General features: G+C 40.3%; 1 protein-coding gene across 3 annotated transcripts; it reads left to right on the top strand.

The window, feature by feature from the left end:
* The first annotated feature begins 36,086 nt into the window (after positions 1–36,086).
* Positions 36,087–109,471, top strand: LOC124544703 (arginine/serine-rich coiled-coil protein 2-like). Of its 3 annotated transcripts, none has more exons than XM_047123341.1 (9): positions 36,087–36,102; positions 36,340–36,520; positions 36,683–36,766; positions 57,187–57,419; positions 67,167–67,217; positions 70,085–70,548; positions 88,237–88,454; positions 106,631–106,775; positions 108,485–109,471. In XM_047123341.1, exons 2-9 carry the CDS (start codon positions 36,458–36,460, stop codon positions 108,640–108,642), a joined length of 1,416 nt encoding a protein of 471 aa, XP_046979297.1. In that variant the 5' UTR covers positions 36,087–36,102; positions 36,340–36,457; the 3' UTR covers positions 108,643–109,471. The 3 variants fall into 3 exon arrangements, with proteins under 3 accessions (XP_046979297.1, XP_046979298.1, XP_046979299.1); XM_047123342.1 differs by lacking the exon at positions 36,087–36,102 and adding an exon at positions 37,315–37,406 and having other exon boundaries at positions 36,463–36,520; XM_047123343.1 differs by lacking the exons at positions 36,087–36,102; positions 36,340–36,520 and adding exons at positions 37,315–37,406; positions 42,586–42,631 and having other exon boundaries at positions 36,696–36,766.
* The last annotated feature ends 34,708 nt before the right edge of the window (positions 109,472–144,179 follow it).

Below are 144,179 nucleotides of genomic sequence, written 5' to 3'. Positions count from 1 at the left end.
CGCTAATAGTAAATGGTTGTGAAAACACACTTGACCTGTTAACAACAAATAATCCTGAGCTAATAATGAGCATCAATAGGGACACAGGGATTATTCGTAGCGAGATTGAATATTGTAACCCCAAACCCTGCAAAAATAAACGAAATATATACCTACTCAAAACAGCAAATAAAAATTCACTAGACGCCTTCCTGAGAGATAATATCCACTCCTTCCAAATTAACAATGTAAGTGTAGACCAGATGTGGCTTTAATTCAAAGTAATAGTATCGACAGCAATTGAGACATTTATACCAAATAAATTAACAAACGGCGGAGCTGATCCCCCTTGATACACAAAACGGTTCGGAACACTCTTGCAGAAATAACGAAAACAGCATGCCAAATTTAAACGAACGTAGAATTTGTAAGATCCGCGATCTTTTACAGAAGCTCGAAATGTAGCGCGGACCATCATTGCGAGATGCTTATACTTGTTTTCACAAGGAAACTTTATCTCGAAACCTGACAGAAAACCCAAAGTGTTTCTGGTCATACTTAAAGTATGCTATTGGCAAGACACAGTCAGCCTTCTCTGCGCGATAACAATGGAGATACTATTGACGACTGTGCTGCGAAAGCAGAATTACTAAATATAACCTTTCGAAATTCCTTCACAAAAGAAGACGAAGTAAATATTCCAGAATTCGAATCAAGAATAGCTGCCAGCATGAGTAACTTAGAAGTTAGTATCCTTGGAGCACTGAAGCAACTTAATAAGAGCAAGTCTTCAGGTCCAAACTCTATACCAATTAGGTTCCTTTAAGAGTATGCTGATGCAATAGTTCCATACTTAACAATCATATACAACCGTTTGCTCGACGAAAGATCCGTATTCTAAGACTGGAAATTTGCACAGGTCACACCAACATTCAAGAAAGATAGTAGGAGTAATCCACTAAATTGCAGGCCCTTATCATTAACGTCAATACACAGCATGACTTTGGAGCGTATTTTATGTTCGACCATTATGAATCATTTCGAAGAGAACGGTCTATTGACACACAGTCAACACGAAATTAGAAAATTGTTCTTGCCAAACACAACTAGCTCTTTACACACACGAAGTGTTGAGTGTTATTGACAAGGGATTTGAAATTGATCCTGTATTTCTAATTTTCCAAAAGGCTTTTGACACTACAAGCGCCTTGTAGTGAAATTGTATGCGTATGGAATATCGTCTCAGTTATGTGACTGGACTCATGGTTTCCTGTCAGAGAGGTCACAATTTGTAGTAATTGGTGGAAAGTTATCGAATAAAACAGAAGTGACTTCTGCCTTTCCCAAAGGTAGTGTTATAGGCCTTCTGCTGTTCCTTATCTATGTAAGAGATTTAGGGGGGAACTGAGCAGCCTTCTTAGGTTTTTTGCAGATGATGCTGTCGTTTATTGTCTACTAAATTCATCAGAAGAGCAAAACAAATTGCAAAACGATTTAGAAAAGATAACTGAATGGTGCGAAAATTGGCAATTGACGCTAAATAATGAAAAATGTGACATCATCCATGTGAGTGCTAAAAGGTTACACGATAATGTGAAGGCTGTAAATTCAACTAAATACCTAGGAATTACAATTACGAACAACTTAAATTGGAAGGAACACATAGAAAATGTTGTGAGGAAGGCAAACCAAAGACTGTGTTTTATTGGCAGAACACTTAGAAAATGTAACAGACCTGCTAAAGAGACTGCCTACACTATTCTTGTCCATCCTCTTTTGGAGTACTGCTACCTGGTCTGAGATCCTTACCGGATAGGATTAATTGAGTACATCGAGAAAGTTGAACGAAGAGCAGCACGTTTTCTATTATCGCGAAGTAGGGGAGAGAGTCTCACAGACATGATTCAGGATATGGGATGGTCATCATGAAAACAAAGGCATTTTTCGCTGGAGCGGAATATTCTCACGAGATTTTAATCATCAGCTTTCTCCTCCAAATACAAATATATTTTGTTGACACCAACCTATATAGGGAGAAAAAAAATGGTTCCAATGGCTCTGAGCACTATGGGACTTAAATTCTGAGGACATCAGTCCCCTAGAACTTAAGAACTACTTAAACCTAACTAACCTAAGGACATCACAAACATCCATGTCCCAGGCAGGATTCTAACCTGCGCCCGTAGCGGTCGCGCGGTTCCAGACTGTAGAGCCTAGAACCGCTCGGCCACCCCGGCGGGATAGGGAGAAAAGATCATCACAAAAAAATAAGAGAAATCAGAGCTCGCGCGGAGAGATACAGATGTTCATTTTTCCCCGCGCTGTTCGAGAGTGGAATAATAGAGAATTATTGTGACGGTGACTCGATGATCAGTCTGCCAGGCACTCAAGTGTGATTTGTAGAGTATCCGTGCAGATGTAGACGTAGGTGTACAAGCAGGAGGGTACTATATCCGCTGCATTCGATGTCTCGTGGAGGAACAGTGTGAGCCGAGTTCCAGATAACCAATACATTTCGATATTTTGCTTTTGCAAAGAGTATAACACATGTTCCAGACTTGTACTGACCGATGCTGGTAATACAGACTGATATTCTCATTCCAATACTGTAGCTGCCGTTCTGCAAAGACTGTTCTGTACCAGTCTTACTTACGTTACGTATCTTTTTTTTTTTTTTTTTACTTTATTGTTATTTTGACACCGGAACAATCAGGTAGGCTGGCAGCAGCACAATACGCCGCTCTTCAGCCGAAGAGAGTACAATGAGATAAACAGAGAAGAGACATCACGTAAAAAATCGGCGGGAAAAAACAGTAGACACATGAACATAAAAACACAAGAAGCCGTTCACACTCGATGACAATCCACACGACGAACGGTTGACACGATGCACAAACACTGAAGAAGACGACGGCACTGGTGAACGATGGAGTGTGACGGTGAAACACTGAACACTAAACATGACAGCACACACGATATACTGACGGCGGTGATCTCCGGCGCGCGAATGTCCACTGAGCGTGTGCGAGTCCGGGGACCTGCCAATAGAGGAGGAGGAGGAGGAAGGGGAGTGGGAGAGCGAGATGGGAGAGCAGAGATGCCACGGGCAGGGGAGAAAGGGGGGGAGGGAGGAAGGGGGAAAGGAAGCCCGGGGGAAGAGGGGTGGAGGGAGGGGACAGGGGAAAAGGGAAAAGAAGGGAAGGGAAGAGAAGGGAGGGAGGGCGCCGAAAGGAAAGGACACCGGGAGAGGGGGGCGGGGCAGGGTCAAAGTTGATAGGAGGGGTAGATGGAGGGGACGAGGACATCATCAGGGAGAGGGAGCTGGCGGAAGCCACCTTGGGAGAGGGTAAGGAGGGTGGAGAGATGGAGACCGGGTGGGACATGGGAATACAGGCGCGGCAGCGGGCGGGGGTGGGAGAGGAGCGGGGAGACGAGCGGGTGAGGAGGGTCGAGTTTACGGGAGGTGTACAGGATCCGTATCCTTTCAAGGAAAAGGAGGAGGTGGGGGAAGGGGACGAGATCATACAGGATCCGCGTGGGGGAGGGGAGACGGATGCGATAGGCGAGGCGGAGAGCATGGCGTTCAAGGATTTGGAGGGATTTATAAAAGGTAGGGGGAGCGGAGATCCATGCTGGATGGGCATAACAAAGGATAGGGCGGATGAGGGATTTATAGGTGTGGAGGATGGTGGAGGGGTCCAGACCCCACGTACGGCCGGAAAGGAGCTTGAGGAGACGGAGGCGGGAACGTGCCTTGGCTTGGATTGTCTGGAGATGGGGAGTCCAGGAGAGGCGACGGTCGAGGGTGACGCCAAGGTACTTAAGGGTGGGAGTGAGGGCGATGGGACGGCCATAGACGGTGAGATAGAAATCAAGGAGACGGAAGGAAGGGGTGTTACGTATCCAGTTACACTCAATTTGTTTGTATGCTTGTATGCAGAAGAGTTTAGAACTCTTTACTGGTGTATAGCAGAAACGGGCCTAATACATTTCAGAGTGTTGTGGTGATATAACAGACGAATAATAATAAGAAGACATGTATGATTTATGCATAACGTAGCTCCAGAGTGACGGAGTTTGAAACATTTTACGCAAATCTCTTGTGCTATCAATTGTGTGTAATCGTTGAGTGTTTGGATTCCATAACAAAAAGCTACTGGGAGGAGAGAAATGATGGTAGAACATAAACACACACTCCTAAGGCTACACAGTTCTACACTTAAACATGCTGTAATTTTTAAAGCATTGTGGTTTCTGATGTATTACTCGTTTAGAATGAAATGCTGTTAATCCTCCAATGCAGAAAATATATTTGCAACACATGACGCACGTTCACCCTGCAAGTGTTCTATCTCGCTCACTAAGGTGAAACTTTAAGATGATAAAATTGCTACCTTGTACATCAAAGAAAAAGAAGCATAGATTCTTTGTGGCTCATGCACTATATAGTTTTCCAGAAGTGTCCAATTATGGTTCCGAAATTATGCTAACCTCGCATCAGTACTATAAAATTATCGTCAGCAACGGAAAATGCACGAAACAACGACATGTCATGAGTAAATAGGCAAACGCCTAGCAGCGGTGTTTGACGCGTGAGATTATACGCCGTGTGCTCCAACTCAGTAAACAGAACACAGTCTCTTCCACACACGACATCTATCAAGCAAATTGCAGTATCTCACAAACCCCAGTCACAAAATTAGAATCATTACAGCTATGAAACTGAAGACTCGATTTATGTCCGGTAAGTGGCAGTGGAATGGAGTACTTCGCATACACCATCGTTCGTCTGCAGGACGGTGTCAAAATAGGTTTTCCACCGGTTCGACAGACATGATTCTTCACTCTTGCGTTGGAAGTCCTGTGCTGACTGCGGTGTGGAGAGGTTTGCTATTACCGACTGCAGGTAGATAGCGCTCTAAGTCACACACAGAACACGCAATTATATATGAGTCAAGCTCACGTTATACCACACAACTGATAAATCCCGAGAGAACAACGGGAAAAATGGTTAAATGTGAGATATACGACCTGCTGCAACATCTCCCTCTCCCTAAAATGCATCATCAGTTTACCATTAAATCATACCTCGTTACAATACCTCTCAAGCGATTACTCCATCCACTTTCTATCGTCCTTTAATGCAGATCGATGTTAGTTTAAAGCCAAATGGTTCTCGTTTCCAGGAAAGCATGAAAGACAGCAGTCAGCTTGCATGTATCCCTATTACCTCAATAGACATAAAGCAGAATGTTGTGAAAACCTTGCAACAATTGTTCTGTATAAACACCTTACAGCTGACACTGCATGGTTGTGATTGGTAAAGAGTTCAGAGAAGCACATTGTAGATACTGTTTGGGTTAAAAACATGTAAAGAGTCTTGCGCAGGGTCAAACTGCGATCTGTTCTGTACTTGTATATTGCAGCCCCTCCCTCCCCCCACAAGCTGATAATGCAATGCTCTTTATGTAAGGAAACTTTATAAAAACCCATAATGTGGTCGCCGATAAGTTTCGGGTCACACCTGGGCTTGTGATCTGACGGATGTAAATACATTACTCTGCATTTGGTGGTCATTCAGGTTGAACATTCTATTCCGGCCGTCCATAAAAAATGACTGTTTACTTGGTTCCTGGTACTTCCATTTCCATTTTTTTTCCTATTTCTCTTGTTGTCACATACTAGTTCCTATGTACAAGAATTTCCCTCCACCAAGCAGACATATAAGTACTCTCTCATTCTCCCTCAACTTCCCTGTATTTTGGCTTATTTTTCCGCAATTTATAGATATTTTCTGTCAATTTTTGAAGTTTTACCAATTATTTCTCGCTTTTGCACATGTAATCATGACATCACTTCTGACCACATATTCTAAAATTGCTTGTAAATATAGAACATCTGCCAACACCTAGCACAACTGCTCTATTTTTCTGTGTGTTTGTGTGTGCCTGTATCAGTTTCACTCGGAAACTACCACCATTGAATCCACCTTGAGACACCCCCCCCAGACATATAGAGATTGGATTCACCTTCAAACCGTATCCCAGCCATGATATGTGGTGGATCCACCTCTTAACCATGTGTCGTCCATAACACATGTTGTATCCACATTCGAACACCATTCCAGCTGTAACACGTGGTGGATCCATCCCTGACTGCTATCCTTGACGTAACGAGTGATGGATTCACCTAAGAGCTCTGTCCTGAACCTATCCTTTGCCATGGTGGCCCCCACATGAAACCAATACAGGCACATACTGACATACAGAAAAATGGTGCAGTTGCGCTAGATGTTGACAGCTGTACTACATTTACAAGCAATTTTAGAATACGTGGCGAGAAGAGATGCCATGATCACATGAGTAGAAGTGAGATAAAACAGGTAAAATTACAAAAATTGTAGGAAAATACATATAAATTGAGGGAAAGCGCGTCAAAATCTGGAGAAATTGAGGGAGAATGAGGAAGTACTTACATGACTGATTAGTACTGGAAAATTCTTGTACGTGGAAACTAGTATGTGACAGCAAGAGGATTACGAGAACAAGTCGTCATGAAAGCACTGGGAGCCAGGGAAACTGTCATTTTTTATGGACGGTGATAAGACGGCCAGAATAGAGTGTTCAACGTGGATGTAGAGTAAAGAATTTTCGTATGTCAGGTTACAAGTCCAGGTGTAACCCCAAACTTATCGGCGGCCACCTTGTAGATTTTTATGAAGTATCCTTAGATATAGAACATTGTATCACGAGTTTGGGAGGCTGCAATATATAAGTACAGAACAGATCGCAGTTTGAACCTATGCAAGACTCTTTACATGTTTTTAACCCAAACAAACTGTATCTACAGTGTGCTTCTCTATACTCTATACCAATCATAACCATGCAGTGTCAGCTAACAAATACCTCACAAAACAATTGCCGCAAGGTGTTTCATAACATTCTGCTTTATGTCTATTGAGGTAATGGGGATACATGCAAGTTGACTGTTGTCTTTCACGCTTTTCTGGAAAAGAGAACCATCTGCCTTTAAATTGGCATGGATCTGCGTTAAAGGATAACAGAAAGTGGATAGAGTAACCGGTTGAGAGCGGTTGTACCGAGGTACGATTTAATTGTAGACTGATGTTGCATTTTAGGGAGTGGGAGTTGTGGCAGGTTATATATCTCACATTTAACCATTTTTGCCGTGATGTATCAGTTGTGTGGTATAACTTGTGTTTGACTGGTATAGAATTGCGTGTTCTGTGTGTAACTTAGAGCGCTATCTACCTGCAGTCGGTAATAGCAAACCTCTCCACACCGCAGTCAGCACAGGACTTCCAACGCAAGAGTGAAGAATCATGTCTGTCGAACCGGTGGAAAACCTATTTTGACACCGTCCTCTAGACGTTCTATGGTGTATGCGAAGTAATACATTCCCCTGCCACATTCTGGACATAAATCGAGTCTTCAGTTTCATAACTGTAGTGATTCTAAGTTAGTGACAAGGGTTTGTGATGTACTGCAAAGTCTGTGTACACATTTACTTTACAGATGCCGTGTGTGGAAGAGACTGTGTTCTGTACACAGAGTTAGAGCACACCGCGAGCTTTGGATGTCCAAATGTATCCCACGAATGTCAGAATACTTCCCGGCTCCATCCACAAAGCGGGAAACGGCAAATCGTAATGAAATCTTACCGATTTTACAAAGTGTTTGGGCTAAGGAAAACGTAGTTTTTGCACCTCCTCTCTGCTAATTGCTATTTCCTACACTAAGAAACACTATTTGTGTCATGTGATGTAGGCTGTGTAACACTGTTCGCAAAATATCCACGTGTATATGACTCTGGCAAAGTGGTTTAGCAATGACACAGAAATTGAGAACCATGCTGCAATGTCATTGGTCGATAGCATCACATGGTCGATGCGATGAGCCGTTTTGTTGAACTTGTTAAGATTGGTGGTTTGGACTTTCTGTACTGGAATAAAATGCTTTGAAATTACGGAAGTACGTAAAACTGATGAAAATAAGAGAAAAATGTGGATCGATGTGGGTAGTTACATGTTCGCTTGGGTATACGAAAATCATTCCATTCACTCAACAGTGGGATTGACAACTGCTCATGCACACTATCTGTACTCTATGGGCTTATGTCCTGTAGAATACCCCCTTCTTCCCCATTGGTTATGAACTGTAAGTCATAAAAATGAAAGACGCAGTGTCCACAGATTTGAAGGTCAAGATGACTACCACCTAGTACACCGAAATAGCGATCATATACCTGGATGAAATATGCACTACCAATATGAGGAATCAGTGCTCAGAGTCTCTTCGAAAAACGGAACAGAGAGACACCTGCTACTCCGTCACTGTGGAGAATGAGATTAAATGTAGATATCATCACCTTTGGACAGCTATTCTGAAACGCTCCAAAATACTGTAAACTCTTCCAGTTTCCATATGTTGCGATGTCCTCCACATTTTTGCCAATACGAAACACCGCCTCTGTCTTTTATTCAAAACATCCTGTCTGTTGTGGGAGCAGCATACTTTACACCATGTGCTGTCGAGTTTCCTCGGAGAGCCAATGGACTGAAAGGTGTTAATGCCAGTTTAGCACTTGACACAGGTCTCAAAGTCGCAAAGTCATGGGAGAAAAAAAATGTGTGGCGGTGCACAAAGATGTAGTCGTACACTGCATGAATTTATTAAAGCAGAAAAACAATGTATCAAACTGCTTATGAAAGAATAACACACGAACCTTCTCTTGTGACTGATTGTCCTTGGGGCATGGTCCTTCTATAGTAGAGGTGACAAAACTCTACACTGGTCTGCACAAGCGACTCCGATCACTAGCCTCCCGCTTCAATGGACCAATACGTGTATATTTCATAGGATCATCACATACGCTCGATGTCAACAGGCAGATGGTACTTTTTTCGATAAATCGGAAGAGAGAGACACAGTAATATCTGATCGACTTTTTTACCAGGTGATGTTAGCAAAGTTTGTATAGTTAATTGGTTTACTCCAATGGATGTTATAAAAAAAGCGAGGAGGGGTAGAAAAAGAGAGAAAGAGACTGTGATGTCAGAAGAGTCTCTGAGAATATTACGCTATCAACACAGTAGTCACAGGAATACGCTGAAGAAGATCAGGATATGCAGAACATGATAATTGCAGACTGTCATCCGATATCAATGAATTACAGGCGTTATGCTTCTGAATTTCGTGTGACACTCTGCGTGTACTCTCCATGAATGTGAATTTCAACCTGTACGTTAGCATGCTATTTTTCTCGCTGTGTTCCCTCTACCTAGTCAGTGAAAAGTGCAGCAATAGATAGCTTTCTAACTAAGGGGACAGTTTGTTTAAACGCGATGGGATTTCGAGAGAATTAGCAAGAGTCTGTGACTTGCTAGGGAACGTCTCTTAATCGTGGAAATCATGTGGATTCAAATGCTATGTATCGAAGACTGGAATATTCGTGAGAACATGGCAGGTAAGCAATATTCTGACGAAAGGGAAATTGAGATGTGACCTCTACAACTCTTTTAAGTGTTGTGGGCAAATATGTTACAACCTCTCACACCCGTCTCGCGAAGTGACTGTAATGAGAAAATTAGGAGCTAATATGAAGATTTTCACTGGAGAAAATCGGTAGCATGAACTATGTCTTTTGTGTACTCAATAAATAAGAAACAGCTTTCTTCTGTGAGTTTTGTGTGCCTGTAAATGGATGGAGTGACATCTTAATAGGTAGAATAAATTTACATTTACATCTCTATGTTTACTGCTCAAGCCATTGTATGATGTGAGGCAGAGGATACCCTGTTCCACTACTGTTCATTCCCTTTCCTGTTCCAGAAGCAAACAGAGCGAGGGAAAAAGAATATCTGTATGCCTCTGTATGAGCGCTAATTTCTTGTATCTTATCTCCGTGGCCCTTATGCGAAATGTTCAATTCTGCCGCGGTCAGTTTCAAATGTCGGTTCTCAATATTGGTCCTCGAAAAGAACATCATCTTCGCTCCAAGGATTCCAATTTGATCTACCTGGCGAGTATAATCCGACTGCTGGATAATAATTACTCGCCATGCATAGTGACTCTTATGATCAATTACATTAATTGCCTGATCAATTTGGCGTTAATGACATGCCATGAGTCGAGGGAGAGAGAGGGCTAGAGTGCCACTGATATGATTTGGGAGCTGGATTGGTTATTAAGTTTTTTCATTGCGGTGATACCTTTTAACGAAATTTCGATCTCCCACCTACACAGGGAGAGATGAGCTTTGTAATGAAATCAGCTATGTTAGCGAATTTAACAAGTGATACATAGCATAAACCTAATAATCACAACTTCTCTATGCTGTTGCTTTAAGACATTTTATGTATGACGAAGCAGTTGGGTACTTTAAAGGTGTTCGAAAGTGAGGAAGCATTCTGTGACTGAGGCAGTTCTTAGCACTCTGTCATGAACCAAAGATAGTTTAATATTCTAATCCTTTAATGCAGGATGTAACAGACTCTAAACTGATTAGAACAGTTTTTTTTACCTGATGAGGGAATACTTAGAGGAAATGTAGCCTATGCCCTACTGTTACAGGATTTTCACATGTAATGATACTTTAGCGATGTGAAAACGTGTATATGCACTAATTTCTTCTGTCTTCGAAAATAACTCGCATAAAAGGGAGAAATCTACATTTCGCTTGAGCATTTCGAGGTGTAAGGTCAACAACATCCCTGTCTCGGATTGCTAGAGTGGATTTTTTAAACTGGTGAGAATCTATGTTGGGATGGAATTTCAATTAGAACTATATGACCAAGCCATGCCTGCTTGTCTCGCAGAGCACTGCAGCTGGCGGCGTTAGTGACATGACGCTTCGATCGATCAGAAGTCGTGGGTTAGGTTGGCCTGTGATGGGTGGTTAGTTACAAATCATGCTCCTACCTGTTGGCTCTTTCCCATGGCCGTCCCTGCCGTGGATGACTGACTACTGAAGTGACCAGTATGTTGGGTGCGAGGCAACAGATGCGAACGTGAGTGTTGCATGGGAAGGTTCAATATGACGTGTGTGCGTACTGGGTATTGTTCTTCCCATGTAAACTGACCGGCTGACTGCCTGGTGCCAGCTCTCTGACCCAGAGCGTGAGCGTGTCCACAGCTCCCAACAGTCAGCAGATGGTGAGCTCTTCACGATTGCAAGTCTATGTGATCCCGCAGGATTTTTTCGCCAGCCATGTGTAGTGGAAACATTATGGGTACCTGTATTGTCAAACAGATATATTTAGTGCTATGATATATTTATTATTTGATTTTCAAAATGTTTGTGTGTGATTCTCAAACATTAAAAACACGTTTTTATTATGAATAAGTATCACCCATACTAAAAAACAGCAAATAAATAGTTCAGCAGGCAGTATCTCCAAATCTAATAACATTATACCTAACTATACTGCTAGGATTATGTTTCTTAACATACAGGGCTTATTAGATAAAACGGATGCATTGCATGTTCTGATCGAGGAAAAGCACTAGAAGCCCTTGGCTTAGCTGAACATTGGATGAACCCTCATGGCATCAACTTGACAGGCATTCCAGATTTTAAAGTAGCCTCTTACTTTTGCCGTAAAGATAAGAAACGAGGTGGCTCTGTCATTTTAATTAATAACCATCTTTTTTTGAGCCACTACCTAGTGTAACAAATTTATCTGTGGAGGAAACTTTTGGAATATCTGCCTGTTACATTGTGACTTATGGAACAGCCTTTATATGTATTTACAGGAACCTAGTATTGGAAAATAAGAGAGAATTTTTGAAAGGTTGGACATCTTATGAAACACATTGTTTTTAATGAAAGTTAATGTAATTCTAATGGCTGATTTTAATATTAATTTCAACTCCAGTACTTCTGCCAACTTGGAAATAAATAGCTTAGTTAGAAGCTATGGGATGAATATCATGCTGAAGAATGTAATCACCAGACCTGGTAGTGTAAACATGGGTACTTGTATAGACAATATTGTTACAACTTTTCATTCTTCAAAATACGATACAAATGTGATTGACACTCTTCTTTCTGATCATCATGGAATTATTATTCATGTAAACATAGATGCAATGATTTTTAATGTCATCAAGCCTTCTGTGATTTGTAAGACACAATGCACAATTACTGACTGTAATATATCTGTTTTTCTAAAATGTCTCAGAGAAATTAATTGGTTGTATGTGTATGGTAACACTGGAGCAGAAAACCAGTTCAACAACTTTCTTGAATTATTCATGTGGGCAGTTAACATTGGCATACCACTAAAGAACAAATGCGTTAAAATGAGGAGGGTATCGACTATCAATAAAAATAAGTGGTACACACAGGAACTATGAAAACTTAATGATCAATGCAGCAATTTCTACTAGCTAGCAAAGAATTCATCTTGTCTGCATGCCAAGATAAGATATAAAGAATGCAAATATCAGTACAGAATGGGTATTAAGAAAGCTAAATTAGAATATAATTGCAAACTGGTTGCACAAGCTATTAATAAACCAAAAGAAATGTGGAAAATCATTAATGATAATCTAGCATCGGGTAGCAAAGAATTTGTATCTATATCCAAAATTAGTGCTGATAGTTTTAATAATTATTTTGTAAACAGTGTAGATAGTGTAGTTACTAAGATACCTGATAGTAAACACGAACCTAGCTACTATTTGGATGTTGCCTACAAAAACCAAAATGCTATGGAAAATGTGTTTTATTTTGAACACATTTGTGTAGAAGATGTACACTCTGTCATTCTTTCTCTTAGCAAAAGTGATTCACTGGATATTTACAATATCAGCTCTAAAATACTGAAACTTAGTAGTCATAATATAACAGAGGTTCTCTGTCACATCATAAATTACTGCTTTGATGAAAGTTGTTTGCCTGAAAAATTAAAAGTAGCTAAAGTAATCCCAGTCCACAAAAAAGGTGACAATAATTTGCCTAGCAATTATAGGCCAGTTTCTCTTGTACCACTTTTATCCAAGGTCATTGAGAAACTAGTGAGTATTCAAATAATCAATTTTCTATATTCTCATCAATTACTTTCAAATAGCCAGTTTGGGTTTAGGAAAAATCTATCAACATGTGATGGTGTTATGAGCTACTTATGGACCTGTCTTGAAGCAAAAGAAGAAAAATTTATTGTAAGTACAAAGTTTTTTGATTTATCAAAAGCATTTGACACTGTGTGCCACAACACTCTGCTGATGAAATTAAAAACTGTAGGTTTCTCAGTCTCTGCTGTTAACATTATTTGGTCATACTTATCTAATAGATGTCAAACTGTTTACTTCAATAACCAATATTCTAGTTTCTTACCCGTTAACTATGGTGTTCCTGAAGGGTCAATCTTGGGCCCTCTCTTGTTCATAATATATATGAATGACCTACCTAGCAATGTAACAGATGATACTAAAAACTTGTATGCAGATGATATCAATTTAAGTGTTACAGTGCCTACGAACAATAACATAAGTAACTCTACCTCACTCAAGGTAGATATAATTTCTGACTGGTGCAATGCCAATAGGCTGTCTATGAACATAAATAAAACACAGGAATATATTATAACAATATATTATAACAATAGAATCACCTTAGAGACAGTTCCTGTAAAGTTTCTTGGCATTGTTTTGCAAAATAATTTAGGCTGGCAGGCACATGTGAATTACTTAACACCAAAAGTTTCTAAAGGAATATTTATGCTCAGAAAATTACAAGCAACAGTAGATGAGAAAATTTTGCTTTCTTTCTATTATTATAGATGTATTCACTCTCATTTGACATAAGGGACAACCTTGTGGGGAAATAATTGCTACTCAAAATGCTTATTTACAGCCCAGAAAAAAGCTGTCAGACAGATATGTAAAGTACCACCTAGAACTCACTGTAGAGAATTATTTATTACACTTAGTATGATGACCTTGCCATGTATATACATATTTCAATGTCGCTTCTACATTAAAAAGAACTTGTCTAGTTTTGATCTGAATTCTAATGTACATAGTTATAACACACAACACTGTAATGATGTAAGAAAAGACTACTGCTCATATACCAAAACTCTAAACAGCTTCAAACACACATCTGTAAAGCTATTTAATAAACTACCAGAGTCAGTTAAGAGTCTGGAGCTGAAAAAATTTAAGATAGTTGTAAGAACTTTATTAATTCAAAATTGTTTTTATACAATGGAAGGTTTCTGTGAGCATAATTTCTAACATCGATTAATTGTTTGTGTATTTATTGTCATTGTTGTTTGTACATTTATTGATGTTGCTTATGCAAGCTTTACATCCCTGTAAATGTTTTGTTTTTGGGAAATAAAAATCAATCAATCAATCAATCAATCAATCAATCAACTGTAAGGTGGTGATGAATGTTTTAAGTGACCAGTTTGACTCCTATATATTTTTTAAACAATTGGTTTTGTAGGGTAGTGCAAATTAACTATTTCACATATTTTTGATATCGAAACTGCATCAGCTCTCCCATTGTCCCCAGTATTAGGCTGTAGGAACACAGTATTCTGAGGAGAATTAGAAACCTCCTTTTGTGTGTTTGGCCACAGTAGTTCTTTCACAGACAGGAAGTGGCTACTTGAGAGAGAGTGGAGGTTAACTTCTGCTCAGCAGTCGCTTGCAACTTGAGGTAGCGACTTGAGGCATGCTAATACCGCAAGATGGCTGCCAGTCCTTCACAGGGTGGTGCAGGAACTGACAACAGACACGTGCCACTCCATCCACCAGTGCAAGATGCCCAACGGTCGGCAGATATACAGGGTATTTCAAAAAGAATATACGTATTACAAAGTATTATTTTGTCCAAATTATCGATCGTTGCGCCTCGGCTCAGCTATTGGAGAAACGAATACATAGTATAGATTATATTAATAGCCGCTAGATGTCAGTTGTCTTCTGTTTTGCTTGGTACCCACCATATGTTTAATATTGCTACTTCACAGCAGAAATAATTTTGAGTTCTCGAGTGCAATTCCGTGATTACAGTGCAAAGACGTTACAGGTTGAGGTACCAAATTGATCCTCCAAATTGGTGGACCATTCACAGATGATATCGACAGTTTCTTGATACAGAATGTGTTTGTAAAGGAAAGAGCCCTGGCCGCCCTCGTGTTCCTGAAGAAAATATTACATGAATTCAAACTGCTTTCCAACTTAGTCCTTCAAAATCAACTCGTCATTCCCGTCGGGAGTTACAACTTACAACAACAATTTGTGTGTTTTGAGACGTTGGTTGATTATGAAGCCGTAAGTGTTACAGCTATTAAAAGCTCTGCGTCCTGATGACAAACGCAAACGTGAGGCATTTTGTACCGAGATTCTTTATGCTATTGACAATGATAACACATTTGCACAACGCATCGTGGTCAGTGATGAAGCGACTTTTCATCTCAGTGGTCAGGTAAACAAACACAATGTTCGAATTTGGAGCCTACAGAATGCACATGCAGCCATTGAACATGTACGAGATTCGCCCAAAGTCAATGTGTTTTATGCGATATCCCAGCCCATTCTTCTTTGATGGAAACATGGTTAACAGTCGGCAGTATCTATCTATGTTACAAAACTGGTTATTTCCGAGGCTGCGCGAAGACAACTTCATTTTTCAACAGGATGAGGCACCCTCTCACTGGAGTCGCCAAGTGCATGATAATCTGAATGAATGTTTATGTACCACCACTCCCACAGAACCTGGAAGAGTTGAAGAACCGGATCTGTACTGCCATAATATCAGTGACAAAGGACATGCTTGGCCGAGTATGGGAGGAATTTGAGTATCGACGTGATATTGTTTGTGTCGATGATGGAGAACATATTGAACATTTGTAATCTGAACTTGAGAGGTTTGTAAATATGTGTGCAAAGTTTCATATTCGCAATTCTTAAAGTTTAATAAATATATGCATTCGAGAAACGTATATTCTTTCTGAAACACCTTGTATTTAGCGCGATCTGTGACAGTGTAATTACGCTTGATGAGGTATGATTGATGACTTTGTATGATCGGAAAAACAACAATCTGTTTACATATTTAGTTACTTCTTTTTGATGTATTTTATAAGTCCTGAATCTTTCAAAACAGCAGAGAATGATGAGCTTTTCCTGCCAAATAAAAGAGATCCAACACTGTTGTAATTGTCAGGTGATTGGTCATAAGGCACAATCATGTAGGTCAAAGAAATAGGGTAACTATAATGGGAAAAAGAAATCGTTAAACGATAATGGGAAACTTACTTCCATCGAGAAGTTCCCAATAAATAGAAGTACATTCAACGTGCACACAGAGACGGATTCTTCGTTCATGGCTTGTTTGAAAGGGAAACAATATGAATTTTTGGTAGTTACATGGGCACCCCTATCGGTTGTTAGTCTGGACCTTGTGGATAAAAGCAGACCACAAGAGCCAAAGTACAGGTTGCGCATAGTTGGCGACAATGCAGTTGATTCAATTGTGACAACACGACTCGGGTTTAAAATAGGAAACACAAAGTTTCACAAGCAAGTGGAAGTGTTGGGGCAAATTGTTGCTGCGATATTTTGGTTAGATTTTTTGGTTAGGCATTGTGTTAGATTCAACCTTTGGCAATGGACAATTGAGCTCGATGGTGAGTTATTTACGTTGGGTACAATAGTTGCAAATGTTTCTATATCACAAGATGCACCCATTCCAAAGGTGGCATCGAATAAACTGTGTATAAGAGCATTAAATAAACTGTGCATAAGTGCATCTTTTACATGAAAAAGTACCAGCAGGTACAGGAAAAATAATCTGGCTACCTGGAGATAGTAACATTCCATAGGGTGTAGTGTGTTTGGTAGAACTACTAACAAGTAATGACCTGTTGGATAAGCTACTTTTTTTTGCACGTAGGTGTATAACGCCTACAATGTATATTAATGATCATGATATGGTGCCAATAAGCCAGGAACATTTGAAGGAGTTGAAGTGAGTCTTTCGAAGGGGTTACTGACAATCACGTTAGAGGTTCTTGAAGAGGAAGATATTGAAGATTCTAGTGTACATGGTATGACAGAGCGAACCGTCGAAATACCTGCGTTGCTAGAAAAATTTAAACACCTTCAGGGTGAAGATAGGACATTAAGGGAATCAGTGTTAACATGGTATAAGCATTTGTTCAGTCCACAAGGAGTAACACCTGCTACACCAATCACACAACACAGAATACCAACAGGCAATCATCTGCCAGTACTTAGGAAACAGTATCGACTACCTAAGCATTTACAGTCTATAGCAGAGAAAATGGTGAATCAACAGTTATCAAATGGGATTATAGAACATATTGATTGTTGAGTCCTTGTAGCCAAATGTGGGGTCTTGCCCACTTGTCTCGTGTAGGGTGCCTAAGGGATGCTGCATTCTCGGAATACTATACAACAATTCAAGCAAATCAAATTAGTAGTTCCATTTCAATAAAACATATTGACAATACTTAACTTTGGATTTAGAACGAGTGTCGCAAGCGATGGGCGACATGCGATATTAATCAGAGTCCTGTGCTATATGCAGTGTTCAGGCAAGTCTGTCACACAGTTTGTGAATCACTACTAACTGTTCTCTTAGCACTCTCCTGCTAGGCCACGCTAATACTCCGCTAATACTGTCCACTAATGTCTGGCCAAGGCTGGCAGAAGCGGCGCTTATAGTCAGTTCTTGGAGAGGTCGCTCCTGTCGTGGCGCAGTCCTTGACAGTGGGCTACTGGCTGACATCGCCTCACCGCCTTCTCTGGCCTTGCATTCTTCCTCTTCGTTCTGGCGCTTCTGGTTGCGCCAGAACATTCCTCCCCCCCCCCCCCCCCCCAAAGCATCGGACCGTCGTCGTGTAGGAAGTGCGACCACAGCGGGAGATGCAGGAGTGTGAGCGCAACATCGGGCCGGATACTGTGGCTGCAGGGGACGTGAAGCTTCCGGCCGTACCCCGCCATCCAGCCTACGCTCCGGCGGAAACGTCGTCCGGAAAACGACCAGACGGGTACACGTTCACCTCCTGCTGCCATGACGCAGATGAAGAAGGCGGCGACTGCTGCGGTGTGGGCGGATCCAGCTCCATAGGTAGGACGAGAGGAAGTGGAGGAGATGAGGGCTCCATCTCCAGGGCGTCGTCCCGCGGTCTTATGAGGGCACCCCCTGGCAGCGGCTGTGGCCGCACTGTCCTCTGGATCCGCGAATCTGGGGGAAGAGAGACTGAAAGATCACCGTGTACATGACAGAGGTGAAGTTGATTTTGATGGCGGCAATGCAAGCCATTTGGACCTGAAATAAAATACATGCAAGTGTCAAGTCGATGTATTATTTCGCCTCGCGCCCACCGTCTGCTGCCACTAAAAACCCTTTAAAAGTCAATATCATGTGGCATGAAGCGATACTTGCGCCCTTCCTTCGGCTCCAGCTGCCGAGGAGGGTGGAGCAGGTGGAGCAGTGTGCGATGCCGGCGGCCGTGAAACAATTCCGTCGGCGATGGTCCATCTCGTGGGTGCGAACGATATGAGGCGAGAAACAGTGGCAGTGCCTGATCCCTGGTGTGTGCAGAGCGAAGTTTGGCCATCTGCTGCTTGAAGGTATTGACAAAACGTTCCGCTTCGCCGTTTGACTGTGGATGGAACGGTGCACTAGTTAGATGCTGTATGCCATTGTGTTCACAGAATGTTTCAAATTCATTTGACATGAACTGAGGTCCGTTGTCTGACACTATTAATTCAGGTAAACCTTCGAGGCAAAAAATCGATCACATCGGAATTGTGCTACGTGACGTTGTCGAGTTCATTGGCACAGCAGAAGGAAACTTCCTATACGAGTCAACCACAATAGACCACCGAGTGTTCCAAAAAGGTCCCACGAAGTCCATGTGCACACGTTGCCATGGTAATTGCGACTTAGGACAATCAGAGAATTTTTGTGGCGGAGCAGACTGATTTTCCGCACACGCGTGACACTGCGACATCAACTGTTCTATTTGGGCGTCCATACCCTGCCAAGTACAGTGTCGACGCGCTAACTGTTTCGTATGAACAATCCTCCAGTGCCGAGGTCGGCAACCTGCGGCTCGCGAGCCACATGCGGCTCTTTGGATGTGAAACTGCGGCTCTTTAGTTCCATACGCAGATATCATTTATTTTATAAGAAAAAAGTTTTTTAGTCGTTCTGAATCGATTAGCGAGGATTAGGCACCATTTCTATCCCTCACAATCAGCCCATTGTTCTCGCTTTTCACCGTACCCCTCCCCCGTGACACTCGTCACTGTCTCACCGCGATAAGCACATTCTGAGTTCTGACAAGTCCGTTCATGGCAGTCGGCGATCACCGCACACGGGAGGCGACCATAGGGTGAGACAAACAGTGTTTCGTGTCTGAATTATTCATTTTAATAATTCAATTATTGGAGAATTATTCTCACCTGTCAAGGTGAGTATTTTTAATTGCGAAACGTCGATGCAAAATGTTTTTTGATAGATTATATTTTAAAGCCCAGTTTTTCGTATCCATTTACATAGGTATTCGTTGACATGGCAAATAATTGCAAAACTTGTCATCTGCTGTTTTGGATACCTGAATAATGATTTTAAAAATTCTTTTCACAGCTTCACCGTAAGCATGGCACCTGAAAAAAAAAGAAAAGAAAAGGGGAGAGAGAAACTGAAGAAGAGCATCGAGAATTCAATCGGGATTAGAAGGAGTCGTTCGCTTTCATATGCAACTCAGATAGCCTTCCGACTTGTCTCACTTGCCACGAAAAACTCGCACACAATAAGAAATCAAATTTAGAGAGATACTTCACTACAAAACATACACAATTTGCTAGTAAATATCCAGCCGGCGAAGAACGAAAAAAAGGCCGTCGACGAGCTCCAGAAACAGGTACAGCACTCAAGTTCATGTTAAGTAAGTGGACGCAATCTACAAGTAATATTAATCTGGCAAGCTTCGTGGTATCACTAGAAACTGTAAAAAGGCAAATCATTCACAGATGGTAAGTATGTCAAAGACTGCTTCATATGTGCATCTGAAGAACTATTTTGTGATTTCAAAAACAAACCAGAAATCTTGAAAAAAATCAACGATCTGCCACTATCTGCTAAAACAGTTTATTTATTTATTTATTGTTCCATGGGACCAAATTAAGGAGAAGTCTCCATGGTTGTGGAATGAGTCAATACATGAAATTATAACACGATAGTAGAAACAGATAAAATGAATATAGGTAACATACTCAGGCAGCAATTTGTGAGTTTAAATAAAGAAAATCAACAATGTAACACTGAAATTTGCTTAATTTTTCAGGTCTTCCAGGAGCTCCTCGACAGAATAGAAGGAGTGAGCCATGAGGAAACTCTTCAGTTTAGACTTAAAAGTGTTTGGGCTACTGCTAAGATTTTTGAGTTCTTGTGGTAGCTTATTGAAAATGGATGCAGCAGAATACTGCACTCCTTTCTGCACAAGAGTCAAGGAAGTGCATTCCACATGCAGATTTGATTTCTGCCTAGTATTAACTGAGTGAAAGCTGCTAACTCTTGGGAATAAGCTAATATTGCTAACAACAAACGACATTAAAGAAAATATATACTGTGAGGGCAATGTCAGAATTCCCAGACTATTGAATATATGAAATAAGGGTATGAAAATATGCGAAGTAGACTACTTTTCGTATTGAACTGTCACTTATTTGACATACTGTTCTAATGGTAAATAAAGCAGCATTTAGTTTCTGAACAAGATCCTGAACATGGGCTTTCCACAACAGCTTACTACCTATCCGAACGCCTAGGAACTTGAACTGTTCCGTCTCGCTTATAATATGCCCATTCTGTCTGATCAAAATATCGGTTCTTGTTGAATAGTGAGTTAGAAACTGTAAAAACTGAGTCTTACTGTGATTTAGCATCTAATTATTTTCCACAAGCCACAAACTTATTTCATGAACTACATTATTTGATACTGTTTCAATATTACACACAAGATCCTTCACTACCAAGCTGGTGTCATCGGCAAACAGAAATATTTTTGAATCACCTGTAATACTAGAAGGCATATCATTTATATAAATAAGAAACAGCAGTGGCCCCAGTACCGACCCTTGGGGAATGCCCCACTTAACAGTGCCCTATTGGGACTGAACATCACTACCACTCTCAATATTGCGGAGAATTACCTTCTGATTTCTGTTCTTAAAGTAAGAGATGAACCAATTGTAAGCTACTCTCCTTACTCCATAATGGTCCAACTTCTGCAGTAATATTTTGTGGTCAACACAGTCAAAAGCCTTCGTTAAATCAAAGAAAACACCTAGCGTTTGCAACCTTTTATTTAATCCGTCCAAAACCTCACAGAGAAAAGAGAATATAGCATTTTCAGTTGTTAAACCATTTCTAAAACCAAACTGTACATTTGACAGCAAATTATGTGAATTTAAATGCTCCAGTAACCTTGTATATAAAACCCTCTCGATAACTTTAGCAAACACAGAGGGCATAGAAATACGTCTATAATTGTCAACATTATTCCTGTCTCCCTTTTTATAAAGCGGGTTCACTAATGAGTACTTTAATCGGTCAGGAAACCGACCACTCCTAAAGGAAAAGTTACAGATATGGCTAAGTACTGGGCTAACATACATAGAACAATACTTCAGTATTCTGCTAGATACCCCGTCATATACATGAGAGTTCTTGGTCTTTAGTGATTTAATTATTAACTCAATCTCCCCCTTGTCAGTATCGTGGAGGAACATTTCAGGTAACAGTATTGAAACACTTTTTTCTACAAGCGCTATATGATTCCCTGTTGGGACTAGGTTTCTATTTAGTTCACCTGCTATATTCAGAAAGTGATTATTAAATACTGTACATATATGCGACTTGTCAGTAACACAGACATTCCCACTACACACTGATTCCATATCCTCATCCTGTCTCTGCAGACCAGCCACTTCCTTTACGACTGACCATATGGTTTTAATTTTATCCTGAGACTTAGCTATTCTATCTGCATACCACATACTTTTTGCCTTCCTAATAACTTTTTTAAGCACCTTGCAATACTGTTTGTAATGGGCTGCTGCATTTAGATTTTGACTATTTCTAACGTTTTGATATAACTGCCACTTTGTTCTACAGGATATTCTTATCCCTCTAGTCAGCCACCCAGTCTGCCTGTTTGCGCTAGTACCCTGTTTTGAACGTTCTAACGGAAAGCAACTTTCAAAGAGCGTGAGAAAAGTCTTGAGGAAAGCATTACATTTATCGTCTACTGTATCAGCACTATAAACATCTTGCCACTCTTGTTCCTTGATAAGGTTTACAAAGGTCTCTACAGCAACTGGATGAGCTTTCCTAAAAAGTTGATAACTATATTCAACATGTGTTGCAGCACAAAAATCATTTAGAGTTAAAATTTGTGCATGATTTGAAAGGACATTCACCTTTTTGCTAACAGAATGCCCTTCTAGTAATGAGGAATGAACAAAAATGTTGTCTATGGTTGTTCTACTGTTACCTTGCACTCTCGTTGGAAAGAATACGGTTTGCATAAGATTATATGAATTAAGGAAGTCTACCAGCATCCTTTTCCTTGGTTTAGCTCCACTAAATTTAACCACACCTGCACAACATTCAAACTCCTTTTCAGTGCAGTACTTTGAAACATCAATTGACTCAAATGGGATACCGTTCTTCACATACATGGCTACTCCCCCACACCGCAAAGAGCTCCTAGAAAAGCTGCCAGCCAACCTGTATCCTGGTAAAGGAAGCCTCTGAATTATCTCCTTATTTAAGAAGTGTTCAGATATACCAATAATTTCAGAGTCAACATCTATAAGCAGTTCACTAACTTTATCTCTAATACCTTGTATATTTTGATGAAATATACTAATTCCTTCATTAATCAGATACCTAAGCTTTGTCGAAAGTGGTTTCTTTGTTCGAGAGACTTCCCTTAAGCAGGAATACCTATCAGCTGACTTCAATCTAAAAAAGGTACAGCTCTAACACCCACTACTACGGGAATTTTCCCATGAGTGATCTCACCACAAGATAGAATAAGTAAAATGTCTTCAAATTTAACACATTTGCAGGTGGAAGACATTCAACTGGTTTCTGCCTTATCGTTTGCTATCGATGAGTCTTGCGACATAAAAGACACGCCACAAGTTGCCCTTTTTGTGAGGTATATGTCTTCCCAAGGTCCGAAAGAACCACTTCTAGGACTGCTACCGCTCTTGGGACAAACTAGAGGGGAAGACATAGCGAGTGCAGTGCAGAAATACCTCGACGATAATAAGATCGCTGGCCGGAGTGGCCATGCGGTTCTAGGCGCTACAGTCTGGAGCCGAGCGACCGCTACGGTCGCCGGTTCGAATCCTGCCTCGGGCATGGGTGTGTGTGATGTCCTTAGGTTAGTTAGGTTTAATTAGTTCTAAGTTCTAGGCGACTGATGACTTCAGAAGTTAAGTCGCACAGTGCTCAGAGCCATTTTTTTCATAATAAGATCGATTCAAATAAAATTGTTTCAATCGCAACTGATGCAGCCAGAAGTATGACAAGAAAAAATAAGGGGGCAACAACGATTCTTCAGAGCAAAATAAACCACGAAATTCTTACGTTTCACTGCATAATACATCAAGAAGCGCTTTGAGCGCAAGCATTTCCGGCCGAAATAGTTGAGGTCATGAATTTGAAATCAGGAATGTTAACAGCATCTTGTCAAAAGCACTCTACCATCGTCAGTTTAAAGAATTCTTAAACGAAATGGAGACTCAGTATTCTGACCTCCTCCTTCATAATAAAGTTCGATGGCTTTCCAATGGTAAGGTGTTGAAACATTTTGCTTTATGCTTGAAGTAAATACATTCCTCAATGAAAAGGGCATTAATCACCCTGAATTAGAGAACAGCGAATGGCTGAAAACTTTTTTCCTTATGATGGATATGATGGCGACATTAAAAGAGTTGAATCTAAAATTGCAAGGAAAGGGAAACCCAGCCTATGTGTTGGTAGAAGAATTGGTTTGTTTCGAAGAAATATTAATTACTTTTCCAGAAGATATTCAGAGCAGCAAATTACTTCATTTTCAGTTTCTAAAGCAATATCGCGATAAAACCAGTGCAACTGCTGACTAGAGCTACTTCAGGACTCTAGCATTCATAGTAAAACCTCTCAACACAAATAGTAAAGGAATCCACATTAAGCCACTTGGAGTTGATAGTGGATCTCTAGAAATGCAATTGATCGATTTAAAAAGTAAAGTTTTGTGGAGTGGAAAATTCACAGAGTTGGAAAGCAAATTAGAAGAGTTGGAAGTCCAGAAATGTATGTACGTAACGCAACAAAAGTGGACAGCTTTATAAGAAATGCCGCTAGTTGAGGCACTTATATTCTTCCAGATTGCTAAAGTGAGGTGAAGAAGTTGGCATTTGGAGTGCTGACTATCTTTGGATCGACATATTCGTGCGAGCAAGCATTCTATTACATGAATATAATTAAACGTCAAGTAAAGAACCAATAGAATTTTTTCGCTCGAATGTATGTTATCTTTTTTTCATTTTTAAGCACATGTTACATTGTTTAGTAAAGTTCAAATTTTCTACTTGAATAACCATGCAAAGCCATCACTCCCATTGAATTTGTTTACTGAATTGTTTGTTATTGAAGTACAAGTTAGTGTTGTAAGTGAATGTTTAATTGTTTTAATATTTTACTTTAATAATAAGTGATCATGTAATAATACCATATATATATTATCTAATTTGTTGTGAAAAACACTACTTATAGTATATGAATAAATATATCTTTTCCTTATGAATGAATAGATTAGTTTTTTTCGTCAAACAACTTTATTTGTGCAAGTACTATTTATTGTTGACAAGAAAAATTTTTGTTGGTCTTTAAAAACTTTAAAATTTTATAAACTGTAATTTCTGATTCTTCCGACTCAAAAGGTTACCGACCCCTGCCCCAGTGTCCTTGGTGAAGTAACTGCAACACTTCTTTTTGCAAAGCTTTAGGGATCAACACTTGTGACTATCCACTGTCATTTTGAACGAGAATCGCACCTTTCTGTACAACGAGGCTATGTCAATGTGCAAAGTATTGGCGCACTACAGAGTTCTATATGCTATTCAAGGAACGAAGCCAACATGTGCGAATGTATTTTAGCAAAATGTTCAAATCTGAATCAGCTTCCGTGGCCTGTGCAATTTTCTTATAGTTCAACGGAAAAGACTGAAGCAATTCGAAATCCTGAGCATCAATGTGACAACAAGATGCAACAGATGCGTCAAAGTCTGTATCAGGGCCAATCGGAAGACGCGAAAGTGCGTTCACATTACCATGTTCAGCTGATGGATGATACACAATCTTGTACTGGTATTGACACAACAACAAAGCTCATCTTTGCAACTTTTGGGCAGTTCGTACAGGAAGCGGTTACATCGGATGAAACAAGGATTGCAAAGGCTTGTGATCCGTTACTAAGTAGAATTTTCTGCCTTACAAATAGTGGTGAAATTTGGGGACACAATACGTAATAACCAAAGCCTCCTTTTCAATTTGTGAATACACTGAGCTTTGGACAACACTTTTGATGCGAAAGCGATAGGCCTGTCTTTATCACCAATTCTGTGCGAAAGCACTGTACCGATTTCATGAGAGTAAGCATCAACTTGCAATACAACTGGCTTGTCCAGATCAAAGTGAACTAAGCATCGATCACTGACCAACGCATCTTTAAGTTTTTGAAAAGCTACTTGGCACTCATCTGTCCAAACAAAAGGGACATTCTTGCGACGCAAGAAATGCAATGGAGCTGCGGTTTGTGCATCATTCGGTATGAACCGAATATAATACTTCATTTTCCCTAAAACTGACTGCAATTCTGTGACGTTGCGAGGGACTGGCAAATCTCTTATGGCTAACAAATGCGACTGAAGAAGATGTACACCTTGAATGTTTATGACATGACCAAGATATTGCCACTCAGATTTTAAAAAATCACACTTGTCTAGTCTACACTTTAGTCCTGCATCAGATAAAACACGAAACAATGCATGTAAATTTGCAATATGTTCTTCGGGTGTATGACCTACTACTACAATGTCGTCCAAATAGTTCGAACAGTTTAGTACTTGTGCAGTCAGCTGTTCCAAATATCGTGTAGCAGCACTGCCAAAAGGCAAACGCAAATATTTAAACAAGCCCAAATGAGCGTTTACTACACACACTTTATTCTTCATTGAGCGATATTTGAAGATATGCTTCGAGCAAATCAGTTTTTGAAAAGTAGCGTCCACCGCCTAATTTCTACACGAGATCCTCTGTGTGTGACAATGGATAAGTGGCAATGACGGTTTGTGGGTTGACTGTAGACTAAAAGGCAACACAGAGGCGAATGCGACCTGAAGGTTTGGCGAGCAAAACCAGTGGACTTGGCCATTGACTAGCTGATGTTGGGTCAGTAACTCCGCTATCTTGCAATTCTTTAAGTTCAGCGGTAACTTACTTTGTCCTGTAATGCAATGGGAATAGTACTGGCCCGGCAAAATTTTGGCTGAGCATTGTCTTTCAGTGTAATATGTGCAACAAAATTGTTAGCCTTGCGTAAACATTCAGAAAAGAGTTCCGGGACGTCTTGGAGCAAACTAGCTATATTGCCTATTGCACTGAATGCAGAAACAGACAATACATTGTCCTGAATGTCAAAGCCAAACAAATCAAAAGAATCAAGACCAAATATGTTCTCACAATCGCCTGATTGTAACACTGTAAAAGTCACTGTTCGCATGTGTGGCGATACATGGCAGCCAAAGTACATGTTCTGAGAATGGGAATGTCTTGTTCATTATGAGTCGTCAGGTCCGTGATAGTTTTAGACAGGCATGGGGAGCCTAACAATTCACATGTGTGACGATTTAGCAATGTGACAGAGGCACCCGTGTCCTACTGAAATTTCACATTGAACAAAAAGTTTGTTTCACTGGCGGATCACTGTAGAAACTGCACGCTTGCCTGTTGCAGACTTTGAGTATATGGTATTAATGACATGGGCCTTGCCACCAGAGTTGTGTGAGTGAGCCGAATTCTTATGTTTGTTCCTTTGCAAACATACAGGTTGCACATGTCCTGTCCTACCACAAGTGTAACACTGAGCTTGTCAGGAGGGCCAGCCTTGGCGTTAGTGCCGCGAATAACACCAAGAGCAAGACTAAATACTGTTCGCCTGTGTAGCCGCCTGTTTAGTGAACTGCTTATGCAGCGAGGAACGTTCTTTACTCAGTGTGGCTAGCGCAAGCCGCCGGTACAGAATGGGGCGATTGCAAGCAAGCTGGCTACTCAAATGTCTGACCCGACAAGACACTGGAATCGTACTGATCTAGTATTTGCACTACCTGTTGAAAGGATGGCTCAGGCTGTTTCAAAATCTGTTCTCTGAGTTTGACATCAGTACCTGATCGCATAACGCAACATAACATCTGAATGTAAAGCATCGCAAGCACATTTGAATTTGCATTTCCTTTCATTCCCTGCAAATCTGTTACCCACTCGCGAAAAGTATGTTCTGACAATTTTTTGCAATTAAAGAATTAATACCTAGTTGCTACACACTCACTTGTTAGTCATAGTACTTAGTTAGCGAAGCAATAATCTGGTGATAACTAAGTTCACTCAGAGTGGATTAAGAAAGGGTTTTTGAATTCATCTGAACTCCGCACTTTGAAACACTTCTAGCTAGTAGTTATAAATAATTTTGTTTTTTTTTTACCCATCATAATCTGTCGCAGACATGGTCCTGGATTCTTAGACAATGACTGTAAAATAAACTGAAAAGTCCAGTGAATATTTAATCAAGTATTTTGTTTATTGCAATTTCGAAAAATCCAACCTTCCCTTACAAAAATTCAAATAATTTTGTAACATACTTACAATAATGAAATGAATCTTGCTAAACAAGCTGCCTGCTTTCTGTACAACGTCGCACAAAGTACTGCCTCCCCATGCCAACATGGCTCCCACTATTTATATAGTCGTTAACAATCTACTGTATTGTTGTACATGCTTTTTAAAATAAATATCAAACAAAATTAGTTTATCCAAATTAGTACAATTATTCATAAATTACATTGACTCTTATATATTAAACACATGAGTGAGTCTTAGCACGTTTATTAATTTAAAAGTGTACAAACGCTAAAGTATCGTTTGTTAACAATACATAGGTAGCTTTTACTAATTACAGAAGATTCACGCTTAGGGCAATATTCCTACCAATTACAGGACCTATGCCCTTCAATGCAATTACAATGCAGTAACTGCCCTAGTTTTATCTGTTCCACAAGTGCATGTTTACCTAAACCCCTTTAGTATTTACGTCAGAAATTGTCTATTCATAGTCGAAAAATATTTTTTAAATCGGTTTTAATGGACTGTTACCTCTCAACTTCCTATTGTGGATAATAGATAGGGAAGTTTCACAGTACCTGTAACATTGTGGGCTAGTGGGTGTGCCTCAGGTTGGTGTAACCAGTCGATCCACTCTTTTTCTTGTTCACAAAACTGTCGAAAAAGTGGTATAGCAGCTGTAGTGGGTGGTGCTTGTTCTGTCCGGCACGCAGTGTTGGCGAGTAGCTGCTGCACCTTGTTGAGTAGTGCTGAGATCTGCTGAGTCTGAAAGTGAAACATCTGCATTAGCTGTGTGGCATCTAACGCTTGCAGCTGCAGCGTCTGAGCAGGGGGTGGGTCAGGTGAGGTGCACATGTTGGAATACACAAATGCAACAAATAGAAAAAAAAGCAAAGAAAATTTCTGCAATGCTCACCTGAAAACATTTATTAGCAATAACGGCAAGAAATTGTAAAAGCAGTCAGCGCCCCTGCAAAGGAAAGACAAGAGAGAATCAAGGCGCCAGCACAATATAAACGGAAAGTTCGTGGCTGTTGGGCACTGGGTTTGGAGGAGACTTGTCTCCTTAATGTTCAGTCCTCGTTGCCAAGTGTGGGGTCTTGCCCACTCGTCTTGTATAGGGTGCCTAAAGGACGCTGCATTCTCAGAATGCTATACAACAATTCAAGAAAATAACATTAGCAGTTTTATTTCAATAAAGCAGATTGACAATACTTAACTTTGGATTTAGACCAAGTGTCGCAAGTGATGGGCGACATGCAATATAAATCAGAGTCCTGTGCTATTTGCAGTGTTCAACAAGCCTGTCACACAGTTTGTGGATCACAAACTGTTGTCGTAGTACTCTCTGCTAGGCTGTGCTAATACTACGTGAATACTGTCCACTAATGTCTGGCCGAGGCTGGCAGGAGTGGAGCTTATATTCAGTTCTTGCGAGGTTGCTCCTATCGTGGCATGGTCCTTGTCAGCGGGCAATTGACTGACGTCGCCTTACTGCATTCTCTGGTCTTGCATTCTTCCTCTTCATCGAGCGCTTGTGGCTACGCCAGAACAGTGATAGTCCCTGGTCAGCGAGTATCATGATTGTGGGTAAGAAGTCACCAGATGGAACAAAAAATATCGGCTTTCTTGCAACTACAGCTTCTCAAATGAAAAACAGTAACAGATGCATAAATGATCCCTAATGTTAGTGACACATTAGATAATTTGGGTCACTGCAAGTTCTTTCAACATGATATTTGAGAAGTGGATATCATCAAATTGAGGTACACCCTGAGAATAAACCTGAAACAGCATTTACCACGATTCCTGGTCACTACCAATATTATAGGATCCCTTTTGGACTGAACCTTCCTGTGAGCTTCACGTGTTAGAAGGAACATTTCTTCTGGTCCATGAACTTTTAGAACGCCAACAACAACGTTTTCAACATAATGCGCACCCACATTGGTGGTTTCATCTATGGACACCCAAAACTTTAGGTCAAGAGCACTAATTAACATTTTGTTGGGCGCCTCCTTGTAGCAAATGAGTAAATAGTTCTTTCTCAGTGTATATTCATCTGGAACTGGATATGTTGTGAACTTCTTCAAGAACTGTCTGAAGCATGGATTCTTCAGATTCTCCTCTGGGATGTTGCAGGACAACATCATCTCACACAAGTCCTTGAAGAACGAAAGCACAGTTGAAGACAAACCTGAGACTTCTTACAAATCAATCATGTGACCCATTCTAGAATATTGGTCAAGTGTGTGGGACCCATACATACACAGAGAGATTCGTCACAGATTTGTTTGATCTATGAGAGAGTGCCACTGAGATGTTAAAAGATCTGAACTAGTGGACTCTTGAAGATAGATATAAACCACCCCACAAAATTATAGTAATAAAGTTTCATTAACCAGCCTTAAATGATGGCTCTTGGAATATTCCAAGATCCCCTACATGTTGCACCCATGGGAATCGTGAGGATACGATTAGATTAATTATAGCACACACAGAGGCATTTAAACAATCATTTTTCCTGAACTCCTTACATGAATGGAGTGGGGAAAATCCCTAGGTGGTACAGTGGGATGTACGATCTGCCATGAACTTCACAGCAGTTCACAGAGTATAAATTTAGATATAGATTCAGACCTCTCTGCTCAAATAACACCGTTTGCCTGCTATCATTTTCAGCACTGATCTTCACACAGATGCTATATTTGGTGGTATTACTCTGTTGTTGCACATTAAAGCACCTTTATACACTAAGTTTATCTGCAAAAGTTTGGAAACTAATATTTCCTTGTCAGTGCTCAGTGCTCAAATCACAAACAAATCTAGCAACTTCATGCTGTTGCAGCACTTCATTCCTGGCATGTTGAATCATCCTTTGTATTCAGACTGAACTGTGTGACCACATGGGCGATGTTTATTACGTCGGAAGCTGCCTTTGTTGGCTCTGAAAGTGTTTTGTCAACCCTGTGCGGCAATTTCTTACATGAGAAAATCGATACTCGTTGTCTGCTATAGTCGTGATAAATAAACTTTCCTAGCAATTGTCAGATTTATTTGTGACAACAACAATGGAAACATGTTCATGTTTATATTCTTACATCCTTAAAGAGACGAGAAATATATGTATTTTTGGCAAAAGTTGTCCAAAGTATGACATGTTATGACAAAAGCTGGCTGCAGTACGACCTATTATATAAAAAAAGCTGTAAATATGGCTTTATATGCACAATTAAGATACATTTTCATACACCAGCACCCGGATGTGTGTATAAATTGTTGAAAAATTCACTCTGAACTTCAGGTAAAAATTATGAATTTCATTAAAATCAGTGCCCTAATGATAATAAACAAGCTGATAGCATGGCCAGGGGCAATAACTCCATTTATTGGACAAGAACCTGTTTTAATTATCACTAAGCTGATAGTAAAAGTTAAGCTACTGTACATAGCTGGATCAGGAGGCAATATGTAGAACATTGGACTAAGACCCAAAACCAAAAATATGGTAAGTTATGATGTCAAAAGCATGTTTTAAGAGAAGTTCTGCAATTCTGGGCTTGAACAGGATGCAGATCAAATTCATAGTAGGTCTAACGACTTTCCATGTTAACTTCAAGAAACGCCTGCTCACAATGTGTATAGAGAAAGAAATTCCTAAGTACAGTCTTCCATTGTGAAGCACTGGAGGCCAAAACTTCAAAATATTTGGATAATTAATTCCTAAGCACATTGTGTCTAAGAAATACCAAGTAAATGGTCTCCTACTACAGTTCAAGGGTACTGGCTGGCTGTACTAGAATGGCAGGCAGAGATACAACACAATAAATTTCACTAGTTTCTGTACAAATTGTAAATAGCATTTCACTCCCTGTATTTTACCCCTGCCACCTTCAGAATTTGAAAGAGAGTATTCCAATCAACATTGTCAAAAGCTTTCTCTAAGTCTACAAATGCTAGAAACGTAGGTTTGCCTTTCCTTAATCTAGCTTCTAAGATAAGTCATAGGGTCAGTATTGCCTCACGTGTTCCAATATTTCTATGGAATCCAAACTGATCTTCCCTGAGGTCGGCTTCTACCAGTTTTTCCATTCGTCTGTGAAGAATTCCCGTTAGTGTTTTCCATCCGTGACTTATTAAAGTGATTGTTTGGTAATTTTCACATCTGTCAACACTTGCTTTCTTTGGGATTGGAATTATTATATTCTTCTTGAAGTCTGAGGGTATTTCGCCTGTCTCATACATCTTTCTCACCAGATGGTGGAGAGTTGTCAGGACTGGCTCTCCCAAGGCTGTCAGTAGTTCTAATAGAATGTTGTCTACTCCCAGGGCCTTGTTTCGACTCATGTCTTTCAGTGCTCTGTCAAACTCTTCACGCAGTATCGTATCTCCCATTTCATCTTTATCTACATCCTCTTCCATTTCCATAATATTGTCCTCAAGTACATCACCCTTGTATAGACTCTCTATATACTCCTTCCACCTTTCTGGTTTCCCTTCTTTGCTTAGAACTGGGTTCCCATCTGAACTCTTGATATTCATACAAGTGGTTTTCTTTTCTCCAAAGGTCTCTTTAATTTTCCTGTAGGCAGTACCTATCTTACCCCTAGTGAGATAAGCCTCTACATCCTTACATTTGTCCTCTAGCCATCCCTGCTTAGCCATTTTCCAATTCCTATCGATCTCATTTTTGAGACGTTTGTATTCCTTTTTGCCTGCTTCATTTACTGCATTTTTATATTTTCTCCTTTTATCAATTAAATTCAATTATTCTTCTGTTACCCAAGGATTTCTATTAGCCTTCGCCGTTTTATCTACTTGATCCTCTGCTGCCTTCACTACTGCATCTCTCAAAGCCACCCATTCTTCTTCTACTGTATTTCTTTCCCCCATTCCTGTCAATTGTTCCTTTTATGCTCTCCCTGAAACTCTGTACAACCTCTGTTTTTTTTCAGTTTATCCAGATCCCATCTCCTTAAATTCCCACCTTTTTGCAGTTTCTTCAGTTTTAATCTACAGTTCATAACTAATAGATTGTGGCCAGAGTCCACATCTGCCCTGGAAATGTCTTACAATTTAAAACCCGGTTCCTAAATCTCTGTCTTACCATTATATAATCTATCTGAAACCTGTCAGTATCTCCAGGGTTCTTCTATGTATACAACCTTCTTTTATGATTCTTGAACCAAGTGTTAGCTATGATTAAGTTCTGCTCTGTGGAAAATTCTACTAGTCAGCTTCCTTTTTCATTTCTTAGCCCCAATCCATATTCACCTACTACGTTTCCTTTTCCTCCTTTTCCTACTACTGAATTCCAGTCACCCATGACTATTAAATTTTCGTCTCCCTTCACTATCTGAGTAATTTCTTTTATTTCATCATACATTTCTTCAATTTCTTCGTCATCTGCAGAGCTAGTTGGCATATAAACTTGTACTACTGTAGTAGGCGTGGGCTTCGTATCTAGAAAAGAGTTAAGGAGAAGTAATAGATGAAAATCTAAATGGGACTGAATACATAACTGCAATATGCAAGAAGATATCAGTATATCTCCATGCCCTGCAAAAATCTGAAGAACTCTTCCCTCTTGACCTGAAAAAGAAACTTGTACAGACACTTACACTTCCAAGTGCTGCTTACAGTGATGTTATCCTGCAAAGCTTTCCTCAGGAAAGCTCACAGCCCCTGGAATTGGTTATGAATGCCTGTGCGCATTATATCTGTGATATTCGACTTTTTTTTATTGTAGTTCTCCATCATATGCACAACTATTAAGGTTGTGTGCAGACAAGCACAGACATTTCTATACCATCTGTCTTCTCTACTGTCTTATCAACTGTCCCTCAATATATCCCCCCAATCTTACCACTCTTATCAGAAAAACATGTTAGAAACCCCTGTTCCCATCAACATAAAATTTTTTCTGTCCCAGCCTATCTTCCAGCCACTTTCTCAAAGTTCTTCTCAGTAGCAGAAATCCAACTTTGGAATAACCCTTCACATTACATCAGAGGACTGAATAAAATCTCCATCTTCAGGAGGCAGTTAATGCCATTGCTACTAATGCTACAACAAGGATTATCATTATCCCTTTACGCACTTGTTACCCTTGAATAACCTTCTTTCCAACCAGATCTTCCTCTTTTCCCATTATTCCTAGTTGGTGCAGTCTCCTTAAATTTCCTTTTCTCTGAACTCGCTGTATCTGAAAACATCTACCTTGTACACTTACAAATTCCTTTTAGATCTGCCACTATCATTATTTTTATTATTGTCATTATTAAAATTATCATCACTATTAGTGGCAGCAGCTGCAGTAATAACTTTATTGGTTCATAGTCAGTATTATTTACTCACATTGCCACTTCAGACAACTAAATTATTTTAATACTATTTCTCATATTAAAATTGATATTTCTCAGGAAACTACGATGCAAAAAAAGATACTTAAAGCATGAAATCATGGTCTGATGAAAGAGGTCCAGTTAAACAAATAAATATTAATATATAATTCATTTATTACGCGAATATTTTCACGAAATATTGCCTTTTCTTATTAATTAATGATCAAATGTGTGAAGAAGTACTGTTTTGCATTTGTATATGTTACATACTAGCAGAAAAAGCCCTTTTCAGCTTTGCCGTTATTTTCATTTGTTTTCTGAGAACACTCAATAATATTATACTAACGAAAGTTCAAAAAAACTTAAAAATGTCGGAACTGTACGCTCAAAAATACTCTTGAATGTTCAAGCATCCTCTTAAGTACTATTAAATCCACTTAAGTATTCAACAGGGTCCTAATTTTATATTAACTACTCTGAGACTCAGTTTTTCGTTTCTTTGCAGAACACTGAGAACATTTCAAAACATTCTAATGGGAACGTTAAAGGAAACTCTGCAACTTCCTTGAGCGTTCTAAAACATTCAGGAACTATCAAAAATGTTAAAGAACACTCTGTGATGTTCTAGGAGATCCTAGAGCGTTCTAAAACTTTCGATAATATTTTAGAATATTCAGAAACAATCAAGAATTAAAGCTCGATGAGCCTCTTATTTTTTTCCTTCGAAATATACATTAATGCAAAACAGAGGGAAGATGTCTGGTGACCAGCACAATGTGACAGCAACAACTTCAAACACTCATATTTGCACAACAATAACAGCTACCAACGCAAGTACAGTTGTGCGCAACACTCATCTGACACAAAAACCAGTGATTGGTGGTAGACGGGCTCCCACCTCCAACAAAGCCAGCCATCTCGTATCCAATGCGGATTTTGAAAAATGAACCTTTAAATACCGAAATAATAAAACTAAAGTAAATCATTATGTTCTCCTTACTGTGTAATTTAGTGACAGAAAACTTTGCTTTGTTTTCACTTTATTTCATTCGCAAGTAACATATGCGATAACAATACAAATTAACTACATTTGTCATTTCATTATTTGGTGAGAAAAAAATGTAAATTCCTTGGGTTTTCCGCTCCAGAGCTAGCTATGTATAACTGACTGTGAGAAAAACATTATTCTCTTAAATTAATTCCACTATACCTTAACTTCTGCCCTTGTGCCTTATTTATGGTGATACCCTTCTAGGAGATTCTGTAACATTCTGCAACATTTTACAACATCCTCACTCATTCTAGAACGTACTTTCTAAAGAGCCTCGGTCACCTCGGCAGTCGTTTCCTAGCTGAATCAGCGATTTCCTATTAGAAGCCCACTAGTGCGATGGCCTCTTTTGCTTTCTAACCCAACACGCGGTTCCAAACAGAAACCTTCTTCTCGGACATTCTTTCCGAGTAACTGTTGCCGTCATTTGCCGTTGCGTAGTCAATGCAGTAAGAAAATTTACACAGATCTGATCTACTTTATATTGGCAGTATAACTTAAACCCAGCCAAGGTATATTACCAAAAATAGTGAACTTAACTATTTGCGATAATTGTGTTTCATGGATTGAAAAGTAACTTCAGTCGGAGGTCAGATACAGTTTTGAGTACTTAAATTCACAATAGATATTTAGCTATGAAGATCTCACATATTCTTCGGAAACGACATTTTTATCTCTACGCAAAACGAAAGGACTCAATCTAGGAAATCAAGAAAAAGATTTCAAAGTATCGAAGATACAGATTGTTATCGACTTCACGTAAGTGAATGTGTGATGAAAACGCAAATGATAGTAGCCTCGTGAAATTAAGTATCATTAAGTTCTGTGTTTATTTTCGCACGTTCTAAAATTCAAAAAGTTGACAGAAATAGACATGTCACACTATCGATCAAGCACTTTTGCAAACTTTCAAGGCTCAAAGTAGTCGTTTACATACGATAGAAGGGCCTTGTTTTTCTGCCTTTATACATTTAAAATATTAATATCTCGTTTCAGCAAAGGTGCTGTTATGTGATTGAGTGAAATTAGCAATTTTTTACGAAACTAAAGAAAAAAGACGAGGATCAAAGGTTGAGGTATTGTAAAACCTGGACAGAAAGCTAAAGACGCCATAATGGAATCGTTAGCTGGTTACGGTAGCGATGATGAAAGCAACGAAATGTTGCAAGATAACAAGGTAAATTTTAATTAAACTTTGTTGAATGTGATGATAGTTTCTATAGTGTCTCATGACATATTTGTAGTCTTTTATTTTGATGTGTCTCTCTCTCAAAGTTCTACACAATAGGGTGTCTCAATTTGTCTTTACTTTTCTGAAGCATTGTTTATTATTTTAAAGGAACCTATTGGAGGAGGCTCCGACAGAGAAAACAAGCAAGAAGACGACGTCAATTACGATAACGTACAAATGGATATGAGTGAGGTAGGAATGTTTTACATTTGTTAAGTTTAGGCTTATCAAGTCTTTATTGTGCTTTATATGATGTAAGCCTAGATAAATATTTAGGGTACCACAGATTGCGCCAGTAATTAGAATGCCATCCTTTCTTCTATGGCCACTGTTTTTTTGTGCCTCCATTATAGTAAGAAAGGAAGAGCCAAAAATGTCAAAGTTGTGTCAACAAGTGGTGGTTTTCCTGGTGCCCTAAATTTATGTTGTCATAACTTTTTTTTCATGTTGCAATACCTGTAGGCCTGTGCATTTTAGTTCTGAACTTATCCTTTTAAATGCTGTGAAAAGCCTTGGTGTTTCTTGCATCTGGCTTAGTTTAATGTTTATTTATTCATTTAACAAGGGAATGCATAACATATTTGTCTTTTTTCAAAATGTGCGAGCGTTTGACATGCTATTTGGAAATCACTTAATTTTTCAACTCATGTGCCGAAAATGCGGCAATTTCTTCGGAAATGTTTGTAAAAGATCAAAAAATATTAACACATTCTTAAATATACTACCATGTGCATGGACAGTGGCGCCAAAGCCATCGCAAGGCGAGATGTGTAAAGTTCCCAACGGTCTGATCTTCAAAGCAACCATCAACAATGTCACAAGATCATTTTGGGTGAGTACTGTCAGGACAGGTAACGAATATTTACAAAGAGTAAACAGAGAAACTGAATTCAAGTAAGGTCTTTCTTAATTTGTGTAGGTATAATTTTGTCTGTAAGAGTTTAGGCTTATTTCACCATCTGATGCTATGTCAGGTGTGAATTTACCCACTTACTGATTTGTGAAACATTTTGGGCATTACAATTCGTATGTATTCCCAAAAGGTTTTCCCAAATCAAATGTGCAGAATTACCAAACACATTTTCAAATTGATTTATGGCTCATTAATGCTCACCTAATCAATTTGGAGATGAAGGTATATTGGTGCAGGTCATCCTACTATCTGTGAAAAAAGACTAACCCTGCTGATTACTTTCTCTGTCTTACATTATTATTGAATATATTATTGTAACCATAGACTGTGAGCAAAGGCATAATGTTTATTTTTCAGCATAATGGCTCAGTAACAACCAGTAAGGTTTTAACACATTTTTGTCTCCCAGGAAACTTTTGCTCCTTTAATAGCCCTTGATTTTTCTGCTCTAACCTTTTCTTATCTAGTGTCAGTAAGGTATGTTTGATTTGTTTACTCAAAAATGTGTTACTGGGGAACTATAATTTGGCGTCTGCTGAGTAGGGGTTGCAGGTAGAGCCTATAGGGTATGGTGCGGTTGGGATGTGGGGGAGGAGGGGGGCAGCAAGCTCTGCATCAGTGTACTGTAAGTATGCTGTGCAGACAACAGTAACCTGTGTTGTGAGCTCCCACAAACTCTTGCTATCTGACTTCTTTTTCTGAACTGGAGTAGAAGGTAATCCCATGATGGGCCAGCAACCACGACATCACCCATTTTCGAAACAATCACAATGAAAATAGCACATCAAAACAGTGACCACACAGCTCAGCTGCGAAGCAGGCAACATTGCAGTCAACATTGACTAGTGGTATGGTGCACAGTTTGCAATGACCATTCGCAAATCACTAAGACATTGATCGGAAACAGGGAGCGCTTGAGACAAATTACAGTTCCCACACAGTAATTTGAAAGACACTGTCACTTAACATGTCTTCTGAGCAGCAACAATAAGATATCTACATTGACAGTAGTGAGTGAGGGGTTCAGTTACATTCTCAGATATAAAATTAGAGATGAGAAAAGCCTGGGTATGTTTCCATGTCCCAAAAAATAAGTTCGGAGTTATCATAGTGAGGAGTAACAACCAATAGTTTACTGTCTTTTGTAAATTGACAATGTGGTGTACTGTCAACAATATTCTGCTTAATGTTCTGTGAATTTTGGATAGGGGGGAGTGGATGTGCATATTTGGTGTGGTAAGATGTAGAATTACTTTGAATTGTGTGACAGCTTGACATTTGACCACCTAGTATAGGTGAAGTGAACTTTTTTTTTGTTGTATTTTTTGTTTTTTCTGTGTATCTTATTGTTTTGATTTCATGATGGTGTCCCCCATTGACTGACGTGTTCCAGCACTACAATCTTCCCTTTTTGTCCATGCTCTTTCAGTGTGTAGTTATTTTCATAATGTGTTTCCTTGAAGTTAAGTTCTGTAGATTTTATTGTAAAATTTCAAAACAAGCTTTTGGACAATTGCATTTTTTATTTATTTTTAAAGTCTGTTGAGCTGATATTTTCTTAATTTTGTTACATTAGGATACTGTGTGGTTATGCTTCCATTGTAGAATATGTAGTACATACCAAATATTGTGATGCATACTAGTTAGAATTAACTTAGAATGGGGTTTCATACTTTGATGTAATTACGTGTGCTAGAATATTTGAGTAAGTTTATGTGAATCTGTTAATTTGCTTGCTTTCTAGTTTATCTGTACCAAGGATGTCCTGCCGAGATTCAGTCTGCACCCATTCCCTTTTACGTCAAGTACAGAATTCATTAGTAACTTTGAAGTAGGGTTGATGTGGCATCAGTCTGTGGATTTACCTTGAATAATGTTCTGTGCTTGTGGGTAGACTGTGAGTAAAGATACATACAAAGCTTCCATCAAATGCTAGTATTTGTAAAAGTCCTGCAGACAAATGTAAGGAGGTTGCTAGGAGAGTTGTGAAGACTTTTGGCTATGCTGGTAGCCTCTATGATTGGTTTGTATTAAATTTGGTAACGGAGATATCTAACCTATAGACAGTAGTTTTTTTTTTTTTAAAAAGTGCTAGTGAAAAATTTGTATTCATTTCAGAAAGGATTCTTGTAAACAGCATGAGTGCAGTTTCAGACGTTGAGAATTTCTGTTGCTGTGAAATAATTGGATCGAAGTTTATGATTAGCAGTGACACACTCAAATTATTGAATCACAATCCAAGCAGTATAGTTGTATTATAATGCATCCTTGTTTTGTGTCCTTCTGTAAGACATGTTAGACTTCTCTGAAACTTAATTTAGTAGACTTTAGAGACTGTGTGAAGACTGAAGGCATGCTTGATATCAGTCTTAAAAATGATCTCTTTTATGGATGATACCATGTTGTTTGCGTTCATGTATCACTGTTGTTACGCTATGGTCTGTGCAAATTACTTTTACTTTTCGTGGTATTTGGTATCTTTAATAATTTAACATGATTTTTATTTACCATTCATTTGGCTGGCTGGTTCATGTGGTTGGATGCATTTAACAAATGGATAAATAAAGCTGCAATCACCCAAGAGGTTGATTATGAACAACAGAGTGCTTCACTGTGTGTTGTCATATAGCATTTTGTTTGCCCATACTTTGCTGAATGACATGAAGCAGATAACCTGTCGCCAGACGAATTGTAACACTAAACATGATGTAAAGTTTTCAGAAATTTGAAGCATGCAGATTGTAAGTCACATAAAGTTCTGCAGAGCAGGCGACTATAGGGCAGATTATAAATCTTTGAATATGATTTGTAACACAACAATGAGCCCTAAGTCAATCTTAGGTGTCACAAACAACCAAAGGATGTGGGGAAATAACACTCAGTTTCTGTTCCAGTTAGTAATAGACTTAATACACGGTAGTTTAACCCAGTCAACTAAGACCAAAACAGTTCAAATAAGGAAAAAATTGTTTAGTCATAAATTTTTGTACTGTGATAGAAGCAAGTTTCTTGAGCAACACACTGCAAAACCTGACTGGTGGAGTATGACTGCAGGTGTGAGGGTGTTGAATAACTCAAAAATCTCTGGGCCTAGGACTAATAGTTTCCATTTTGTAGGGGTGGGTAAAACTCTTTGTTAAATTGAGTAAGTTTGGAACAAACGTTAAACGTGTGTACCACATCTAAGGGGGAGAAAATGTGGGAAGGAAGGTAGGTTTGCGTATTGTGGTCATGTATTTTCCGTTCTTCGCAGGTCTGCAAACTACAGTTTGCCCAATGACTCACTGCTGCTGGTTATGGCATTGCATGCACACACCCGGGGGGGGGGGGGGGGTGTTTATTTTCCACAAAGTGCATTAACACTGCATTGAATACATGAGTTAGTGACAATCTTCATTCAGGAAATACATGTTGACAGATTCTATGTAAATCTGTACATTGTTTTACATTCATACAGGGAAAATTGATTCATCATCTTCCTGTATAGCAGTTGTAGTGTTCTTCCAGGAAAGCAAACTTCCCTGCGCTGTAAACAGTTCGTTCAGTCTACAGGCAGGCTAGCTTCCACCATTTCCTATCCAGTACTCGTATGTGCATAGACAAAATAACTTCACTGCACTCATGCTTATATAGTGCAATTATTTTCAGTTTGAATGGCTACTTGTTTGCAGTTATGTGAGATTTTAGGAAAATACATTCCTGTGCACAGTGGCTGAGAAGTGTGTTTACTGTGAATGTGATGTCAGTTGCCTACTTAATGTTGGTGAGAAAGGGTTTGGATACAAAAATGTGGCACTTTCCTGCTGTCTATTGTTGAACAGTATATTGTAAAGCCAAGGAACCATGATTTAGTCACTTGGTGGGGAATTAATGAATGACCAGAATGTTAGTGCACTTCTTTCGCTGTTAATAGTGTTGTGGTCCCTGCATAAATCTCTTCCATTCAGGAACTTCTGGCACTTGAAGAATGGGCTGCACCGATTGGAGTCACTTACTATACATCCAAAGTATGTCTTGCAAGGTGGGTACGATTATGTTGAATGAATTCTAGTGTACAATTCCATATGTCAGCCTTGACCAGTGACATAGCTGACCCAAAGGTGCTAGAGAGAGGAAATACTTGAAAATGACAATGCTTATTCCTAAACATATGAATGTCACACTGAAAAAAGTAATATGCATACGTAAGTTACAATTGTAGGTCACATGAGTAACTACTTAGCCATGAATTTATCACAAATAAATTACGATAAGAAACGAAATGACAGAAAAATGGAAATATACATACATGAAATAAATTATTGTAGTTTATACAATTAAGTAAAAGAATTACAGACAACTTTTAACATCCACTCTAATACACTGCATAATAAACTCATAACATTATAAAATCATGGTAATAATCAATAATAAATATTGACTCTCCTGTGACCAGCATGGGAAAGCAGAGGTTTTTGGGCAGGACAAACTATAAAATCTTAACAAAACCACAAAAACAAACACACAGAAACATATGCAAAACATGTAGCTCAAATCCATGAAAAATGACGTGGTTCGACAGCTAGAATTCATTTATATAGGTCAATTCTAGATGTCGATTCCAAGATTTGTTATTTTTTGCATTTTTGCAGAAATTGTGTAGTGTGCATTCCTTTAGGATTTTCATTATTGATATTGCTCTGTCTTCATAGGATCCTGCCCAAGCTCACCCTCGGAAATCGTTCCACATTCCGGAAAAAAACAGCCTGATATTTCTGAGGCCCAAAATTATGACGTGATCGTTACCGTTTTCACTCATTGCAGTTTAAGGTGTTCTCGTAGGTTCCTGCCTAACCACACTTCGGAAATCACGATGTGTTTCGAATAAACGGCATAGCTTACACCAGGTACTAAGACAACCACAGATAACATTTAATAACAGGCCACTTACATCCTTCGCATGGTAAACTAAAGACAGGACATCACTGATCAAAGCTGGTGGGTGTAATGGGACTGATCATGTTAAAGCCTAGAAAAGTAGTCTGCTGTAACACATAGTTTGACTTGTGTTCAAATTTCAGAAGTTCCATAACACCTGGCTGACCTACTTCTGTTGCAGAGGGATCCTCTGGGGCTCTACAGATGTTTGGAGAGCTGAGGCTGGGGTGATGCATCTGATACCCCTATTCTGTGATAAGTATTCCAGACATTTGATAGTGGAGACAATTAAATCAATATTGCCGAATATGTATTGACGCTATGTTACACTTGGGGGTAGGATCTTCAGTGGGTAGACAATTTCAGCTCCTGTGGTTGAGATTTTTTTATATACATGATAGCTTACTTAACAACTGCAAATAAATATTCGTTTAATACACTGAAAATAATTCCACTACATGAATAGCTCAGTGAAGTTATTTTGTCTACTCGCATAAAAGAACTGAACAGGTACAATCGGTAAACTGAAGAGCGAGCAGTGCTTGTGAAGTAGCCTTTCCTTGAAGAAAGCAACAAGAGCCCTTATCTATCTAAAGGTACGACTGCATTGCTATAATGGCAAAGTTTTGAACACATCACAATCTTGTATAAAGGCTGAAGCAACTTACAGCAAATGTGGCTCAGCTGCAAGAGTGCATAATGCCAATGCTTCTCACCAGTAGTTGTGCAAATTGTTCTGCCAACTACTTGGTGTGGTGACAACTGTTTTGTGTCTGCTGAGAACAAGGAATACAGAAATTTTTCGCCAAACAGATACCTTAATGGTAAAACAGCAGACACATTTGAAGCATTACAGCCACCAGTGTTTGCTTTGTCATTGATCTGTATCCTGAAGAAAATAATTACTAAGACACGTAATCCAATCATAAGTGGTACTGCCACACACACACCAGCTGCGTAATTGGAATGTATTGAATTGGCCGAAAGACATAAAGCTGCAGCTAGTGTTAAGTGGATGTGCAGATAATGATAAATTTTTATTTATGAACAAAGAATGGAAAGATCGTTTTTAATGTTTTAATTCATATATAATTCTCTCTCTCTCTCTCTCTCTCTCTCTCTCTCTCTCTCTCTCTCTCTCTCTCTCTGTGTGTGTGTGTGTGTGTGTGTGTGTGTGTGTGTGTGTGTGTGGAAGGATGATTCATTTAGTGTACAGATTCTTCAGAAGTTTGGCATTTTGCATCTTCATATTACTTCTAGAGTTTTCTTGATATTTCATTTAGAGTTACAGAACTTGGGTATGGTTATGCTGGGTCTGCATTTGAGTTACCCCAAAGTTGACTAATTGGCAGTACAAGTACTGCAGTTTTGCCACATGTAGTGAACATCACTCGTGTGTGTCCTTGAATAGTTTCCAAGAGATGCATAGGCATCTAGATGTGTGGGACATCTTCCAATCCAATTAAAAACTATCATTTTTAAGACAGCAAATGTCCAGTTTGTAAGGGTTGTTAGTACACAGTAATGATTTTGATAATGTAACTATCCCCCACCCCTTTACACACTGGACTTGCATTCAGGATGACGATGGTTCAAACCTGTGTCCGGCTGTCCTGATTTAGGTTTTCTGCGATTTTCCTAAATCGGTTAAGGCAAATGGTTCCTTCGAAAGGGCATAACCGATTTCCTTCTCCATCTTTCCCTAATCTGAGCACCATCTCTAATAACCTCCCCACCCCCAACCCTTTACCCTCTGGATCCATACTCGTCACCTCCCTATACACCAACATCCATCTTGCCCATGGCCTTGCCATTATCAAACACTATCTCTGCCAATGTTATTCAGACTCCACCTCATTCCTCATATGCCTTACCAACTATATACTGATATGCAACTAATTCTCCTTTGAGAGGAAGATGTATAAACAAATCTGTGGCACTGCTGAGGGCACAATCTGTTGCTGGGCCATCCACAGGAAACCTTCGTAGCTTCCCAGAGCCCTTGGGTAGTTCAGGTTCACTGATGATATCTCTGATCTGGACTCAGGGCCAATATGCTCAATCCTCATACCTCCACAATCTCATCAGCTTCTCTCCCATCCACTTCACCTGGTACTTCTCCTCTTCCCAGAATGCCACCTTCTTGGACATTGACCTCCATGTCTTGGACAGCTCCAACCACACGTCTGCCCTTATTAAATCCCCTAATGACAGTACCTACATTTAGATGGCTGTCATCCCTTCCATAGCAAAAAAATTTCTCCCATACAACCTGGCCACCCAGTGGATGACATATCTGCAGTGATGAGAATTCCCTGGGCCAGTATGCTTGAAGGTCACAAGAGGATCTTCACAGACAGGCAGTAACCCCCAAACCTAGTCTGCAAACAGATTTCTCATGCAACATCCTCACACACCCCTAATCCTCCCACCACCCTCAAGAATCAGTTACAAAGAAGCACCCCGCTCGCCGCTCGTCTCCCAGAATCACCCTGGACTGGAACAACTGAACCATATCCTTTGCCAGGGCTTTGTCTTTCATCATGTATAGAAATGAGGGACATCCTATCCCAGATCATTCCCACCCCATGCTAAAGTGGTAATTCATTCCCCACTCAACCTACACTACATCCTGATCCACCCATATGTCACTCCCATTCCCAGCCTCTTGCCACAGGTATCATATCTGAAAGCTGCCTTGTCGTATATCAAATGTTCTGCAATCACTGGAGAACATTTTATGTCTGTACGACAGCCAAGCAGCTGTTCCTCAGAATGAATGGCTACTACCAAACTATGGCCACCCAGTGGCACAGCACGTTGCTGAGCACAACATTCTTGATTTCAGTGGTTTCTTCACAACTCAGACCATCTGGGTCCTTCTCCTCACCACCAGTTTAAACGCTCCAGTAACCCTCCTGGCAACAATTTCTGTTAATCCACTGGCCCCACACCCTCCACCCAAAGTTTCCATTTCTTTCTGTCTGCCACATCTCTCTCCCGCATTCCTATCTTAACAAAGGATTTGTTCTGAACTCGCAAGTTATCTTTGTCTTTTGTGTGTGACTTTTGACAACTTAATGCTTCTGTTATTCGGTGAGTGGCCTCTTTTACTCCTAAATCATTTACATTCCATCAGAACTTTCCTACTATATTTTTGTTGTATTAGGTGATTCTTCTCAGTTCATGTATCAAGTCAGTGTGTTAGTTGTAGAATGAAACTGCTGCTGTGGTTTGCATCATCTGAGGGGTCAGAGGCGAGGGAGCTGTCAAAAACTACTCTCTCTCTCTCTCTCTCTCTCTCTCTCTCTCTCTCTCTCTCTCTCTCTCTCTCTCATAAAGATTTTTTTTTCCCCAATGGAGATTGACATTTTAGTCTAGTTTTCACGTAATAATTGTCAAAGGATGTAGAAGTGCCAAATATTAAATGTTACATTTTAGAAATATTTAGTATGTAAAGAGGGGAATCATCACTTGTATACCAAACTGGACAGAATGTCTGATTAGAGGAATTACTGTAACAACAAAAAATCCTAAGTTCCCATATTTTTCGTGATCAATACCTCCATGGGATGTATTAAATGTAAACATGCAGAGGTTTTTCAGAAATTCTTATTTTGTTAGCCCCAAATCACACCCATTTGCTTATTGATATGGAAGATAATAAATCTTAAAACAGCCATCTTGCTTTAAGTAAAGCACAACTAGGTTTATTTCCTTAGGATCCTATTATCAAAACAATAAAAGACAAATGGTAAGGTTGTAAAAGTAGTAAACAGTAATTCATTCATTGTCAGTCACTTTCTCTTCAGTTGAATAACTTTTTTTTCCACGAAGCTAAAGTTTTGTTTTCTTGTACAAGATTTTACGATCTTGATACTGGATGTGCATCAAATTCAAGTTTAAAACAAGATGGCTGCTGAAAAGATGTCATATTCCATTACTATTAGACTGTGGACCTAAACTTACTTTTTTATGATGCAGAAAATATTAGACTTAATGGTACACTGAAATTGAAGAGAAGAGGTTTGAAATTTCGATAATTTCTTTGGTGCATTGCACCATTGTCTAGTGTATAGAGATGATGTTGTGTATCTGTTGAAAGTTTGAAAAAGGGCTCAAATAATTTAAATATTTGCTGACAGGACTGCGAAATGTTTGAAAATATTATTTTAAATATAGCCCTACTTATAAAATTCTGTTATAATAATAATTGTTTCTAGTTGTCTTTGGAACAGAAATATTTCAAATCTATATAATTGATCTCCAGTTACAATGTATTAATGTAATCTTGACAATTATTTGGCAAAAGCATAATAAACCTTGTGTTGGAATTGTGTTTGTTATATTGTAAAAGTTTTTTCTCCTATCCATGTTTCGTAAAAAGTCTGGAATAATGGCAAGTCTCCCAACTCCAAATATACAGTTGTAAATCAGTGTTTAATACAAGTTAATTCTGAAGCAATTTATGTACAAATTGCTTGAATTTAAGTTTTACACCACCTGCATGTCTGCGAGTGTGTATGACCAAGGTCCAGTGGAAGCAGCGAGTGGAAGGAGAATCCTTATGAAACTGTGATCACCCTACAGCAAAATAAAAACGTAACAACAACAGTCAGAATAAAAGCAGCCTGTTCAAAAGTACACATCTATGATATCAAAAATCTCATACTGGGTAATATTCAATGCCCCATGCTCTGTAATGAGCTTGGATCCTCCCTAGCATATTGTCCGCAAGCTGGTAGTGGTTTTTGCTCAAGCCTGTTCCACACCTCGATGGCCTGCCTGAGGTCATGAGGTTAGCCATTGCGTGAGGAAGATTCCTGCAATGAAGCACTAAAAGGTTCATCTGGTCTTGTGCATGCTCTGTTAGTCTCATGTCAGCAGATATTGCAGACCATCATTTGATTAGAGTGGTGAAAGATGAATAAATTGCTGAAATTTTTACTTCAGAACAGGATAAGATATTCGGAGATCTCATTCAAACACTGCACTCAGCCACTGTACATATTGGCACAATACATGATTGATTACCTCCCTGCTGAACTCTTGGGACTGCAGGCCTGAGATGTGCGTTGGCACCTAGCCACCTGCTCACTCTTAGGTATCTGGTATCAGACAAATCCTGCACGCACAGATGAAGAGAAACCCAGTGCCATTGATAATAAGCTCCACTCCATTTGTTTCCTTGTCTGTCTTCTTCACACACCGTTGTGCTTGGGTAATTGTCCTGTTATTTGTAATGAATGCCCATTTGGATTGCATGGAAACTGTTACATGCTAAGTTGATACAGCCTGTTCAATTGCCATCAAGAAGACAGTGTACATTCCTGTTGCATTCTCCTTTGAGCCTTGTAGATAGTGGTCTTTAGCTGGCAGTGTTACCGTGGGAGACCACAATGAAGCATTGTTGCCTTCGTGTGTGGAGATGCAGTAAGATATGCTGAACTGCCCAGAGAATGCAGGTTTATTCTTAACTGTTACACAGATTTCCGCCTGCTTAGCTGGATAGTAACGTGCTTGCCTCTCGTGCAGTGGGCCCAGGTTCGATTCCTGGCCTGGTTGGAGATTTTCTCCGCTTGTGGACTGAGTGTTGTGTTGTCCTTATCATTCATCCTCATTGACGACACGTGAGCCGCCCAGTGCGGTGTCGACTGAAATAAGACTCGCACTTGGCGGCCGAACTTCCCCGGATGGGGCCTCCTGGCCAGCAACGCCATACAATCATTCCATTTTTCTGTTACACAGATGCCTGTACATTGTGATTTCCTGTGGTTAGGAGTTTTGGAACATGAGATTTCCCATCAAAGTACACAAACTAGATGAAACATGGACGATACAGAACTTTTTTTGTACAGTTCACTGAAGTTAGTTTGTTATTTTTTATTAATACGGTGGTAATTTTTAAAGTTATCTGTAATGAATCAGAGTTTGTCTATTTATAAGACAGAATTCTGTACAATGTTAGAGGTTGTGGACGTGGAAGTAGATTCTTTTGTACAAGCAATAAGTTATTAAAACCTAGCAGCCCAGTAAGAAGGGGAAGGTTAAAATTTAAAAGGGTAGCTGGGTGCACCAACAATTATATTCTCAGAATTTTACTTGAATGAAATTTGACATCTGCCGTTTCACACAGTTTTAGGCACTCTTGAAATAAGTCTGGTGTTATTTATGCTGTGGTGTCAAAAAGATAATTCAGTAAAGATTTAGGTGGAAAAATATTATGTTAAGCCTTTCTGTATTAAAAAAAAGCTACAGTATTGCAAGGGCTCCTATTTCCATCTTTACCCCGTTAGTTTAGCTGGCATGTAATACACAAGGTCTCAATCTAAACCGAAGTTATTAAACATTTAACTGGTTAACTCATAATCCTATCCAGTGTATGTAATCATTTTCCTTATCTCCACAAAGTTGAGGGTCTTTGCTTGTATTTATATACTGGCAGCTCAGAACAAAGTTGAAGGCCTTATGTTAATTGTTTACAAAACCACAATAGTTATAAGTAGTTGTTTCACTGTGTGTGCAACAAAACAACAATGGCTTCAAAAGTTGAAGATCCTGCAAATTGTGGAATATTTGCTGTAATTAGATGCATTAGTCTTGTAGTTTGTGGGCCTGCAGTATCGAATCCAGGAAAGGTTTGACAATGGTGTTAAGACTTTCAAGCTCATGAAACAAGAGAGGTGTATCTAGGCTGATGAAATCATGCAGTAAGTGAATCAAAACTGTGGTCTGATTGACAATTGGTGCTATGGCCGTTGAATTTCTTTGTGTTGGGCACAGTACTATCTACATTATTGTCAAAAAACAGCTAAGATAACCAGCACAAGAAAAGATAAATTCCAACAGACAATTATTTTTAGAGTGCTACGACAAAACAGAGGTGGTTTGTCTTATTGCTGGGAGGGGGGGAGAGAATATCGGATTATCTACAACCAAAATGAAATGAAAACAACTGCTTACGCTGGGATGCCACTGAACTTCACTAAAACAAAAACTATTTTTCTCCCTGTTCCAATCGGAACACATTAGCCACTATTTCCCTGATGGGAGGAGCATTTTTCTTTTTGATTCAATGGAACATGATTAAACAATTATAGTTGATGCATACTGCGAAACACTCACCAAATACTGAGGCATCATCTTAAAGGAACTTTCAGATCAGACAGCTTGCATTCTCTAATAGCCCACAAAACGATCAAACGTGTTTGACAAAATTGCTCGTATCTAACCATGGATTTACCAAGCAAGCCTGTACATGTTCAAACAATTTTTGTCAGTTTAATCTCACTTTGAAGCCGACATTGTTCATGTTAATGTATATTTTGACAGTAGCAGGAACAGCCACAATTGCAGACAAAGCTGTCCTGGCATTGACTTTGGCACTGTATTTAAAGAAGAAGAAGAAAACACGGCTCTTGTCAGAAACTGGCTTAAAATGATTTACACATGAAAATCTTCTAAAGGAAATAATATTCTCAGAACACGATGATTACAACTTCTTTCTGCGAATGGACAATGAAAGTTTTTAAAACTTGTTAAGGCCCACCTAAAAGAGCAAACTTGCCTGTAAAGTTCGTTCTTATGTAGACACGGATGTGTCAAACAAGCCCGTTCACATACCAAGAAAGCTTGTCAATTTAACCTTACTCTTGAAGCAGATGCTTTCTGTGTATTCTATATATTGGCACTAGTGGTAATGGATACAAATGCAGATAAAGCATTTCTAACATTGCTTCTGGCACTGTGTTTAAAGAAGAAGAAAACAAGACGCTCGTCCAGGGAATGGATTAAAATGAACAATATACAACTGAAAACCCATTAATGGAAATGTTACGCTCAGAATCTGACTGCTCTATAACTTTCTGCTGTGAAAGTTTAATATCTTGCTCAACATCACTTCACTTTCACACTGAAAAAGAAGACACAAGTATGCAAAAATTCATTATTGCCAACTGAGTCCTCTAATGACAGTTCATTAAAATACCACAGCTTGGGATCATATGCCCACATTGTCTATGAAAGAACCAGAGAACTGTGATTTCTTTATTTCAACCCACTCTGCTTGTATGTTTACTGTATGCGTAAAATATTGATTTTGTTCATAACCTCGCCGTGCTAGATATATGGATGGGAAAGGTGTTAGTGATTGTCAGTGCTGTTTTGTTTTTATACTTGTTAGTGTTCTCATAGCTGTGGAAACTCATGATACAGTGAGGTAAATGGTAATAAAACACTTTTTCACCAAACATACTTGGCGACACTTCGACACAAACAACATCCACCATCTTGTCAAATTTTCCGTCAATCAAATTCCTCGCAAAGTCAAACAAGTTCTATGCTTGACAAATACTTCAAACAGCACCATACACGGTCAAATATTTGGCAAGCACAGTTATATTTAACAAACCATTTGCTCGTTTACGGGGCCTCCTCTTGCACTTAGCAATTGTTACTTCTTTGTACACTTCAAACAGTGGCTTGGTGGAAAATGATTTGAAGATTATGAGAAATTTGAGGTTGCAGTTTCAAGTGGTTCATTTCCCAAGTTGAAAGTATCTGCACAGGGAAGCTGAAGCAGCTAATTCAGTTCTGGGGAAAAAAAGCAGATTTGTGAGAAACTAAAACTGACATTACAAGCTGTCTCTAATTAATATATTTTTATTTATGACAGAATTAGCCCTTATGTGTTCTGAATATGCCTCATATTTGGGAACTCTCCACATCCCTGTATTGTTATGATTGCAGTAATTCTGATGCAGTTATAGTCAAGTGTACTGGCACATATTTGTCATCTTACCTGCAAAAGTTAACCACAATTTTCTGACAATTGTTCTTAAAGGTTTTGACTTTTGAGTGCCTCCTTCTATCTCTGAGATTTGCTTTAATTCTTGTGAACTGATTGTGGAGTGTTATGCTGGACTGCTTCATATGCAGTACATTCTGTTAAAGTCTATAGTTAGCCATATATGTTCCCTGCACATATTTGTCATTTAACTGAATAGTCACAAACAATGTGAAGAGGCCACTCAACAAGTAAATTAAACGTGCACTTCTGCAGTGCATCTTGCAAATAAGTCTCTCTCTCTCTCTCTCTCTCTCTCTCTCTCTCTCTCTCTCTTTTTAAAGTTGATCAGTGTAATAAAAATAAATATTTTGCCTCCCTCTCTTGATTTTGTTATTTGTGTTGCTCTTTACCGCTACAAAATTTCCTGCTGTTTGAGCTTTTGAGTTCTCATTTGCTTATGGTTCTTGAAAGGTATCTCAATTTTCTGCTGTGATTGAACTGTCAGTCAATTTACACTGTAGATGCAAATTGTGATTTATTTAAGAATATTCATTATATTATCTGTGTGCATCCTGTTTGATGCCATATATGTGGGTTTTTTTTTTCTCCTGGCTTGTGCATACATTAAGGAAACCCATCCAGTAATTAATTGTTTGCTGACGCACGTATACTGTCATGGTACATATTAAAATCCCCACATACCTTAGCATGCCACTGGAGGACCTAAAACAAAACTGTGCAGCCCATTGAAAAGTGGAGTATCGTGTGCTAATTCGTTTTTGATGGCAATGGAAATATTGCAGCTGTGTCAGGCCAGTCCACACAGCTAGAGAAGTTACTTGGATTGGCCAGCAGCAGCTTAAACATATTTGCTGCTGCTGAAAACAGATAGGCATATTATACTTTATTTCTTCAACAATCTTCACCATTTTGTTTTGGCACTGTGCTATGGTACTGTTGCTTTGGGATTTCAAGTGTTCCAGGATTGCAGACAGACAACCAGTTATTTATGTAACTTCGTTTTTTTTAAAGTAATAGAGTAGAACCTTGCTAATCCGACCTTGGAGGATCCGACTCCCCGCTTAGTCTGACCATCACATTTCTTGTGTCTCTTTAACCGCCCTTCACATGATGCCACTCAATGGTGCTACAGACGAGCTAAGCAGTGGGTCACCACATATGAACAGTTGGCATGTGTTGTCAGTGTAGCAGTAGCGGCAGCATTGAAGCTGCTTACTACAATAGCGGCACTTGTTGTCAATGGCATTGTTCTTCTCAGTGGGGTTGTGTGAAGGGACCCTTACATATGTGGGCCGCTGCTACGGTCAGGTGTGGACTTGTCAGTAAATTATCATCTTGGGGTATGGAGTGTTGATTGTAGATAGATGTAGTTTGATCAACTTTTTTCTAGCTCAATCAATCAGCGTTAGTGTGCACACATTTGTTTTATATATTAGTGACAGTGTTCTCCTTATATACTGTATTAAAGTGTGTAAAACAGCTATGGCATCAACAGAACGTAAACATGTGACATTGTCTTCAGTTGCGAAACTGAATGTGCTTGAAATGTTAAAGGCGAGTCTCTTCAAAATGTTACATGTGAGCTAGGGGTTGGCATATCAAGTGTTAAAGACTGAAGAACAAAAATGGAAAAACTCATGAAAGTCGTACAGGAATGATTGATGATCAGAAAGAACTGAAAATACGCAAGACTTTAAAGAAGTCTAGAAGTGAAATTCTAGACAATGCTTTATGGGAGGGGTTTGAGCAAGAGAGAAGAAAAGGATTTCTGTTGTTTGGACCAGTCATAAAAGAAAAGGTCCTGATTTTGTATGAAAAATTGTGTAGACAATCAAAAGGAAAAGGTTACAGTGAAGATACTGAACTTGCCAAAGAGAGAATGCCTATTTTTCTCCATAGTATTGCTAATGGCAGTCACAAGATGTCATTGTTTGTGATTGGGAAAAAAAAAAAAAATAATAAACGAGTATTCAAAAACATTAATATGGCATTTCTACCTGTTTGTTATCATAACCAAAGGCTGGCCAGTGTGGCCTTGGAGTTCTAGACGCTTCAGCCTGGAACCGCGCAACTACTACAGTCGCAGGTTAGAATTCTGCCTCAGGCATGGATGTGTGTGATGTCCTTTGGTTTGTTAGGTTTAAGTAGTGCTAAGTTCTAGGGGACTGATGACCTCAGATGTTAAGTCCCATAGTGCTCAGAGCCATATCAAAATCAAAAGTTAACATGGATGGAATCCAACCTGTTTTAAGGAATGATTTTTTGACCTGTCATCCCAATAGTTACAAATGATGAAATCAAGATGTAGACACTCCGGCAATTTTTAGCAATTTGAAAACTTTACTACAGGATGTTGAGTCCTGCAATGTGAGTGAGTGAATCAGTACAGCAGTCATTGACTGCACAATGGAAGAAGAATTAACTGATGGCCAAATCATTCATGCTTTAACTCGAACAAGTGATGATAATGAGGAAGATGACAATGAACCTGATACAGATGCTAAAAAGGAATTGGATATAGTCTTTCAGTACATCTCAACGAAACTAATCATCTACCTCAGTAGACATTTTGTGGATCACTAAGTGACGGAACATTTCGACAAAACAAGGTTGTCATCTGCTAAGCAAAAGAACACTAGATTTTTTGGTCCTACTTAAAAACAGAACATTAGATTTTTTTCATCCTGCTTAGAAACAAAACATTTTTTACTGTATGATTTCTCATGTGAATCTCCAGATTTTGAAAATGCTGGATTAGGGGAGACCAAATGTGCAGGCAAAAACCTGGAAATGTGTTAGAAGTGCTTTCCCTGCTTTATTTTTCACTCTCTTGTAAGGGAATCATTTTGTAACCCCTGAAAATTAATGATTCAGGTTGTCTGCATTTAACAACCTTCTTAGAGCTCCTGTTTTAGTAAGTAAATAGCCTCAGTTTCAAATACTGTATTCTTGGGTGTTGGTCTTCATTAACATCCTCTTCTGTGTTAGTGTTTGAAATCATATGCTGAACTATTTTTCCAGGTGGTCACTCTGACACAGTTTTTCCCTCAGTTTCAACATTTTGTTGACAGGGAACGAGCAATTATATTAACTTTGTTAAATTGTTTATTAATGATTGTGTTAACATTTTTCAAGCCTAGCCCACTGAGGTTGCACTGACGGAGCGTGATCTTAACAATAAACATCAAAGTGGCAACACGTGCTTTATAAATGTTGGCAAAATGACTATCATAATCCCTAAGTGTCTCTTAGCAAGTCAAAATCCAGTCATTTCCTAATACCCTGTGTAGTTTTAGTTGAAAGAAAGTTTTGGGCTGAGTTTTTCCTATCTCTCATAAAGACATGCGTTTTGACTTGCTAAGAATAACATGTGGATTGTGGCGTAAGATCATTTGTAGCATTGGTGACAGCTGCTTATAGGCAAGATACTTGTATTTGCTGTCTAAGTTGAGTAATTCTCATATTGGTCGTGCTTGTATAGCCCTATTATTATAGGAAGCGTGGGTGGTGGGATGGCACTATTATTAATTGCCACAGTGGACATTCTTAGGAAGCATCTTCAGCCATTTGTTTTATTTCTTTTGCATAATTACAGTATTGTTTCCAAAAGTTAGCATGTAACAAGAATAATGTTTTTTTTTTGTGAGTAGTGTAATGACACTCTTAAATGGAGCAATATCAACAGGGTGATAAAAATTAACTTTATGCTGATAATCATAGGTGCTTTCTCATAACTTTTGCCCTCTAGGAATGTATCTGTATAATTTTGTACTTATTAAGAAATCTACAAAGATGTTCGTTTATGCTAGGTGAGAAAAATTCAATCTAAAAATTTCAACTAAAATCACACTTTGTTTTAGAAAATGATTTAACATGTAATGCAAGAGTGTATGTAAGAAATTTGTGAGTTTGCATGAAACACTATATGCAAATACTAAGACAATACTACATTGACATTGCAACCAAGTTGCTGTTAATCCAAACTATGTCTGTTTATCCTCATGTTTTTGGCTGTTTCTGCAGCTAGCATCGGTATGTTAAATTTCTTTGTTCATTTTGGGCCTGCGGTGTAGTGTACGTCAATAATGAAATTACTATAAATAAGATCCAGAAAAGCTGCAATATAATCATTCTTTTTTATTTTATGACCATTATGTTTTAGCTTTCATTCGCATTTTCGAGTAACCTGTGACTACAATGTTTATGAGATCATTTACTTACATTATATGTCTTGCACATTTGATTGATTAGATTATAAAGCATAATCTCTGATACCACAGGAACTCATCTATTGCTGGAACACACAAAAGTCATACTTGTAAATTTTCTAGAAATTGCGCTATCTCAAAATTACCTTGAATTCAACAACAGAATTTATTCCCAAGCAGATGGAGTGACTATGGGGAATAGTGTGGAGGGCACAGTAGCATACATTTTCCTTAATACCCTAGAAGAAGAATTTGTTAATTGGCCTACGTTGAATAAAATTATACACTATTACAGATATGTGGATGAGGCACTCATGCTAATTGACGGAAATCAGACAGAGACCCAGGATATTCACCAAGACCTAAACAACTTATTGGCCAAAATCAAATTCACTATGGAAATGGAGGAAGACAATTCCATAAGCTACCTAGACCTCACAATTAGCAAAAACAACCACCATCACACATTTGATATTTATAGAAAATGCACGTGGACAGTATTACAAATGCCATCTTCTGTCATCCCAAATTGCAGAACCTTAAATATTTCCACTTAATGAGTTATAGACTAATTTACCTGCAACTAAACAAACAAGCAATAGAAAAACATTTTTTTACACAGTACACAAAAATAATCTGGCCGAACATAGTCACAAAACTGTGCACCAAACACATGGCATCCAATCATAATGCAATACTCAGTGAAATAACATCTAGCAAGGGAAACATCAACTAAACATAAAACAGAGTATAACCAGCAATTTACCAAAATCAGTTATTTAACTAAATAAATGCATTGTTCAAAACCACTGATATACAACTAGCCTTTTGTACTAACAACCACCTCAAAATGAAACTGTTCAGGCAGTGCTAAATCCGTAATAACTTCTACATTGGCCAGACATGACAAAATTTGGATATTGGATTCAAACAGCACATCAGAAATAGTGACCATCAATTAAACTTCTTTCTCCATCTAAAAAATAAACATCACATAGCTGATCAAATCGAAAATGCATTGCAAATACTGCACAGAATACCCAAAAGTCCCACTGTCAACATTCTCAAAGAATTAGAAATTTATATGCACATGCATAACAACCCATAAGTAATATTAAATGGTCATACAGATTTTAAACACACATTCTACGTTAAAGAAATACTGGAACACGAAAAGGGATACAAGTAAACAACACGCAACAATGTCAAAAATCTAACCAGAGGGGAAAAAACATAATCACTGTCTGTTTGCATATACTTGTAAACTATAATGTCACTGTCAAAACATATGCAACATGTAATTTTACCAACAACTGAACACTGACAGTTACATGACAGTTTACTATTGATGTAAAATGGATGTCAAGTTCACATATATAACAGTATGTAATCAATCAAATATGCAAGGTGTATTACGTACATAAATGATCTCACCATCATCATATTTGCAGGTTACTTGAAAGTGGCAATGAAAGCCCAAACAGATCTGTTGTGAAATAAGGAACAATAATTACATTGCAGCTACACTGAACCTTCTTTATAATAATTGGTATGTTTGGTCTAACATGATTCATCACATATATTTTAGTGATGATGATTACCCAGATTTGTGGTCTTGTTCTGAAATCCCATATTCTAGCATTCTCTGGAAACTTCAGCTTGCAGGTTGCTTGTTTTGTCTGGTATTTTTTGACCATATTATAGTTTTCTAACGTAAACTATTTTTGTTAATAAAGTTAATTCAGGGTGATATTTGTGTGAACAGGAATCCAACAACAACCACACCAGTGGTAGCAGCAGTAGCAGCAGCAGTGGCACTAGCAGCTCAAGTAGTGACAGTGAAAGTGATAGTGATAGTGACAAACACTCATCATCCAGTAGCTCACGTACATTCAGCAGTGGTGACGAGAGAGAGTGCCAGAGCCCTAAAGCAACTACTGCTGAAACTCCTATCGCCACATCGCATGAAGCATCAGACGTTACGGCCACATCGCAAAGGTAAATAGTTCTGTTGTCTGTTATGTCTTATGATTCTTTCTTGAAACACCCATAAATTCTCTTACAGTATTCAAATGTTAGGTAGTTCCTTTTAATACTTGCCATTGGTACTGATGTCCTTTCTGATTTAAAATGGAGGTTAATAAAATTTTGTGAGCTAATTCACAAGATTTAAACTTGCATCACATAAGATTTGATCACTGGTTCAGCAATAATGTCATTCACTTATCACCTTGTTGAGTAGAATTTTAGTAGTGGCACATTATCCCCATTGTAATCATCAAATTACTGAGATCAGTGAAATATTAAATTGCAGTAACTGAACCTGAACCTGTTTTTTTTCCTTTCTTTATCATTCAGTGTGACTCTTATCCTTAACAGATATTATTTTGGGTGTGAAATAGTCCAATAATTACATCCTCCATGGATTAATTGCAAATTTAATAATGAATTGTATTCGTTTAAGTTAATTTCTTTCCTCCCATGGTTTATATTGGCTAAGTGTTTTGTCACACGTCACAAAACTGTATTCTTGAAGAGAATACAACAGTTCGTTACGTGGTGATCTTTTTGAGTTTGCCTCTAGACCCTTAAATCAATTTGACTCATCATTTCTAATACCATAAATTGCTTTGCTGGATATTCTATATCAAACTTTATTTTCACAGAACTACTTAATGTATTATTCTGTCTGTGATAAATATTATTAAACAAGATAACTGTGAATACAGGAGCATATAGTGAGAATTTGAATCCACAAAGTTAAAGCACCAAAAATTATAAGACATGGTGCATCCAGTGCCTGATATGAAGTCCAGAGATGCAGTTAAAAACCAACAGCAGAGCATTAACACTCAAGGTAGTCGAAGTCCAAGCATAGCATATGTTGTCAGATGGAAGGGAACTGGGAAATCGTGCCAGAAATGTGTCAGTAATACTTGAGTTAGTGCTACAAGTGAATGTAGTGAAGCTATGACCAGCCAACCATAAAGCCACGATAACAACTAGGTGTGTGGCCCAGGAAATTGCAAGCTGTGAGACTGTAAGATACCATGTGTGTGATACTGTATAACCTGGAACTGGGCTGCTTCTATTGGCTTCAATGCATTGTTGAGGTCAACATTTTGGACATTAAAGATTCAATCCACTAAGCTAACCACACATGGTTCAAAATGCCCTGCTTTGTGCCACCATCTGGTGGGTCCAGTATGTCCACTTTCAGAGGTCATTGGTATTGTCTGTTGGCACTGTCCAACATGCTAGGGTTGGAATAAGAGCATCCAAATAAGCAATAGCAGGCCTTGGTATTTTGCTGGCCCACAACAGCATGTAAATGATCTGCAAAATTCCTCCACTGTTTTGGCCAGTTTTAGAGTGCAAAAGGCCCACTTGCAGTATCCTTGGTACGAAGTGTCTGTAGTCTCAATCACAATAGGAGGCACATGGCAGACTGTGCGGAGATTGACTTCTTCCACAGGTGTACATCCTGGATGCAGCAGAGTTGATGGCATTTGTTGGTGTTACCACTATAGACATAGTTGCTTAAGATGTTGGCTTCTGAAAGGGCCATCCTTAGTGATTACGTGAGGTAACCACGAATGGCTGATGTCCTCTATAGCAACTGCCCAAAGACTTTTCCTAAACTAGGTTACCTGTTCAGAAGTGAGATTTTGACATCCAAGGTTACAAGAGTGAGAGCAACAGGACTGCAGTCATTCATGACTGTGACCCTATATGTCAAGAAGAGCAATATCGCTGCCTGTCCTGAAAGATTTTAAATGTGTGTGCTAGGCACTCTGCTTCCCTGTCACTTTGGGGCTGGAAGGGATTAGAACTCAAATGGTAGATCCCATTCTGGTTTAGAACAAGAGGAATAAGTATGACATAAGCTGGAGATGTTAGCAGAAATGTGTTCTCCTTTGGCAAGTGTTCTGATTGTGATTTCTACTATTTTGTTTGAGTACATGAGATGCTTTTATTACTACCAGCCATATGAAATTTAAGAATGAACTTTTAAAATTGGTATTAATTTTTTCACACAGATGGGAGGGGGGTTGGCTGTAGGACATAAGTAGTGTATGGCACTGAATGATTTTTAGCGCACTGTGGGCATGTGCATATTATTTCTCTCTGTGTGTTGGTATAGGCCAATAAACATGGTGTGCAGCTGCATTCTGGATGCATGTCATTCCCAAATACTGTTTCAAAAATAATGAGAAGGATAGATTGCTACTCACCATAAAGATGATATGTTGAGTTGCAGACAGGCACACTGAAGAGACTGTTACACATAAAAAGCTTCTGGCCAAAGCCTTCATCAGAAAAGAGAAACACACACGCGTTCACACAAGCAGGCGCACCTAACTGCTGTCTGTGGCTGTTAATTTTTACAGTGAGAAGCAATCTATCCATTCCTTAATTGTTGATATTCCAACCTGGACTTTCCAAATACCATATCTTTAGAAATGTGAGGACCTGAACTTATAATGTGTAAGGAATGAAAAAGTAGATGTTGCTTGGAGCTTGTGATCAATGTGATGACCCCCTTGAGTTGCTGACAGTGTGTGGAACTGCATGAAGACTTCTTGAAACATTTAGTGTCCTCTCTGTCCAACCTATGTGAATGCACATCAGTACTTGTGTCGCAGTGAATTGGTGGTGATAATACGTATAATTATACACAAAATTATGTGGAACCTTGCACCTGCACTTTGCAGGACATTATTGTTGTAATGATTCTGTATTGGCATTCAATTTAGCAGCTCAGGAAGTGAAGAACAACATGATGTTAGTTCATTACAGACTGGAAGTGATGACAGTACGTCAGTTGAGTGACAAGTGGTTGCTAGTGGTACAAGATGAATCCATCTACTGTTTTCCAAACACTCCTCCAAGATTTATGTTCACAAGAAACTGTTGTGAAACCCATGCATAGACTTCATAGCTGCACAGAAGTGTGATCAATGTGATGACCCCCTTGAGTTGCTGACAGTGTGTGGAACTGCATGAAGACTTCTTGAAACATTTAGTGTCCTCTCTGTCCAACCTATGTGAATGCACATCAGTACTTGTGTCAGCTGTGAATTGGTGGTGATAATACGTCTGATTATACACAAAATTATGTGGAACCTTGCGCCTGCACTTTGCAGGACATTATTGTTGTAATGATTCTGTATTGACATTCAATTTAGCAGCTCAGGAAGGGAAGAACAACATTATGTTAGTTCATTACAGACTGGAAGTGATGACAATACGTCAGTCGCTAGTGGTAAAAGATGAATACATCTACTGTTTTCCAAACACTCCTCCAAGATTTATGTTCACAAGAAACTGTTGTGAAACCCATGCATAGACTTCATAGCTGCACAGAAGCTAAAAAGTGACTTATAGTTTCAGGATATTTTAATCAAAAGTCCATTGCACAAGTATACTTTGGGATTTTATCATTGGTGATCTTCAAAATTTTGTAACTCATTATTTTGAGCTGTAAAAGCTAGCTTTGTGTGTGTCTATGTAATGTCATTCATTATGGAATGTTTTTCATTAATAAAAGAGTAAATTACTTTTTGGAACATAATTAAAAAAAAACATTAAGTTGTTAAATAGCACTTCATACCGTACAAGTAGGTGTAAAATGTTTATCCTCATGAACAATCTATTGTGGAGAAATGCCTCAGGCCACACACACCGATTTTAAAAGTGGCTCAATAAGTTGCTCAGTGCCATCAGTATTATGCACGACAATGTGGCACAGATTCCATACTGAGTAGCATCCACTGCTAGAACAAGAGTTTGCCCAGAATGTATGTGCTAAACATTAACTTATTTGAGGAGAACATTAATGAGGAAGACTTTCGTGAAAAAATACATTCAGGATACACGTAATATTGGTATCCCTGAGAATGAATATTGCACAGTAGTTCATTATGCCTAGATAAGCTTGTAACTCAGTAATGTTAATTACCATACTTCTTAAAGCCAACATAATATCAATTTGACAAGGAATGAAGATCCATCTCAAATGGACCTTGAGTTTGAGACAGTGCAACAATAAAACACGTATCTGTGTTATAGCTTGTAGCAGGTGCTGCAAGATCTGTGATTAAATGGACTTAATTGCTTCTCATAATACATAACGTGGCAAGTTGTTGTATTCAGGGATTACCACTAAGAATAGTTTACAGTCATCTGAGATTGCGGTGAGGCGTGATGTATTGGCCATCTTTTTGTTAGTTTTGTGTTGGTACCTGCTGTGCAGTTTGATGCACTGTCATCATGGCATAGGTGAGAAGCTCCAATGAAGATGTCGATGTTCAGTGCTGAAATGACGAGTGAACTTTGGCCTTAGCGTACAGTCCACTGCTCATGTCACTTCAAAGACTTGGTTAATCATAAGTACAATCGGTGAATGGGTGTGAGAGATATTTCAAGCCTTCATGTCGAACCACCTCACATTGAGCATGCCAGAGTACTACATCACCAATGAGATAAACTGTATAATAATGGTGATTATACTGCCAAGTGTAAGGGCACTCCAACTGCAATGATTGGCCACACGGTAACAAGAAAACTGATAAAGTTGCTTTTGTCTTGTTCAAATTTATTGGTGTGCAACTTTGTGGCTCTGCATACATTAATGAGAACTTAACAAATCTTGAAAGTTAGGAGGAGACTGTTGTAACAGGAACAAATAAGATTTATTTAGCATAGTACTTCTTGGAGCAATATATAAGGTACAGTGAAGTGCGGGTTGTGAGTAGCACTGGAAACATGGACTGGATGACTGTAATACAGTTTACAGAATAGGCTGAGCACTCATTTGAGATTGCTTAAATAATACTGTTTTTTTGGCAGCTCACCAGAGTACACCAGTTGGCCTCCATAAGCAGGCCTGTGAACTATATGGGCACGCTATCTACGAAATTGTGCACATCATGAGTGAAGTTGCATCACTCCCCCCTTCCATGGGGTTGGAAAACCACATATGTACATAAAAACACTAGGCACCACAAAATATACGGTATAGAAAAAATACTAGGCACACAAAAAAATTTATGGCACGTGAATCGTGGAAAAGACCAGTGACAGCACTGACATCCATTTCGTCGTCCGACAATGGCTGCTGCTACTGTGGATAGTGTCTCATAGCGACGTCCTTGCTGAGATGATCAGCAATTGGCGCCAGAGGTGCCAGCGGCGGTGATGGTCACACAGGACCCGGCAGTGATGGTCACACAGGACCCAGTGATGGAGGTAGCGGCATCAGGTGCAGCGGGGATTGCACCGGCGACAGTAATCGAGGAGTTGGGTGACAGCAGTTGAGGAGTGAGGTTGGAGGTAGGAACACTAGACCGCGATCTGCCAGGCAGCAACACCCGCTGTGGTGTAAACAGTGACACAGGAGCAGGCATTGGCAGCAGTGGGGGAGATGGTGGCCCCTCTGCAACAGATCCTACAGTGCACAGCCACAGCTGGTCGAAGTGATGGGTTGTCTCCACATCAGGAGTGTGGATGATGCACAGGCACCAGCCCCGGTGAGACTTGATGATGGCAGGAACCAAGTTTGGCCAGTGATCAGAACCAGTGCGGAACCGGCGTCTCCAGTGGATGCAGTCTGATGCAACAGGTGAAGGAGGGTGCAAGCTTATTCATGGTAATATACGCCTGATAACTGGTAGCACAATCTAGCCCAGGGGAAAGAGAGATGAAAATTCAGAGCAGAGGGACTCCAGTTGCTGGTACGGAAATTGATCTGACGCTAAATTTACCTTATCAGCAATATAAAACCGAAAGCATTAAACACATCTGACCCAACATGTCTGCGGTATAGGATTGATCCACCACATTAATGTAAGAGGGTAAACAACAGATTTCTGAGAGACAAGAGCAGAGAAATTACTTAGGATCGGAATCTGCTATTTATTATAGCCAACCAAATTCTATGAAACCTGTGTGAGGGGACAGGAGCCCAAGTCCACATACATTTGTGCGTTAACTAAAGTCACTGCAGCTCCTGAGTCCTTTTGCATTTTTAATGGTTTATTAAATACGCGCAAGTCAATAAACAATTTGTTCGCACAGACAGTTATTGGAGAGAGACAGTTTATGGGCATCAGTACTACTGTGGCCACCACTTTGGAGGAGGAGCTGCACACTGCAGTGGTGTGGCCTTTCTTTTGACTCTAGTTGCAGACGACTCAACACTTAGGGCATGCAGCAAGCTCTAGTTGGATGAAGCAGTATGAGCAAGAGGGAAGGGGGCAGGCAATGTTGTGATGCGGCCTGTTACTGCTGTGTCCGTAACGAATGCTACCCCATGTGATGCTGAATGGAAGGTTGTACTGTTGCAACAGCTTCATCATCATCCTGAACACTTGCAGTGTATTTAACAGGGGTTGACTGAGCAACTTCTGATACCTCCCCCCCCCCCCCCCCCCCCCCCCAAGCAGAAATCTGATTGCCTGTGGTCCATGTCACTTCAAAGGACTGTGCTATATTGAGCATACCGTATTTACTCGAATCTAAGCCTCACCTGAAAAATGAGACTCGAAATCAAGGGGAAAAAAAATTTCCCGAATCTAAGCCGCACCTGAAATTAGAGACTCAAAATTCAAGAGGAGAGAAAAGTTTTAGGCTGCATCTCGAAATCGAAACAAAGTTGGTCCATTGTAATATGAGACACAATTTAGGTCGAATGAATGACGATACAGCTACAGTAGTTTGGTTCGAGTTGTAAGCTTAGCAGTTGAGCTTTACCAGGTAGCCATTGCTATGCCTCAGGCGCTCCGTCTGTATTTATACGGGTACCCTTCCTTTTTCACGTGCTTCATCTGGTTTGAAATTTTTCTTTGATCTGATAAGCGCCATTTTCTTTGTTATAGGTGTTTACGTCACTCTAAGCTGAAAATGCATTACTGTACTGTGTCATGCATTGTTTGTCGCATTCTGATAGTGCGTGTTTACAGCCTGTAGCCGCTCGCGGCATGGCTTGCTTTTGTGCACGCTACCGCCACTTACAAAAAAAAAAGAGGAATCGTCTCATTAACGAAACAATGGCAAGAGACTGCTATTTGTTGTTACTTACACTGCTGCTTTCTTTGATAATGATCAACAACAACCAAATAATAGACTACCTATGATAGAAGATGTTCTGAACGAGAGTTTAGCGAAAATTATTCTCCGTTTGAAAATCTTTGCAGGTGCATTCTGCACAGAAATTAGTCATCTTAGATTTGAAAATCTAGTCAATTGCTGTGCTTTATTTCTGACTGTATCACTATTTGGCAGAAGAATAATACGAATATAAACATGACATGATATGTATATTCTTCTGCGTTTGCTGTTGTCTCACTCTAGTTTCATAGTTTATTCGGCAGACAAGATTTAAATGAGATAGGAGCAACCACGAAACAACACATGGCAAAATGTTTATATTCGTATTATTCTTATGGTGAAGAGAATACTGCATGTGATTCACAATTCATAAAAGTTCCTATTAGCAACCATCTCTTCTCACAGGTAGGAAAAAATTCAGAACGTAGAGTTGGCCATATTGACAAGTAGAGTTGGCCATATTGACAAGTAGAGTTGGCCATATTGACAAGTAGAGTTGGCCATATTGACAAGTAGAGTTGGCCATATTGACAAACATCCCAAACAGTCTTGCCAGTCGGATTTTCGTAGTACATTGAAATGCGGCTACATTAGAAGATGAACAGTACGGAATTTTATTTACTTCGTTGGATAATGTATGAAAATGCAGTGGTCGAAACTCGGGCCAGAGAAAAAAAACTCTTCTTCCACTTTTTTTTTTTAAGGATTTGGTGCCAGTATTTATCTTTGTGCCTACAAAGCATGCCTGTGTAGCACTACATATATTCAACGGCAGAAGTTAGTTGTGGCGGCACCCACCAACATTTTTCAGAACTTCCGCTTGCTTTGCAATCGATTCTAAGCCGCAGGCGGTTTTTTAGATTACAAAAACCGGAAAAGAAGAGCGGCTTCGATTCGATTAAATACGGTATCCGCACATCCGTAAGCATCAGGTTCTCACATTAAAGTGCCTGTTCACGGACTTCCCTATCCGGGACCAGACGAATATCATTGCCACGCACCTTGTGATCAGTGTTCGATTTGTGATGGGTACTGCTGACAAATTTACAATGATGGTTCAACCTGTGTAATTGTGCAGCCCAGTCTTAAGATTGATTTGGCTGTTTTTGACGATGGTAAAATTCTACACGCATCGCAATGACATGCGTTCTGTCGCAGTAATGGACATTTCATCAAATGATTAACTGGTCAGTACTTGCAAAGGCACTGTTGAATCCCACCTAGTTGTCAAAGATGTGTGTCTAGGAAACCTGCTTCTCGGATCACTAGACAACAATTCAAGCAATGAGTTTTATTATGACAAATTCCATTACATTACTTAACTTTGTGTTAATCAGATGTGTCAGTGTATACAATTCATAAGTCGCTGGTTTTGAAGTGCCTAATTTGATGCTGCTGTAGAACTGGGCCGCGACCAGTCGGTGTGGCGCTAATGTCCTCTTCACATATATGTCGCTGCCATCGCGTTTTCGTCCTGGAGAAGGGTCAGTCGACGTGCAATTGGCAGACATCTTCACATCCCTCTCTGATGCCTCATTTCTGACTGGCGTGCCGGCGGTTGAATTTATGCTGTAACAGGCACAAGTTGGCACAACATGTGATAAATGCGTGACAAAAGGCAGGAAAGAGAGCCCTACTCAGGTTTGCATTGACTATGCGAAAAACGGGGAAATGTTGGTGTAACTGTGTCTCGTAGGAATCCTAATATTCAGTTGATTCATCATATGCTGGAAGGGGTGACGGTTGCACTGATGAGAGAGTAAACTGCTGCGAACGCGCAGATGCCACATGATTGAGAGCAGTGGTAAGAGCCTGCTGCTGTTCCTTGATAACTTGCTGCTGGGCCTTGATATGTTGGAGTATTTCTTCCATTGAGATGTTTGTCGAGTGACTTAGCACTGACACTAACATGGGAGGAAACATAATTCTGACTCGTTGCCATGTTTGCTATAGCAAGAACGGACATGATTTATGGAACATAGTACTTTATGGAACAACACGTGAGATACAATGAAGTACAGGTTGTGCATAGCACTGGACAACAGTAATACGGGTTACAGAATAGGTCAAACACTCATTTGAGATTGCTTAAATAATACTCTTCCTTTGATGGCTCACCAAATCGTGCCAGGAGGGTGACCCGGGTGGCCTTTATTAGCGGGCCTTGAGAACTGTAGGGACACATGCTCTTAAATTGCACACATCATGAGTGAAGGTACACAGGGACATAAATGGTGGTCAGCGCTTGCCTTCAAGAGGCAAATTCCATTACTGCTAACACACACACACACACACACCACACACACACACACACACACACACACACACACACACAAAGTACAAAAAAATGACCATAGATTTTGGAACTGTTAGTTCCTTGCTGGGGAATGAAACAGGGGTAGTTTGAAGATAGTTGGAAATGAGGGGTACACATTCAGAGTCATTAGTTCAGTATTTCTACAGTAGTCACAGCTTCATCTTCTTATACCATGTTAGCAGTCAGTTTTCAGTCTTTAAATAATGGCAAAAGTTGTGTGGCTGTGTACAGAAATATGTCTCATGTTGGTTCTTAGTTTCTTGTTGTAGCTGACGTACTTCCTGGAAGTTTCCTTATAAAATTTTTCTTTGTTTCAGTGAGAAGGATACACGGCAGCCTGAAGTTGGCTCTGATATAACTATAGAAAGGTATGTTGCATAATTATGCTTAAGATATTCTGTATTTGAAAATTATTTTATTGTGGCCAAACAACAGCCAATTTTATTGTAGCAGTGACATGTAACTAAGTGTTGTTTTTGAAGAGTTAAGTGTGCAAATGTGTGTAACAGGGGCATCTGATTTGTTAGCATTCATTTACATAGTATATTTTGACTGATACATAGACTATACTTCAAGTTTTACTTGGAAGTGTATGTAAATTGTAAATAGGCAAGACACTAGAAAGCGTGCATCATGGTTGTGACCACAATGGATTCTGCAGTTACACCTACCTGTGAAGTGGACACCGGACAAAGTGTAAACAGCGTACAGATTTCCTCAGCTGATTTGCTGTGTATCTAAGATCCTCAGCCAATACCTAGACTGCTCGAACAGTCCACAGGTGTACTGCAGTCCGTAGTGTCCAACGGGCACAATATTTCGGTGAGCAGACATGTCGCCATCATTAGGTGCACTGACAAACTGAGCTCCTGAGGACGGGCGGCCATCCTAAATCCCCTTCCCCCGCGAGGCATTCTCTCTGTGGTCCAACACGCGGCCGCGCATCAGTGATCGCTGAGAGGCTGGCGTCGGTGTCTGTGGTGGTGTCGGTGTAACTGCCTCGTCCACCCTGGTCGCTCGTTAATTTTCTTTGCTGAGCCTCTTTTTAATTAGACTCGGTGCTGGTTCCCATGCCTTGCTGAGGTTATAGCCGCAATCTCTGTTGATGAGTCCGTCCCTGGTACGAATTTCGATAGTCTCTCTAATGACGCTGTCCCATTATTTAGATGTCTGTGCTAAGACCCTAGTATGTTGGTAGTCCATTTCGTGATTTTCGGATAAACAGTGCTCTGCGACTGCCGACTTGTTGGGGTACATAAGTCGAGTGTGCCTCTGATGTTATTGGCAACGGTCTTCGATGGTGCGCACTGTCTGTCCAATGTAAGTCTTCCCACACTCACAGGGAATCTGGTATATGCCGGCCTTCCGCAAACAGAGATCGTCTTTGACACTTTCCAATAATGCTAGTGTTTTATTGGGCAGGCAAAAGACAGTTCCTTCTCTGTGTTTCCTCATATTCGTCCTATTTTCCCCGATAGTGCGCCAGTATACGGTATATAGGCGTTGGCTATCTCTTCCTCTGTGACTTTGTCCATCTCCACATGCTGTTCTGTGGAGGTGGGGCGGAGAGCGCGTCTGATCTGCCATTTGGAGTACCCGTTTTTCTGAAATACAGTTTTGAGATGTTCCAGCTCATGGGGTAGACTCTCTGCATCAGAGATGGTGCGCGCCCTGTGCACCAGTGTTTTTAGTACCCCATTCCTCTGCGAAGGGTGGTGGCAGCTATTTGCATGCAAATACAGGTCGGTGTGTTTCTTCCTGTATACCCCATGGTCCAGGGTGCCATCTGCTCTTCTTTTCACCATGACGTCCAGGAATGGCGAACTTCGTTCTGCTTCGGTCTCCATAGTGAATTTAATGTTTGGATGTATGGAGTTCAGGTGTGTAAGGAAGTCTAGGAGCTTGTCCCTTCCATGGGGCCATATCACGAACGTGTCATCAACATTACGTAGCAAACAAGTAAGTTTCCATTTGGATGACGCAAAGCTTCATCCTCAAAATTGTCCCATGGAAGGGACAAGCTCCTAGCGACCAGTGCGGACGAGGCAGTTACACCGACGACACCACAGATGCCAACGCCAGCCTCTCAGCGACCACCGACGCGCGACCGCGGACCGCGGCGAGAACGCCTCGCGGGGGGAGGGGATTTAGGACGGCCGCCCGCCCTCAGGAGCTCAGTTTGTCAGCGCACATGACGATGGCAACATGTCTGATCACCGAAATATTGTGCCCGTTGGACACTATGGACCAGCTGTACACCCATGGACTGTTCGAGCAAGAAATATGCACAATACATAGACTGTTTGTGAAGCTTCTCCATTAGGTGAAAATGCTACTTTACTCTCATTTGGGAGGAGTCCACCCAACCATGTTTGTTTTTTGTAGTTTGCTTAAATTGCTTGTGGGGGATGCTTCCTCCAAAATGAACAGGTGGCCAAAACCCCCAATTTTTCACCCTTCTTTTGCTAGCTGCAATAGTACATCTTGCTAACATGAGCAGGAAGCATTAATATAAATCATGCTCCCATGAAATCTGTGTAAGCAGTGGTACATCATGTCAGTAGCTTCTGTTTGCAGCCAATAAACTAAAGAAAAAAGAAATATTTTTGTCAATATTTTATGAGCTTGCTCCCATAATTTTAGCTGTCAGTCATAACATGACCTTCAAAGATTGTATGATCATGATAAACTGTGTGATTGAGATCCAGAGGCACACCATTTGTACTTTTTCCTTTCTCAGTTCCCTTTTTTATATTTTTCTCCTACAAAGACGCTGTTGAAATAGTTCTAAAGGCACAAGTTAAATGCTCTGGAAATTCTTGTCGCAGCTGTTGGTAAAGAGCAGCTGTTACAAAATTTGAATCTTCATCATTCATGATTTTATTTCAAACTTTATATAAAATGTGCTACCCAGTATAAGTGGAAGAATAAAATATTGATAACTGCATGCAGATGAAGGCTGCATACTTATGTAAAACCAACTTTTCACAGTCTCCAACATCTATAATGTATTTCTTTTGCCCCATATTGAGGAATATCGAAGTGTCACCAATATCAGATACAAGAAAGTGGTAGTAGATTTCATTTAAACAATATGAAAAGTTCTGTTTATACAAGCATGAAATTGAAAAATAAGACTTATTTTTATATTTAGCCATGAATTGTTAAATATTTTCATATTTTGCCATTTGAGTATTGTCATTAGACTGCATTAACTAGTGTTATGCTTTTGCAGGTGCAGTAATAGCCTTCAAAATCCAAGTGATGCTAAGAAGCATGCACATAGTTCAGAAGACAAGAAGCGTTCACATAGCCCTGACCGCCAAAAGCATTCCCATTCACCAAACACTCGTCGGCGAAAATCTCATAGTTCTGATAGAGACAAGAGTCATTCCCGTGGAAATGCAAAAAGGCGTTCAAGGTCACGATCTCGTGACCGTCGCAGGCGGGGAGAATCGTCAAGAAGTCCAGAGCGCCGGAAGCGATCTCCTTCCCACAGAAGCAGAGGTGACCGAAAACGATCATCACACAGTCCATCAGAACGCAGGAGGAGATCAAGATCAGCAGATCGTAAAAAGAGGTCCCACAGTCCATCTTCTAGGTCACATAGGGGTGGAGATCGTGAGAGAGATAGAGACCGAAGGTCACGTTCTCCAACACATCGTCGACCATATGAAAAAAAACCAAACAAGCTAACAAGTAAGCGCATTCTTACAGCTAGAACATAATGTATGTTCGCTAAAATTGGCCATGGTGATTCCTGAACCTTTGTGGGTGAATTCAATATTCAGTCATGTTTTGTGAAGCCCCAGTCAACAGTATTTTTCTATCTGATACTTTTGCATGGCTATGGCAGTAGGATATTTTTGTAACAAGAATTAATGCAACCATGTGCTATCCCAAAAAATCGTTGAACATTTGGTACTTTCGAGTTTTAAAACTAACAGCACTAAAGGGGAAACTGTTTCATTACTAAAACCTTGATACACCTAATTGATAGTGGTCAGTAATCCACGACAGTTAGAAATATGAAAGGGTGAGCCTGAAAGTGGCTGATTTTTGGCTTTAATAAAATAAAGAAGTAAATTTTATCAACTAAGAAGTCATTGCTTATGAAATTGAAGCTTACCTTTTCCTTACCAGTTCCACTGCACATATTCAGAAATCCTGTGTCATAGTTGGCTGTCGCCAATCCATTAAGTTAGTTTTTCCAAGTACTCTTCACATTGTTGTCACTTCCAAAACGGTTCCTGCCCAAGAGTTCTTTGAGCTTTGTGAAAAGGTGTATGACAAGATTTTGTTTTTGCGTCTTTATTGATATGCTCTGCTATACGTGACATGTGCCTAGGTTGATTTTTGTCGCTTTCCTCTGTCTGGGGGCAGCTCTTCTGCAAAACGTTGTATTCTTGGGGAGTTAAATTTTACCAGGAAAGATCACGGAATTTCAGGGATTTGCCTAAAGTCTCGGGGAATTTCACATTTTTTGCCTAGCATTGAAATTGGATTTCATAGAGTTTTAGATATCGCAAATTTGAAAACACTATTTCAGAGTATGTTAATTATATGAATATTATTAAAAATAAATTATCGATGTTTAAAAACTGTGGTTAAACTACTGACTATGGCTTGTATAGAGCTCAGCAGAGAGGAAAGAAAAATCATTATGTGGTACGGTGCCATCCCCCACCCCTCCCACCTTACATGCTCACCATTAATTTTTCAGGGCTTTTTTGACACCATCTTCCTCCTCACGCATGGACTTCTCAGGGAATTTTTTTTTCAAGTTTGAGAAGTTATTGTGTGTGTTATCATCTCCCCCCCCCCCCCCTCTCCCCCCTCCCCACAAACCACTTCTCCATGTCATTGCATGTCGTCATTATCATGTGATTAACAATCTTGCTGGTACCAGGGTCATGTTGCATTCCTGTTCCATGCACCTGCTGCCTTGCTCTCTCTTGCTCCTGGGGGACACAGCTTTATCATAGGCACCTTTAGTGCAACCTCAGGGCTGGGGCCTGACAGAATGTGTCCCACAACTTGGAAGGGAAGTAGGGCTGTGTTTTCCCAAGAAACTGCTCCAGCAGTAGGTAGGTATGGATATGGCGACCTGCATTTCCCAAGCTGGAGACTGGCCAGTGCCGCCAGACTCTTCTACCATACTCTGGGCATAGTTCAGGGGGTCATCTTTAGGCACGGCAGTGGACCGTTGTGTGTTTCAAAGAACAGGTGCCATGGCCTCACATTCTGGATCATGAGGAAGAAACACACCTCCGTTTTAAAAAGAACTCAACCTGAAGATGTGCTGTGTGCTGATGAGCTGAATGGCTGTTGAGGTAAAAAGTCTAGCAGTCAACCCCCGGGGCAAATGCCCCTTACCCCGTAATGTAAGGCTTGCTAAGCATGCAGGGCTCTGTCTGGATTGATAGTGGCTCATGGGATCCCTATGGAGAGACCTCAATTATCATCTACTCCTGACAGCATGGGTATACTATCAGTTAGTACCTACACCCATCCAACAAAGAAAGCTGAATTGGTCAGTCTGTCTAAGAAGATGTCTCAGAATTATAGTGCCATGGTAAGTCTACCATAACACTTCCATTACAATCAAGAGAGCAGAGACAACCTTTGGGAAGGTCTCTCATTTTTATGCTCGTAAGGCGTTGGAGGATATTGCTTGGTCAAAAAGTCAGGGCAGTGATTCTCCTCGAAAATCTGGAATTCTCAGGGAATTACATTTTACTTGGAAAAATCACAGAACTGCTAAGTCAAAGTATGTAAGCTTCCGTGATACAAGGCCTAAGGTGACTATCCTGTTTTGGCTGTTTTGTGGCGGTGTTCGTAGCGACAAGCAATTCGCTGTAGAAACGGCTTACGAAGTCACCGCCACACTTTTAATAGCGGGCCGACCGGTCCGCTGGAACAGTGAACAGAAATATGAAAACCCAAACACTCTGATTAAATAAAAGTCGGTACTTATCTTTATTAACGAAGATACAGAACATAGTAGTGAAGTCAAGTTCGAGTCGGAGCGGCTAGGTCAGCGTCGGCTGACGACAAACAACAACTCTGCTGCGATGAACACACAACTGACTAGCAAGTACACAATTCGGTCGCGAGTGTACAACTGAGCGGCGAATACAGAACTGTCCTAGCACTCGCGACTCCAGCGCTTAAGACACCAGAAGCCAGCGGTGACGCTCGCAGACTTGCGGCGATTTTCTGTCTCGCTGGCGCTGCTTATGCGGACGGCGTCCGGACTTTGATGCTGCCAACCTTTTGGCAGCGGGCTCGGGTGGCATTACTGGCTAGGATATAACACTCCTCCCCCCCAAATCGCCGCACCGTCGTTGAATAATGACGTGGCGAGCATCGACGGCGGGGGAGGGGTCTGGCCGCAGGCGGAGCAGAAGAGACCGGGGCGGAGACTGTTGTCGGTGGCAGTCCCCGGTCCGCACCCCAGCATTGGCTGCGCGGGGCCTCGGGAAACACCGACTGAAAACGGAGGTCAGGGTGCACGCCTGTGACCACGGGCGCAGCTTCTGGTACTGGACGCGACGAGGCGTCGGGACCCACGAAGAGAGGCAGCGTCTCCTGACGCTGCGTCGACGGCTGCTGAATGGGCGCCGGACAAGGCGCTGCGGGGTCAGACTCCTTGGGGGTGCCCAAGAAAAGCGGCTGCAGGACAGGCTGCACAGCCACCGCTTGGGAAGGCGGCCCCCGGCTGAGGGGTCGACGTCTATCAGCTCCGAAGGCGGTGGCGACTGAAGAGGTACCGCAGGCGCCGGAGCGACCACCGGGGGGCGCTCCCGGATGAAGCTGCGCGGGAGGCATCAATGGGACGGGCTGTCGGCGTGGTAGCGGTGACGGCTGCTGCTGCTGCCCTGGGGGCGGCAGCGAAGTCGGAAGGCGCGGCTGGAACCCTCCGCGGACCAAATCTGTGGACAAAGAACGAGCGGCAGAATCCGGGCGGCCAGCACGGCGCAACTGGTTCTGATGCCTCCTGTGCACCCCAGTAGCACCTTGAACAGTATAAAAACCACGACCCTGGACACTTATCACGGTACCACGTTCCCAACGACGGCGACCGTGATAAACTCTGAAAAAAACCGCGTCGTTGTGCTGAAAACGCGTGCGATGCTCAGAAGCGGCGGGTCGATCCAGGGGGTGCAACAACCGTAGTAGGGTGCGATGACGACGGCCGTGGAGAAGCTCTGCCGGCGAAGGGCCATCGCGTGGCGTGGTCCGGTACGACGACAGGAACGTGATGAGGGCCTGCTGACGAGAGTGCGTAGCACGAAGGCGGTCCATATGATCCTTGAATGTGCGTACAAAACGTTCCGCTGCACCATTCGATTGAGGGTGGAACGGCGGAGTAAGAACATGGCGAATGCCATTGGCAGAACAAAAACTTTCAAATTCAGCAGAGGTAAATTGTGGACCATTGTCAGACACTAAAACTTCTGGAGGACCCTCAATACAAAAAATTGAAGTCAACGCCTGTATAGTTTGCGCAGACGTTGTAGACTGCATGGGCACAACAAACGGAAAATTACTAAATGCATCTATCACGATGAGCCAACGAGAATTCCAATATGGACCAGCGAAATCAATATGTACTCGCTGCCAGGGACCGGCAGGGCGTGCCCACTCAAAATAGCGTTGAGGCGGAGCAGCTTGGTGTTCGGCACACGTCGAACAATCTGTAGACATCTGCGTAATCTGCTTATCAATGCCGATCCATGTACAATGACGGCGGGCAAGCTGCTTGGTGCGGACCACTCCCCAATGACCTTGATGCAACAAGTCGAGGACCTTGGATTCGAGCACTTGGTGAACCACTACACGAAGGTGGTCATTCTCGGTGCGTAACAGCAAAACTCCGTGCGAAACAGACAACAGATGACGTTGCGGATAATAGTGACGAACCACAGGATCCGATATGTCCTTTGCCTTGGACGGCCAACCACGTTGAACAAAACATAATAGTAAACTCAGATGAGGATCCGTAGCTGTATCACGTGCCACCTGACGATAATCAATCGGAAAATCCCGGAGGGATTGATGCTCATCGGCGTCAATCTGATGGCAAGAGTCGCCAGAGGAATCGAAGACATCATCCGCAGCAATCGGCAATCTAGAAAGCGCGTCAGCGTTTGCATGCTGAGCTGTAGGGCGATACAGTATCTCATACTGGTATTGTGATAACAAAAGAGCCCGACGTTGTAGTCTCTGAGCTGTCCGCTGAGGAACTGGTTTAGACGGATGAAACAGTGACGTCAGGGGCTTGTGATCTGTTACTAAATAGAATGGTCTACCATAGAGGTAGTGATGGAATTTTGTGACACCGAACACAATAGCCAACGCTTCCTTGTCCAATTGGCTATAATTACACTGAGCTTTGTTTAGCAATTTAGATGCGAACGCAACAGGACGTTCGGTGTTACCGACTCGGTGAGATAACACAGCACCGAGGCCGAAAGAAGAGGCATCACAAGCTAACACCAGAGGCTTGTTAGGGTCGTAATGGACCAGACAACGATCATTCAATAAAGCCTCTTTAAGCTGCTGAAAGGCTGATTGGCAATCAGCTGACCACACAAACGGAACATTCTTACGGCGGAGACGATGCAACGGTGCAGCAATCTGTGATGCATTAGGTATAAACCTAATATAATATGTCAATTTGCCGAGAACTGCTTGCAATTCATGCAGATTGCGAGGGGCGGGCAAATCACGAATAGCTGCTAAATGTGACTGGGAGGGATGAATGCCTTGAGCATTAATAACATGTCCCAGATACTCCATCTCCGTAAGGAAAAATGAACATTTATCGATGTTGCAACGTAGGCCTGCCTGAGACAACACTTTAAACAAACACTCCAAATTACGGAAATGTTCAGCAGGCATCCGACCGGACACAACAATATCGTCTAAATAGTTGCAACACGATGGCACATTAGCCAGAAGTTGTGACAAAAAACGCTGAAAAACAGCTGGAGCTGACGCACAACCAAAAGGCAAACGCAGAAAACGGAACAACCCCAACGACGTGTTTATGCCAAAATACTGTTGTGATTGCTCGTCGAGGGGCAATTGCAAATATGCTTCACGGAGATCAATTTTGGAAAAGAAACGAGCTTCCCCTAACTTATCCATCAGCTCGTCCAGTCTAGGCAAAGGAAAAGAATCAATGACAGTCTGAGGATTAACTGTCGACTTAAAATCAGCACACAAACGTAACTTCCCAGACGGTTTCTTTATAATAACTAAGGGAGAAGCCCACTGGCTCGCTGAAACGGGTTGAATAACACCGTTGTTTTGCCAACGACGAAGTTCATCTTCTACAGGTGCCCGGAGGGCGTGAGGCACTGGACGAGCACGACAAAATCGAGGCTGAGCATTATCTTTTAACGTAATATGAGCGGCAAAGTTCGCAGCACAACCTAGTTCGTCTTTAAATATGTCACTGTATCATTTACACAAATCGGTTATGCTGTCTTGAGGAACAACAACAGAAGTAATTTGCAACACATTGTCTTGGATAGACAGGCCAAACAAGTCAAAACAGTCTAATCCGAAAATGTTTACACTGTCTGTAGCGCGGAGCACTGTGAATGAAACTGTTTTTGTATTGCCACGGAATGTGGCCGGCACGCTACATACACCTAACACAGGGATTTGTTCTCCACTATAAGTAGCCAAAGAATGTTTTGCCGCTGAAAGTTTAGGGCGGCCGATAGCCGCATACGTAGCACTATTTATGAGAGTCACAGGCGCACCAATGTCTAATTGAAAATTGAAGGTCTTATCCTGGATGCGTAGCTTCACAAATAGTTTATTACACTGTCTCTGGATCGGTGCAGTGGCGGCGGAAGACACAAAATCAGTGCGTTTAGCGCGTGTTCGCTGCTTACGACAACTCGTGGGTTGGGCGGGTGGAACAACAACTCCCGCTTCACTTGCAGTCTGTACATTACGTTTTACAGCGTTTGAATTACGCTTGGGTCGCATAGCAGAGGGCTGAGTGGGTGGCTTATTGCGAACAAGTTTATTACCCACACGAACCGTGGAAGAGTCTTTAAACGCGACCTTCTGGGCGGGCTGGCTTTGAAGAACATGAATATCCATGGGCTGGGCAGCACTAGAATTGTTCTTGCGTTTACGCAAACAAACAGTCTGGATGTGTCCTTTCCTTTGACAAAAGTGACAAACCGCGTTTCTCAACGCGCAACGTTCACGAGGATGAGCAAGAACACACTTAGGGCAAGACTTAACTCTATCATTTTCCACACGCGGCTGACGAATGTGTTTAACATGACGCGGCCGGCTAGTGTTTACAGTCTGACTCTGCCGGTGGGGCCGCGGGCGTGACATAACTTGCTTAGCACAGGCAATTTGAGAAATACATGGCTGTTCTAACTCACACTCAGCATAGTCAAAAGTATCTTGGGCTTCAATGATGTTCATCACAGTCTCTAATGACGGGTCAGGCAACTTTAAGATAGCAGCACGAATACGAGAATCTGCAATGTTTTGAGTAATAGCGTCTCGTAACATGACATCACTGTAGGAAGCTCCACACACACAATTAAATCGGCACTGACGGGTGAGGCCCCGTAAATCTGTTAACCACTGTTTATTAGATTGATGTGGCAGTTTCTTTAATCTGAAGAACTTGAATCTGGCTGCTGCCACATGAACTCGTGACTCGAAATACTCAGCAAGCTTGTTAACAACAACGTCATAGTCTAAAGCTTCTGGCTTGGATTCCGGGAACAACTTACAAAGTAGTCGATAGATTTCCACGCCTGCAGTGGAAATTAAATAAAGCTGCCGCTCAGTACCTGTGATTTTGTAGACTGTCATGTGCGCCTGCAACTGCGCGAAATATTCTCGCCATTCTTCTCGTGATGCATCAAAAGCACGGAAAGGTGGTGCTGCCTGTGCTTGTTCCTTTTGTGTTGGAGGATTAGCCGCTTGTTTGGCGATTGCTTCCACCAGACTTTGTATTTGCTGACTCTGTAACAAGATCAACTGTTGTAAGTCGGCAGACATAGTGAACACAAATTAAACCAGCCTCCAAAATTTTATCGCTATAATTAGTATAACCAGAAACAAGTTGAACCAGCCCTGCACACGAGTTCGGCAGTCCTCGTCGCCAGTTTTGTGGCGGTGTTCGTAGCGACAAGCAATTCGCTGTAGAAACGGCTTACGAAGTCACCGCCACACTTTTAATAGCGGGCCGACCGGTCCGCTGGAACAGTGAACAGAAAGATGAAAACCCAAACACTCTGATTAAATAAAAGTCGGTACTTATCTTTATTAACGAAGATACAGAACATAGTAGTGAAGTCTAGTTCGAGTCGGAGCGGCTAGGCCAGCGTCGGCTGACGACAAACAACTACTCTGCTGCGATGAACACACAACTGACTAGCAAGTACACAATTCGGTCGCGAGTATACAACTGAGCGGCGAATACAGAACTGTCCTAGCGCTCGCGACTCCAGCGCTTAAGACACCAGAAGCCAGCGGTGGCGCGCGCAGACTTGCGGCGATTTTCTGTCTCGCTGGCGCTGCTTATGCGGACGGCGTCCGGACTTTGATGCTGCCAACCTTTTGGCAGCGGGCTCGGGTGGCATTACTGGCTAGGATATAACAGGCTGAATTTCATACCGCCTTTAACTTCTGTAAAGGTGTGGTTACCTGCTCTGATATAATGGAGATGGACCCTAAGCAGTTAAGTATAGAATGGAAAAAAATGGGTGTCATGGAAGTGCAGAACTATATGGGGAGAGTCAACGGCACATTGGAAAAAACTGTCACATTTATATCCATTTCAAGGTTAGACTATTTGTTGCCAACCCAAATCGATATTTCAAAAGTCAAAGATTTGGTCATATCACCATGGCATCAAGTGGGAGGGCTATATGTGGAAATTGTGGAGACTCAGCCCAGTGACTCCTGTACTCTTCCTCCAAAATGTATAAACGGCTCTGGAGATTACCCAGTATGGAGCAGGAAGAGTTCGATTTTGTAACAAGGAAAGGAAAATTCAGGGGTTGAAAGTTAAGAGAGACAAACCCTGTGGTGAATCTAAAAAAGGTTTAAAAGCTATGTAAACTTTGGTGTTTGCTACTTTTGCATCAGCCCTTAAGAAGCCAGTTGGCAAGTACGATGCCCCACATAAACCCAGACCACAGGATTCAAGTAAAAGTGCTTGCACTTGTCAGTGTATCTGTGGAGGAAAAGCTACACTTGAACCCCAAATTTTTTGGGACCCATCAATGAAAGACCTAGGCCGCATACCACTGCACACCATCAGGAGCCCACTAAGCCATCCTCTCTACTCATGCATGCAACTCCTCCCATAAGCAAGGATAAAGTCATTCGAAATCAAAGAAAGTGGCAGTGCCACCATTGGAGTGGGGAGCTCTCTCCCTTTCAGATAGTGATCATGTGTCGGAGGATACTGATATTCATATGGAAGAACCAGAGCTGGGCACTGTTTCGCATTCCCTCTGACCTCTCAGGTTAATCACCAGCACCAAGGGAGGAGGGCAGTTACAACTATCACTAATTAACGGCATCTGCAGGGGTTTCTGTATTGCACTGGAACTTGAGTGGATACAGATCACGTTTGGAAGAATTACAGCTCCTAGCCCAGGAGAGACTGTTCTGCATCTGCTGACAAACTCATTTTAAAGCCTCTGACACATCTGCATTAAGGGGCCACCACTCCTACAGGAAGGACAGTGCTACTGAAGACGGGGCTAAGGGTGGAGTATCTGTTTTTGATGATGATCAATGTCATTCCTCTCCTTACCACAGCTATACAAGCAGTTGCAGTAAAGTTCTGACACCAGTTAAATCACAGTTTTTTCTGGAAGTATGAAATAAGAAACATCTGCAGCCTCAAATTTTTGTGTTTTAATGAATACATGATGTATTTCAGACCCTGTGGGTCCATCCTTGGATGTAAGTTATCTTTAATACATGATTTATTGTTGGTCTAGAATAAGGTGAAACACATGTTCCTATCACGAAAAGGTTTCATGTTAGGTTATGAATTTCGTGAATGAAATGTGGAAAATATGCATGAAACAGTGGAATAAATGAATGCTGTAAACTTGCCACATAATCCAAGAAAAGTGTTTTTAACTTATCATACATTGGTTTCTCCATCCTGTCCATACATATCACTTCACTCAAGAGGGTCATTTGCACACACATTTCACAGGTGTGTACATGGTGTGACCAAAAATGAAATTATTTGTAGTGCCAGAGGTCTAATTATTAAATAATTGACATATGCAGGGAATAAATTTAGAGTAGATCTCTAAAATTACTGAAATAACTGTGGCTTGTGAAATCTGTCTGTTCATTTAACCTAGATTGTAGTTTTTTGATTTTATGGAGGTGTATCTCCAGTTCTAACAGATTTAGGATCTTCCATGGGCTTCAATATGTAATAGTACCAAGTTGTTTTGTACACTGTTGATGTTATGTTTCGTTTCGAAGAAATGCTGTGCAGTAACTGATTTTTCGAGGTGGTTGAGCCTGAAAGCATTTGTGTGTTCTTGAAACCAGGTTTTGATGTTTCAGCCTATTTTCCCTACATGGTAGGCAGGACAACTAGGGCATGATCCTTTGTACACTCCACCGCCGTTGAATTTTTTATGTATTCGATTTTATGTTATGGACGAGTGAGTATCCTAACTTCTTATTAGTCGAGATTGCAACTTAAGTTTTTGTCAGTGGTTGGTGATAAGATCCAAAAAATTTATGCTTTTGTTGTCCTCATGTTCTGTTGTGAATTTCATGTTATTGTGGAAAGAAATGAATAAGGCTAGTTGTTCTTCAATCTCCTCTTTCGTTCTGTCAAATAGCAGCAAGGTATCATCAACATATCTCCAGTAATATTTTATTTTGGAGTCTGTTGTTTTCTTTAAAGAACGTGCTTTCCATATGATTGAGAAACACAGGTTGATTCAAAAAGAGACATCCGATTTGGCACATCAAGTTTTTTCCTATCTTTTCATAGATGTTCAGTATGACCCCCTTGAGAAGCACGGCATATGTCAGTGCGGTATTCAAATTGTTCCCACACTGCAGCAAGCATGTCTTGAGTTACAGCTTCTGCAGCTACTGTTACGCCATGTCTCAGTTCATTCTTTGTTGGTAATGGCGGCACATAAACAGAGTCTTTTACAAACCCTCATAAAAATTGACACACAGTCATGTCCAGTGACTTTGGAGGCCAGTAATGTAAGGCTGAATCATCTGTTCCAGTGTGAACGATCCATCATTCAATAACTCTTTGATTTAAAAATTCCTGCACTCCATATGCCAGTGTGGCAGTGCCCCATCCTGTTGGTAAATAAAGTCATTCGAATCAGTCTCCAACAGTGGGAAAAGAAAGTTCTCAAGCATATCAAGATATGTGCTACCTGTTGTCCGCAAAGAAAAATGGACCTACACCTTTTTCTGTGCAACTGCACAAAACACACCAAATTTTGGAGGGTCTGTCTCGTATTCTACAACTTCATATGATGATGGCTCATTTAAATGGAATGTTGCCTCATCACTAAACACTGAGTGTGGAGGAAAACTGTTATCCTTCATCCTACCAAGAACGAAATTACAGAACTCCATGCGTTGTTGTTTGTCACCTTCACAAAGAGCTTGCAGTAGCTGAATTTTGTACGTTTCATGTGTAAACTTTGACGCAACACAAGCCACACAGACATTGGGGGCATGTTGATTGTCGAGCTACACGATGAACGAATTTCTGTGGACTCCTAGTGAAACTATGGCGGATGCGTTTGACGTCTGTGTCAGACACTTGGGGATGGCCCAGCAGTTTGCCTTTACACAAACAACCTGCTTCTCGGAATTGTTCATGCCATCGTCTAATGCTCTGTGCTGTAGGAGAATCCACTCTGTACCTAGTACGAAAGTCACGCTGAACAGTTGTTACTAAACCACACTGCAGAAAACATAGAACACAAAACGCTTTGTCAACCCGACACTATTTTTACTACAACTACAGTCGGCGCACACTGTTGCTACCTAGTGGGAACCATGTAAAACTCGAGAGTTTGCTCTTTCCAAGAGTATGTTGCACACACACGTATATCTCAAATGGCATAATAGCTATGATTTTTTAAAAATTGGATGATTCTTTTTGATACATCCTATATATCTGCCAGGAAACATGATACACTACTGCCCCTGGCAGTACCCTTTTTCTGTCGGTAAACTTTCCTATTAAATGTAAAGTGATTATGTGGCAATATTAGCTGCAATATGTCCTTGACTTTGATATTTCTGCAATTGACTTTTCTTCTACCGTTTATGTGTGGATGGATATGTGTGTGTGTGCGAGTGTATACCCGTCCTTTTTTCCCCCTAAGGTAAGTCTTTCCGCTCCCAGGATTGGAATGACTCCTTACCCTCTCCGTTAAAACCCACATCCTTTCGTCTTTCCCTCTCCTTCCTTCTTTCCTGATGAGGCAACAGTTTGTTGCGAAAGCTTGAATTTTGTGTGTATGTTTGTGTTTGTTTGTGTGTCTGTCGACCTGCCAGCACTTTCATTTGGTAAGTCACATCATCTTTGTTTTTAGATTTATTTATTTATTTATTTATTTATTCTTTTTTTTTCAACCAGGTTTTCAAAGATTATATCTACCGTTTCTTCAGTTGGTACCATTTGTAAATAGGTTAGTTACAACAAATAGAGTCAAACCTAGCACCTGCATGAATTTCTGAATTTCTGTACAGTACAACCCCGCTTTTACGTTCCTGAAATTAAAGTTGTCCCACCATTTACAATTCCCCCCCCCCCCCCCCCCCCCTCCCCGCCACCCCCACCCCGTCAGATTTCCTGTGTCCACTATATTAATTCGCACCTGATTTTGTGTCAGCATATTTATAAAATTCTCATGATTGATGTTTCACGAAAAAATATTTGCGGAGAAAAAACTGATGTAAAATTATGCTGAGACAGCGTTGAACATCAAGCAGTGTTTACAAATGTTACATGGTTAAGTTTCGTGACACCAGGGTGCTCTACTCAGTGGATTTAAACCGGTAAACGCGTAAAATTTGAAACAGTTCATGCCGTGTCTCCTGCCAATGCCAAGCTCAGCTCAGCGTAGTGGTTAGTGGAAGTAACTAGGTTTGTTTGAATTAATATGTCATGACCGATAACAATCATTGCCAAACTGTCTCTACTGCACATGCAGAGTTTTGTGATTGTTGTGATCATCGTGACATCTCTGTCGAACTATATTTAGCACGTTTTGCCACTTGTAGCACTAGTTGACATCTTCACTGACTTTGTGTTGCTCAGATGTTTTTGGTTTAAACACAGTGCCAATTACATATTTTTTTCATGCTGAGGAAAACTTGTTTTGAGAATTTGTTTTTGTTTTCAAGTGTAGTATTTGTGTGTGTATTTTTTGTAGTGTTACACAAACAAACAATGTGAGTGATAGTTTTTTTGTGTGTGGTTTTAAGTACTTTTTTAAATATTTGCACTTGACAATGGAAAAATTCTCAAAACGTGTTGTGCTATGCATGAAAAGGTACGTAACTGTTGCAGTTTTTCATTATTTAAATAGTGAATGACAGTGGCAAGCTTTCCAAAAACATCAATTATGATGTATGAAATTGAGTCAAACGTTTCTACTTCTCAGATGGTTACCAGTTCCAGTTATATCAGTGGTTTTCGTTAGATAATAAACAAGTCCCTCACAAGTATTTGATGTCTGTTATGTATATATATCATACGTAAAATGCAAAAGTGCAGGGGTATTCTATATGGAACTTGTATAGCTTAAAATGCAGTTTCCCACATTTTACATTTTCCCTCATTTTACACCTTTTTTTGAAGTCCTTTGAAAAGTGTAAAAGCAGAGTTTCCACTGTATATTTCGTTTCAGCTAATTCATGTATGTTCTTAACTGAGTATGACTTATCAAAAGTCTGGTACTGCTTCAGAATTTCATTCAGTAACTAAGAGACTGTGGAGGTAGCTTTATTTTTATAATTAACAATAGGCATCAACGGAACATGAGGTCTATGGGTCTTAGGTCGAGCTCTGCCTTGGCTGTGGGATTCATTAAAATGCAAATTTTTAGTTGTTTTTCTGTGAAGAGGAAATTGCTTTTTATTAACCATTTTTGAGTAATTTTAATAATGTTGTTTGCTAGACAGTCTGTTCAGTGTAATTTAGGTCTACTAAGTCAGCTGTGTTTTTAGTGTGTAAGATGGGGTTTTTTAGGTTACTATTACTTAATCTGAAAGTGGTGTTTTATCCCTTCCCTTAATAGATGCTGTCATTTTTCACCGAATGTGATGTCAGTTTGGTTTATGACTTTTTCATAAAACTGTATTTTGTTGGGTGGATGGTTGTCCTGTTCCTGATGCAGTTTTAGATCTATGGCCTCTAATTTCTTTTGGTGCCTGTGTGTGATTTCAGATTACATTTCACGTACAATACTTTCAAAATACTCTTCAGCAGCTTTTAGTAATGCGTGTAGTGTATTAACTAATTGTAAATTGTAAATATGTGTAATAACATCTGTTACTGACTTCATCCACAGTATCTCTACAATGTAGGGAGAACAGGCAAAAACTTCAAAACCAGTTTTCAAGAGCACACAAATGTTTTCAGGCTCAATCACCTCAAAAATCAGTTGTTGCATAGCATATGTTGGAAATGAAACATAAAAAACAGAATCTGTGTTAAATGAATAAACAGATTTCACAAGTCACTGTTAAATCAGTAATTTTAAAGACCTGTTGTAAGGTTATTCCTTGCATATGTCAATTGATTAATAATTAGATCTGTGGCACTACTAACAAAGTTAGATTTGATCACACCTTCAACATCATCATCTGTGAAATGTGTATGCAGATGTACCTCTTGAGTGAAGTGATATACATGAACCAGATGGAGAAACCAATATATGATGGTATTAAAAACATTTTTCTTGGATTTTGTGGTAAGTTTACACTATTCATTTTTTTCCATTGTTTTGTACATATTTTCTGTATTTGAGTACGAAATTCATAAGCTAACATCAGACCTTTTCATGACAGAAACATGCATTTCACCTCATTCAAGATCAACAATAAATCGTATTAAAACAACTTACACTGAGGATGGACCCACAGGGTCCGAAATGCATAATGTATTTAATAAAACAAGAAAATTTGTGACGAAGTATTTTTTAATTCATACTTCCAGTGTACTGAATACAGTCAGGTTTGCAGCTGCAAAATTGGATAAAATTAAACAGTGTGTTCTTTAAACAATTCGCCTTATGACTTGTTGGACGCAGATGCTGTTCAGCTATCACATGCTTCAGGGGTTCGATTATCAAGTGCCTTATTCATTGAGAGAACATCTGCCTTTTGAACTCCAGGCAGGTCACACACTTTTCTACAGTTGCAGTGTGATCTTTAGCCATTAACCTTTGTTTCCCAGCTATTGCAGACAGTTCAATGGGAAATGGCCACGACTTTGCATTCCGGTGACTAGTTTCCAGTGTGAATTTGTCTGCTGACTTGCAGGATGGTCAACAGGATATAATGAAGTCATCCATAAACAGAACATTTAACAGAGATCCTGACAGCAGAGGAGATGCCATTGATAGTGATTGCAAACACTGTGACACTGAGTACATTACCTTGTGGAGCCCCATTCTCTTGAGCATTGCAATCAGACAAGCCATCACCAATGCAAAATCGAAAGCACCAATCCTCAAAGGATTGGATAAAAAGCAGCAGATATCCATGTAGTTCCCATTCATGAAGTTGGTGAAGGATGTTGTACCTCCAAATGGTGTCATGCGCTATGGTTTTGCAAGGTCAAGTAACACGCCAAATGGTTCCGGCATAAGGTATCCTGTATTGCTGTCTCCAGTAGAATTAAGTTGTCAACGGCAGAACAGTAGTGCCAGAAATTGCACTGGGAGTAGGTGACCATGGAATTTGAAGAACCAGACAAGGCTGCAGTTGACCTTGCATCGGAGAGTCTAACCCACTTAACTGGTAATGGCCATTCTCCATTAACTGTTACAGGTACTGTCCATCAAACTAGATCTGATTGAAACGAAATGGGAGCTTGACTTCAGCTCAAGGGCACAGAAGATGGAACATGACATAATGGGTTTGATCCAGCCCTGGAGAAGTGTAACTGGTCATGGTCAGAGCTGACTCAATTCCCACAAGGAGAACGGAAGATCGTAGACCTCCTCGTTGCATGAAGTAAAGCGGAGGCCCCTCATCTCTACAGTTCTACAGAAGACCTGGGCTGCAGGAGTTTGTCTGGCTGATGCAGTGACAGTATAAAAGTGTTCAGCTAAAACCTGTGCCTTGTGTAGGCGTTTTCATGAAGCCCTCTTTTCTCAACAAAGTTGTAAGGGGAGGTGTACTGCCCTTGGCTGAAAGCTGCCATGTTGAATCTTTCTTACGCAGTGGAAGTGGACTGATTAGTGACAGTCAGGAATTCCTTCTGTCCTTTTAACACTCACTTCCCTTGTGCTCTTGCAGACCTGAAGGCATGAAGATTTTCAGTAGATGAACAGTGTTTTAATTTCTGCAAAGCTGCGTGCCTGGCTCTGATTGATAAATTACATTCATCATTCCACCACACCATTGTCAGGTGGTTGCTAGACTAGGGAATGGAATGTGCGGCAGCGTGTTGAATCAGGCAGGTGATATGGTCCACCATTTCCAAGGCACAGTCATGTTGTTTTCGAAGATGGCATGCTGACTGTATCGCAACAAACTTTCCTTTTGCTGTGAAAATTTCAGTGTTGCCTCAGTCATTAGCATTTAAAATGACAGTCCACCCCAACTTTGAGTTTGTAAGAAAATGAAACACTTACAACTGTCCTTATGTTGTCACTTATTGTGTAGCTACCAGTCTTGGCACTTCATGCACCATCATTGTCAGAAGATTTGAAGCTTCCTTCAGGGCAGGGGCAGGGTGATTGGGTTTTTGGCATCTGTTGCATGCTGGATCAGGGGGACCGCTGAGAACACCTCCTTACTCTGTTTTAATTGCTTTTAGGTATGGTGTTTTGCCTTTTCTGCCTATTTTGTATCTGTTGAATAGTGGGTGCTCTTTAATGCTTTGCCGCACTGGAGCAGGGATGCGACTGCTGTGGGTAGTACAACTCCCGTCGTGTGCAGAGCCCTGCGGTCATTCACCAGCTACCTTACCTGTTTCTCTTCTCTTGTATTATTATGGGCTGTATTTAGCCTCTTCTCTTTTACTGTCTTGACTCTGTCAACAAGAAAATATTCTTTGCTGTGTAACTGTCTTCGTCCTTCATCAGGCTGACAGGATTTGGATAAAGGGGAGGGGCTTTTCTCACCACAGGATGAGCCCTGGGAGACCCCTCACCTGACCTACATACTGGCCTGATCCATACACTTCTTTGTGAATCCTTTCTCAGCCCTGGCATCAGTATTGCCTTCAATGCCTAGGTCTTCCCATCCTACGTACTTTCATCATCGGGACACATACTTTGTGGATGTCACTAATTCCAGATGAACTATCCCTGGATCAAGGGACTGGTGACTCTCCTGTTTAGTCCCTGCTGTTTAGTTCTTTAATCTCCAATCAAGTAGCAATTGTGGAAAGTAGTCTAAAGTTTTATTCTTCCCTTTTTTTATCACTAATAATGTCAGAATAGTTGCATATAAGATACAAGTAACTTGTCTCAGTTGGAGTGATAAACTGTTATATTTTTCTATTTGCATGATTTTGCTGTCCCTTGTTTGATTGTTTTGTATCCTATCCACAAAAAATTAGGTTCAGTGAATGCTAGTCTGCATCTTCATTTTGATAGTGTAGAAATGCAACAATTGAAAAACATTTCTATTTCCTGTGCCACACCCCCACATCAGTGGAAATGCCCAGTGCTGACCAAATTTGCTCGTGTGAGCTCTATGTCCTGGATGCAAATTCTGGTTTGGTGCTGCAATGTCTAACAAAGTTCTTTTCCACGGCTGACATGAACTAAGCATTGCGCATACATAGCTTCATGGTTTCACATGTTTTAAAAATTCTAGTAATAAATACCAATATTTTACAGAATGTTATTTACTGTGTTATATTATTGAAAATCATTTGAACCACAAGTTAGTTCAAGTGACAAAGTAAAGACATATTTCAGCAGTTAAGACTTGTATTTTAATTTTATTTTTGTGTATTTTCTAATGAAATTAAAAATTATCTTTGCAACTTGGAATAGATTGTGTACAATGAGTTAAATAGATACAGTTTGCTTTACATATATGAGCTAAACTTAATAGTGAGGGTATTTCAATATAGGAATAGCTTGACTATGTGATGATTACTTTGTGCAGTTTTGGAACGTCTTGGAATAGAAATAAAAGCACCAAATGATCCTACGGCACAACCTGTAACACCACAGCAACTTCTTCAGCGTTCAGCAGAAGAGCAGGCTCGACAGATTAAGTCTACTACTGGAATAGAATTTCCAAAATATTACAATCCAGCTGCAATGAATCCTGCACGTTATGCTGAACAAATGCAGAAGAGGCGTCTCTTATGGGGCAACAAGGTAATTAAAACTTTGTGCTTGGAGAACTGCTTGCTGTCAGACTTAAAACTGAAAGCACCTACTAGCACAGAGATTTCTCTAATCTCACTTTCACGCACCATAACACACTAGGTGTGAGACTTATTCCAAGTACAGTATAACTTCTATTTTACATTCCAGCTGCAACATTCTTTGTTGCTCTCGTCAAATTTTCTATGTTCACAATGTTAACTCGCACCCGATTTTGTGCTAGCACATTTATAATTTTACCATGATTTACACTTTGTGAAACTATGTCCTTGTAGGAAAAAACTGACATAATTGGCATAAAATTATGCTTGGCTTGGTGTTGGCCTTCAAGTAGTGTTTATGTTATATGGTTAAGTTGCTTGACAGCTGGGTGCTCTAATCAACAGATCTGAATCGGTGAAAGTCGAGACAATTCGTGCTTTATCTCCTGCCACTGTCAAGATCTCCTTTGGCTGATGGGGGTAACTAGATTTGTTTGAATAATGTCCGATCACAACAGTTTTCAAACTGTCACTAATGCACGTGGGCAATTTTGTGAGCATTGTAATTGTCATGACACCTGAGATCCGTGTTCTGTTGTTTAGTTCTTTTGTTGACCTAGTTGACAACTTGGCGAGTTTGCAGTCTTTGCATTGCTGAAATGTTTCTGGTTTAAATACTGCAACACTGCACTAGTTTTACATATGTTCCATGCTTAACGAAATGTGTTTAGAGAATTTTTTTCGTTATCAATTGTAAACATATGAACAAGTATTTTTTGTGACATTTCACACACAAACAATGTGAGTGATGGTTGTTTGCGTGCGTGCAGGCACAGTACCATATAACCTCAAAAAGATGACTACAGTGTAAGAGGTGCAGACAACACACATGCAAACATAAGACAAAATACATAAATATTTGCACTTGACAATGAGAATAATTCTTGAAAAGTGCCATGCTAAGCATAAAAAAAGTATGTAACTGGTGCAGTGTTTCATTATATAAATAATGAATTACAGGCTTTCCAAAACATCGATTATAGTGAATGGAATTAAGTCAAACATTTCTGCTTACCAGATAGTTCCAAGTTCCATATATGTCAGTGACTAAACTTAGTACACCTTTATTGGATAATAAACAAGCCCGGAATGAATATTTTGTTACCTATTATGTATGTTACATAAACTACAAAAATGGAAGGAGGGAGCCTGTAACTTTCACTGCTTAATAAGTTAGTTCCCACTTTTTTTAACGTCCCTGGAAAGGTGTCAAAATAGGATTCACTGTATATTTGTAGAAATCAGACAGTTTTCAAAATACTGCAACGTTTGCCATTTCTGTGTCAGATAGACTGTCAGTGACAGAGCACCTTGAGTTCCTGTTGCTAACTCGGCGAGTACATAATTCATTTGTTATATCAACTTATTTACAGATACCTGTGTAGTTACTAGTTTTTTTTGTAATTTCTTGAATGTTCGAGTGCTTACTAGGCATAACCTTTTATTTCAATAACATTGTAACGTACAGTATTGCTGCTGTTATCGACCCTCCTATTGTACAGGATTTTGTTTGTTTTGGTTATTGTAGCTCAGTTGGAATGTCAGTGAGAGAGCACTTCAAATTCCTGCTGCTAAAAATGCTGTGTACAGATGTGAGCTGTGTTGGTGACCCTTCGCTCACATCTCCGGGCTGTTGGCTCCCATACACAGCTTGAGGCTGCTGCCAACTAGCATCACAGTGGGGGGTCAGACTTGGGAATGCGAGGGACGTCAAGCATGTTCCACATGTCACCTGATTGGTCCACTGCTGTGGCCGCCCTGGGTACTGCCTGCACTGAGGTTGGCCCCTCACTTATGGTTGAGTGGGAGATCATTCCAAAGTCTGGCAGGGCAAAAGACTTTCCAAGCGGCCGATTATAGGGCCTCCTAGTTCATTTGACGAACAGATTTTAGTCATTATCTGTGGCTGACAAAAGTCTCTAAGTTGGATGCAGTCGTCCACCCTGTTCCAGAGGAAGCTTCTTGGCCAGCAAGGTCTGGACATTCACATATGCTGATAGTTGGGAGCTCCAATGTTAGGTGCGTAATGGGGCCCCTAAGGAACAAGCCCAAGGAGGGGAAGGAAGCCAGTGTGCATACCAGGAGGAGTCATTCTGGATGTGGAAAGGGTGCTTCTGGATGCCGTGAAGAGTACAAAGTTGCAGCCAACTGCAGGTGGTGGCTCATGTCGGTACCTATGATGTGTGTCGCTTTGGATCAGAGGAGATTCTCTCTGGTGTCGGGCAGCTAGTGGAAATGGTAAAGACTGCCAGTCTTACTTGCGAGATTAAGGCAGGAATCATTGTATGCAGCATCGTCGATAGAACCAACTGTGGTCCTTTGGCATAGAGCTGAGTGGAGGATCTGAATCAAGAGGCTCAGGCGATTGTGTGACCGTGTAGGCTGCAGATTCCTTGACTTGCACCATTGGGTGGTGGGTTTCTGGGTGTCGCTTAATAGGTCAGGAGTCCACTACACACAGGAAGTCGCTACACGGGTAGCGGGGGCTGTGTGGAAGGGACTGGGCACTTTTTTAGGTTAGTGGTTCTCAGGAAACCACAGAAAGGGTGTCCATCTTAAAGTTGGCAGGCAAAACACAGTAAGGTAGTTGTAGAAATGATCGGTACTGAAGTTGCAAATTATCGTAGCTGTGTTAGGAAACAACCAGAGCTCCAAGCTCTAATAGAAAGCACTGAAGCTCAGGCAGTTATAGGTGTCATGCTTGACAATCGGACTAAACTATTAATTGGATCATTGTACCAACCCCCCCTCCCCCCGACACAGAAGATAGAGTTGCTGAAAAGTTCAAAGAAAACTAGAGTCCCATTTCAAATAGGTACCCCACTCATACAATTCTAGTCAGTGGTGACTTCAATTTGCCCTCGATATGCTGGAAAAATTATACATGTAAAGCTTGTGGCAGGCATAAAACCTCATCCGAAATTGTACTGAATGCTTTCGTTCATGAGCCCACTCGAAGCATAAATGGTTGCGAAAGCATACTTGTCCTCTTAGCAACAAATAATCCTGGACAAATAGTGAGTGTCGTGACAAATACAGGGATTAGCAACTGCTAGGCTGAATACCGTAACACATACAACCATCAAAAAGAAACGCAAAGTGTATCTGTTTGAAAAAGCTGGTAAAAATGCTCTTAACGCCTTTTTAAGAGACGGTCTTCACTCCTTCTGATCTGATCATGTAAGTGTAGGTGGAATGATTTCAGAGAGATAGTATCAACGGCAGTTGAGAGATATATACCACATAAATTAATAAGTGATGGTACTGATCCTCCATGATACACAAAATGAATGAGATCGCTGTTGTAGAAGCAACGTAAAAAGCATGCCAGGTGATTGGCAAAGTTTTGCAGAAGTTTGAAATATAGCGCTTACTTCACTGTGAGATGCTTTTAATAATTTCCACAACGAAACTCCGTCTCGGAAACTGGCAGAAAACCCAGAGAGATTGTGGTCATACATAAAGCACACCAGTGGCAAGATGCAATCAATATCTTCACTGCATAATAACAATGATGAAGTCACTGATGACAGTGCCACTAAAGCAGAGTTATTTAACAGGGTTTTCCCAAACTCCTTCACCAAATCACTTAAAGGCAAGGTCTCTGGTTCAGATTGTATACCAGTTAGGTTACTTTCAGAGTATGCTGATACAATAGCTCCATATTTAGCAATTACATGAAACTGCTCACTCACAGAAAGATCTGTACCTAAGAGCTGGAAAATTGCTCAAGTCACACAAACACCCAAAAAAAGGGAAATAGGAGTAATCTGCTGAATTACAGGCCCGTATCACTAACGGTGATTTGCAGTAGTGTTTTCTAACATATACAGTGTTCAAACATTATGAATTACCTCTTGGGGACTGATGACCTCAGATGTTAAGTCCCATAGTGCTCAGAGCCATGTGAACCATTTGAATTACCTCGAAGAAAATGATTCATTGACACATAGTCAGCACGGATTCAGAAAATATCGTTCATGTGAAACACAACTAGCTCTTTATACTCATGAAGTAATGAGTGCTGTTAACAGGGGATGTCAAATTAATTCCATATTTTTGGATTTCCAGAAAGCTTTTGACACTGTTCCTTACAAGCAGTCTTCTAACCTAACTGCTTGCCTATGGGATATTGTCTCAGTTGTGCGACTGGATTTGTGATTCCCTGTCAGAAAGGTCACAGTTCGTAGTAATAGACAGAAAGTCATTGAGTAAAACAGAAGTAATATACGACGTTCCCCAAGGAAGTGTTATAGGCCCTGTGTTGTTCCTGATCTATATTAGACATGGGACACAATCTCAGTAGCTGTCTTAGTTTGCAGGTGATGTTGTCACTTACCGTCTTGTAAAGCCATCAGATGACCAAAACAAATTGCAAAATGATTTAGATAAGATATCTGTATGGTGTAAAAAGTGGCAGTTGACCCTGAATAAAGAAAAGTGTGAAGTTATTCACACGAGTACTAAAAGAAATCGGCTAAATTTCGGTTACACAGTAAGTCACACACATCTGAAGGCTGTAAATTCAACTAAATACTTAAGGGTTACAATTACAAATAACCTAAATTAGAACGATCACATAGATAATGTTGTGGGTAGAGCAAGTCAAAGACTGTGATTCATTAGCAGAACACTTAGAAGGTGCAACAGGTCTACTAAAGATACTGCTTACACCACATTTGTCCACCCTATTCTGGAGTATTGCTGTGCAGTGTGGGATCTGTATCAGATGGAACTGACAGATGACATCGAAAAAGTGCAGAGAAGGGCAGCTAGATTTGTATTATCGTGAAGTAGGGGAGATAGTGCCACAGACATGATACGTGGATTGGAGTGTCTATCATTAAAACAAAGGCATTTTTCGTTGCGACGGGATCTTCTCATGAAATTTCAATCACCAGTTTTCTCCTCAGATTGCAAAAACATTCTGTTGGCCCCCACATTCATAGGGAGAATTGATCATCACGATAAAATAAGAGAAATCCGGGCTCGCATAGAAAAATTTAAGTGCTCATTTTTCCCACGCGGCATTTGAGAGTGGAACCGTAGAGAGACAGCTTGAAGGTGGTTCATGGAACCCTCTGCCAGGCACTTTATTGTGAATATCAGAGTAATCACGTAGGTGTAGATGCTTCATTTGTTAAGTTTCCCGGTATGCATCTGAACAATGCATCTAACAAGAAAATATTAGGGTGATCCACAAGTTCATAGCATTTTTGTTTTGCATGTTGGTAATCAGGTTGCTATGAGTCTTAATTATCGATTACACTATACAACAAAAAAAACTTTTTTTTTCAGGTACAGAGATAAAATATGGAGGACCTAATAAATTTGGACTTGCTGAATCAGTTAGATTTTCACCATCAACCTCCAATTTTTTGTTATGGTGGTTTTTAAATGCCTATATCTAAAAAGAGACTATGGTGGTCCACACTAAATTTAGACAATATATAACATTCTTAATGCCGTAAAACTATCCTGGACCTAATGTACATTTTTACAAGAAAAATTGCAACATTCATTTGCTCGATGATGATGTTGAAGGTGAAGGGTTGAGTCTTTTTGATGACAACTTCCTTCTGTGGGATATATATCCTTCGCACTTCAAAAACCATCAGTAGTCACTTAACAATGCAGGGTTCCATCTACCTTTATAGCAGCTTTCCATTCGCTAAATGTCCTGATGGAACTTTTCTCCGTGTTCATCACTAACCTCACCAAAATTGGTAGAGAAGAAATCTAAATGAGAATGAAGGAAGTGCATTTTTAGTGACATTCTGCATCCAAGATTTTTATATTTTCTAAAAGAGTTCCCACTAATGTCACTGTTTTCTGCTCTTGTATTCCCTAGGAAACCTTTAACGACATCCTTAAAAGAATGCCAGGCTGCAAGTTCTGACTGACTTAATTTTTGTTTAGAGTTCTTATCATGCGTTAACTTCCTAATTTGTGGCCCAATAAAAATCCTCTCTTCAATTTGGTGTCACTTAATTCAGGGAACACTTCACATAGATACATGAAACCATTAGCGTTTTTGTCCATTCCCGTGACAAAATTCTTCATAAGAACGAGTTTAATATGCATTGGGGGAAGGAAAACATTTTGAGACTCCACCAGAGGTACATATTTCACATTATCTCTCCCTGGAGCCAAATTCTCTCGTGGTGGCCACTGTTTAACAGTATAATGTTTATCTGTTGCACGGCTGTCCCAAAGACAAAGAAAACAGCAATACTTTGTGAAACCACTTTGGAGACCAGTTAGTAAACCAATCACCTTAAGACCACCGCATACTGTACAATTTTCTTCGTTACGCTTAACAGCTTCAAGTGTCTCTGACAAATTTACATAGTTATCTTTCATAGTCACAGAGTACCCCACAGGAACAGATGGAAATGTATTACCATTGTGCAGTAGTACAGCCTTCAGACTTGTCTTGGAAGTGTCAATAAACAAGCGCCACTCAGCAGCATAGTATGGTATGTTTAACTGATTCATTAATCCTACTACATCACTACAAGCACAAATGTTACCCACCATATTGAAGTAAGCTCCATTCCTTAAGACATGAAGATAAAATTTCTGTATGATCCTTGGATAAGTATAAATCAAGAACTAGGTCATTCAAGTCTGCTTGTGTAATTAAAAGTAGTCTTTGTTCTGGAAAGTGCTCCTCTTCACTTCATTGACATTGTGCTTCCTTAGTGTTTGTGGATTCATGATCAGAATTAGTAACTTCTTCCCACACTAGTGGAGCTGTTGGAACTGGCAGGTCTTCACTGTGGGGAACAGGTCTAATTGCTGAGGGTGGGTTTGGGTATTTAATATTCTTCTTATTCTTTGATGAAAAGCCAGTTAGATTAGTCAAACAGAAGTAGTAATCATCAACACGGTTTTGAGACATTTGCCAGATCATTGGTTTGCCAAATGGTAAGTGCTTTCCCCCCCCCAGTCGTTGTGTTAGTTTAGAATTGCACCTAGTGCAAGTTATGTGAGGCGCCCAATCTTTATCCTTATCTCCAAGTTGGCATTTGAAGTATAATTGATACATTGTCTTCAGTAAGTTAGAAAGTGGTGATCTTTGTTTCCTTGTCGTGAAATCACCACTTACATAACAAAATGAATCGGGATGTTTGGTACACCCATGTTTTGATTTCTTCATATTGTATTTTCAATGCCTACAAAACACTTTTTTGTAAAGTGAACTTAGCCAGATGAATTCCTGAAAAAGAATAGAAAAATTCAAAGACTTGAGATAATATAGAAGGAAGAGTAAGCAAATGTATATGACTGGAGGGTTTATTTACACAATATAAAATACACTAATGTTACATATTACACTTAAAAAGTAGTTCACATTAAAGTTAAGAACAAAAAAAGGTCACTGCACTAACTTTTATCACACTCCTTTCAAACACAAAGCACTTAAAAATATTCAGTAAATTCAACTATGCTATATAACTTGCAGGTCATAACTTTTAATCCTGACATGATGGACACTTTCTGATTTCACATTTTATGTTACATTACAATACAGAATTAAGTTTTATATGTACTTTGTCTTTACCAAAACTACTGTTGACTAGTGTTATTATTTGTGTTTGTAGTTCACTTTCGTTATTTGAGTTTTCATTTTATCATTTCAAGATAGTGTGTGAAACTGTGGATGCTAGGAAATGGAGTGCTAAAATCGGAACATTTCTGACAAATTCAACTGTTTGAGTTCAGTGGAGGGGTGACAGCAGCAGAGACAGCCAGAAACATTTGCTTCATGTATGTGGATAATGCCATTGGACAGAGCACATGGTTTTCTTGTTTTATGGAGGATCATTTTGAGATAAGTGACTTTCCATGCTCAGAAAGACTTTGTGGTTTGATGATGGTCATTTAAACACATTAATCCACAATGATCCACATCAGTGTACTTCAGAACTGGCAAATGCAAAGAATTGTAATCATTCCACTATCACGTGTCATTTGCGTGAGCCCAAACAAAGTAACAGCTATCTGTATAAAGACCTGCATGCATCCAAAAAAATAATGTTATGCACCTAGTGAAACAGCAATGGTGTGGTATACTATGAATTGCTTCCGAGGTGTAACTATCACTGCTCACATTCATTGTCAACAGTTGAGATATCTTGCAGATGCAGTGCAAGAATAATGACCAGGAAGACCACCTGAAGTGATACTACTCCATCATAACACCCGCCTGCATTCTGGTAAACTGACAGAGAAAACCATATAGGCAATGGGTTGGCGAGTCATTCCACACCCCTCTTATTCATTTGATGTTGCACCTTCAATTTTCACCTTTTCCACTCTCCATCAACCAATTTTTAAGGAACTTCCTTTCCAGATGAAAATATGCTCTGAACATGATTCAATGAGTTCTTCCCCTCAAAACTATGTGATTTCTACAGTCATGGAATTGAAAAGTTACTTTGGTTTTGGCAGACTGTTGTAAATAGTGGAGGAGGATATATTATTGATGACTAAAGACTCTGTTATGTGTATCTGTTGTGTTTATCTGTTGTGTTTCTTAAACTTATGGAAAAACACTAGAAACATATGCACCAACCCAATTATGTAAGTAACATAATACTGAGAGGGGAAACATGGGTAAGTTGGCACATCACTATGGGCATAGGAATAAAACTCAGGGCTGATTTCTACAAAAGTAATTCCAACTTTATTTCAGGGCCTAACTGATACAACAAATATGAACAGACACAAAATAAAAAAAACATACTGGCTTGGGTTAACCTCATATCTATAGTTCCAAAAATGTCTGTGGGATATGGAGTCAAAATCATGCTGCTTCCAAGGTAGATTGGAAGCTCAGTGTTCGTACCTCACTCGTGACCAAAGAAAATAAAAGGGTGATATTACAGTGCTGTAAGAGGCAAAATCAAGATTGAAAGAAACGACGCGTCTGGCAGTGAAGGGAGTCAGAATTCATCTCTGTGTACATTTGGTGGTAAAGGGGTGCCAAAATGGCTGAATCTGATACTAGTAAAATAGACCTCCTTATACTTGCAGCACTCACTCATCATGTGACTGCATTGATTATCACTTCACACGCTCGGTAACCCAGCGCTAATACCGGGGAGATGAACTGGGCATCCAGCATCGATTTATGTAGAACAACAAAAGTCTGGCATCAAATTACGTAGAACAACAAAAGTCTTCCAAGGAAACGTGACTCTAAAACAGTACACGGGAGATTCAGAAGCAATCCATTTGCTCACCAGACTGTGAGAGAACTATGGTAACGAAAACTGAATATGAAGCTCTACTGTTGGAGCAAATTATGGTGAAGCACAGTGGCTAAGGATGCAAACAACATGGCATTGTATGAGCTGAGTTCTCATGACTGTGGCCAGAAGGTGTTGCTTCGTCATATGTCAGAGTGGAAACAAAAACTGGTGGCGACAGGTAAAAGTGCATGGCTTCCAGAAATCGTGGAGATCAAAGAGCCACAGGCAGTGGAAATTACCAGCATGGTTTCTGGAGAAAAGTGGTGGTACAATAGTTGACAGGGGCTTCTCTGGCTGCCAATGTGGGGCAACTGCAGTGTGTCAACCCTTGCTGTCAGTAGAGACGAAAGAAGGGAGTCGCTATACAGTGCCCACCTTTCAAGAGGATAACATTGGCAGTGATAGGGTAAGGAGATGCTTGAAGCTGGCTGAGAGTGCTTGCTGGGAGAGAGGAGGGGGAGGGGGTGGCATCTTGATGACAGCTGGGCAGGGGGGGGGGGGGGGGGCGGTGATTGTGCCCAGTGTCAAGTGCTGGAAAGGGAGCAACATATAGTGTGATGACGATGTTGGGCCTGGTTGCATCATTGTGGCAGTGGCACTGCTAGAAACGCAAAAAAGGGGGGGGGGGGGGGGCGTAGGTCGTGGAACTTGTCCTAAGAGGTACCTGCGCGGATTTTCTTTGCTATGCTGGTGTGAGTGTTGTCACTGGTGAGAGGATGGGCAAGGCATGTGTCTGTCCGAAGCATGACATGGGTCATGCTGCGAGGTCACATTGAATGAAAGTGCATTGCTTGCTGTGGGGGTGTTGATCACAGCTGAAACATGAAATCATTGAGCTATTGCTGAAGCCTGGGATGATGCTGTTGGGAGGAAGTGGTACTGCTTCCGTCAAATAGCCAAGGATGGCAATTGGCTGTCCGTATATGAGCCAAAGTTTCCAGGTCAGCTTTGTGTACAAAAGTACCAGACTAGGGCAGCTTGAAGTGGGCAGTGGAACTGTTCTACCATGCCATTGGCTGCAGGGTGATAGCTGCAGTGCAATGGGTGCTAGAGTCACAGGTGTCCGCCAAAGCAAGGAGATGGCGCCAGTGATCTAAAGTGATGTGGCAGGGACATCCAAAACGGGACACCCAGGTTCCAAGAGAAGGCTGCGTAAACAGTTTTGACTGAAAAGTTGGGGATATGAGTGGCTGCCAGCCACCATGTAAATCAGTTGATAACTGTCGACATATGTTAATAGCTACAGGAAGAAGGCAGTGGGACAACAATGTTGACATGTGCATGTGCAAACTGATATTGCATGGAAGGAAATGTGACTTGGGGCACCTACATTCACTGTTGCTGTAGTCGCGGTGAATGCCCAATTAGATGGAGCGCTGTTCCTTGAAGGTGACAGAGGTTTGGACACAAGGTGTGCAAGACCATGAATGTGGTAAATGGCTGATTTTCAGAAAGCTGGGGGAGAAAGGGGTGGGAGGTGAGTGCCGGGCCCATCAGGTTACGATGGGTCTACAAACACATCACACCAGATTTTGTTATCAGAGCTGGGTATGGGGATGGAGGTTGAGGATGGTGTCAGAGACCAGAAGGGAGTGGTTGAGGTCCGGGGATGGAGGTTGAGGATGGTGTCGGAGACCAGAAGGGAGTGGTTGAGGTCCTGGTCATGCTCTTGGGTGGTGGCTAGAGCATTGTAATCTAATGTTTGGATGACGACACAGGAGTGACAAAGGCAATGCTCCACAATGTTATCAATGCTGGTGACATTCTGGATGTTGGTAGTGAATTACATGATACGCTCTTGTAGCCTAAACTGTCAGGTATAGATTGAGATCAGATCTTTCCTACAGAATTTGGTGATGAGAGGGCAGAGGTCTGTATAAACAACACGTCCCTTGACTGAAGGTCACCCCGCACTGTGCAGTGGCTTGAGGAATATGTATGTAAATGTATATGTGGATGTGACTGTAGAAATACCAAACAGCTTCGTATGCTGTGAGAGAGCTTTTGATCATTTGTGCCCCAGTGACATTGTACATAGCTGTTTGGCCTGCATCCGTAACTGGTGTGAGGAGGGCAGTGGTTTGGAGGTGGGTGAAAAGGGCAATGTTGGCGAGGTCTCATTTTGTCTATTTGGAGCTCTCAATCATGGACTGGGTACATGGGACTAGTTTATTGCCTTTCTTCAGATTGCTGTGAACTGTGGTAGTAAGGGGCCATGAAGTGGCAGTGACGTCCTTCAAATGGCATCAGAGAAAGTTGCTGATGCCGATGAAATGGCTGAGTTCCTTGAAAGTGGTGTGGAAAGTCTGCTACTGTCCATACTTTCTCTGGGAGAAGAGGGGAGCCAGCAGCAAAGACTACATGTCCAGGGGATTCAACCTCGCCTGTCCCAAAAAAACATATTTTGTGGTGTTGAGGATCATATCTGCTTTCTGTAGACAGGTAAAAACACATCAGATACGTTGGTGGTGTTCGTTGGGGTTTCTGGAGTAGAAGAGCATATCATCTAAATAGGCAAAACAACCTGTTGTGCTTTGTAGGATGTTGTGTATAGTCTTTGCCAGGTTTGTGCAGCATTCTGGAAACCAGGTGCTATAAACATACTTTTGAACTGGCCGAAAGGCATTGTTTATGGCCTTTTTTATGTCCTCTGTGGTGACCTGGATTTGGGCGAAGGCTTTTTCGCAGTATAGTTTATTCCCAAGATGGTGTTGCTGTAAGTGCGTAGGAGTGGAATTGGGTAACTGTTGCGAATGATGCGGGTGTTGAGCTTACAGTAATTGCCGCAAGGGTGGCAGAAACCATGATTGGTGGTGAGGTGAACAGCTGAGGCCCAAAGACTTTTTGAGGGGCGAAGTTTGCTGGTGGCAAGGAGCTCTTCAGACTCATTCTGCTCAATTTTGGACGTGTTTGGGGGGGGGGGGTGTAACAGTGTAATGCATGGTGTGGTGCTGAATGTTCTGATGGGCACTGGATGGCCAGGTGAGAAGGAGGAATTCTGCAAGATTCTCGCCAAAGGGAGATTCCAGCTGTTCATTGTGGCAACACACATAATGAAATAGGACCTGTAGCTGACAGATGTGCTGGAGGCGCTGTTGACTAAACAGCGCTTACCTAATTCGGCCAGTTGATGATGATGATGATGATGATGATGGCTGGCCAGTATGGGAACAGTAGCACTTGCAACCGTGAAGGTCCACAGTAGTTCATGATGTGGGCCTGTACACCGTAAATAATAATGGACGAGTTGTTGGCAGTGACGATCAAGGAGCACTGAAGATATCACTGGGCCAACGTCTTACTTACAAAAAGAAACGTGGTTCTGTGATACCGAATTAAAATCACAGTGCAGAACCTGCTGCTTCCAGGACAGATGGGCGGTTCACTGGCTAGTGTTCCTACTCATCTGTGGCTGAAGCAGATAAAAGGGAGATATTTGGTTGCTGTGCAAGGCAAAATTAAGATTAAAAGATAGGACTTGTCTGGCTGTGAAGAGAGCTAGCCCAGCCGGGACAGAATTCACCTCTCTGCGCACTTGGCAATGAACAGGTGTCAAAATGGCCAGATGTGACACTAGTAAAATAAATAGCATCACATTTCTTGCACTCACTTGTCACATCACTGCACTGATGATTACTACACACGCTCAGTAACTCAGCGCTGATGCTTGGGGTGAGGGGAGACAGATCATCTGGCAACAGACTTGTAGAACCACACTAGTCTTTCCAGGAAACAAGACTCTAAAATGGCACACAGGAAGCGCTATTGAAATCCTTTTGTACTATAGTAACGGAGGCAAAGTCCGATGAGGCATGGTAGCTAAGGATGCAAACAGTGTGGCATTGCTAGAGCCGAGTTCTCAACAGTGGAGCCAGTAGCAGAAACGGGAGTTACCAATGTGGGTGCTGGAGAAAGCAATGGTATACTAGCTGATGGGAGCTTCTCTGGCTCCTGATGTTTGGGGATTGCAGCGGATTTGCTGCTGTCAGTGGTAGCAAATGGACGTAGTTGTCACACCACTGTCCGTTCCTCACTGAGTAACCCTCAGTTTTGGGGGTGGTTTTTGCATTAAAAGTCAAGTATCTCTCAGCCATAAGTCAAAATTATTAACTTACCTCCTAAGACATGGTAGGAGCTTTGTTTTTAAAACCGTATTTAGTTTGTCAAAAGCATCCATCCTATTTTTACTCTTCTGTTTATTTCTGTTACTGTCAATCTCACCGTTATCAACTGACAAATAGGGATGCTCATTAGCTGATGCTAAAACTTCATTGTTTATTTGTTTTCTTTTATCAAGTTTGTAGTTTCCTGCTATCCTGATAGGTGTGATGGAAGCTTTAGCATTAACATATAAAAGGTGAGCCTGAACCGCACAGGCAAAATGTAGGATAGTCTTCGTGGGTATCTTCTGACTATTTTGGAAATGGAAGAGGAGGTAGATGAAGATGAAATGGGAGATATGATACTGCGTGAAGAGTTTGACAGAGCAATGAAAGACCTAAGTCGAAACAAGGCCCCGGGAGTAGACAACATTCCATTGGAACTACTGACGGCCTTGGGAGAGCCAATCCTGACAAAACTCTGCCATCTGGTGAGCAATATTTATGAGACAGGCGAAATTCCCTCAGAAGAATATAATAATTCCAATCCCAAAGAAAGCAGGTGTTGACAGATGTGAAAATTACCGAACTATCAGTTTAATAAGTCACAGCTGCAAAATACTAACGCGAATTCTTTACAGACGAATGGAAAAACTGGTAGAAGCCGACCTCAGGGAAGATCAGTTTGGCTTCCGTAGAAATGTTGGAACACGTGAGGCAGTACTGACCCTACGACTTATCTTAGAAAATAGATTAAGGAAAGGCAAACCTACGTTTCTAGAATTTGTAGACTTAGAGAAAGCTTTTGACAAAGTTGACTGGAATACTCTCATTCAAATTCTGAAGGTGGCACGGTTAAAATACAGGGAGCGAAATGCTATTTACAATTTGTACAGAAAGCAGATGGCAGTTACAAGAGTTGAGGGGCGTGAAAGAAGGGAAGCAGTGGTTGGGAAGGGAGTGAGACAGGGTTGTAGCCTCTCCCCGATGTTATTCAATCTGTATATTGAGCAAGTAGTAAAGGAAACAAAAGAAAAGTTCGAAGTAGGTATTAAAATCCATGGAGATGAAATAAAAACTTTGAGGTTCGCCAATGACATTGTAATTATGTCAGAGACAGCAAAGGACTTGGAAGAGCAGTTGAACGGAATGGACAGTGTCTTGAAAGGAGGGTATAAGATGAACATCAACAAAAGCAAAACGAGGATAATGGAATGTAGTCGAATTACGTCAGGTGATGCTGAGGGAATTAGATTAGGAAATGAGACACTTAAAGTAGTAAGAGTTTTGCTATTTGGGGAGCAAAATAACTGATGATGGTTGAAGTAGAGAGGATATAAAATGTAGACTGGCAATGGCAAGGAAAGCGTTTCTGAAGAAGAGAAATTTGTTAACATCGAGTATAGATTTAAGTGTCAGGAAGTTGTTTCTGAAAGTATTTGTGTGGAGTGTAGCCATGTATGTAAGTGAAACATGGACGATAAATTGTTTAGGCAAGAAGAGAATAGAAGCTTTCGAAATGTGGTGCTACAGAAGAATGTTGAAGATTAGGTGGGTAGATCACATAACTAATGAGGAGGTATTGAATAGAATTGGGGAGAAGAGGAGTTTGTGGCACAAATTGACTAGAAGAAGGGATCAGTTGGTAGGACATGTTCTGAGGCATCAAGGGATCACCAATTTAGTACTGGAGGGCAGCATGGAGGGTAAAAGTCGTAGAGCGAGACCAAGAGATGAATACACTAAGCAGATTCAGAAGGAGGTAGGCTGCAGTGGGTACTGGGAGATGAAGCTTGCACAGGATAGAGTAACATGGAGAGCTGCATCAAACCAGTCTCAAGACTGAAGACGACAACAACAACAACAACATTTTGAGTAAGAGATCCTTTATATCCAGTGACTCATTACAGAGTAATAATGTAATTATGATTTATACAGTTTGTTTTGCCAGTTATGGTTTTCTTGCGAAAATATCTTAAGAACAGTGAAAAGCCTGTAATACTTAGTTACAGAAGGTACAATACAAAACACGGAGTAATGCCACAACCCTCTGATTCTAACGGACTAACATTCAGTTGCTGGTACTTTAGAAATGACTGAGCATAGTGTAATAGTGTTGCTCTTCCAGTACATTCAGTGAACTCCCACACAAGTTGCATATCAACTACTCTTCACCATTAAACCAATCCATACTGCTGTATCATCACTGTTAATGTGCAATTAACGTAGTCTGAAAAAACAAACCTGGAGCAAGTCTGAGCAGTACTGAAGGCATGCTCGATGATGAAGAGTAAAGTGGGGATTACTGTTTTTGACAGTTATTACTGTGAGTGAGTGCAACAAGTTTGTTTCCAAATAGGAGAGAAAGTGCTTCGTGTCAACATTTGCACTGTCTGCAGATAATTTTAGTGCAGTACAGATTCAAAGATAAACTGTGGTAAGAAATGAAACGAAATATAATTACTATATAACATACCACAAGAAACCGTATCTATCTTATACCAGAATACTTGGAAAATATCCCTGAACACCCTTGAAAATGTTAATTTTGTTTAGGTTCGTCGTTCTTTTTAGGTTGAATCATGCCTTGTTTCTCAAGAGCTCCCTGTGCAGATTTTGTTGAAACTGAATAAAAAGTTTTCTCAAAAGCCATGGCTTCCAAAGTGATAGTTCATATTAGTTGCTCAGTTCTGTGCATTTGTTCATCATTTGATACCACGTTTTGCTTTATAGTCATTTCTGTTTTTATGGAAGGCCATATTGTGTAATATACGTATGTGAGAGAAATTAAACCTAAAGGGCATTAAAGGTGGCCCTTGAGTCAGAAGAAGTGCATTTGAGTGAACAGATTTTTGCCAGTGATACAACATAGTCTTTTAACCTCCCACAAGATTATGGGCAACTGATATTGTTGTCAAAAGAATGTTAGACTTTAATTACTTTAGTGGTGATTTAAGTTTGTGTAGGGGTATTGTGAAGTTTTCTAAATCGCTCTAGGTGAACTTTAAGCAATGGAAAGTCCAGGATGGAATAACAATAATATGAAAAGGATAGATTGCTACTCACTGCGTATAGTAGGCAGTGAGTCAGACACAATTTGGGTCTGTCTGCGACTCAGTGGCTCCTGTGAATGAATTTTGATATGCAAGATCACAGCTGTAGTTGAGTCAGCATAAGGTGATCCCTGAAAGTTGCAGTGGACTAGGTGTAGCAGATTTACGCAGCTTCCTTAACCAGTAATGTATGCACTTTTGTAAACATTTCTATGATAATGCCTCAGTGCTGTCACAGCACAGTAGTAGATGGCTTCTGTTTTCAGCTGTAGCCATTAGCACTTTGCAGTTGAAAACTGACAACAGTACTGTCGGGGATCTTATTATACCATCTCTACTATAGCACCTTTCTTCTCAGTTTTAGTTAGACAATTTTAATAATATGTGGTCTAACAAGGGGAGGCCGCCAATTGTGAAATTCAGATTCGATTCATACTGCGCATAATAAAAGCTCATGGCCAGAGGTGTAATGTGGCAAAGCACTAAGATGCACTTCTCAGCCGTTGTCGAGAAAACCGACAGTTAAAAAGAAACCGTTGCGGTGAAATACTCTCTACGATTTATAATTTTCTACAGCGTTGTGGCGCAGCGGTAAACGCTCGGGTTTGTAATCCAAAAGTCGCCGGATCAAATCTCGCGCCATGCAACTTTTTTTTTTTTTAGTATTTGTTTTTTGTAATTAAAATGTGTATATATATATATATATATATACACACACACACACACACATATATATAATTCCCAGCAATCAGTTGCAACAATTATGCATATAATAAGTTGTTAAAAGTCGTTTGTCGTGGAAAAACTGGCGACTTCGAACATCATTATGTTTTCCGCAAACAAAGTTGTATTTCACAAATGTTATTAATTGTCTTCATAATGTTTACCACGTATAGTTAACGGAAGATGTAGAAACGATATTCCGAAACGAATACATATAGCGTAAGTCAAACGTTCGAATTAGAATAGAGACCCCATGAACACAAATTTGCTGTGGCAGGTATGAAATATAAACTCCATTACTCGCTCGTTACACTTGATGGACAGATGTTGAATGGGCCGAAACGAGCCGCCACATAACAGCGTAGTTGCCTGCTAACTTCGAAAGAAGGTAGATGCGGTCCCTAGCGCAACTTATATCATCGTCGAAAATCAGTGCGGGCGTGAGAGCTTTGGTACACCCTGTTAAACAAACGGAAAAATGGAGGCGGTACAATTGGAGAGCGATCCGCCTTCACCAACATGCATAAGCAATTCATTAATTCGCGGCACGCAACTTTTTTTATTATTAGTTTTTTGTAATTCAAATATATATATTTGAATTACAAAAAACTAATAATAAAAAAAGTTGCATGCCGCGGGATTCGTATTACGAACCCGAGCGCTTACCGCTGCGCCACGACGCTGTAGAAAATCATTAACCATAGAGAGTATTTCACCACAACGGTTTCTTTTAACTGTCGATTTTCTCGACAACGGCTGAGAAGTGCATCTTGGTGCTTTGCCACATTACACCTCTGGCCATGAGCTTTTATTATGCGCAGTATGAATCGAATCTGAATTTCCCAATTGGCGGCCTCCCTTTGTAAGATGACATTATCAGAGGGATTTCGAAACCCTGTATCTGTTCCAGTTATGTTTAAAGATAGTTTTGAAATAATTTACTGAAATATTTGCTGTTCCTGTTTAAATTTGTGTTGTCCTTTTTTACAGGCAACAACTTCTACTGCAAAATCAGATTCGTCAACACCACAAACATCTACCAATAAATGGGAAGGAACTACATTTGCCCAAGACCAAGATGGCAAAATGACAGCCAAGTTTAAGAGGCTGATGGGGATCAAAGATACGGCACAAGGTATGTACACTACATATCAAGCTAACCAAGATACACACTTACCAATGGAAGAGTGACAAATACACTCCTGGAAATTGAAATAAGAACACCGTGAATTCATTGTCCCAGGAAGGGGAAACTTTATTGACACATTCCTGGGGTCAGATACATCACATGATCACACTGACAGAACCACAGGCACATAGACACAGGCAACAGAGCATGCACAATGTCGGCACTAGTACAGTGTATATCCACCTTTCGCAGCAATGCAGGCTGCTATTCTCCCATGGAGACGATCGTAGAGATGCTGGGTGTAGTCCTGTGGAACGGCTTGCCATGCCATTTCCACCTGGCGCCTCAGTTGGACCAGCGTTCGTACTGGACGTGCAGACCGCGTGAGACGACGCTTCATCCAGTCCCAAACATGCTCAATGGGGGACAGATCCGGAGATCTTGCTGGCCAGGGTAGTTGACTTACACCTTCTAGAGCACGTTGGGTGGCACGGGATACATGCGGCCGTGCATTGTCCCGTTGGAACAGCAAGTTCCCTTGCCGGTCTAGGAATGGTAGAACGATGGGTTCGATGACGGTTTGGATGTACCGTCCACTATTCAGTGTCCCCTCGACGATCACCAGTGGTGTACGGCCAGTGTAGGAGATCGCTCCCCACACCATGATGCCGGGTGTTGGCCCTGTGTGCCTCGGTCGTATGCAGTCCTGATTGTGGCGCTCACCTGCATGGCGCCAAACACGCATACGACCATCATTGGCACCAAGGCAGAAGCGACTCTCATCGCTGAAGACGACACGTCTCTATTCGTCCCTCCATTCACGCCTGTCGCGACACCACTGGAGGCGGGCTGCACGATGTTGGGGCGTGAGCGGAAGACGGCCTAACGGTGTGCGGGACCGTAGCCCAGCTTCATGGAGATGGTTGCGAATGGTCCTCGCCGATACCCCAGGAGCAACAGTGTCCCTAATTTGCTGGGAAGTGGCAGTGCGGTCCCCTACGGCACTGCGTAGGATCCTACGGTCTTGGCGTGCATCCGTGCGTCGCTGCGGTCCGGTCCCAGGTCGACGGGCACGTGCACCTTCCGCCGACCACTGACGACAACATCGATGTACTGTGGAGACCTCACACCCCACGTGTTGAGCAATTCGGCAGTACGTCCACCCGGCCTCCCGCATGCCCACTATACACCCTCGCTCAAAGTCCGTCAACTGTACATACGGTTCACGTCCACGCTGTCGCGGCATGCTACCAGTGTTAAAGACTGCGATGGAGCTCCGTATGCCACGGCAAACTGGCTGACACTAACGGCGGCGGTGCACAAATGCTGCGCAGCTAGCGCCATTCGACGGCCAACACCGCGGTTCCTGGTGTGTCCGCTGTGCCGTGCGTGTGATCATTGCTTGTACAGTCCTCTTGCAGTGTCCGGAGCAAGTATGGTGGGTCTGTCACACCGGTGTCAATGTGTTCTTTTTTCCATTTCCAGGAGTGTATTTTAATGATAGACTGTTACTTGAATTCACAAATTTCAGTTTATGGATGAATTATGAAATATAACTCTCATTAATTTTTTGAAACTGTTCTATATAAATTATTTCTTAGAGGTATTTGTGTGTCATATATACAGTCCATTGTTAAGATAAAGGAGGGGAAACCTAGTTGGTAGACATTCTGGTATTGTGGCAATATGACAGTTGAAATGTTTCTCAATTGCAGGAAGCTCTGGCTCTTCAGGCACGGAAGGAAATGAAATTCTCAAGAAGCAAGAAGAAATGTTCAACTCCATGGAGATGCAGTATGAGGTAGCGAGAGTAGCAACCCACACACATCGTGGGGTAGGCCTTGGCTTTGGTACTTTCCAGTACCCACGATAGCAAGAAAATGGGAGGTGTGTCGTGATATCACCTGGGGACGTGATGTATATGAGTGCAGGAAATGGAATCGGACAAATGCAATAAGAAATTGGCATTCTTCACATTCCTGTTCATAAGGATTTAACTTTCAGCTCCTGCACTTCACAGTTTAAAATACTGTATCATTTGTACCTTCCATGGAATATTTGAGTGGATTTCCAGTGTTAATTTCAGTGTCTCATCTCTTCCTTTAAGGATCTAAAGTCCTCTAAAAAGAATGATCTTAGTGGTACATTTTCATACACTCGTGTTTTAAAAAGGTCTCGGCATGCTATGATTGGACATGTTTTAAACCCTTTCTCTTCCAACAAACAATTGATAGGGAAGTGGATTAAGGAGCTGGGATGTAAAATGTTCTATACATTCAAACTGTTCGGGTATCTCGTGTATATACTGTTAAAAATGTAGAGTTTTCTATGAATGTGTGATTTTACAATGAAGTGTAAATTATAATGAATGTATGATATGTTTGTGAATTTTGTTGTATTAAATGTTAGAAATGCACTATGTTTCTCTCAATGTTCAGCACTGAAGTGTCATCCTGTTGTATTTGTCATTAAGTTTCTAATATAGTGCTGTATTAAGTTTTTGGTAAAATTTCTAAATTTATCTGCTGAATTCTCTGCCTGCAGATGGACAGTTCTAATGTGGAACATCCCTCAATTTGACTGAATGTACTAAGATTAATGGCTATGCATTTTTGCATATCAAAGTGAATATTAATTGTAAATTCCATACATAAAATTTTGTCTTTTAAGTTATTGTAAATATAATGATTGTGATTAGAGAACTGAATGCATATGACTGAAGCATCACATAATGTGTTTGCACTGTGTGTTCCTTAATATCGAGGAGAGTTTTCTGATAAATGAAAATTTGTAAAACACAAAAATAGACTCCTTCATAAACTGATAGTGACATGTAGTTAAATCAAAGTATCGAAAGGTTTTGGTTGACAGTATTCATTTATCATTATTGAGAGGTTTTAGGACGACGGTCATCTATAAAATAAATTTAATTAAAACACTTTGCTTTTCACATCAAAACAGATACACTTCACGCATTTTGTGTGCTGTATAGGCAGTGATCAATCAGGCCATTTAATTGTGGCTTTATGGAATTGTTGAAATGATTTGATCAATATACTTTCTGGCAGTAAGAAAAGCCTGACAATGCCAATTACACTTCTGTTTGTGATGGGAAGCAAGCAAACAAGGTAAATCCACATTCACATCCTAAGTGGCTGAAGTGATCGGAAAATGACTGTTGAGCTGGCAAAAATTTTAAACATTAATTTTGTTTATTTTAGTGGTGGCCAAAAGAAGAGAGGGTAGGTGACAATGCTATTTTATTTTGAGACAGTAATTTGTAGAACTTCAGATGCAAAAAAGATTTTAAGTTCAAATCATATTGTTGTCAAAAATGTGAAAAACAAAGATCAAATATGCTTACAGTTGGGGTATTCATTTTACTACAGTGTAACAGAGCAGAGAAGAAATTTGGGTTTAGGGTTTACTGCAAGCTACAAAATTTAAAAAATATTATAGATATTGAATTTAGCATATGTTAAAATTCAGGAGTAAGTAACATGTATTTTTCCCAAAAAATACCCTGCCCCGAGATACACGCCTCCAAAGATGACACTGCGAACACCATTTTGAAGATGCGAATTCCAGAAATTTTTGTAAAATGCTGTATCTCCGTAACAGTTTTAGAAATTTTGTTAGGGTTGTTTTTTTTTTTTTTTTTTTTTTTTTTTTTTTTTTTTTTTTTTTTAAAAAAAAAAGATAATTGCTTTATGATTACAATGGCATCCTCCGTTTGGACATATCTGTCAGTTATTAAACTGTAGCTGTTTGAATTTTCTTATAATTTACAATCCCCCCCCTCAAAAATGTCAATCCATAAAAGTTCAGATTTTTTCTGTTTAGTAGTACAATATAGTACTATATTCTCTGTAAAGGAGAGCTTCTCCTTTTAAGTTGGACAGGTTTTATTTAAAAAAAAAAAGCTTTCAAGGGTAATGTATGTCTTCACTGAAGTTGTTTCTTACTGATTTCTTTTCACTTTCATTGTTGCAGATATTTCTTACACTTTGTTGTAGTTTCTTTGTTGTGGTTGTTCATTGCAGGTTTCTGTATTGTAGTTGTTAAGTGCTAATTTGTTTACTGAAGAGCCTTCTAAGAAATCTGAGACTACCCAGCGAGTTCTGAGTTTTCGTGAGGAATTTGTCAGTTGACTCAGTTGCAGTATGTTTTGTGAAAAGGACTGTCTGAAATTTCTTCTGAGTGGGGCTACAGGAGAGTGAAGTGTGCTAACTATTTGCATATCTGTAAAAGAGTGATACATAGGACAAACCAAAAAACAGTTTGTTCAGGTTGGTAACAAGTGTTCTCATTTGAAGACTCTGTTTCTACATCTACATGGTTACTCCGCAATTCACACTTAAGTGCCTGGCAGAGGATTCATCAAACCATTTTCATACTATTTCTCCACTATTTCACTCTCGAATGGCGCGTGGGAAGGAGGAACACCTGAATCATACCGTTTGAGCTTTGATTTCTCTTATTTTATTATGATGATAATTTCTCCATACGTAGGTGGGTGTAGACAAAATATTTTCGCATTTGGAAGAGAAAGCTGCTTATTGAAATTCTGTAAATAGATCTCGCCGCAAAGAAAACCGCCTTTGTTTCAGTGACTACCACCCCAAATTGCTTATCATATCAGTGACACTTTCACCCCTATTGTGCGATAACACTAAATGAGCTACCCTTCTTTGCACTTTTTTGATGTCTTCCATCAATCCTACCTGGTAAGGATCCCACACCATGCAGCAATATTCCAGCAGAGGACGAACAAGTGTAATGTAGGCTGTCTCTTTAGTGGGTTTGCCGCATCTTCTAAGTGTTCTGCCAATAAAGCGCAGTCTTTGTTTTGCCTTCCCCACAATATTATTTATGTGGTCTTTCCAATTTAAGTTGCTCGTAATTGTAATTCCTAGGTATTTAGTCGAATTGACAGCCCTTAGATTTGTGCGATTTATCATATACCCAAAATTTATCGGATTTCCTGTAGTACCCATGTGGATGAGCTCTAACTTTTCTTTGTTTAGTGCCAATTGCCACTTCTCACACCATACAGAAATTCTCTCTAGATCATTTTGTAATTGGAATTGAATGTCTGATTGTACTAAACGGTAAATTACAGTGTCATCTGCAAACACTCTAAGGGGGCTGCTCAGATTATCACATAGATCATTTATATAAATCAGGAACAGCAAAGGACCTATGACACTACCTTGCGGAACGCCAGATATCACTTCTGTTCTACTCGATGATTTACCGTCTATCACTATGAACTGTGACCTCTCTGAGAGGAAATCACGAATCCAGCCACTCAACTGAGACGACACTCCATATACATGCCATTTGATTAATAGTTGCTTGTGAGGAACGGTATCAAAAGCCTTCTGGAAATCTAGGAATATGGAATCGATCAGAGATCCCTTGTCGACAGCACTCATTACTTCATGGGAATAAAGAGCTAACTGTGTTGCACAAGAACGATATTTTCTGAATCCGTGTTCGTTATGTATCAATAAGTCATTTTCTTCAAGGTGATTCATAATGTTAGAGTACAGTATATGCTCTGAAATCCTACTGCAAATTGAGGTCAGTGATATGGGACTGTAATTCAATGGGTTACTCCTACTATTTCCTTTCTTGATTATTGGTGTGACCTGTGCTACTTTCCAGTCTTTAGGAACAGATCTTTCGCCAAGTGAGTGGTTGTATATGATTGCTAGGAAAGGCACTATTGCATGTGCATACTCTGAAAGGAACGTGATTGGTATACCATCTGGACCAGAAGACTTGCCTTTCTTAAGTGATTTGAGTTGTTTCGCAACACCTAAGATATCTACTTTTATGACACTTGTGCTAACAGCTGTCCTGGTTTCAAATATTTACTTCATCTTCTTTCGTCAAGGAATTATGGAAAATGGTATTTAGTAACTCCGGTTTAGTGGCACCATCATTGGTAACATTTCCATCGCTGTCGCACAGTGACTGTATTGACTATTTTTTGCCACTGGTGTACTTTACATATGACCAGAATCTCTCTGGATTTTCTACCATATTTCGAGACAATGTTTCATTGTGGAAACTGTCAAAAGCATCTCGCATTGACGTCCGCACTAAATTTCGAGCTTCTGTGAAACTTAGCCAGTCTTGGGGATTTTGCGTTCTTCTGAATTTGGCACGCTTTTTTCATTGCTTCTGCAACAGTGTTCTGACGTGTTTTGTGTACCATGGTGGATCAGTCCCGTCACTCATTAACTTATGCAGTATGAATCTATCTATTGCTGTCGATACTGTATCTTTGAATTTGAGCCATATCTGGTCTACACTTACATAATTAGCTTGGAAGGAATTCTCTCTCTCTCTCTCTCTCTCTCTCTCTCTCTCTCTCTCTCTCTCTCTCTCTCTCTCTCTCTCTCTCTCCCCCTCCCTCCCCCCCCTCTCTCTCTCTCTCTCTTAGGAAGGCATCAAACGAATTTTTATCTGTTGTTTTAAACAGATATATTTTGCATTCATTTTTAGTGGTTTTGGTTGACTCCCCCCGGTATGCACATGGAGTGCACATTGGCTTTCTTCCCGTCCTTAGCTGCCATATCCCTAAGGGGCTCCATCACCCGCCTAACATTAGAGCTCCCAGTGACAAGCATTCCCACCCTCTGTGCTTGTCCGACCTCTCAGGAAGACCGGCCACTGCCGCAAGAGGCGAGGCCACCCTTGCTGGCTCAGAAGTACTTTCAGCAGTGGGCGGTACCTCAAACCTGTTACGGAGGCGTAAGGGTACAGCCTTGTGGCCAGCACCAACATTCTCCTTCCACCCGGGTATTCGCGATCCCGCCATGGTTCGCCAATCACCGTCAGGCAGGGTGTCGACTGGCAGGGGCGTCAGAATCCTAGGGCGCAGTGGCATCAGAGATCCCAGGCGATGCTACAGGTTTCAAAAGCTCCAAAGCGCTCGCCTCGGGTGTCCTAGTGTCAGTGTGGCCCAGGGCAACAGTCTGGAGCCTGTCGACGACGGCCAACACAGCTTCCAGCTGTTTACGGACAGTGGATAATTCCCCCTGAATCCGTACACAACAGGCACAGCTCTTATCCATCCCTAACAATTTTTTTTTTTCCTCTCTTTTATCTTACAAGCCATTCAAAACAAACAGATGACTGATGATTACACGAATTTACACTATATGGGTACTAAAATGCGATGCTACAACTCTCAAATACTTTAATGCGCCTGAAAAATATAATTAAACTATGCAAGTACCCAAAAACAGGCAAAGAAAGTAAGAATTAAACTATGAAACAAATAAGTGAGCTAAGAGTATGACTTGCTGCTGGCTACTGCTTATCCAACGGCGGCAGGGAGCTCACTCAAAGCGAAGATGTTTCCAGTGAAGTCTTCTTGTGTTCTAAATGTTTTGACAGAATAACAATGATAGTATATAAACAAGGTGAAGCCTCCCATGGTGCAGATTTTGCATCAGTAGAGGAAGAATGTCGGCTGCAGAGGTAGGTGTTAGTCCTGTTAAGAAACTGTGGTAAGTGAAGTTGAGTACTAAGCTCTATGCATCAAGAAAGCACAATATGGATGAATACACCACAGCAAAACTGACCACACTCTTCAAAGTAGAAATTCCGTCTTCAGAAGAAAATGAACCAAAGCACTCTTGCCAGGAATTTTTCACAAACATCAATTCAACTGTTGAATATCGTGCATCCTACAGTGAAAAGATGCAATTTTTAACTGTTATTCCAGAGACATTTTCAAAGAAAACAATGTTGAACTAGATTTCATCAGTATCAAAGTACACGGTAGATAAATCAAGAAATATGGGTCTGTAAAAGGAGTCTTTGGAAGACCAGATCCCTGTTATGATCATCCTGTAAAAGCAGCTCCATTTCAAATAGTGCAGTCATTTTATCTGGAAGATAAATGGGACTGTTCTCGCCAGAGTGCCAACAAAAGAGAGACTATAACTGTAAAGGTTCAAGGTCAATAAGTTGTAAAAGTGAAGAGTTACGTGACTCGCAGTATTAAAGAGACTTTTGTAATTTATACAACTTCACATATTGGAAGATCAAAATTTTCTGCACTACAGCCTAAGTGGGTAGTTCCACACCCACCTAAAGTTGTGTGTGTGTGATGCACAAATTTTGAACTTTATGTGGTAACTTTGAAGAACTTACTGGAGCATGTGACATATGACACCTAGGTTGGGCGTGTCATTAGTCTCTGGCAAAGTCTGAGACTTGTTTGTTTCAAGAATGTGGTGACTGCTCTGGAAAGGGGGGACTGTGTTTACAGACACTTGGCCCAGAGGACATAGCAGATAACCATGCAGAAATTACATATGGAACATAGGAGGAAAATAAACTAATTAAGAAAACTATTGCCTTTTACAGTTTCATTGATGAACGTAGTAAATGGTCAGTGAAACCAGTAACACACCAGCATCTGGAGAAATTGCAACAACAACACATTGCAGAAGTGAAAGTGTGTGTACTGGCTGAAGAACTATGTTTAATGCTTCACTGTGATTTTGCTGAGAAGTAGTCTGTAATTGTCCCACAAGAAGTACAAGGGTATCATGGGAGTAATGACCAGGGTTCAATTTTTACAGGAATGACATATTTTCAAAACAAGACCACAAGTGTTGCAGTCATATATGATGACACAGGACATGACTCAGCACATGCTTTGCTAGCAATACACAAAATTCTTCAACAGCAAACAGAGGCAGAGAAGATCATCATTACTTCTGATAGTGCTCATAGTCATTTTAAAAATCGCTACCAGCTGTTGAATTGAGTATGTCGCTTGTACCAACTGACCAGGTATACAATGCTACTGGTCTCAGGAAGGGGTCTTGTGATGGTGTAGGAGGCCTGCTGAAGCACCATACTATGAAACATAATCTTTCCAGACCAAATACAGCTGCAATTCAGAATGCTGAGGATTTTACGGGAGTCATGAAATCTTACACATCCACAGTCCTCATTCTTTTGTCCAAAGAGGAAATCGAAGAATTCCGTGAGCAGAAGAAAGAAGAATGGTCCAAACAAATTACTCCTGTGAAAGGGATTCAGAAGACACATTTTTGGACTCAATAGTGATGGGCGAACTCATATTGCACGCACTTTAAACAGAAAGAAAGAATAAATTCCGTTCATTCGGCCAACACCTCAGAAACAGCAGGATAATATTCAGATTCACAACCTGAGAAGGGGGATGTTTGTGGCGTGTGTGTATGAGTGTGACTGGTGGATTGCAGAGATTATAGACACCAGTTATGAGATAAATGAAATTGTAGTGAACTTAATGCTACCACATGGACCAGCTGCTGGATACAGGTTTCCAGCTGAAGGACAGCAACACCACCATCCGTGCTCACTTCCTGTTCACGAGGGTTTGAAGATTGTAAGTGCTCCAACAGGAAGGCATCTCACTATATCAAAGGAAGATACTGAAGCAGTGAAACACATTTTTAGTTCATTAACTGGCTAATTTCAGTACAAAACAGAGTGCACAGAAATTGTATAAATTGAAACCTTTAAGTGTTTGGACCTTTCACATACATTTTGGAAACATTTAAAATGCTTGAAAAATATGGGTCTCTTACTCATCTTTCAAAACTGAAATTATGTTAAATAAGGCTAGGTTTTGATTTTTATGAGCCTGTTATGTGATAATGTGGTAATAAAACAGATTTTATGTAAGGCAAAAATTTCAATTGTTTATAAAACCTGTTCAACCTAAAAGTGGAAGCTCTCCTTTTCAGGAAATGTAGAACTATATGGAACTAATCAACAGAAAAAATCAAAACTTTATGGATTGGCATTTTTGAAAAAAAATTTTTTTCCCATAAATTATAAAAAGACGTTCAGAATGCTATCGTAAAAGAACTTTGGCAGATAAGTCCAAATGGAGGATTTTTTTGTAATCATAAGGCAATTATCTTTCAAATAAAAAAAAACAACAAATTACCTAGAACTGTTCCAGAGATACAGCATTTTAAAATTTTTTCCAACATTCGCATCTTCAAAATGGTATGCAATGTCATCTTTGGAGGGCTGTATCTCGGAGCAGAAATTTTTTTGGAGAAAACAAAAAAATGCTTGTTCCTTACTTAGTCCTTCATTTTAACATTTGCCAAATTCAATAACATCCGAGACAGTGAAGGTAAGATTTTTTCCTAGCCTGCTTCAATTGATATGGTCCTTGCCTGATGCAATAGCAAGACATAGTGGAGTGCTCTCCACTGGACAGTAATTAGCGCTCTCTCAACTTTGGATCAAAGCCACTTAAAAGTCTTCCTAAGTTCGTAAACTTATACCTCATTCATACTCAAGGAAAGAACTAAGTTTCGAAAGCTACTGTATTTACCCGAGTGTAAGACGATGCCCCCTTTTGTAAGAGGCTCCTTGAGAAAATTTATTTTTAACATATTCAGATTAACTATAATTACAAACTTTTATTGATGTAGGGAATCTGTCTAAGTAGTTAACATTACACCTATTCAAAATTATGCCATTTATTCCTTGCTACATTTTGATAATACAGGGAGAAATAAAATAAACAAAAAGAAATTGTTTACATCATTGCCTTTTTTTTTTTTAATACTTAGTCTGTCATCTGTAATATCACTAATGGTAATCACCACCACCATCCTAACAGGGCAGCTCTGAAACTTTGTCTCCGTTGTCTCAAATATTTGGCTGTTTCTTTCGAATATGTCATGATTTCTAATGTGGTTGTTAGAGTGGGACCCGAGAATCCAGTTTTTTTTAAACACACAGCGTATTTCGCTTGTGCATTGACGGGTGAATGTTTCCCCATGTCCCTTGCTTCCATACACATTGTCTGTCCATCACTCCCTCATTAGCTGTGTAGAACCAGCAGCTGACACACGCCCAATCATTCGTCATACCTCATGGAAAGGGTCAGTAACGTTGTTGTGCAAAACAGTGAAGTACGTCACTGGCCCTCATTTAGGTTTGTAATGTCTCTTGGAGAAATGTATGCTATTCTTGAGTATTTGTCCAATTTTAAAGTCAATTCGATTCAGAGTGCAAATGGATTTAGGAAAACTGCAGTTTAAACATGTAGATCTTAATAAAAAGCTGTAGTATGCAGTATACATTCCCATGGTTGGCTGCATGATGAAATTTCAGCCTGCTCAACACTGTCCTCTTGGCACTCATCATATTTATCAGCCATTTCCCCCTCCAACTTTCTGTAGTGCTGTGCTGGAGCAATAGTGAAACATGAACAGTAATATCTTTTGCACTGTAGGTCATAAATGTAACAACAGCAACTAATACGTATATAAAAGATCACAGTCACTATTCAATCCAATTCTCAAACCATCACTCATCCCACGATCCACATTGGATCTTCCTGATGTAATTTAGTCTTGTGACAACAATTACAGTCAGTTTAATACAACATATTTCGTTTGTTAGACATTTCATTGTGAATTAACTTTCCCTTTCGTTTCATCTAGAGGGGGGTGATAATCTTGTTCTAAAGCTAATTAAAAAGGTACTTGCCCTTTAGAACTGAAGTATTGATTGATGTCCATGTTAGTGCTTCAGTTTCCTTTGGGCTTACAAGGAATAATTGGAAAATCGGAATTGGAAGAGAAGTCGGACAAGGAATTCCATCACCTTAGCTATCCTCAGCCATCTTAGAGGATGTTTTCAGTTCTTCAAACTGGGGTAACTTAAAAAGGAATACATGCTAATGGAACACATTTGAACCATCTTCTTTTTGCAGGTGACTCTGGTATACCACTACTGCAAATAAACAGTTGCACTGAATGGAAGAATGTTGCAGGAAATCAATTCTAATAAATCTAAAATCTATACATATTATTAAACTTAAGTCTCCACTGTATTTTTCTATCTTTATGTTACGGCTAATCTTTGGAATTACTGTGGTAATTTTGGTACAGTTTTCATTAATAGGCAGACTTAATTTACAAGGAAGGTTTGTTTGTATAATTACCACAAATTGTAACTATGATGAGTTATTTGGCTGTGCTATCTTTTTGAAGCTGGGGGATGTTGCTAGTAATGTATAACCAATGTCTGAAAAAGAAATTACTACAAATTAATAAGTCGTAGAATCAGTTAAATATTTACACACTGTGAGCCACCTTATGTTATGGTATGTGGCTGAGAGAACTACATGTTTCACTACCACTTTCTTCTGTGGGAGTTTGGGTCCTTATCATTATAAATAACAACCCATTGATCCACTTGTTAAAACAATGAGCACATTTATTGTCACACTTAAGATAAACGTCACTACACATCGAAAGTATCATATAGACAGAACATAATGGCCCCCGTTGGCCCAAAGAGTTTTTGCATGCCAGAGATGTTATGGCACGTCAGTGTTGCCACAGACCCCCCCCCTCCCTCTGCAGTGCGGAGCAGGAGGCTCTGGCTGTTGTGGGGGGAGGGTGTGCAGGTGTCGCGCCGTCTTCGTCCGGAGGGGGAACTGGGCGGGGCAGGGCTGGGGTTCGAGCCCTTTTGGATGGAAAAATGTAATCACAGTGCCGCACCGGTGGGAGTATGTGGCGACCGGTTCGTGAGGTGACAGAGGGGGTGGGGGGAATAGACGGAGACACGGGGTACAACATGTACAGTGTCCCCATGGTGTCAATGAAAGACTGAATGAGGGAAGGATCGTAGGAATCGGGGATTGGTGAGGAGTGGAGAATGGAAAGTTGGAAGGTGTCGGCGGCGGTGGAGCGGGCAGGAGCGTGGATGACTAAGAGAGAATCATTTGTGGTAGTTATACAGATGTCAGATGGTGAAAAGTGTGAGAAGTCAATGGAGATGGTAGTGGGTTGTTGAATGTCGGGTGAGAAGTGTGTGACGGGCGTAGCAGGAGAGGGTGGGGTGAAGGGCGTGGACCCCGGACTCTTCCCAGTGTGGTTTGCCGGCGTTGGGGAAGGGGGCATGGCCGGCGTGCCATCCCTTGAGGAGGCGGCAGTGTGGAGGTCGTCGTCTGTTGTGGTTGGTGGCGTCGGGTCGCCGGAGGTGTTGTCGTCTGCAGTGACCCACGCCGGCTTGAGTCGAGACACTGACACTGTCGAGGGTTTGCCTTTGATACAGATGTTGAATGTATTCGACGAGCGCCTAAGTACCCTGTAAGGGCCTGTGTATGGGGGTTGCAGGGTGGCGCGCACTGTATCGTCCCTAAGCATCACAGCTTCACATGTGGCTAACCGCTGGTGCACGAATGTTTTAGGCGGAGTGTGTGCTTAGGGAGCGGGTGCTCTCTGCACTCGTATCGTCTGTCGTATGTTCTCCATTAGCACGGGGTATTCAATGGTATCTTGGAGCGGTGAAGGCTTGACAAACTCGGCTGGTTGAGTCAATGGCTCACCATAGAGCAGTTCGGCCACTGAGCACTGCAGGTCATCTTTATATACAGAATGGAGGCCTAGCAGTACCCACGGGAGGGCGTGTAACCACCGTTCCTCGTGGCACGTTAGCGCTGTCTTTAATGTGCGGTGCCATTGTTCCACTAAGCCGTTTGATTGGGGTTGGTAGGCTGTCATGCGCATGCGGCCGACGCCGAAGAGCTCGCACATTTTTGTGAAGAGGACAGCCTCGAATTGACGGCCTTGGTCTGTAGTAATGGTTTTGGAGCAGCTGAAACATGCGACCCATGTGGAGAGGACAGCGTTGGCGACTGTTTTGGCCGAAATATCGGCTAGAGGGGTTGCCTCGACCCATCTAGTTGTTCTGTCGATAAAAGTAAGTAAGTATTGGTAACCATCCACCTGGAAAAGGGGGCCAGCAATGTCGATGTGGATGTGGCGGAGTCTGCTAGAAGGAGAGTGGAAGACACCTGAGGGGAGCATGCAGTGGCGTCCGACTTTGGACCGCTGGTATGAAATACAAGTGCGACACTGACGGTCTTTGCGAACCGAAGGCCATACGAAACGCTCGGCGATGATGCGCGTGGTTACGCAAACCTCGGGTGGGCGAGACTATGCAGTGCGTCAAACACTTGAGCGACGCAAAGAGGAGGGGGCGAGGCACGCCAGTGAAAGTGTCACACCATAGCTCTGAGCATGTGCCAGGGATCGTCTTGCGCGCCAGGCGCAGAGAGTGATTATTGTCAGATAAAAGGCTCGCCAAGGAGTCATCATTTGTTTGCGCTCGAGCAAGAGCGTTGAAGTCGATTGAGGAAGATATGCCCGAGATCCAGGAGAAATAATCAGCGGCTATGTTGTCGGATCCCCAAACGTATTGTAGATTAGTTGTGTATTGTGAAATGAGGTCGAAATAACGGAACCTCCTAGGAGGTGGGGCGGCTGGAGGGTTTGTGAGTGCTTGGGCGAGAGGTTTGTGGTCTGTAAAGATCGCGAGGGGGCGTCTCTCGACGTCTTCGTGGAAATATCTAATGGCTTCATAGACAGCTAAGAGCTCTTTGTCGAAAGCTTTTTTTTTAAAAAGAATTTAAGGGGTTGCACCACCTCTCCTTGAAGTACTGCACCGATAGATGTTTCGTTAATGTCCGTGGTGAGCGAAAGTGTTGCATCCGGGTATGGATGGGCAAGTGTGATGGCTTCTGCGAGTGTGGATTTGAGTTTTTTGAAAGATGCACACATGACCTCTGTCCACAGTACGCGCCTGTCGCCTGACGTTTGTGGCCCACGCAGTGCGTCTGTGAGGGGGACCTGTAGTTCGGCGGCTCTTGGAATGTGGCAGCGGAAAACACTGATCATTCCTAAGAACCGGCGGAGTTCATGGCATGTTTCTGGTATCGGCAGCTGTTTGATGATGTCTATTTTCACTTGTGTGGGCCGGATACCATCGGCTGAAACTATGTGTCCCAGAAAAACAACAGAATCCTGTCTCAGTTTGCATTTGTCTTTGTTGATGATCACTCCGTGGGATTGTAATGTGTCAAACAGTGCCCGGATGTGAAGCTCGTGTTCCTCCCGAGAGGAAGAAAAAATCAAAATGTCGTCCAGGTACACGTAGCAGAAAGGTGGGGGTTGTAACACTGTATCTAAGTACCTCTGCCAGGTTTGGGTGGTGTTTTTCAATCCGTAAGGCATGTAAACATATTTGAAGAGGCCGAAGGGTGTAGTGATGGCCGTTTTAGGGATATCTTGTTCGTACATTGGTATTTGGTGATACGCTTTCTCACAGTCTACCAAACTGAAAATTTTAGTGCCTGCCAACTGAGAAGCGAAGTCCTGAATGTTCGGTACTGGATAATTGTCCATGATTGTGTGGTCATTGAGACGTCTACAGTCACCACAGAGCCTGTAGGAACCATCCTTCTTCGTTGTGAGATGAATCGGTGACGACCAGTCACTGTAGGACGGGCGTACAATGCCTGCTTTTAATAGGTCCGAGATGATTGCTTTCGCTGCTTTGTGTGGATTCAGGCGTCATTGTCGGTGTCTGACTGGAGGGCCCTCAGTCATATTGAGTTTGTGACATGCACCGCTTGTGATTGATAACATGCTACGCGCACGGGGTGTGTCATTAGCATTCGAACACTCATGCTATAAGTCAATGATTTGAGCGCACGCCGGTTTGTGCGGAGAGCGAATACCTCGAAGAGACGCGAGTTCAGATTTCGTGCTCTGTTATGTCTGTTCGGTACGCTCAATAAGGGAGGTGAGCTTGGCCTGCATTTGCTGGAGTTCACTGATTTCTTGTCGTTGTAGTAGCACGTCACAACTTTTACTAGTTAACTTGGCCGCAAGAAGAGCACATTCGGTCTGCAATAGTGAAATGTCAATGTTTGTTGACCGAATGGGTGATACAGACGCAGTGGCCATGAGGGCAGCAGTCTTTTGCGAAGGTTGGTGGACTATTGTAATTCACGGAATGTCAAGTGAAAATTTGTGGTGTCGCAGAAAGTCAATGCCTAAGACCAGACAAGTTACCTGTGCCACATAAAAAGTCCACGAAAACTTCAAGTCTTTTGACAGTTTGAGCGTTAAAGGCGCCGTACCTAACACTTTGATATGAGAGTCACTAGCCGCGCAGAACAGTCTGGGCGAGGAAGTTAACACAGTAGGTGCGAGAGCTGGGGGTATTACACTCATATTAGCACCACTGTCAATGAGGAATTTAGTTCCTGAGACGAGGTCAAGAGCGAATAGACAACCGTCAGCGCTTACCATGTTAGATGCTGTTGCTGCTGTAAGGCGTCTTTTTTTTTCCTGTGCGCGAGATGCTGCGCATATGGTGCCTCGCAAGCTGCATTTCCTGCCGCGTCGTCGAAGCTGGTGTGGAACCAACACAGTGGCCAGGCTGCGTTAGGTGGGGGTGATGTAGAGCTCCTGGTGTCGGCTGTGTCCGTTGTGGAGCGTTGCAGTGTGGTGTCGGTTGTCATGACGGATGTAGTGGAGGCTGTATCTGGTTCCCCGAGACGGTGGGTAGATGTCACCATTGTTGTAGCGTGAGTGCTGAGGAAGTGAGCTCGCCCGAATCCTGGAGGGGGAAAGGGAGGGGGGGGGGGGGGGGTGATGTGCTGTTGAGATCGCTGCCCCCACTCTTCATGCTATGCACTTGCCTGTTAATAATCCTGAAAGCTCGATCTGCGACCGAAAGCTTCTCATCCAAGGTGCTGTTGGTGAGCAGCAGGAGCTGTAGTTGTAATGCTTCCAGCATTTTGACAAGCCACATCAACCATAACGCTGTATCGGGTAGCAAATCCACAGGTGCGAGGGCGTGGAGTCGTCGCCATAGTCCCGATGGGGTGAGGTCGTCCAGTTGTTCCTCGTGAATGATATGATGAATACTCTCATGCAGAGCTCGAGAAAGTCTTTCACAAATGAGTCTTTTCGCGTTCGTATATTTTGGTGAAGGCGGCGGGCTGATCACACTGTTGCTAATCAAATCCAAATGGTCATGAAAATGTCCCACCAAACACACGAAGCGTGATTCTTCTGAGTCAATGCCTGTGGCAGCGAATATAGAGTCGACTAACGCAAACCATGTGCTGGGCTGCGTTTTTTCAAAAATCGGCAGTTTAGTAACTTAGTTGGTTTGGAATCCACAACCACTGGGCACTGGGTGTGTAAGAACCACAGGTGTGGGAGCAGTCAATATGGCATCTGTGGGGGGGGGGGGGGTGTTAGGCCCGGAGATCCATAAACTGTTACACCCCTCGGATCGGTTGTTATTGCTGTCTGGTGTCTAGCAAAATTGGGCAAGGTACTAGGGGAGGTCACTGTTCAGTTTGATCAGAAAATTGAGGCTCTGCATAGCCAGGCACGGAACCGATACACGGCGCGGATGATGTAGCAGCCGTGTAGTGACACTGCTCCGAAAGTTGGTGCAAAGTTCTGAGGGGGGGTTGCGCACCCCTGAGCATGCGACGTTAGCAGTGGAATGTCCGGATCTCTTTTCACACTTTGTCCTGTATGATCGAAAGAACGATCTTGAGGCAAGATGGTGGGTGGTACGTACGCGTTGTCTGTTAGTGTTGTCGTACTGCAATCCACTCGCAGGTCGGAGGGCCTCGAAATGCTCGATGTATAGAGTCCATGCGTAGTACAGGTGGGTGGCATGGTCAGATTCTGACCGTAGAAATCATACGGCGGTACACCTAGTTGCATAGGCCACATGACGATACAGGCGGTTCACTCGTATACACACGATTGTTATTGTTATAGAACTCAGGTAGAACACGGGAAGAGCGTCACAAACTGTCGTCGGGGTCACCAGTGTGGGAGTTTGGGTCCTTATCGCTATAAATAACAACCCGTTGATCCACTTGTTAAAACAATGAGCACATTTATTGTCACACTTCATATATACGTCATTACACATCGAAAGTATCACATAGACAGAACATAATGGCCTCCTTGGCCCAAAGAGTTTTTGCGCGCCAGAGATGTTATGGCACATCAGTGTTGCCACACTTCCTTTCCTGTTCCAGTTATGAGTAGTGTGCAGGAAGAATGTGTGAGCTTGTCTCTGATTTTAGCTTAATTTGCTTTTTGTGAGATATGTGTGGAAAGGAAACTACTTGCTGGCTGACTCTTCTAGGAATGTACAGTACACTCTTGGAATTTTAATAGTAAACCATACTGTGATGCACAAAGGCTCTCTTGTAGCTTCTGCCACTGGAGATGGGTGTTTATCTCCATTACATTTTTGCACTCTAAACAAATCTGTGACAAATTGCTGCTCTTAGGATCTTCTCTATTTCGTGTATTGAACACATAGTAGAAGTTAAGGAACACGACATCTTTTTGGACCTCTTAGAAAGAGCAGAGTTCTGCATGGTCATTGTTTGTGGAATCCCTATTAATTCTTACAGAGGAGATTTTTGGTCTTCTGAAAGGTCACAGTAAATTAGCATAAGCAATGTTCCAAATTTCTACAACATACTGTCAGTAACATAGAGCTGGAGTTGTGTGCATCCGTTGAATGACCTTTATTGAAAATGGAAATGACCTGCACAATGTTTCCAATCATTTGGAATGATTTAGTCTTCTAGTGACTTACAGCAGGCTGCTGCTAGAAGGGAAGAGTGCTTTTTCCAGTGGCAGATTTAAGTCTGGTGAGGGCCCCAGCAGTGCAAAAGTAGTAGCTCTCCCAAAAATTAGCAGAAAAAACTGTACTGAACGTAGTGGAGTGTGTGGCCGCTGGTGGGCACAGGGCGTCAGGGGTGATCCTCTATTGTGCCTGTCAGCAGTCTTGGCATCAACATGTTAAAATCTGTATATGATGTGAGAATAATCTTTCTTCTCAGCATTTCCCCCAACATAGAGCAAGGTCCATCTCCTTGTACATTAATTTACACCTCTTGCAATCTTTAGCCCTCTCTTGCTGTGGAAATAACATACTGTAGTATCTAGCCAGTGCTCATATGTTTAACAATAGCATATTATTAACCACAAAGTTTTGAAATAGTTTATCATAAGTACAAAGGGTTCCAAAATAATTAAAGAAAACCTAAATCCATGTTATCTCAGGGCAGGTGTAGCACAATGTTTCTGAAGTTTGGAGTGTGCTGTGTACTCTGTGGACATGTAAGTAATGCAGTAGTTTGTGTAGAGCACCTGGTTATTTTATCACCTACTTCTGTTTAGAAGTGGTCTTTAGCTGTTTATTCATTGTCTGTCCTGAACTGTGTCTTGCATTTATCTAACTGTGTATTTTGCCAGCGTTGTTGTAGTGTTATCTGACTGTAGAGAGACTGCACCTGTTGTGTAAGAATGCAACAGGAACTGGTCATTGACCAAAAAAGTTGGGAAATGCATTGAACACTTCATGGACTTCAGGCTGCTGTCATGGGCTGTGATAACATCGAGGCACCTGCAGTGAAAACTGTGGCACCTCTGAGACCCCCAAAGTCACTGCGCCTTCTAATACACCTGACGTGGTCAGTTTGCCCCTCAGGCTGTGTGGTAGTCGCATGGTCACAAAACCTATTCTAGAACTGGTTTGTTGTCTGGACAAGTGCAAAGGGTTGCTGGCCGTAGGGAATTCCAATATTACTCAGGTGACAGGACCTCTCAGGGAAATAGCAGGCAGGTCCAGAGGGAAGGTTAGGGGCCACTCAGTATATTTCGGGGGTGGGGAGTTGCTTATGAGGTGTGGAGCAGCCTTTTTTGGCTCTTGAATGGTCTTGGTGCAACCTGCTGCAAATCATGGCTCATGTAGGCATGAATGAGACCTAACACATGGGTTTAGAGGCATTTCTTTTGGTTTCTGCCGATGATCGGCTGAATTGGTGAAGACAGCCAGTCTCGAACATAGTGCGAAAGCCGAGCTAATGTTTTGTAGCATTGTTTTTAAACTGATTATGGTCCTCAGGTTTTAAGCTGTGAAAAGGGAAAAACCATACAAAAAGGCAATTGTGTGATGACTTTTGTGTGGAGTTTTCAACCTTTGCTGTAGGATGGAGAAACTGCAGAACTTACCTTAATAAGTCAGGTGCACACAGGAAGCAGTACATGTAGGTTTTTTAGGGAAGGAGAAACCCCTCCATAACCAGGTGCAAATCCTGGGGGGAGGGGGGGGGGATCTCAGGATGCACTCACACTCCTAAACTTTTCTGATAACATTTATCTTTGTACATTCAGTAATTTCCAAAATATTCAGCTAGCTTACAAAGATAAAGTAGCTTGAAAACTTCAAAGTTGCCAAAATAGCTAGAAGTTCTAAAAAATTGTAGACTTTGTTTAACACAAGCTTTTCAGTTGCATTCTAGTGTGCATTGATTTTCAGCTGGACTGGATGTAGAAAATGTTTCAGCACGGAAAAGGTACCCATTCCCAGACTGATCATACTTGCGGCGAGCAACTAATCTGGTATGGTTCATGAATCCAAAGACCAAACTGGCAAACTCCAGGTAGCTGAGTAATGAAAAGGCAAAAGATGAAAGACCACCCACTAAGAAAAAATAATAAAGAGTGAAAATAGATCAAAACAATAGCCATAATCTGGAGATCTGTATTCACAACCTTAATGCTCAGTGAAATACTTATAACGGTGTAGTGCACATTTGAGTTTATAATGTATGAACTATGAAAGTGTGTTGCTATTACATTTCTTAAAACAATTACATGGTACAGCTATTTCTCCAATTTTTGGACAAAAGGTTTTCAATTGGTGTATTTTTCTGAACTGCAATTTCTTGGGAGTTAAGCTAAAGCCTGTACTGAGGAGTTTTGTAAATAAATTATTATATTAAAACATTTAATGAATTTTATCATTAAAATCTTAAGGACCTGCAGCTTGTTAAAAATGGAAGTGACTTCAAATTATATTTTGGGTGAGGAGGACAGGGGACAGTAACAAACTGTGATCATTCCCCCAAAACTGAATCCTAGATCTGCGATTGTCCACAAGCCTGGTAAAACCCATTAAATACTTAGGGTAGCATTTGTCATTTCAGACAAGAGTTAGGAAATGTTGAAATAGTATTAGTTACCTGTTGGAACATCAATGGGGATCTCCCATGACTAGTCTCACTTACAAATGCTAATAATTTGCACGTAGTACTTAAAAAAAGCTGACTGAAGAGAGAACTGAATAGTGAGAAAATTTTTAGTTACAGTCAGATTATACATCACAATAATAACTGGACACTGGTGGTGATAATATCTAGTTAGATTAGTACAGAATCAGATCGTGAAATAATTTGAGTTAAGTTAAGTGTTTATGTTGGATCAAATAGAGTGCTTCACGTACTCCCTGCCTAGGGACATGTAGTGACAGAACATTTCAAGGAAAATGTGGAGAAGATCACTCGTAAATTTTGTTATACACTGAAGAGCCAAAGAAACTGGTACACCTGCCTATGATATTGTGTAGGGCCCCCGTGAGCATGCAGTAGTGCTGCAACACGACTGGCATGGACTCGACTAATGTCTGAAGTAGTGCTGGAGGAAACTGACACCATGAATCCTGCAAGGCTGTCCATAAATCCATAAGAGTACGAGGGGGTGGAGATCTCTTCTGAACAGCACATTGCAAGGCATCCCAGATATGCTTAATAATGGTCATGTCTGGGGAGTTTGGTGGCCAGCGAAGTGTTTCAACTCAGAAGTGTGTTCCTGGAGCCACCCTGTAGCAATTCTGGACGTGTGAGGTGTCACTGGAATTTCCCAAGTCCATCGGAATGCACAATGGACATGAATGGGTGCAGGTGATCAGGAAGGATGCTTATGTATGTGTCACCTGTCAGAGTCATATCTAGACACAACAGGGGTCCCATATCACTGCAACTGCACATTCCCCACAGCATTACAGAACCTCCATCAGCTTGAACAGTTCTCCGCTGACATGCAAGGTCCATGGATTCATGAGGTTGTCTCCATACCCATACATGTCCATCCACTCGATACAATTTGAAACGAGACTCGTCCAACCAAGCAACATGTTTCCAGTCATCAACAGTCTAATGTCACTGTCGACTGGCCTAGGTGAAGCTTTGTGTCATGCAATTATCAAGTGTACACGAGTGGACCTTTGGCTCTGGAAGCCCATATCGATGATGTTTCGTTGAATTATTCGCATGCTGACACTTGTTGATGGCCCAGCATTGAAATTTGCAGAAGGGTTGCACTTCTGTCACATTGAACGATTCTCTTCAGTCGTCATTGATCTTGTTCTTGCAAGATTTTTTTCTGGCTGCAATGATGTCAGTGATTCCTGATATTCATGATACACTCATGACATGGCCGTACTGGAAAATCCTCACTTCGTTGCTACCTCAGAAATGCTGTGTCCCATCGCTCATGTGCTAACTATAACACCACATTCAAACTCGCTTAAATCTTGATAGCCTGCCATTGTAGCAGCAGTAACTGATCTAACAATTGTGCCACACACTTGGTGTCTTATATCGGTGTTGCCAACCACAAGGCCTACTGTGCCTGTTTATATATCTCTGTATCTGAATATGCATGTGTATACCAGTTTTTTTTGGCGCTTCAGTGTAGTATTTAAGAGTGGAGATTGCAACTTGCCAGCTGTGAAATGGGAGGTACAAGTGATTAGGGTGGGTGATAAGGACAGGGTTCCATGAGATTCTAAATACTTTTCCTGAAAATTACTTTGAGCTGTTACCGAGAGGATGACTAATGAGCTACAGCTTAGATCTCATGATTACAAACAGGCCCAGAATTTTCAGTTCGCTTGCGAAGAGCAGGGTGACGCTGATGATATGGCCGTTTTAGCACGACTGACTATAAGTGTCATTAAGAATGTTAAGAAAGATAGGAAGATGATTCTGCTTTCTTACAATGTGCCTTTGACAGATATGGAAGAGCAAAGTTTTGGGGGAATTGCTTCAGGTGAGACATATACTTACATTGGGATAAGCATTTCAAAAATGGGCAAACATTGACTTGGTGACACATGCCCTGAATGCATTGTCAGGAGAACTGAACATGAGGAGGTTTGCAACTAAGTCTGTGTCACAACTGCTCCAAGAAAATCAGAAGCTGATAGAACCTCCTATGTATCATGGACAAGGTGCCTAGAGAGCATACCAGGTGGACACTCCTCTTCTTTCCATACCTGTATATGAGGTCTGTCTAAAAAGTATCCGACCTTTGATTTTCCCGCTCAAAATAGACACGATAGCATGGTGCCACTGTATACAGTAAAGGAAGAGACCTGTATGCGCATGCATGAATTTTATCCCTGCCTTCCAGCTCATGAGTCGCTGCCTCTCAGTCACTGAGTGAGGTGCTACACAATGTGTTCATCGGATTACCGATTCTCTCTAGATGACTGAACGTGTTGAGCAAAGTAACTGCATCAAATTTTGTCAGAAGCTTGGTGAATCCCAAAGCAAAACAATTCATAAGATTCAGTAGGTGTTTGGAGAAGATGCAATGGATGTAACACAAATTAAGGAGTGGTTCAACTGATCCAAAAATGGCTGCACATCAGCAGAGAGTGACCAGCATTCTGGCAGGCCCCAAACTCCTCAAAGTGCAGCTGTTGTTGAGAGGGTGCAAAATTTGGTGATGGCAGATCGTTGTTTGACCATGCGTGAGGTTGCCCCAGATGTTGGAGAGAGTAAAGATTCTGCACATGCAATTTTGCGCAATGATTTGAACAAGCACAGAGCTGCTGCGAAATTCGTGCCCAAGTCGTTGCCACCGGTTCAACAAGATCTCTATTTTGTTGCACAGGACCTTCTGGAGAGCACCAACACTGATCCTGGGTTTCTGAATACTGTGATAACTGGAGATGAGTCATGCGTGTATGTGTATGACCCAGAAACAAAAAGACAGTCGCGCAATGGAAGCACCCCAAGTCTCCAAGGCCAAAGAAAGTGCAGCAGGTGCAAAGTAAAATCAAGGTGATGCTGACTGTCTTCTTTGATGTCTGCGGAATTGTGAATCATGAATGCACACCGGAAGGACAAATAGTGACTAACGAGTACTGTCAAGATGTTCTCCAGTGACTCCGTGGTGCCGTATGGTGCAAAAGACCAGACATGTGGACGGCGAAATACTGGCAACTGCATCACGACAATGCCCCTGCACATTCATCCCACTTGATCCGAAATTTCTGGGCCAAACATGGATTTATGGCCATTTGCCAATCTCCATACTCTCCAGACATGGTTCCTTGCGACTTCTGGTTGTTTCCAAAATTGAAGACACCACCGAAAATATCCAATTTTGAGACTAGAGATAATGCAGAACATTATGATAGAACTGAACACCATTCCAAAAGAGGACTTCCAGAGGTGTTTCCAGCAGTGGAAGGATAGGTGGGCTCAGTGTGTTCAAGCACAAGGGGCCTACTTTGAAGGGGATTAGGGCCCCAACCCTGTCAGGTATTCGAAATATTTTTCCTGGCCAAAGGTCGGTTACTTTTTAGACAGGCTTCATATTTCCCTAAGGTGCCCCAGTATGGCTGGCTCTGGTTTACTGTTTAGGAATGGGTCAGATGTAAAATATGTTTTTAAAGTGTAGGGAACAACTGTAAGGCTGGCACCCACTACTGCCTTCCGCCGAGAGATTTGTGACCCTGCTGCTGTGTGTCATTCACCTTCAGGTGAGTGTAAACCAGACAGGTAAGGTATATGCAAATGACATTAGGGACCGCAGATTACACTGGAGGCATCAGCTTTCAGCACAGGTGCAGCCATGCCATGCAGTCCAGGGTAGCAAGCTGAATGAAACTTCTGTATGCATACTGTAACTGCCGGCAGGATCCTTGTTTCTTATGTGTCTGACATCTTTCCTTTTAGTGTTATATCAAAGGCAGCTATGTTGGGAATAATTGCAGGTGTGGATCCAGGATTCGAGGCATTCAGAGCACAAGGGATCAAGTCCATTTTTGATCCTTTTGGATTTATTCCAGTTTTAAGTATTATTTACGAGCTGCTTTCAGAGCATAAATGATTCATGTCCAGATACTGTAAATAACCATTGTAGGATTGGCATTTCTGTTGAGCATGAAGCGTAGCAGTCTTTTATTCAGACCACAGTGGGAACCTGTCCATTGTCACAGTTTGCAGTGTTTCTGTTTGTGTGTGACCTCTAGTTGAAGCAGATTGGTGATAATGAGTGGTTTGTCTGAAGATATGGAAGATAATACTTATGAATACCAGTGTTTAAGCTCAAGTAACGTAATAATTACTTTGTAATTATGATAGAATTAACTAACAGGCCAATAACCAGACTGTGCTGCTAAGCTTAAACATCAAACAATATATTATGGTACTTTCACAATTACCGTATGTTATATTAGCACACTTTTCCTTTAATGCAGTAGAGGACACACTTGCTGAGGAAGGTGGTGCTTCTGCAGCAGTTGACAATAGCATCTGCAATCAAGCTGGAGCAGAGAAAAGAGGAAGACAACTTCCTCAACATTGCGAGAAGTGGAAGAGGAGTCTTAGGCAATGGCAGCGGAACTGTGGGCAGGAGTGTATAATAAGGAAGGGTGTCAAAGTTCAAGATAAAAGCCTTCCTTTTAACACCTGTTGTTGCAAGATGCAATGCCACAACCAACTTAAAGAAGCAGTGAGAGGAAATGTATTTCACTTCTTCCAGAAACTTAGTGATTACGATTGGCAAAATGTGTATCTTCAGGGACTTGTTCAGTCAGGTCCGATTATGAGGTCTCGAAAAATGTATGGTTTCAAAAATACTAAAGGCATTAGCTTCAAATTTTTCTTGGAGTAAGGTCTGTAGGGGGGGTGGTGGGGGAGGGGGAGGGGGGGGAGAGGTGAGAAGTATTTTTTTAAATATCTTTTGAGTAACTGGGAAAAGACTGTATACATGTGTAAGTAAAGATAACATTTTTAGTGCATTGGATGAAAAGGGTAGGAAAAAGGCAACAAATGAAATTGACACAAAAGTTGAACAGACAGGGTGATTATAATTCAATTTCCAGTTTCAAAACACTGTAAAAAAAGAACCACTGCTCAGAATGACATCAAATTTGAATGAAATATTATTGAGGAAGTGGGAAACATTATAACACAAGAAAATTTTTCCACTAGATGGTGCTGTAAGCATCATAACATATATGGTGTCAGCTGCAGATGACATAGGAATTGCAATTCTGTAGCTATGATGTGAGTTGCATATTAAACCAACCATACTGTGGAATGTGCATAACCACACAAGTTTGGCATTCAACAGCTGTGGCACTGTTGGTTAGGTAAGCCCACCAACCATGGGAAGGGTGTACCACACTGGATGGGAAAAATTGATTTTTAATTGTCCAGAGGCCAATAACTGCATAAAAAGCAACAGCAAAATCTGTTTTTAATTGTCTTGAAATTGGTGCAAGATGTATTCAATGTTTCCATTGTTTTCTGCCACAAGTTGAAATGTTTCACAACAGATCAGTGTGTCTCAGGGGTCATGTTCAGAATGTTCTGTGCAATGCTTGCCTTCAGTTCAGCTATGTTTGTAATTGGAACACTGAACACAATGCCTTTCATATAACACCACAGCCAGAAGTCAAGTGGATTACGATCAAATGACTGGGATGGCCAGGCTGTAGGAAAATGAAGGCTGACAGTTCTAGCATTTCCAAAAGGCCTCTGTAGTAGGTACTTCACTGACTGTGATATGCAGAGGAGCGTCATCTTGCACAAAAATGATCCTACACACACATCCATGCTGTTGAATGATGTTGGGGCACAAATAATCTTATAGTGTTTATCAGTGATGGTGCAGGTAACAGGATCCCATCTCCTCGAAAAAATATGGCCCTATGATAAACAGTGATGTCAACCTTTTTATTCTAGATTTTCTTTTGATGATAAGGGTTATTATATTTCGTTTGGTATAATTGGTTTATTGTTTGTTGCTGTTTTTGGTGGTAGTCTTTTGTCTTGGTTAATTTTTCCTATTCCTCATGTGATTGCTTTACCTTATTATTTAAAGTTTTTAACTATTACTGTAGTTGTTTTAGGTTCTTATTTGGGTTATCTTATTTCTAATTTTGATTTTTCTCAAAATTTATTTTCTATAAGCATACTTTCTTTTGTCAGATTTGCTGGTTCTATATGGTTTATACCTTTTCTTTCAACTAAGTTTATTAGATATATTTCTTTAAAATTAGGTTATTATTCATCTAAATCATTTGATTATGGTTGAGGTGAATTATTTGGTGGTCAAGGTTTATATAGACTATTTATTTATTTAATTGGTTATATTCAGGGTTGATATGATTCTAATTTTAAGATTTATCTTTTAACTTTTATTTTTTGAATATTTGTTTTGGTGATATTATTTTTCGTTTACTTAAATAGCTTATAATTAGAGCGTGACACTGAAGATGTTAAGGAAGTATTTTTACTTTTAGGTATTTATAAATATATATATATATATATTATTTTTACAGTAAAAATGTAATGTTTTATTTAAACTATATAAATTTTAGAAATGTTAACGGAGTTTAACCGCTAATATAAAAAGTTAGCAGCTTTCATATTCGATTTACATTTCCTTAATTGGAACTTTATAGTTCAATTATATTATTAACAGTAATATGCCTCTTTTTGGCTTCAATTAATAAGAATAAGGGTATTTTATTTACCAATCTGCCAGGTCGAAACTGACTGCAATATTTCGCTTCTTATTCTATTTAAGGTTGATTGATTATATCAATACTTTTTGAATGCAACCCAAATGTTATAGTTAACTACAACCCTTTATTCTGCTCATTGTAATGCTCCTTGATTTCATTCATGGTATAGTCCACCTAATAATACTAGGATAAAAAATATTGTTGATACTGTTCAGATTATAATGTCTGAGGTTTTGAAAATAATTACAATTGGAAGGATTAATGCGATTTCTACATCAAAAATTAAAAAAATTACTGCGATTAAGAAGAATCGCAGTGAGAATGGTATTCGTGCTGACCTTTTTGGGTCAAACCCACACTCAAATTGTGATCTTTTTTCTCGGTCATTAATTAATTTCTTTGATAATGTTGTTGCAAGGATTATAACAATTATTGGGATAATAAATCTAATAAAAATTCTTGTAGATAGAATTAGGATTGTTTTTCTTGATTTATATCAAGCTTTCTGATTGGAAGTCAAATGTACTATTTATACTAGAAAAACAATTATCTACCTCATCAATAAATAGAGATGTATAGGAATAATCATACTATGTCTACAAAGTGTCAGTATCATGCTGGTGAGAATTGGTTTATTGAATGTCAAAGTAGACAAGTTGATAAGAAAATTGTTCCAATAATTACGTGTAGACCGTGGAATCCTGTTGCAACAAAGAATGTTGACCTATAAACTGCGTCTGCAATGGTGAAAGGTGCTTCTCAATATTCGTATGCTTGAAGTATAGTGAAATATAGTCCTAGTAATACAGTGAAGAATAGTTCTTGTAATGCTTGAGTATGATTAGATTCTATTAAACTATGATGTGCTCATGTTACTGTTACTCCTGATGCCAAAAGAATAGCTGTATTAAGTAATGGAATTTGTATAGGATTAAAAGGTTGGATTCCTATTGGAGGTCATAGTATTCCTAGTTCAATAGTTGGTGCTAGTCTTCTTTTAAAAAATGCTCAGAAAAATGAAACAAATAATAATACTTCTGATGCAATAAATAAAATTATTCCTCATCGTAATCCAATTGATACAAATCCTGTATGTAGCCCTTGATATGTCCCTTCTCGTACTACATCTCGTCATCATTGGATTATAGTTAGTAGGGTAATTCCGAATCCAATTATAAATAAGTTAATGTTGAATAGGTGAAATCATTTTGCTAATCCTGATACTAGAACTATTGCTCCAATTGCTCCAGTTAATGGTCAAGGTCTATAATCTACTAAGCGGAATGGGCGATTTGAGTGAGTTATTAACATAGGTTTAGTATACTTCTCTAGAATATAAAGTTCTTAAAATTGAGAAAACATAAGCTTGAATTATTGCTACTGCTGATTCTAGAATTAATAGAAGTATTTGTCCAATAATTAATAGTGAAATTAAGTTTATTGCTATAGATGGTCCTGTATTTCCTAGTAATGTTAATAATAAGTGTCCTGCAATTATATTTGCTGCTAGTCGTACTGCTAGTGTACCTGGTCGAATGACATTTCTAATTGTTTCAATTAAAACTATAAATGATATTAATGCAGGAGGTGTTCCTTGTGGAACAAGGTGTGTAAATATGTGATTGGTATGATTAATTCATCCAAATAACATGAATCTTAATCATATAGGTAGAGTGATTGCAAATGCTAAATGTCTCGTTCTAGTAAAGATGTAAGGGAATAATCCTATAAAATTATTAAATAGTATTATAATAAAAATTGAGATAAAGATGAATGTTGTTCCATTAAATGATTTTGGTCCTAGTAATGTTTTAAATTCATTGTGTAAGGTTAAGTTTAGTTTATTTCAAATAATATTAATTTGTGATGGTGTAAGTCAAAACATTGATGGGATTAATAATAGTCCTAAGAATGTTCTAGTTCAATTTAATGATAAATTGAAGATGTTAGTTGATGGGTCAAATGTTGAGAATAAGTTTATCATCATTTTCAATTTAAGTTTTTTATATCAATCGTTCTTTTTTCTGCTCTTTTAATAAGATTTGGCTTAAATGAGAAAAAGTTTATTTGATTAAATAGAATTAATGTAGCTGAAAATATGATGAATAGGGAGAATCATATGAGGGGGGATATTTGAGGGATTTGGATTAAATTTCCCCATCGGAAGTAGTCGTTAATTTACTATTGTTTGGTTTAAGAGACCATTACTTACTTTCAGCCATCTTATGTATTTCAAGGTGTACTAATTGTTTAGTTATTTTAGATTGACACTCTAATGTTATATATTTTAACTAACTCCTTATATTATCTTAGATAATCACTTGATAAATAAGTTTACAGAAGTTCTTTCAATTACAATTGGTATGAATCTGTGGTTTGCTCCACAAATTTCTGAGCATTGTCCAAAGAATAATCCAGGTTGGTTTATTGTAAATGTTCCTTGGTTTAGTCGACCTGGCGTTGCATCAATTTTAACTCCTAACGCAGGAACTGCTCATGAGTGTAGAACGTCTGATGCTCTTGTTAATACTCGTACTTCTGTATTTATTGGTAGAATTGTTCGGTTATCTACATCTAGAAGTCGAAATCCGTCATTTTCTAGTTCTTGTTCTGGTGTTATATAAGTGTCAAATTCTACATCTATAAAGTCTGAGTATTCATATCTTCAGTATCATTGTCGTCCAATGGTTTTGATTGTGATTATTGCATCTACTGAATCATCAAGTAAATATAATAGTCGTAATGATGGAAGTGCAATAAAAATTAGCGTAATTGCTGGTAATGCTGTTCAGATTGTTTCAATTAAGTGTCCATGAAGTATGTTTCGGTTTGTATAGGCAATAAATAATATATAACTTAATTACTGTAATTAATAATAATACAACCATAGTATGATCATGGAAGAATGATAGTTGTTCCATTAATGGTGAAGCTCCATCTTGGAGGGATAAATTTGATCATGTTGCCATTAAATGAATTTTTCTAATAAAAGGTCAAACCTTTATTTGTAGAGCTTAAATCTACTGCACTAATCTGCCATATTAGAATCTAGAAATTAATGGTAATTCTGAGTAACTGTGCTCTGCAGGCGGGTTATTTTGTAGCCATTCTGTTGATCTTCTTATATTAGCTCTAAATATGATTGCTCGGTTTGTAATCATTCCTTCTCATATAATTACAATGAATATAATGATTCCTACAATAGAAATTGTAGACCCAATTCTTGATACTACATTTCATGATGTATATGCATCTGGGTAGTCTGAATATCGTCGTGGTATTCCTGCTAACCCTAAGAAGTGTTGAGGGAAGAATGTTAAGTTTACTCCAATGAATATAATCATAAATTGGATTTTTAATCATGTATTATTTATAGTTAATCCTGTAAATAGTGGGTATCATTGAATAACACCTCCTATAATTGCGAATACTGCCCCTATAGATAATACATAATGGAAGTGGGCTACTACATAATATGTATCATGTAATACAATATCAAGTGATGAATTTGCTAATACTAATCCTGTTAATCCACCAATTGTGAACAGAAAAATAAATCCTAAAGCTCATAATAACTTGAATTTAGTTCCATATAGTGTGGCTAATCATCTGAATACCTTAATTCCTGTAGGTACGGCAATAATTATTGTTGCTGATGTAAAGTATGCTTGTGTGTCAACATCCATTCCTACTGTGAATATGTGATGTGCTCATACAATAAATCCTATTAGTCCAATTGATAATATAGCATAAATTATACCTAATGTTTCAAATGATTCAATTTTTCCTCTTTCTTGACATACAATGTGAGAGATAATTCCAAATCCGGGTAGAATTAAAATGTAAACTTCTGGGTGTCCAAAGAATCAAAATAGGTGTTGATATAAAATTGGGTCACCCCCTCCTGCAGGGTCAAAGAACGATGTATTTAAATTTCGATCTGTTAATAGTATAGTGATAGCTCCTGCTAAAACTGGAAGTGAAAGAAGGAGGAGAAGGGCTGTAATAGCAACAGATCATACAAATAAAGGTGTTTGATCTAAAGTCATACTTTCTGATCGTATATTAATTGCTGTTGTAATGAAGTTTACTGCACCAAGAATAGATGATACACCTGCTAAGTGGAGTGAGAAAATAGCTAGGTCTACAGATGCACCCCCGTGTGCGATAGCTCCTGCTAGAGGAGGGTAAACTGTTCATCCTGTACCAGCACCATTATCTACTATAGAAGATGTAAGAAGAAGGGTTAATGAAGGTGGTAGTAATCAAAAACTTATATTATTTATTCGTGGGAATGCTATATCTGGTGCACCAATTATTAATGGTACAAGTCAATTACCAAATCCACCAATTATAATAGGTATTACTATAAAGAAAATTATTACAAATGCTTGGGCTGTAATAATAACATTATAAATTTGGTCATCTCCAATTAGAGATCCTGGTTGACCAAGTTCAGCACGAATAAGTATTCTTATTGATGTTCCTACTATTCCTGCTCATGCTCCAAATAGGAAGTATAAAGTACCAATGTCCTTATGGTTTGTTGAGAATAATCATTTTTGCGGTAAGATGGCTGAATTTTAGGTGGTAGACTGTAAATCTACTTATGAGATGTTTTCTCTCTTACCATGTTTTAGGCCTTATATTCAATTATGATTCTAGACTGCAATTCTAGTGGTGTAACATTTTACTAAGGCCTAAAAGATTATTCTTTTAATTATAACTTTGAAGGCTATTAGTTTAATTAACTTAAGTCCTTAGTATAATGAAATTAAGGTTGATGTTGAGATCAGTCCTATTGTTGAAATTATTACTGTTATAGGAAGAATAATTCTTGATTTTTGAGACTTTATCTTTATAGATCATGAATTTTCTCTGTATGACATAATTAGGGCTGAAAATTTAATACGTATGTAGTAATAAAGTGTAATTGTAGTTAGTACAACCATAATGGTTATAATAGTTGTTATGTTGTTTTCTATTAATGATTGTATTACAATTCATTTTGGTAGAAATCCAAGAAATGGTGGTAAACCACCTAGGGATAAGAGAGATAGGAATATTATGAATTTAATTTCAGTTTTTATATTTCTGGCTGAATAAATTTGGTTTATAAAAAATAGATTTATTTGCTTAAATAATAAAACCATGATTAATCTTAATAGTGAGTAAATAATAAAATATAGTTCTCAGATGTTTTCTCTGACTGTTAGGGATCTAATTATTCACCCTAAATGTCTAATTGAAGAATATGCAAGAAGTTGGCGTAGAGATGTTTGATTTAAACCCCCTATTGCCCCAATAATAATTCTTAGAATCATAATTGTTTAAATGAAAGTTCTTAGTTGAATACAATAAGATAATACCATTATTGGGGCAATTTTTTGTCATGTTATTAGTGTTAAACAATTATTTCATCTCGAAGCTCCTATTACTTCTGGAAATCAGAAATGAAAAGGTGCAGCCCCAATCTTTAATAATAATCTAGATCTGATTATTATTGATGGAATAAATTCTGTTTCTCACCCTATTGGATACTTTATTTGAATCAGCAAAATTGAAAATAATAGTATTGTCGATGCTACTGCTTGGACAATAAAATATTTAATTGACAACTCATTTAGTATTATATTTTTATTTCTTGTTGGGAGCGGAATAAATGAAAGTAAGTTGATCTCAAGTCTTATTCAAACTCCAAATCAGGAATTTGATGAAATGGACAGGATCGTTCCTATCATTAATGTTGATAGGAAGAGAAGTTTTGTAGAGTTGTTGGTCATTAAAAAGGAGAGGATTGATACCTCTATAAATGGGGTATGAACCCATTAGCTTGTTTAGCTTACCTTTTTACATTAAGGTGTATGATGCACGTTAGTTTTTGATACTAAAGGAGATAGTTTAATTCTGTCTTATGTAATTTTTAATGAAGGTAATTTTTATTTACTTGATTTACCCTATCAAGGTAACCCTTTAATCAGGCACTTCATTATTATTTAATATATAAATTAAAAATGTTTTTTAAAAATTTGTTTATGTATTATTTTGGTTATTTCTAATTAATTTATCTCGATTCGGTTAATTTGTATATGTATATATATATATATAATAAATAATTTATATTAATATATTACATTTAATTAAATTTAAATACCTATAATGTTATTTTATTATTATTAAATGATTATTTTAATACATTTATTTACCTAGGATTATAGCTACTTATGGTTTAGCTTAAAATAGGTTATTATATTATAAAATATATAATAATATGTAATTTAATATGAAATATTATTATAAATAATTATATTAATTATAATAATATAATTATATAATTATCTATAATTAGATTATTTAACTAATAAATATTTAAGTTAATTTAATATAAACTTAATTTTATATTAATAACATATTACATTAATTTACATAATTGTATAAAATATATTTATTATATTATTTAATCTTTCTTTATTATTAGTGAAAAGAAAGATTAAATAAGAAAGAATATAATACATTTATTGGTATACACGTTCCACATTAATCTTTATTTATATACAATAGAGAAGTTGTTGTGGTCATACGTGGGTGTGTTTCTTTTTCTTTTTTTTTTTGTTAGTGTTTGTGATTTTTTCTTTTTTTTCCTTAAATATTTGAATCTTTTATTTTTTCTTAATTTAATAAATTTTCAAACTTATTATTTTGTTTTCAAAAGTTTTATTCTTGCTTGTTTATTCACTTTTTCTTTGTATTATATGTAAGTTTTGTTAGACTAAATGTTCTTTCTGCAGTAATTTGATTTAATTATCAAGTGATTTTGGATTTAGCAATGGATTTAGTATCGGCATAATTCGTGCCAGCAGCCGCGGTTATACGATTGATACAAGTGAATATTATTGGTTAAAACAGTTATTTATATTTTTAGGGTTAAAATATAAATTTGTAAGGTGAAATGTTAAAATGTATTTGTAGCTCTTTTTATGAATCTGTGAAATTTAAATAATAAACTAGGATTAGATATCCTATTATTTTAAATGTTAATTATATTTACCAGGGTACTATTAGTTAAGGTCTTTAAACCCAAAGAATTTGGCGGTATCTCATTCCATTCAGAGGAACCTACCCCGTGATTGATGATACACGGTTTACTCTACTTAATTTATTTGTTAAATTAAGTAGAGTAAATCGTGTATTATCAATCACGGGGTAGGTTCCTCCGAATGGAATGAGATACCGCCATATTCTTTGGGTTTAAAGACCTTAACTAATAGTACCCTGGTAAATATTTATTTGTCCCCCCCATGAACCATGGACCTTGCCGTTGGTGGGGAGGCTTGCGTGCCTCAGCGATACAGATGGCCGTACCGTAGGTGCAACCACAACGGAGGGGTGTCTGTTGAGAGGCCAGACAAACATGTGGTTCCTGAAGAGGGGCAGCAGCCTTTTCAGTAGTTGCAGGGGCAACAGTCTGGATGATAGACTGATCTGGCCTTGTAACATTAACCAAAACGGCCTTGCTGTGCTGGTACTGCCAACGGCTGAAAGCAAGGGGAAACTACAGCCGTATTTTTTCCCGAGGACATGCAGCTTCACTGTATGATTAAATGATGATGGCGTCCTCTTGGGTAAAATATTCCGGAGGTAAAATAGTCACCCATTCGGATCTCTGGGCGGGGACTACTCAGGAGGACGTTGTTATCAGGAGAAAGAAAACTGGTGTTCTACGGATCGGAGCGTGGAATGTCAGATCCCTTAATCGGGCAGGTAGGTTAGAAAATTTAAAAAGGGAAATGGATAGGTTAAAGTTAGATATAGTGGGAATTAGTGAAGTTCGGTGGCAGGAGGAACAAGACTTTTGGTCTGGTGATTACAGGGTTATAAATACAAAATCAAACAGGGGTAATGCAGGAGTAGGTTTAATAATGAATAAAAAAATAGGAGTGCGGGTTAGCTACTACAAACAGCATAGTGAACGCATTATTGTGGCCAAGATAGACACAAAGCCCATGCCTACTACACTAGTACAAGTTTATATGCCAACTAGCTCTGCAGATGATGAAGAAATAGATGAAATGTATGACGAGATAAAAGAAATTATTCAGGTAGTGAAGGGAGACGAAAATTTAATAGTCATGGGTGACTGGAATTCGTCAGTAGGAAAAGGGAGAGAAGGAAACACAGTAGGTGAATATGGATTGGGGGGAAGAAATGAAAGAGGAAGCCGCCTTGTAGAATTTTGCACAGAGCATAACTTAATCATAACTAACACTTGGTTCAAGAATCATAAAAGAAGGTTGTATACCTGGAAGAATCCTGGAGACACTAAAAGGTATCAGATAGATTATATAATGGTAAGACAGAGATTTAGGAACCAGGTTTTAAATTGTAAGACATTTCCAGGGGCAAATGTGGATTCTGACCACAATCTATTGGTTATGAACTGCAGATTGAAACTGAAGAAACTGCAAAAAGGTGGGAATTTAAGGAGATGGGACCTGGATAAACTGAAAGAACCAGAGGTTGTAGAGAGTTTCAGGGAGAGCATAAGGGAACAATTGACAGGAATGGGGGAAAGAAATACAGTAGAAGAAGAATGGGTAGCTCTGAGGGGTGAAGTATTGAAGGCAGCAGATGATCAAGTAGGTAAAAAGACGAGGGCTAATAGAAATCCTTGGGTAACAGAAGAAATATTGAATTTAATTGATGAAAGGTGAAAATATAAAAATGCAGTAAATGAAGCAGGCAAAAACGAATACAAACGTCTCAAAAATGAGATCGACAGGAAGTGCAGAATTGCTAAGCAGGGATGGCTAGAGGACAAATGTAAGGATGTAGAGGCTTGTCTCACTAGGGGCAAAATAGATACTGCCTACAGGAAAATTAAAGAGACCTTTGGAGAGAAGAGAACCACTTGTATGAATATCAAGAGCTCAGATGGCAACCCAGTTCGAAGCAAAGAAGGGAAGGCAGAAAGGTGGAAGGAGTATATAGAGGGTTTATACAAGGGCAACGTACTTGAGGACAATATTATGGAAATGGAAGAGGATGTAGATGAAGACGAAATGGGAGATAAGATACTGCATGAAGAGTTTGACAGCGCACTGAAAGACCTGAGTCGAAACAAGGCCCCGGGAGTAGACAACATTCCATTAGAACTACTGATGGCCTTGGGAGAGCCAGTCATGACAAAACTCTACCATCTGGTGAGCAAGATGTATGAGACAGGCGAAATACCCTCAGACTTCAAGAAGAATATAATAATTCCAATCCCAAAGAAAGCAGGTGTTGACAGATGTGAAAATTACCGAACTATCAGTTTAATAAGTCACAGCTGCAAAATACTAACGCGAATTCTTTACAGACGAATGGAAAAACTGGTAGAAGCGGACCTCGGGGAAGATCAGTTTGGATTCTGTAGAAATGTTGGAACACGTGAGGCAATACTAACCTTACGACTTATCTTAGAAGAAAGATTAAGAAAAGGCAAACCCACATTTATAGCATTTGTAGACTTAGAGAAAGCTTTTGACAATGTTAACTGGAATACTCTCTTTCAAATTCTGAAGGTGGCAGGGGTAAAATACAGGGAGCAAAATGCTATTTACAATTTGTACAGCAACCAGATGGCAGTTATAAGAATCGAGGGGCATGAAAGGGAAGCAGTGGTTGGGAAAGGAGTGAGACAGGGTTGTAGCCTCTCCCCGATGTTATTCAATCTGTATATTGAGCAAGCAGTAAAGGAAACAAAAGAAAAATTCAGAGTAGGTATTAAAATTCATGGAGAAGAAGTAAAAACTTTGAGGTTCGCCGATGACATTGTAATTCTGTCAGAGACAGCAAAGGACTTGGAAGAGCTGTTGAACGGAATGGACAGTGTCTTGAAAGGAGGGTATAAGATGA

This window comes from Schistocerca americana, chromosome 8 (genome assembly GCF_021461395.2).
Source record: "Schistocerca americana isolate TAMUIC-IGC-003095 chromosome 8, iqSchAmer2.1, whole genome shotgun sequence".
Taxonomy (NCBI): domain Eukaryota; kingdom Metazoa; phylum Arthropoda; class Insecta; order Orthoptera; family Acrididae; genus Schistocerca; species Schistocerca americana.
The sequence above is the reverse complement of the archived record's forward strand: the minus strand, read 5'-3'. Positions and strand labels throughout refer to the sequence as shown.

Bases quoted from the DNA above. Each gene is read 5' to 3' on its own strand.
- LOC124544703 (XM_047123341.1), top strand. From the start codon at position 36,458: ATGGAATCGTTAGCTGGTTACGGTAGCGATGATGAAAGCAACGAAATG. The intron at 70,549-88,236 runs GTAAGCGCATTC...TACTTTGTGCAG, and splicing joins AAAACCAAACAAGCTAACAA to TTTTGGAACGTCTTGGAATA. The intron at 106,776-108,484 runs GTATGTACACTA...TCTCAATTGCAG, and splicing joins GATCAAAGATACGGCACAAG to GAAGCTCTGGCTCTTCAGGC.